The sequence below is a fragment of the Papio anubis genome, chromosome 7, assembly GCF_008728515.1.
Source record: "Papio anubis isolate 15944 chromosome 7, Panubis1.0, whole genome shotgun sequence".
NCBI classification, from domain to species: Eukaryota; Metazoa; Chordata; class Mammalia; order Primates; family Cercopithecidae; genus Papio; species Papio anubis.
The window spans coordinates 50,815,523-50,959,701 of record NC_044982.1 but is presented as its reverse complement, the minus strand read 5'-3'; the positions used below and the strand labels follow the sequence as shown (position 1 = coordinate 50,959,701).

Below are 144,179 nucleotides of genomic sequence, written 5' to 3'. Positions count from 1 at the left end.
TAATTAATTAATTTTATTTATTTATTTTTGAGGCAGAGTCTTGCTTTGTCACCCAGGCTAGAGTGTAGTGGCATGATCTTGGCTCACTGAAATCTCTGCCTCCAGGTTCAAGCAATTCTTCTGCCTCAGCCTTCTGAGTAGCTGGGACTATAGGCGTTCGCCACCATGCCTGGCTAATTTTTGTATTTTTTTAGTAGAGATGGTGTTTCACCATGTTGGCCAGGCTGGTCTCGAACTCCTGACCTGAAATGATCCACCCGCCTCAGCCTCCCAAAGTGCTGGGATTACAGGCATGAGCCGCCATGCCTGGCCTGCATCATTTTTCCATATGATACAGGGCTGTGGGTCCAGGACCATGCATTATGAGACTTACTATAAAAACAGGGAAGAACTGGCAGAAGAGGCTTCAAGCTAAGATCTAATGAGAACATCTGAGCCAATCTCTGGACAAAGGTTCCTATTTAGCTTTCTGAAATGAAAGTTCTGGAGTACACTGAGGTGCTCATGAGTAGGCACAGAGTATTGTTGGTTCTCCTTTATTTCACTTCTCGAAGTCATGGGATCCTTCTCTTATTTTTCTCTCTCCCCATTGTGCTTGTGGCTTCTGCATCTCAGCCTGGGTGAGAGCTCTGGGATTCTGGTGGCCAGGAGACTCAACCCAGCAGAAACAGATCCTGAACAGTCAGTGTGATGCTGGGTTTTATTTTGTTGTGAATCCATTTGCCCAACTTGCAAGAGGAAGACACTTCATGGGTCAGTGACTTTTGATTCCAGGCCTCAAAGGAGATGTAAAAGTAATGATTAAAGGTAAGAAGAAGAATCTTATTTAACTTTAAAACTTCTTAAGGATCTTCATAAAGTCAGCCTCTGAAACAGAAGTGTAATTCAAGTCATAGTAGCTTCACATTTACAAAAGCAATTCCAGATTCAAGTGTAAAAGATTTGTAATTTCCTTTCTAAATAAGATCATATGAACTCTTAGATGGTTTACTATGTGCTTAGTAATTTATATAATCATACCACTATAGACCCGGAAGAAATCTCAGAGATGATCTAGTAAAATCCTTCGGTTTAGAAAAGATGGTAATGGATAGAGGGATTACTGGACTCATCCAATGTCATGCATCTGAGGAGTGGAAAAAATCAGTGACGCGGGAACATCTTTTCCCAGTTCCTAGTTGCAGCTGACCATACTCCTGGACGCTTTCTGTCCCTGGGGTGTCAAAGTGACCCCCTGGCTGGCTTACTTCAGCTTTATCTCCTTCCTCTTCCCCTCCAGGGACTCTGCCTCTAAGGATGACGTCTGCCTTGGCCTGCCATGCATGGAATTCCAATTCATCTTTACTGGTTCTAAAGGTGATACATTGACCTCCGTGTGCTTCACATTTGCTTTTTATTTCTCAAATTGTTCAGAATCCGGGCTGGGAAGAGGAATGCTATAATGAGGTTTCCCTAGAGACTTCAATACCTCGTGGAGTCTTTACTTCCAAACATCCTTTCATTACAATTCTCTGCTCTCTGCAAAGCTTCAGAAGGAAAATAGCAGAGGTCGTCCTATCAGAGTATAAGCAGAATTTGTCTTCTTTCTTCTTCATATTCCCTTCAGCATCACATGAAGCTAAGTGCATAGTTGTAACTCAATCTACTTATTGAATGGAACAAGCCCAGTTCTGGAAAACTTCCTTTAAAAGCAAGTTTTTTGGCTAAGTACAGTGGCTCGCACCTGTAATCCCAGCACTTTGGGAGGCTGAGGCTGGCGGATTACTTGAGGTCAGGAGTTTAAGACCAGCCTGGCCAACATGGTGAAACTCCGTCTCTACTAAAATTACAAAAATTAGCTGGGCGTGGTGGCACGCACCTGTAATCCCAGCTACTCGGGGGGCTGAGGCACGAAAATTGCTTGAACCCAGAAGGCGGAGGTTGCAGTGAGCTGAGATCACACCACAGCACTCCAACGTGGCAACAGAGTGAGACTCTTTCTAAAAAAAAAGAAAAAAAGCAAGTTTTAAAGGTAAAGAACAATGAAGAGAAGATGTTTTGTGAGCATTAACCACAAGATTATCCTAGATGCATTCTCTCAGAAATCTATTTCACTTACTCTTCACAATAGCCCTGAGTGGTAACTTTCATTCCCCGCCTTTTTACATATGAGGAACTTGAATTCCAGAAATGTCAGGAAAGTGACCCAAGGTTGTACAACAATTGGGCTCGGAGCTTGGTTTTGAGCCCTGGTAGGTCAGATTCCTGTGCATTTATACAGCACCAGGCTGATTCCAATAAAGGAGGATCCAGCCTCTGTTATGAAGGTGCGATGTGTTTCACTCAGCTGCTTGCTACAGTGCTCGTCTATAGTTCATGGTGGCCTGGTGTCTGTTACCTCTTTCTTTGGTAACATTACTCCAGTTTTCCTTTGGAAAATCACCTGTTTCCCACTTTTACTCCATATGACATAGAAGGGAGCTGGCTTCAGGAGTAGGTATGTAATTGGAGCCTCAGAAACTGACGTAGTCCTTCCTCCTAAAACCACAGTGGTTTTTCAGAGGTCAGCATGTGACCAAATTCAAATCAAACCCAGACTTTTGCTAGAACTATTGGGAAAGAGATCTCCTCCTTTCCCTAGGGTTACGAATCTCATAGGGTGAAAGCCTAAATCTATTGGTGGAAACTCCCAAAGAGAGCCTTCCAGAGAATGATGCTGACAGAGGAAAACAGGGCCATGGGTGGGAGCAAGAGTGAGGGATTCCTGAGTCTTTGGATCTTGCTATACCTGAAGCCAAACTCTCCTTGGACTTTTCTGTGACATCAAGCAATAAATTAGTCCCTTCTGTGTTCAAGGAATTTGAGCTTGGTTTCTGTCATCACTGAGATAATTTTTCCTTGGTTCTACTGTAAGTAGACATTTGACTAATATTAAGTGGCCATAGTTATTCACTCTAAGCTTTACTTTTGTTTATTCTATTAGTCAAGAGTACACTACCTAAGGTCTCCTTTTTAATTACACAATATGGGTTGAGAATTTGTTTGGTCTGGGGGAGTAAATTCTAGTCGATTAAACTATTTACAGAACACTCACTGTGCTCAAGAAACTACTAAGTCATGGAGAGAATAAAAGATGAACATGACTATTTTAGAGCACAGGTAGGTCATTGAGCCCAATCGGATAAGCATGATTTAATACTGCAGCACCTGGTTCCAATTAAGCAGGAACCCCCCCCCCCCCCCCCCCGCCCCCCCAAGCTCTGTTCTGAAAGTGAGATGCAGCTTATTTAGTTGCATGCTGTGGTACTCATCTGTTGTTTTGGGAAGGCTTGCAGCCATTTCCTCTTCTTTTGGTGATGGTGCCCCAGGCATAAATCAATTTGCCTCTATAGGTAAATCAATAGAGACAGAAAGTAGATTAGTCATTTCCAAGTAAGGAGACTGGGGTAAAATGGGGATTGACTGCTAATCGGTATGGGATTTCTTTTTGGGATGATAAAAATAATTATATAATTGTGGTGATGGTTGCACAACTCTTAATATACTAAAATCATTGGATTGTACACTTTAAAGGGGTGAATTGTATGGTTTATAAATTATATCTCAAATAAGCCCACATGTATGTAGCAGTATCTCATTGTCTGTGGAAAATACAGTTCAAGACTCCCAGTGGACACCTGAAACTACAAATAGTATTAAATCCTATATATACAGTTGACCCTTCAACCATGTGAAGGGGAGGGGTGCCCATCCACCTGCACAGTCAAAAATCCACATATGGTTGGCATGGTGGCTCACGCCTGTAATCCTAGCACTTTGGGAGGCCAAGGCAGGTGGATTACCTGACGTCAGGAATTCCAGACCAGCCTGACCAACAAGATGAAACCCCATTTCTACTAAAAATACAAAAATTATCTGGGCGTGGTGGTGGGTGCCTACTGTAATCCTAGCTACTTGGGAGGCTGAGGCAGGAGAATTGCTTGAACCCAGGAGGCGGAGGTTGTAGTGAGCTGAGATCACACCACTGCACTCCAGCCTGGGTGACAGAGTGAGACTCCGTCTCAAAAAAAAAAAGAAAAAAAAAAAAATATATATATATATATAAAACTTTTGACTCCTCTAAAATTTAACTTAACGATAACATGAACTGTTGATTAACATATATTTTTTAGGTTATATATATATTATATACTGTATTCTTAGTAAGTTAGAGAAAAAAATGTTATTAAGAAAATCACAAAAACTGGAAAATATATTTACTATTCATTAAGCGGAAATGGGTCATAATAGAAGTCTTCACCCTCACCTTCTTCATGTTGAATAGGCTAAGGAGGAAGGGGAGGAGGTTGAGAAGGGGTTGGTCTTGCTGTCTGAGGGGTGTCAGAGGCAGAAGAAAATCCATGTATAAGTGGACCCATACATTTCAAACCCATGTTGTTCAAGGGTCAACCAAACTATGTTTTTTCAATCCATTAACCACGATAGCTACTAAGTGACTAATAGGTGAGGAGTGTATGTGGTGTGAATATGCTGGACAAAGAGATGATTCACATCTTGGGTGAGATGAAGCTGGATGGCTTGAGATTTCATAACGCTACTTAGAATGGCATGCAATTTAAAACTTATGAATTGTTCATTTCTGGAATTTTCCATTAATATTTCCCAACTGCATATAACTGAAAAATGTGGAAAGTGAAACCATGGATAAGGAGGAACTATTGTATATGGAATTATCAGTAGAGGAATAATAATATGTTAATCTTTAAAAACTTTGTTTTATCCTAAAACATATCAATGTGATTTATTCTCCAAAGGTATGATGTAGGGCCAAGATTTCTTTGGGCATAGGTTTGCTGATTGTAGTTCTACATTTGTCTTTCTGGCATAAACCACGCTCATAAAGCATTATCTATGACTTTCTTTATATTTTCTTTTTTGCTTCCCATACCCCACAGACCCAATGTTATTCCTGACATTTTCCTAAGAGAGGAATGAGAAATTAAAGATATTTGCAAAGTCATTGCAAAGGTCTTCTGGATTTTTTGAAAGTTTTTGCAATCTTTTGTAGTTATCTCACCCACAACTAGTTTTTTATAACAGCTTTATTAAGATAAAATTCACACACCATAAAATCCACTCCTTTAAACTATACAATTGAGTGATTTTCATATACTCAGAGTTATATACACACCTAATTTGACATTAAAGTTTCTAGCTATTCGCTTTTACCAACTCTTTCCAAAGCAATTCACATAGTTTTAACAAACAGTTCTTTTTTTGTACTCAGTATTTGATTAAATTATGAAAAGACAGTAACAGATATCTGACATGAACAGGTTTATGAGGAATACCACTGATCTTTGAGAAACCCACTCAATTGTAGGCATAGAAGTGCCTGGGGGTACTAGGGTAGCCTATACTTAAAAGTGTTTTGTGTTCCATATACAAAGTCAGTATGGAGCAGAGAGGAGACAGCCATTTCATTTGGAGAATTAGTTAAATGGAGGCTGGTTAAGAGAGTTTCTCCTGATGAAGTAAAATGCTTTGCAAGTTCAAAAGAAGAAGAGAGAAAATCTTTTAGCTTTATTGAAAAAATGGCTTTGAAATGGGCCTATTAGAATGGATAAAAGGGTTTAAAAAAAATGGAAATAATTTTTAAATGAGAAAATACAATGAACCTCCATATACCTGTCATTCAACTTCAACATTTATCAACACATGACCAACCTAGTTTCACTTATACCCTTATCTACTTTCCCCACTCTGCCCCTTGGAAAGATGGGTACAATTTTGTTTTTATTTATTACTTTATTTCCAAATTGAAGTATGACTTTGGTATAGCAAAGCACACAAACCTTAGCCATACAGCTCAATAAAGTTTTACATATGTATATTCCAGTATACAGTACCACCTAGATCAATATATGGAACATTCCCAGCTTATGAGAGGGCTCCTTCATGTCCCCTTCTAGTCAATGCTGCCCCACTTCCCTTTTTTTTTTTTTTTTTTTTTGAGACAGAGTCTCGCTGTGTCACCCAGGCTGGAGTGCAGTGGCGCAATCTCCGCTCACTGCAAGCTCCGCCGCCTCTCGGGTTAACGCCATTCTCCTGCCTCAGCCTCCCTAGAAGCTGGGACTACAGGCGCCCGCCACCACGCCCGGCTAATTTTTTTGTATTTTCAGTAGAGACGGGGTTTCACCGTGTTCGCCAGGATGGTCTCGATCTCCTGACCTTGTGATCCGCCCGCCTCAGCCTCCCAAAGTGCTGGGATTATAGGCGTGAGCCACCGCGCCCGGCCAATGCTGGCCCCCCACTTCCAAAGGTAACTACTATTCTGAACCTCTATCACCATCAATTAGTTTCATCTGTTCTTGAACTTCATATAAATGGAATGATACAGTATGTGTCCAACTTCTTTTGCTCAATCTCATGTCTATGAGATTCATCCATGCTGTTTCATGTAATAGTAGTTTGGTTTTTTTATTGCTGTACAGTATTTCATTATATGAATACAAAATATTTTTTCATCCATTTTACTGTTGATGAACATACAAGTTGCTTTTAGTTTTTTGCTATGAACCTTCTTGTACATGCCTTTTGGCATTTCTGCTGGGTGTAAATACTGAAGTGGAATTTCTGGTTCACAGAGTACATATGTATTTAGCTTTAAGTTGCTGCAGGTTTCCTCAATTGTTTTTGTTTGTTTGTTTGTTTGTTTGAGACGGAGTCTCACTCTGTCGCCCAGGCTGGTGTGCAGTGGCACGATCTCGGCTCACTGCAACCTTCGCCTCCTAGCATCAAGCAATTCTCTGCCTCAGGCTCCTGAGTAGCTAGGGTTACAGGCACCCGCCACCATGCCTGGCTTATATTTGTATTTTTAGTAGAGACAGGGCAGGGGGGTGCAGTTTCACCATCTTGGCCAGGCTGGTCTTGAATTCCTGACCTGCGGATCCACCCGCCTCAGTCTTCCAAAGTGTTGAGATTACAGGCGTTAGCCACTGCGCCCGGCTCCTCAATTGTTTGTACCACTATACACTCCCACCAGTAATGGAAGGCCGTTCTTTTAGTTGCTGTACATCCTTACCAACATTTAGTGTTGCCAGTCTTTTAGCCACTCTCATGGAGATAAAGTGGTAATCACTACTCTTTTTGTTTTTCATTTTTATTTATTTTAATCAGACACGTATTTATTATGTAAGTTCATGATGTCATGAGCAGAGACCTAATTTTTTAAAGTCAAAGTTTTTGAGGTGTGTGATGGTTAGTTTTATGTGTCAGCATGGCTTGGCTATAGTACTGTTATTTAATTAAATACTAACCTGGGTGTTGTGGAAGTATTTTGTAGACGTGGTTAACATTATCATTCAGCTGACTATAAGTAAAGGAGATTGCCCTTAATAATGTGAGTAAGCGTCATCCAGTCAGGTGAAAGGCCTTAGACCAAAACTGGTTTCTCAGAGAGGAGAAAATTCTGCCTCAAGGCTGTAGCATCAACTCCTGCCTGAGTTTCTAGTCTGCTCCTCTGCCCCACAAGTTTTGGACTTGCCAGCTCCCGCAACTGCATGAGAAACTTTCTTAAAATAAATATCTTTATATATGTATTTAAAAATATATTTCTATGTGAGATATATATATATATGTATATAATTTTTTCTGGAAAATCCTAATACAAGGTATGCTTTATATACAGTAAAATTTATCTTTTTTTACAGCTTGATGAATTTTGACAAATATGTACAATGTTATATATTATAATTATATATAAAATTATAATCACCACTAAATAAAAATATAGACCCTTTTTCTCATACTCTTTTGTAATCAATCCCCTCCCCCATCTTGAGCCCCTGGCAGCCATTGATCTGATTTCTATCCCTACAGTTTTGCCTTTTCCACAATGTCATATAAATGGAATCCTAAAGTATTTAGCCTTTTGTGTCTGGCTTCTTGTACTTAGCATACTGGTTTTTATTAAAAACTTTTTATTGTGGTAAAATATAAACAACATAACATTTACCATTATAACCATTTTAAAGTATACAGTTCATGGTATAAAGTACATTCACAATGTTGTCTGTCTAGTTCCAGAACTTTCACCCCAAATGGAAACCCTATACCTAGTAAGTAGTCACTCTCCATTCCCTCTTCCTCCAGTCCCTGACAACCACTAATCTGCTTTTGTCTTTCTGGGATTTGCCTATTCTGAATATTTTATGTAAGTGGTGTCATATAAAACATAACCTTTTGTGTCTTGCTTCTTTCACTTGGCATAATACTTTCAAGACTCATCAATGTTGTAACATGATTCAGTTCTTCATTCCTTTTTATGGCTGAATAACATTCCATTTTATGGATCTACCACATTTTGCTTATTTATCAGTCAATGGACATGGTTGTTTCCATCTTTTGGCGATTATAAATAATGCTATAACAAGCATTGGTGTACAAATATTTTGTTTGAGTCCCTGCTTTCAATTCTTTTTTGTCATTTTAAAATTGATTATTTTTTAATTTTTAATTTGTGTGGGTACATAGTAGGTGTATATACTTATGGGTATATGAGATGTCGTGATACAGGCATACCATGTGAAATAAGTGCTTTCAATTCTTTGTAGTACATACCCAGAAGTGGAATTGCTAGGTTATACGGTAATTCTATGTTTAACTTTTTGAGGAAGCACCATACTGTTTTCCGCAGCAGCTGCATCATTTTACATTCCTACCAGCAATGTACAAGGGCTTCAATTTCTCCACATCCTTGCCAACATTTTGTTTTTTGTTTGTTTGTTTTTTAGATAATAGCCATCCTAATGGGTGTGAAGCTGTATCTTATTATAGTTTTGATTTGTATTTCCCTTATGACTAACGACATTGAGAATTTTTGCATGTGCTTGGTGATCTGTGTATTATCTTTGATGAAATATCTATTTAAGCCCATTTTAAAATTGGGTTTTTGTCCTTTGTTGTTGAGTTGCAAGAGTTTTTTATTTATCTGGACACTGGACTCTTACCAACTATATGATCTGCAAATTTTTTTTCTCATTCAGTGCATTGTCTTTTCACCATCTTAATAGGGTACTTTGATGCATATGAGTTTTTAATTTTGATGGAGTCCAACTAATTTAGTTTTTCTTTTGTTGCTTGTGTTTTGGGTTCATATCTAAGAAACCATTGCCAAATTCAAAGTTATGAAGATTTACCTTTATGTTTTCTTCTAAGAGTTTTCTAGTCTTAGCTCTTATATTTAGGTCTTTGATCCATTTTTGGTTACATTTTGTATATGGTTGCTATGGTTTGAAGTTATGTGGCCTCTTCAAAATTCATGTTGAAACTTAATCCCAAATGTGACAGTATAAGAGGTGGGGTCTTTACAAAGCTATTGGGTCATAAGGGTTCCTCCCTCATGAATGGGATTAGAGCTTTTATAAAAGATATAAAAGAGGCTTCACACAGTGTTTGGCCATTTTGCCCTTCTTTCTTCTGCCATGTGAAAATACAGTGTTAGTCCTCTCTGAAGGGGACAGCAACAAGACACCATTTTGGAAGTAGAGACACCCAGGCCCTCATCAGAAACCAAACCTGCCAGTGTCTTGATCCTGGACTACCAGGTTCCAGGACAATGAGAAATAAATTCCTACTCTTTATAAATTACCCAAACTCAGGTATTTTGTTATAGTAGTATGGTTGAACTAAGACAATGGTGAAGAGTCCAATGTCATTCTTTTAAGTGTGGATATCTAGTCATTACAGCAGTATTTGTTGAAGAGACTGTTCTTTCCCCCATTTGATTGTCTTGGCACTCTTGTTGAAAATCAGTTTCCTATAGATGCATGATTTTTATTCCAGGCTCTCAGTTCTATTCCATTGATCTAGATGTCTGTCCTTATACCAGTACCACACTGTTTTGACTACTAAAGCTTTGTATGTTTCAAAATAGAAACGTGAGTCCTCTGACTTGGTTCTTTTTTAAGATTGTTTTGACCATTAGGTTCCCTTAAAATTCCCATATGAACTTTAAGATTGGCTTTTCTTGGGGTCCTTGGGGTTTTGATAGGGATTGAATTGAACCTGTAAATCCCTCTGGGGAGAGTTGCCATCTTAACGATATTAAATTTTCCAATCTGTGAACACAGGATGTGTTTCCATTTATTTAGGTCTTTACTTTCTTTTAGCAATTTTTACAGTTTTCAGTGTACAAGTCTGATATGCTTTGTCTGTGTTCCCACACAAATGTCATCTCAAATTGTAGCTCCCGTAATTCCCACATGTTGTAGGAGGGACCCTGTGAGAGATAATTGAATCATGGGGGTGGTTTCCCCCATACTATTCTCGTGGTAGTGAATAAGTCACACGAGTTCTGATGGTTTTATAAGGGGAAACTCCTTTCACTTGGCGCTCATTCTCTCTTGTCTGCTGCTGTGTAAGACATGCCTTTTGTCTTCTGCCATGATTGTGAGCCCTCCCGGCCATGTGGAACTATAAGTCCATGAAACCTTTTTTATTTTATAAATTACCCAGTTTCGGGTATCTCTTTACTAGCAGTGTGTGAACAGACTAATACAAAGTCTTTCATCAACTTTGATAAATTTATTCCTAAGTATTTTATTCTTTTGATGCCATCATAAATAAATTTTCTTTTTGGATTGTTCATTGCTAGTGTGTAGAAATACGTCTGATTTTTGTACGTTGATTTTGCATCCTGCAAATTTACTGAATTCATTTATTATTTCTAACAATTTTTTATAGATCCCATAGGACTTTCTATATATAAGTTCATGTTACTTGTGAATTGAGATAGTTTTGCTTCCTCCTTTCCAATTTGGACTGCTGTCTTCAAGACCGCTGTTAAGCTGCAGAGGGGTAGAGAGAAAGGGTAAGAAAAATGCCACCAAGCTCTTCTACCATGTTTCTGTGGCCCTTCTCCTATCTGAGCATTCCCCTTGGACTATCTTCCAGTGTTCTGATTAAAATTGATTTTGGAAGCTCTTTTGGTGTTTCTGTGGAGGGACAGGTTCTCAGAGTTTTCTACTTTTCCATTCTTGCTGAGACCATGCCAGCACAATGTCCTTGGGATTCATCATGTTGTTTCAGAAATTCATTCTTTTTTATTGCTGACTGGTATTCTATTGTATTGATGCACTACAATGTATCTGATTGACAGTTACAGGTGTTCATTGTTTCCAAATTTTGACTATTATGAATAAAGAAGCCCTAAACATTCACCTATAGGTCTCTGTGTGGATATATCCTGTCACTTATCTTTCATTTGCCTAGCAGTGAGATTATTGGTTTTATGGTTTTATGAATTGTGTTTCCTTCAAATTCCTAGATTGAAGCCTAACCCCCAGTACCCCAAAATGTGGCTATATTTGGAGATAAGGCCTTTAAAGAGGTACTTAAGTTTAAGTGGAGTTGTTATGATGGACCCTAATTCAATATATCGGGTGTAGTTATGGGAAAAGATGAGGATCCACAGAGAGACACCAGGGGTGTGCATGCACAGAGGAAAGACCATGAGCACACAGCAAGAAGAGGGCTCTCTGAAAACCACGGAAGAAACCAAACCTGTCGGTACCTTGAGATAGCCTCCAGAACTGTGAATTTTTTTTTTTTTTTTTTGAGACAGGCTAGGGTGCAGTGGTGCAATCTCAGCTCACTGTAACCTCCTCCTCCCAGGTTCAAGAGATTCTCTTGCCTCAGCCTCCTGAGTAGCCGGTACTACAGGCACACACCACCATGCCTGGCTAATTTTTGTATTTTTAGTAGAGACAGGGTTTTACCATATTGGCCAGCCTGGTCTTGAACTCTTGATTTCTTGTGCTCTGCCTGCCTGGGCTTCCCAAAGTGCTAGGATTACAGGGGTGAACCACCATACCCAGCTATGTTAAAGGTATTTTTTAATGACAGCCCTAGCAGACTACAGGTCGAGTATCCTTTATCTAAAATACTTGGGACCAGAAGTGTTTTGGATTTTGAATTTTTTAAGAGTTTGGAGTATTTGCACTATACTTACCAGCTGAGCATCCCCTATCAGAAAATCTGAAATCTGAGCATCATGTCAGCACTCTAAAAGTTTCCAATTTTGAAACATTTCAGATTTTTAATTTTCAGATTAGGGCTGCTCAACCTGTTTTATATATATGCGTGTGTATGTGTGTAAACATATATGTGTGTGTGTATATATGTATATATATAGTGTGTGTGTATTTAATTTTATAAGAAATTGTCAAGCTATTTTCTAAAGTGGCTGTGACATTTTACAGTCTCACCAGTAATACATGAGAGTTCCAGTTGCTCTGCATCCTTGTCAGCACTTGATACTGTCGTAATTTTTAATTTTAGTCATTCCATTAGGTACAGTCATTATTCAGTGTTCACAGGGAATTGACTTCAAGACCCCCTGCAGATACCAAAATTTGCAGATGTTCAAGTCCCTTATATAAAATGATGTAGTATTTGTGTAAAACTACACACATCCTTATACTTTAAATCATCTTTAGATTACATATAGTACCTAATACAATGTAAATGCTAGTAAATAGTTGTTATAATATATTGTTTTTAAATTTGTATTATTTTTATTGTCTTGTTATTTTATTTATTTTTCAAATATTTTCAATCCAAGGTTGGTTGAATCCACAGATATAGGGAGCTGATTATATGCCGTAGGATTTAATTATGTTTTAAATTTGTGTTTCCCTAATGACTTAATAACATTGAGCGTCTTGTATTCTTATTTGCCACTCAATATGGTTTTAATTTGCAATTTTCTGATGATTAGCAATACTGGACACATACTTATTGGCCATTTGTAAGGTGCGTGTTCAAGTCTTTCACCCATTTAAAAAATAAGATGTCAGTCTTTTTCTTTTGGAGTTGTAGCTGTTCTTTACATGTTCTGGATACATGTACTTTTTACAAGTACTTTGTTGTATATCTGTATTGCAAATGTCTGCTCCCAGGATTTAGCTTGCATGTCACTCTCTTAATGGTGTCTTTTGATAAAAAGAATTTTAATGAAGTATTATTTTCCATGTGTAGTGTTATGCTTATTTTTTAATCTTTGTATGACAAATTTTTGTCTATATCAAGATTTTAAAGGTATTCTCCTATGTTTTCTTCTAAAACCATTATTTTATTCTTCATACTTAGGTCTATGTCCATTTCAAATTAATTTTTTGTGCATGTGTATATGAGATAGGCATCATATTCCCTTGTCCAATTGATTCACCACTATTTACTAAAAAAATGCACAAAATTTAACTATGGATAATATTTGCAGAATGGAAGGTGGTGGTATTCCAACATGAGAAAATGGAAGGCATTACCAGTGAAATTATATATTTAGGTCTGTTTAAGGTGGATGTCAATTTATCTTTTTTTTTTGTGAGACAGGGTCTTGCTCCATTGCTTAGACAGGAGTGCAATGATGCAATCATAGCTCACTGTAGCTTTGAACTCCTGTGCTCAAGCGATCTTTCTGCCTCAGCCTCTTGAGTCACTGGGACTACAAAGGTGTGCAACCATGCCCAGCTAGGATGTCAAATTTTAATATCCATACATATTATCTATTATAAATGTTGACTCCTGGATATGCCTCCATTCTTTTCTCTCCCTCCCTACCCCTGCAACATTCAGACCAAGAAGTCTGGTGTGGATCACAATTTGTCAGTTACCCTTTGAAAAATGCTGGTAAAATCAGGGTAGGTGCTGTACTGTCTTTCTTTCTCAGATCAAGCTAATATAATTACCTTAAAAACTTTGTGGACTTTTATAATCAGTTTATAATCCACCCATCATATAAAAGCCAAGCCCACAAACCTCTTGATATAAGTATTTATCTTCCTTAGACTCTCTGAAGCTGTTGTGGGACAATGACTTTATATTCCTGGAGGCCTTGCTGTTTAAACAGAGAAAGTCTGCAAGATAAACTCTTAAAATCCCCAGAAGACCTTCTTCTGTCTGTCTGCAAGGGCCTAGGAGATGCCACCTTAAATTTCCCTGACTTCTTAATAAAAGATCTCACAGCTCTGCTAGATTTGGTTTCGCTCTGAAGCTATTTGATAATAGTTTCCTGCCTAACGTAGACTCCTACCACTGATGGGACAAGAGTAGCTAAAAGATTTGTGAAAAGACACTGGGAAAAAAAACGTTTAGAAATCATTCAACCTGAAGACTTGTGTAATGCTCTGGCTGTTAATTTGCACTCCTCCTTCTAATAAAAACTTTCTTTGCAAGACACCTGTTATTTTCTTTTCTCAATAATAAATGACTTTTGACAAAACTATTTATAGAACTTAGTGGAGCATTGATGCTTGAGTCTGGTCCTTTTAGCACTCGGAACATTATATCCTCTATTGTCAGGCTAGAAGCTGAAAGGAGTTTGTTGCTGCTAATCTTGGTGCTCCTGTAATGCCGATTTCTTTTCAAACTCCTGAACCAGTGGGAATTGAGATCTCCCATAACAGTCCAAATACACTCAATCGAAGAAAATTAAGTTATAAAATAATAACTTTTAAACCCAAAGAAGGAAAAACGTGGTAAAAAATATTTTTCTTTAGAAATCCCCTTCTTTGCTGGCAATTTTACAGGAGGTAGACTCTGACAAACTGGAGTGAGACTCTAAGCATAATGAATATCTTTTGGTTACAATTTAAATGGTGTCACAAATTCTGTTCTTCTTTATTGCTAACCTCAAAAAATTAGAGGACTGATTCATGAGAGCAAAATGCAAGACCAGTAGTCTATTTACCCCATTATTTGACTGAGATTAGCACCAGTGGAAGATTTGTGGGATGGCATTGTTTTATCTCAGTTGTTTCTCATATGAAATGAAATAAATCTTAATCTTGGTTTTGAGTTCTACTCTGTGGTTGGTGCTGTAAGCCGGGTCCATATGGAAGCAGATTTTTCGACAATCACGGATGTTATTACCAAGACACAATAGAAAATGGGACTTAGCAGACCAACGTCCTCATCAACAAGCTCTCATTGAGTAGTGATTTTTGATGAGATGCTAGAGAACACTGAGGTTTTGAAAGTCTGAGTTTACCATCATTATACAAGCAAAAGTAAATTACTCACTATGTCAAATGTGCAAGTGTAATTTTTGGTCAGTTGAAGAAATGAATGCCTGGTGAACATGGCAAATCATAAGCCAAAACAAAAATAATGAAGTTTTAATAATAGGGCAGTTGCAGATGAACATGAAATATTTGGGTTTGGGTTAGATGATTTATTGATCCCTTCTTGAACATAGATTTTCCATGGTGCTGGAAAAATCAGATTAATGAGAGAATTCATTTAAAAAACTAAAGATCAAGTAGTACATCATTCTGGGAGAATATGAGTAAAGAACAAAAATGAGCTCAAGTATATGAAATGTAGGGTTTTCCCTTCAGCTTGCCAGGGAAGCACTACTCCATCCTCAAAGGCATACGAGCCACTGAGGATGATGTCTGTGGATAGAAGTAAGCCAGTGAAGGAGCAAGCCAATGCTATCTGCAAACATTTCTCCCTGGGATGCAAAATAAGTTTGCGTGTCATCAAGGATCTACTTTGGGAGGATTGGGATGGATTCTGCTTGGCATAAACAAGATCCACTGTAAAGCAAATGTATTGATTGTCTTCAATGTCCTAGTGAAGCTAGTTGGGCAACCAATTGTCCCAAGTTGCCTAGGAGTAAGGGATTTTCCAGCATGTGAGATTTTGAGTGATAAAACTGAAAAAGTCTTAGACGAACTGGTATGAGATGGTTAACGTAGTTATGAGAAAACCAAGCAGGGTCAGATCCCCTTGGTAGTACGGATCCATGATTCCAGTAAGAAGAGTATGTCCCCTCTCTATCTGTTCGGTGGCTGGAGAAACACATAAACGACCACCCGGAAGCCTCGACTTTCAGATCAAATAGGACCTATTTATCTCCTGATAGAAGTCTTCCTCCTCTGGCAACCAAGACCGCTAAATATGCAGAGATCATTAGGTATAATAATAAGAGCCGGCGGGGTGCAGTGGCTTATACCTGTAATCCCAGCACTTTGGGAGGCTGAAGTGGGCAGATCACCTGAGGTCAGGAGTTCAAAACCAACTTGGCCAACATGGCGAAACCCTGTCTCTGCTAAAAATACAAAAATTACCCAGCGTGCCGGCATGCGCCTATAATCCCAGCTACTCGGGAGGCTGAGTCAGGAGAATCACTTGAACCCGGGAGGCAGAGGTTGCAGTGAGTGGAGATTGCACCACTGCACTCCAGCCTGGGAGACAGAGTAAGACTCTGCCTCAAAAAAAAGGGGGGAAAAAATTAAGAGCCATTCTCACTTCTTCCTTTTGGTTTCTGCATCTATATATTTTGTCTACAGATTTTTAAAAAAGTCATACAGTTTTGTAGCTGATTTGAAGCACATATTGCATCTGGTAGAATAGCACTCTAATGCCATGGTCTCTGTCTCTCATTTGTCACCAAAGCTGTTTTTTTTGATAGCCATTCCAACCATTCTGTAATGTTAGCTGCTTCTTGTGAATTCTTTGCCCATTGCCTCACTCTGCTGTGAAATCAGTTTGTCAGAAGCAATGTTGTGTGGTGTGTCAGAAGAGCCATGTGGATGAGGTTTCCACTGAAGTCAAGGAAAGAGAAGCATTTCAAGAAGTGATCAGTGGCATCCTATGTAACAGAGAGGTTCTACCAGACGGATGAAGACTGAGATGCTTCCCTAGAGTCAGCAGCAGGAATGTCATTGGTGACTTTGGTGAAAAGTGTTTCAGAATCTAGTTCTGGGTACAGAAGCAGACTACCATAATATGAGGAGTGAATGTGAGTGAAAATACTCAGTCAAGTAAGTGACTCCTTTTTTTTTTTAGAAGAGGTCTCACTCTATTACCCAGGCTGGAGTGCAGTGGTGCAATCTCAGCTTACTGCAACCTCCACCCCCCTAGCTCAAGCAATCCTCCCACCTCAACCTCTAGAATAGCTGGGACTGCAGGCACACACCACCATGCCCAGCTAATTTTTGTATTTTTTTTGGTAGAGATGGGGTTTTACCATGTTTCCCAGGCTGGTCTCAAACTCCTGAGCTCGAGCGATCCACTCACCTCGGCTTCCCAAAGTGCCGGGATCACAGATGTGAGCCATCACACCCATCCTAAGTAAGTGACTCTTAACTAACCAATCAGCCAACCAACCAACCAACCAAAAACCTGGCTTTGCAAGAAATGAGGTAGATGGGGTGATTTGGAGTTGGAAGTAACTTTTTTTTTCCCATTAAGTGGAGAGAGCTCTCAATGCACTAACGACTGACAGAGAGGGAGAGATTGGAAATACAGACAGAATGGGCATTGCTAATGGAGTGAGGTCCCTGAGGGGGCTGAAAAGGCTGACATCCCAAGTTCTGTGTCATGAGACTTGGCATCTAGAGAAAGTATTCTACAGCCTTCATGGAATAATGATTTGTAATGGAGTTTGGAATCTATTTACCTTTTCTCATAAATAGAAAATTTCCAAAACAATATACAGAAGTACCAAAAGGTGCCTTTAAAAAAATTGTTGACTCAGATCAAAGAAATTGGTAAGTTGGAGATGTGGTCAAAAATAAATGGAACAAAGCCTGTGAAGGTTAATCACAGAGCTGTCATACTACAGGGGGGAAAAACACTGGGTAAGGGCTGGCTGGGATACAAGCATCACCACAAAGGAGCTGAATAGGAGTCAGTAAACAGGAGCGAGGTTTAAAATGTGAGCACCACTTTGGAGCACAAAAATTTTTGAACGCGTGTTTTACATTCAAACACCTAACAGGATGCTATGCATGGTATAAATATTTGCTGACTTGATTTGATTTGTTGCTACTGATCTGCCCTTGCCTGGTCATATTAAGAGTTATTTGGACAGCAGTGGTGATGGTTTATGCTGACATATCCACATTCTCTTGCCTGATTCCTCAGGCCAGGTCCCTGCAACATAGCTGATCAGGATGAAGGTTGTGCAGGCAGTGGAAGAGAACTTTTTTGTTTTTTGTTTCTCTCTTATATGACACGTATATGGCACGTATATGGCACCCTGCTGCCCGTATGTTGACCAAATTTTTTATTTAGGCCTTGTTGAAGAGCTAATACTGATCAACTAAAACTGATCTAACCTTCCAAACAAATAAAACGTGTCAAGTGAGGACTAAAGAACTACAAAGTAACCTTCCATTACTGGGAGCATTCTTTAGGGATCTTACTAGCAAAAATGTAGCATTCACTATTAAAGAGAGCCATGGAAAACCTTCCAGACTTCCCCAACTGCACCCCAACGCCCCAAAGGCGAGGAGAGCACTGGCAGCATAAGATGCATGGGTAATTGGATTAGAGGATGAAGGCTGCAAGGTTGATTTTTTATAAACACTTTAAAGTATTTACAGAAAAAGTAACCACCACAGAAGACACAAGAAAAGGTTGCAAACCACTGGGTTTTGCTCTTACATTTTTTTTCTGCAACTTTTCTACAATAGCCATAGTTTTGTTTTCTTCTTCTTCATCTTCTTTTTTTTTTTTTGAGACGGAGTCTCGCTCTGTCCCCCAGGCTGGAGTGCAGTGGCGCGATCTCAGCTCACTGCAAGCTCCGCCTCCCGGGTTCACGCCATTCTCCTGCCTCAGCCTCCCGAATAGCTGGGACTACAGGCGCACGCCACAACGCCCGGCTAATTTTTTGTATTTTTAGTAGAGACGGGTTTCACCGTGTTAGTCAGGATGGTCTCGATCTCCTGATCTCGTCGTCCGCCCGTCTCGGCCTCCCAAAGTGCTGGGATTACAGGCGTGAGCCACCGCACCCGACCTCAATAGCCATAGTTTCCTTTTGGATTTTTCCCTCAGTATTTTATTGTGAAAATTGGGAAGCATGCAGAAATGTTGAAAAACAGTGCAATGTACACCTGCACACCTACCACTTAGATCCAACAACTGTTGACATTTTTCCATGTTATCTTTATCTATCTATCTATATATATTTACTAAATTATTTGAAATGAAAGTAAGTTACAGACATCATTTACTCCTAAGTACTTAAATGGGTGTTTCTGAAACACAAGGATATTGTACATAATTCTGTAGTATAAGCACATATATAATTCCCAAGAAAATTAACAAGTCCTCTAATATTATTCAATATTCAGTCCATATTCAAACACCTCCCATTTGTACCAAAAACATTTTTCATAACTTTGTTTTTGTATGGGGATCCAATCAAGGGTAACTTACCATGTTTCTTTATTCCGTCTGTTTTAATATATATTAAGATATATAAACAGTCTTCCCAAATTTATTTGTTAATTTTAAAGTCAGAAAGAAATAGATGTTAAAAAAACTCCATGATATTATTTAAAAGTTTTGTGTGTATTACTTCATTTAGTATTTACTATCACAATTACAATAAAAGTATGCAGATATTTAAAAAGAAAGAAATAAAAATGTTACTCAGGGTTATCTCTAGATATAAAACTATAGGTGATTTTTCAAAACTTCTTTTTAATTTTTAATTTTTATTTTTTTTCACAATGAACATGAAATTTAAAATGTTTATAAGATTGAAGCCGGGTGCGGTGGCTCAAGCCTATAATCCCAGCAGTTTGAGAAACCGAGGAGGGTGGTTCACTTGAGGTCAGGAGTTGGAGACCAGCCTGGTCAGCATGGTAAAACCCCGTCTCTAATAAAAATACAAAAAATTAACCGGGCGCACTAGCAGGCATCTGTAATCCCAGCTACTTGGGAGGCTGAGGCAGGAGATCGTTTGAATACAGGAGGCAGAGGTTGCAGTGAGCCGAGGTTGCGCTATTGCGTTCCAGCCTGGGTAACGAGAGCGAAAATCCGTCTCAAAAAAAAAAAAAAGTTTCTGAGATTGAGTTCAGAGTGATAGAAGAATTACATAACTGTGAAGGACATTAAACCTTTAAACACTGGGTAAGTAGCTGTTGAGAAAGAGTGTTGAATTATATGTAAAATTTTTAAAAAATAAGGGCTGGGCTGGGCATGGTGGCTCACGCCTGTAATCCCAGCCCTTTGGGAGGTTGAGGCGAATGGATAGCTTGAGCCCAGAAGCTGGAGACCATCCTGGGCAAAATGGCGAAACCCTGTCTCTACAAAAAATAAAAAAATTAACCTAGTGTGGTGGCATGTGCCTGTAGTCCCAGCTATTTGGGGGGCTGAGGTAGGCAGATTGCTTGAGCCGCAGAGGTTGAGGCTGCAGTGAGCTGAGATTGCGCCACTGCACTCCAGCCTGGGCACTGGGAGTGAGACCTTGTCTCTCTCCCCTGCCTCCCCGCCACCCCTCTAAAAAAGGATTCCCCCCTATGTGGTAAGGCTAAGAGAGGTTTGGGCTAAAAGTGAGAAGAAAGAGATCAAATCTCCCTTTTTTTCCTGCTGTTCAAGCAGGTTGTAAACTAGCCTGTTAGCATGTAGGGAATAGTTTGGTAGAGAGGAAGGAGCTTGAACTTTGGAGTTCCAGTCCCAGCTCTGCCACTTAGTAGCCATTTGACCTTACGCAGGTTATTTCATTCATTCTTTCTATTTTTTCCTCCTTTTGCACACTTCTCTGTTGTGAATTATTTCCTTTCTTAAGCCTGAGCGTAATTACATCCCATGAGGTTGTTACAATTTGTAATTATATATAGTATATGAAAAGTAGCTACTAGGGTGGTTATTATTATCAGATACATTATAGGTTAAATAATGCCTATTTATATTTAGACCCTATAATAAGGTGGACTCTGTTATATAGTTATATGCTATTTTGTAGCTTAAAAATATTTTAAAATACATTATCTCATTTATTAATAATTCTCACACTAACTCTTGGAACTAACTCTTGGCCTCCATTAATTAGTGAGGAAACTAAAGCTCTGGGAAATGAAGTAACTTGTCCAAAGTCTCATTACTAGAAAGGGGCAGAACCGGGAGGAAAATCAGGTTTTGTAGTTGCAAATTCAATACCTAAAAAGAAAAAACAAATTATTATAAGGAAGTGTATAAAAAATCACAGAATCAAGCATCCAAGTGGCTTGGATTTTTCCTTCCAATTGCTAGGTGTACTTGGACAAAAATGTACACATTTCAATGCTACATTCTGTTAGAAAAATTTACATGAAACTGGTTGATAGCCAATATAATATTGCTCATTTAAAGTTACATATCTTATTATTTATGCAAGTGACAAAAAAGATATCATAAGCAAAAATTATGTATAAATGAAAATTCACATTTTAGTTGTTTGTGTACCTAAAGATTTACACCTTGGGAGTGAACATAGTATTGGGGCATGTACATGGGAATTGGAGTCAAACAGCTCTAGGTTCAAGTACCAGTTTGTGAGCCTTGTGTCTTTGCACTAGTTAGTTACCCGTGTGAGCCTGTTACTACAATATGGGGTTGTTTTGAGGACCACATGAGCTAAGATATGTTAAATACCTGGCACAGTGCATATGCACAACAAATACTAGTTTCTCTGTCATCATTTAATACATTAGCTTCCATTTCACTGGCAGTCTTTGAGGATGGGAGACATTAAGGTGGTTTTAATCATGTTAAGTAATGTTACATAATAGCTTTACCTCTCCACCTACTTCTGCCTAAATTTCCCTTGAAAGACTACAGGGATGTCTTGAGACTGCATGAACAAAGTAGAAATTTCCTTCTGCTTGAATAAGATTTCTTGCAGCTATTATTTTAAAAAGTGGAAGAAGGCTGTTCCATTTATCTATTACATGACAAATTATAAAAAAATTGCAAAAATTATTTTATTTGTATGGGGTCAGAATTCGGAGGGGTCAGAAACTCAGGCAGTGCTTGGTTAGGTGATATTTTTGCTCCATGTGGTATTAACTGGGGTCGCTTGGTGGCATTGAACTTGTAGCATGGATGGTCTGGAGTTCAAGAAGGCTTCATTTATATTTCTGCCATCTTGGTGGGAACAGTTGGAAGATGGTCCAGCTGAACCCCTCTCCCACCCAGTGTAGTCTCAGGGCCTCTCTACACGGTTTTTCCAGCAAGGTATATGAACTTTTTACATGGATCTAAGAGGCAGTGAGTGGAACTACCTGTCTTGTATAGCCTGGACCCAGAAGTTGGCAAAGCATCACTTCTGCCATATTCATTGGTCACAGCAGTCACGGAATCCTTCTAGATTCAAGAGGGAGGTCTATAGATCCCACCTGTCATGCAATGAGTGGCAGACAATTTTCAGTCACCTTTAATCTGTTATGAAAGCACATGCTTGAAGACACAGGTCAAAGGAGCACAGTGCAGACCTTTATGAAGCACCTTTCTGTGACAGATACTTTGCTAGAATAGCTGATGACCTCAAGATCTGCAGCTGAAGAAGTTTTGATGAACCTTCCCTCTCCATTACTTGGGTGAAAGTGGACCTGGAATCCTCCAGTTGCTTCCATCATACTTTCATTTCTGCCATCCCTGATCTTGTGGAGTCAAGAGATATAATCTGTTACTCACGTATTACTCAAATCTCTACACAAGTCACCACTTATGGGAAAACTACCCTAGTCAAAACAGGAATAGCCAGCTTGTCCTCCATCTGCAGGACAGGAATGTATTATTTGTCTCTAAAACTTTCCCCAAACTCAGAAGAAAACGTTGTTACATGCAAAAAATTCAGAAGACAGTCTTCAGTAAATTGCAATTTTGTTAAATTAAGAAAAAAAAAGATGTGAGCTCTTTAGGCAACAGTATTTAGACTTTATAGTTTTCAATAAAATTTAATTTATTAGTTGTTGCAACTAGAGGTACCTCAGATGCTGGGGTGTGTTGCTAATCCTTTTTAACAAGTTGTTGGTTTCAGTGGCATTGGAGGGTAGTAAATAGCAGGCAAAGTTAATTATATCTTAGGTTAATTATATGTGTTAACTATAGCTAATTACATTATATTATACTACACTTCAAAACCTGGAGGGTTGGTGTTAATTCATAATAGGGCGTGCCTATTATGCCTAACACTAGAGATGCATAGTATTTCTAGTGAATCTTTTTTTTTTTTTTAAGACAGTCTTGCTCTGTTGCCCAGGCTGGAGTGTGGTGGTGCCATCTCTGTTTACTGCAACCTCCACCTCCCAGGTTCAAGCGATTCTCCTGCCTCAGTCTCCCTAGTCGCTGGGATTACAGGCGTGCACCACCATGCCCGGCTAAGTTTTGTATTTTAGTAGAGTTGGGGTTTCGCCATGTTGGCCAGGGTGGTCTCGAACTCCTGACGTCGGGTGATCCGCCCAGCTCGGCCTCCCAAAGTGCTGGGATTACAGGTGTGAGCCACTGCGCCCAGCCTCTAGTAAATCTTTTTGTTTTGTGAATAAATAGAAAGCTTATAAAAAAATAAAGCATTCAACCACTTCCCTTTCAATAGTCAAAGTTCAAACGCCAGAAAAGCTGAAATAGGTGATACAAAGTCATCCTTTAATAGAGGCAGCAGTATATTTTGAGAAAATCCTAAACTCCACTTACTGTCTGTCTGTCTTACAAGTGCACCGAAATATTATTGCCTGTAACTGACATTGCGGTTTTACTGGTCAGGAAAATATGATTTTTTAATTCTAATCTAAAACCTGCTTTAGTACTAACCTGAGGAAATTACATGGTTGTCTGTAAGCTAATCAAGAGCCCTTAAACTCCATTATATAAATGATACACCTCCCCTTTGTATTAAGGGACTAATGGCTTCACTTTTCAACAAAGCTGGATCTTCTGGCACACGCTCAGAAGATAGCCAGTACTTCAGAGATAGATTGCTTTGAGGGCTCTGGAGCCGCTGAGGGGCACAGTAATCCTAATGAGAAAGGAAAAAGAGGACGCCTCTGGAGTTAAAATAAGACAGAATGCATCTGTGGAGAACGGTGACTGAAGACTGGCAGAATTCTCAATATCTCAGGCCACTTATACAGCGCGCAGTTTTCATTTGTATTTTGGAGGTGCTCTAGAAAACTTAGAAATGATTAGAATAAAAAGTATAGATACTTTTAACCAGCCCATGTGCAGGAAATTCTGTTGGTGTAGAAACGGTTCTGCTGTTCATTTCTTAATTGCTTCTGTTCCGACTTTGCCAGATGTAGGGCGAGGTGGTGGTGGTGGTGAGTCCTAATTTTTTGTATCTCTATGCAGTCTGGAAGCGTTTGGATTATTTTAAACCTTCATAACATTTGCGGAGAGCTTGGAGTGTTTTGTACATGTAGTGGGGCAGTGCCTGGCCTCCTGTGAGAGATTGATCATCTATAAACAATCCACACAAAACTCACTTGCCAGTGGACCGGGAGGATCGCTGCCATCCTTTCAGCAAAGAGCTAAATGAATAAGCAGAGATCCAGGCCCATCCATCCTCGCGCAGCAGTTTCTAAATTTTTACCTCGGCTTCATGAATGGCTACCAGCTGGCAGACACAACACTTTCATAATATTTGCACACAATTTATTTGGGTCGCTGTCTTTTCTTTCCTTTTTTTTTTTTTTTTTTTTTTGAGAGAAACGGAGAGTCTCACTCTCTCGCCCAGGCTGGAGCGCAGAGGTGAGATCTCGGCTCACTGCAACCTCCGCCTCCTGGATTCATGCGATTCTCCTGCCTCAGCTTCCCAAGTAGCTGGGGCTACAGGCGTGCGCCACTATGCCCAGCTAATTTTTTGTATTTTTTTTTTTTTGTAGAGAGGGAGTTTCACTACATGTTGGCCAGGCTGGTCTCGAACTCCTGACCTCAGGTGATTCGCCTGCCTCGGCCTCCCAAAGTACTGGGATTACAGGCGTGAACCACCGTGCCCGACCATTATGTGGGTCGCTTTCTAATTTCTTTCTCCGTTTGTAGCTAGCGTTGCCCGAAGGAGATTTCAGAGATCCCCTGGAGAAAGGGACGGGGGATGTCGTTTTCCAGTAATTTCAGGGGGTAAATCTAGTGCCGTTTGCTTAAGTTAAAAGAAAGGCGTGGGGAGCCAGGTGGTGCCCTGGAAGGAGGGCCGCGCAAGACGAGACCAATCTCCGGGACAGGGGAGAGCGGGGCTACTGAACGCAGGAGATTCCGCGGAGCCTCCAGCTCCTGAACGTCCACCTTCGGCCCAGCTGAGGGACGCGGTCTCGGGAGGAAAGCCCGGAATCCCGAGCCGGCCAGCCCTGAGCTGCGGGTACCGGAGCGTGTGGGCAGGCGCGCGAAGGCAGAGGCGGGCCGGCGTCTGTCCCTTTAAGGGGCCGGTCTCCTGGCGCCGCCGGCCCAGACGCCGGGACGTGCCGGGGCCGCCCCGCCCCGAAGCCGCCCGTTTCCTGCCGAGCGGCGCGACGGCACCTGAGCGACTGCGGCGGCGGCGGCGGCGGCGCCTCGGAGCGGGCGGCCCGGGCTGTAGTGCCGGCGCCGCCGCGTCTTCCCGGTCTCCTTCCCCGGCCGCACAGGGTGAGGGAGAGCAGGCCGCACCGGGCCGGGCACCGGCGGCAGGGAGCGCGGGGGGAGGCGGCGCCGGCCGCGGGGTCCTGGGGCAGGCGGGAGGGCCGCGCCGGGCGGGGGGCGCGGCCGCGGGGTCCGGACGCCGCCCGCTGTGTAGGCCTCGGGCATCCGGTCGCCGCCGCCGGGCTCCTGCTGGGGCCGGGACGCCGCAGGGGGCGGGCTCGGAGGGACCTCCTCGTCCTCGCGGGGCCGCCCCGGGTCCGACCCCGGCTCTGTCGCGGCGCCCGGGTCGCGGCCGAGGGATACCCCCCTTCTCCCCAAGGACGACTCTCCCGAAGGCGAGGTCGACCCAAGAGGGCCCTGGGGTGACCGAGGCACCTATTTTTAGCCAGGCCTGAGGGCCCCAGGAGGGAAGGCGGATTACCGCCTCCTCGGTCGGTGGACGGAGGCAGCGCGTCTCCGGCGGCGTCCCCGGGCCGGAGCTGGGCCACGCTTACGCCATGCTGGAATTCCAGTCTTCGCCGCTGCCTCCGGCGGCCTGGGCGCTCGCCCCCTTCCCCGGCGCCCCTCCCGCTGCCCTTTGCGAGTCCCTAGGTCAGGGCGGGAGGCGGTTGGGCACGGAAAGCAGCGTTGCGGGGACTTTGGAAAAATCCGTGGACCACCCTCGACACCGGCGAAGTTATCCCTTCCTCTCCCCGAGGGGTGTGTCTTCTTAGCGATTCGGCCTGACCCCTTCAGTTTCCAACAGTGAGACTTTTGGCCTTGGGGACCTCGCCGGAAAACTACACGGGAAGTCTAGAGAAGTCGTCTGGCTCTCAGCCATACGCCTGGTGTGGGATGTGCAGCCCCGCACGCTGGCGGTGAAGGCGCTGGGTGCACTAGAAGTGGGCAGCCCCGGACGCGGGCAGCGGCGTCCCAGCCCGGCCCAGCTGCACCTTGACTAGGTTAGGTTAAAAGTAAGCTGTTCGATGTTGGCCCTTCTTTCTTCTGGGAGGAAGGGGGAATCTAAATTCAGAACTGTGTTGTCAGACGAATTCCTTAGCAGCTATTTAAGTTAGTAGTGCTTAAAGAGCTACAGTTGAAGTTAACTGTTAAGTTGTGTGTGTGTGTGTGTGTGTGTGTGTTTTGAGATGACTTTGTGGAAAGCCTTGATAAATGTAGACACCCATAGCCAGCCTAGCCGAAGATAAGCATCTTCCGGTGAACTAAACGTTCTGAATTGTATAGGAGTTAACTTAAAGTTAGAATTTTTGCTAAATGAGGTTGCATTTGTTTTCCTTAGCTTACTTACCTAGCAGGCTAATGGCAACAGTGTCTCCAGTTTGGTCCAGAGCAATTGCTGGTGAGACTGGGGATAATGTTCCCAGGAATAACACTAAATTACTCTTTGAGTATTTTGTGTAGACATGCCTTGCAGTAGACTTTCATATTTGATGTGTTGCCTGTTAAAAAAGGCTCTTTTTTTTTCTCCCCCTTTTTCCTTTTGTCTTTATTTTAGGGATCGAACCTGAAATAGCTGGGTCTGTTGATGAGTTCCCCTTCCACCTCAACATTGAGTTTCAAATGTCTCTTCTAATTTTTTAGCCTTCAGCAGACATAACAATACCTTGGCTAGTTAGCTTAGAGAATAAGGTTTCTACTTAATTTACTTGAGGCTGATAATGAATTTGAAAATATAACAAGATATATTGAAAAATTTTCTTAATACTTGAAAATTATAAAGAATATCAAGTATTTAACTCTTAATGATTCAGGGTCAGCATTATGAAGAGACATTTACGATTTTGTTTCCAATTTAGATCTTTATATGTTCTTTTAATACCAGTAGTCTCTTCTGTTTGATATTGTGTTTTTCCCTAAAAATGCCTCACTTCAGGCTCCCTTCTAGTTTATAGGCTTTAATCTGCTTTTGGTAGGGAGATCGTTTTAATAATTATATTTTTAATATCAGTCAATATGACTTTTTAAAAGAGCCTAAAAAGTGAAAACTTTTTTGAGGCTTAACTTCTAAAGAACCCATATTAAGATTGTCGCTGTTAAGTTCTTAACTTGAATTTTAAGTTATGGTTAAAAGTTCTTAATCAGCCTGTCATGGTTAAGATGACACGTAGAATACTGAATCATAATTTTTTAAATAAAAGTTGAATGTGTCTTATACATTTAATATGTGTAAGTTAAGTTCTTAACTTGAATGGAAGATGTATTTTTAATTGTGTGCTTATAATTTTTATAGCAAATGAAGTTTTAACCTAAAAGATCTCCAATGCTGTGTTAAAATATAAAATGGTTGATGAACTTAAATGGTTCTAGGAAGGTTTTGGTTCTCTTGGGAATCTGACCTACTATGTAATAAGGAAATGAGAAAAATCATGCTTTGCAAGATCATTCATATATTTGAGAATACACCTTATGACTTGCTTGTTCTCTGTACTGTTTTTAGTGACTTTGAAGGTAAATCCAGAGTATACTTAGAGGATAGAAGCAAGTAACTATTTCTCTAGAAGTGACATTGATGATCACTCATGCCCAAAGAGAATTGCATTTCATTGCTTCCTCTTTCAGTTCCTGTGAACATGACTTTGAGTGTCCCAATCAAAAAATGTAATTTATTTTCAAATCACCGGGAAAACATTGGTCTAGATGAGATTATAAACCTTTTCCCCACCTCTGTAAATAGAAAATTAATCAGTAAGGGGAAGAACGTTATGTGCTGTGAACTAAGGAGTTTAATATAACCTGTGTCTGAGGTCTAGAGAAAGAGAAATAATGACAGTTTACAACTGTGCCAAGCTGTTGTGCTTGAATGTGTTTTTGGTCTTTGACAGAGGTAGCAGTGAAAACTAGGCTATTTTTCTTTTTTAAAAAATGGTACAAGCTTTTAATTGGTTTTATGTTAAAATAGGCAAGATATACTTTTAATTCTAACAATAGTTTTGTCAATACTCTGATAGGAAAAATAATATTCCTAGGAAATGTATAAGACATAACCTAAAAAAAGTTGTGATTTAGTATTTTACGAGTCATCCTGACTACTACAGGATGATTAAAACTGTTCCATAACTTAAATATGGTTTCAGCAAAGTGATTTATACACTAAATTTAATTTGTTTGTGCTCTTCTTCCAGGACATTCTGCTTTTTGGGCTGTCTCATTACTAATTGCTTTGTTAGTTCTGTCTTAACGTCTTCTACTCTTAAAGTTGACTTGCTCAGTCCTTGTTTCACTTTTCTTTTTATATTCCTCTGACAGTCTTATCCAGTGTCATGGTTTTAAATACCTATATGCTGATGGCTCCCATATTTATATTTCCAACCCAGACTTTCCACATATCCTGTTAGGCCTATCCACTTGGATGTGCAGTGATCAGCTCCAACTAAACTTCCATATTTTTCCTCAAACATGTTTGATGTTTCCATCAAACATTCAGGTAAAAAAACGTTGGAGTCATCCCTGACTTACTTCTTTCACACTTGGCATTCTGTGCTCTGTCTTATCTTGAAAATATAACCAGAATCCAGTCAGTACTTATTGCCTCCACTGCTCACCAGCCTGGTCCAAGCCATTCTTATCTCTTACCTTGATTTCTGTAATTAACCTCCTAACTGATCTCGCTGCCTCTGCACTCTCTACAGTCTTTCCAACACAACAACCGGATCATATCACTTATCTTCTCAGAATGCTACAGTGACTTTCTCTATGCAGAGTGAAAGCTGAAGTTCTTATGTCCTTAAGGCCATACAGAATCTGGACACTTCCACTCTCCCCATTCCCCCTTACCTCTAAGGTTAGCTACTATCTTCCCTCTGCTTATTTCCTCTGGCCCCATTGGCTTTCCTAGGGGCAGCTACATGTCAGACACTGCGCTGAACACTTAGGCTCCATCAATAAACAAAACAGACGAAAAGCGCTGCCCTGATAGAAGTTATGTAATAGTGTGTGTTTGAGGGCAAGGGGAAGAGATAATAAACACAATCAATGAGGAAATTATATACTGTTGACTTCTCCTGGCAAGAAGGTGACAAGTGCCAAGGAGGAAACAGAGCTGTGTTTTATACTGGCTGCTGCCCCTCCTTAGATCAGTGTTTTTTCTGAAGATACATGCATGGCTTGTTGTCTCCGTCCAGTCTTTGCTTTTTAAATGTCACTTTCTTAAAAAGATCTGCCTATTTTATTTAAAACTGCACTCCCCTAACGTCTGATTCTTGTACTTTGCTCTGTTTTCTTTATAGCATTTGTCACCTTCTGTTGTACTGTATAATTTCCTGATTGTGTTTATTGTCTCTTCCCCATAACCCCCAAACAACAGTATTACATAGCTTCTATGACGGTAGGCTTTTTGTCTGTTTTGTTTATTGATGACTCTTTAAGAGTTCAGAGCAGTGTCTAGCATGTAGCAGGTCCTCAATAAGGATTTGTTGAACGCAGTAATTAAATCCTGGCTGGGTGTGATGACTCACATCTGTAATGCCAGCACTTTGGGAGGCCAAGGTGTGTGGATTGCTTGAGCCCAGCAGTTTGGGACCAGCCTGGGCAACGTGGCAAAACCCCATCTCTCAAAAAAAATATAAAAATAGCCCAGCATGGTGGCGTGTGCCTGTGATCCTAGCTTTTTGGGAGGCTGAGGTGGGAGGATTGCTTGAGCCAGGAAGGTAGAGGTTGCAGTGAGCTGAGATCATGCGGACTGCACTCTAGCCTGGGTGACAGAGTGAGACTTCGTCTCAAAAAAAACAAAAAATCTCGCATTCCTTCCTTTGATGGATACCTCATTATTGGATACATGTGGTTTTCAGTTTGCTCCTTTACGCTTTCAGAGATGGTCAGAGAGCGGAAGAAAGTGGCATGGAGCCTTTGGGAATGATGTTAGAGTGTGATGGAGACCGTCTTACATACCCCACATAATTAGGACCATTCGTTAGTTAATTCAAAAAGTTGGTTAAAGCAAGGACTCAAAATATATGTGCACCTTAAATGTTTTCACTGAAAATATTTGATTTTACTTTTATTTACCTTTTTATTTGTACTGATTTCTTAAAATAAAGGTTATCCTGATTTTCCTTTCATAGATTGTACTCTAAAAGCATTATCTATGATATCTAGTATTGGCTTCTTTAAAGTGCAATGAAAAGGTAGGAACTGGGAAACTCTCCAAGTACAAAATCTTTATAGATTTTTGCAGTTATTCGTCAAGGCCTTCCAAAGGATTTAATGCCGTTTTTATAGAAATAACACCTTTTGACTCTATTTTCATATTTGATACATATATAGAAATAAGTAAGTAGGAGAGTAACCGCTAGCCAGAAACAGCTTTCTGAAGACACCAGCCTATGTATTTTTACAAAGGAGTAGAATGTCAGTTAATCCAGTGAGAGATCCTTTAAGACAGCTTCCACTTTGAATAGGTTTCATAGGGGCCGTAGGGTCATACCAGCCTGTAATTACTAGAGGAGAATGTTATTTACTTGTACTTCTTTATTTTGACTCTGAGTAACATCTACAATCAGTTATCAGAACTTACGTGAATTCAAGTAAGTGTCCATTGTCTATCAGGAGACATGATGTTACACTGCATTTTCACTGGAAAATGTGGGACAATTATTATTCTTACACATGAGTCATTGAGTTGTCAAGGAAACAGTGTGGTCTGGTATAATGAGCTGGAAGTCAGTAGTTAGGAGACCTACAGGTCTTAGACCTTATTAATTCTAAGGTTTTTTGCAAGTTCTTTATTGTCCAGTTCTTTAATTACATAATGTTCTGTGGGGTAGTAGAAACAGTGTGGGCACTAGGGAGTCTGAAGACCTTGGGCTTGAATTTAGTTTTGCTAATCAGTACCGCTTACTGCATGTGTGATCTTAACATATATTAACCTGCCTAAGGCTCATTAAGGAATTATCTTACTTCAGTAGTTGCCTCATAAATGATAGCTAACACTGGAGTACATATTTGCTGTCAGACTCTTAAATGCTTTATGTGCATTATCATATTTAATCCTCTCAACAACCTTATGAGGTAGGTACTATGTGGTGAAAACTAGGGAGACAAATAATTTGTTCAAAGACACAACAAATGTCTTTAGGAGGAGCCTTAATTTTAACTGAGGCATTCTGACTTAGAGCCCATTCTTACCCAATGAGCTGTTTTATAAGAATGCTTTCTGAAAAATAAAATGCTGTCCATGTGCAGCTGTCTACTGTTAGGCGTTACAAAGCTAAATTAAGGTTACTGTCTACTGTTAGGCGTTACAAAGCTAAATTAAGGTTATAAGGATTCCGCACCCCCCCCCGCCCCCCCACAGGAATTAGAAGATTAATTCTTAAAACTAGTGATTTAAATTTAAAGACTTGAAGTTTTTCAAGTGGAGAAAATAGTAAAAGCTACCTAAAACATGTGCTATAAAATGTTTTAGTTATATGAAAAGCAGTAGATAGAATGTCATCCTTTTAGTTTCCAAGAAATTTTTCTGTTTCATTTCCTACATATGTTCATTATGAGTTACTCTTGTGTGATCTTACAGGCATTCCTCAATGACTACCTCAAAAAAGCCAACTCTGACCCTACCTAAAAATGCATACCCTCCCTATTCTTTGTCACAGCCTTATTTTTCTTCATTGCACCATCAGTCACAACCTGATGTTATAATATGCTTATTTCTTTCTTGGTATCTGCCTCACCTACAAGAATGTAAGTGAGGCAGGGACTGTTTTGTTCATCACTGTGAACTATGTGTTTGACACTTAGGTAGTGCTCAATTTGAATGAATGGATGGTCTGATGCTCGAAAATGATTGGGACTCATTGAGTCTTTTGCTTTACTTGCCATCCTTTATTAGCATGCCTAGCTGAGTAGTATTTGGTATGCCATATAAAGTGAAACTCTAAGAATAAGGGTTTCAGGTTTACTCTTGGCAGAGTGGAATGGAAAACAGTTTGAAACACAAATTTCAGCAAAATGCTTGTGCTTAGTCTCAGTTAATCTTGTTCATCAGTAATGTAAGTGTTCTGAGTGGAATCTCTACATAAATAATTCAGTGAATGCCTGTGTTTAGATCTAATTATCTTTTGAAATAAATTTGGACAAGCTAAGCTGTGCGCTGAAAACTCCCTAGTGTTCTGAACGCTGTGTTGCAGAACATTGAAGATGTTGCCTTAAATCTGTAATATCCACACAGGTTGAATTCACTTACGTGCTGCCAACCTTTACTTGCCCACTTTGTTAGGAAGTCATGTTCATTTGAAATGTTTCTGTAATTACTTTACGTAGTTTTCATAATCTGGATCTCTTCAGGTTGGCTAAATGTCATGATTTCTGTGAAGGGAATTCCTCAAGCTTGTATTTAGTGCTCTTATTTCTGGGTACAGTTTCAGGTACTGTGCTGTATAATCTTTGTGCTTGGTACTCTATTGCTGGGGAGTCATTTCTTAAATAACTTCCAGTTTGACCTAGATGTTTACTGTAATTTTAAGTTTAAATTGAATCCTTTTGTAAAAGTGGCTTGGTTCTTTTGCTCTTTTTTTTTTCTTTTAGTCTAAATAATTAGATTTAGTTTTAACTTGAAGTATTTCTGAGCTTGAAAATTTTTTCAAGTGAAAAATACAGCTGACCTTTGGACAATGTGGGAATTCGGGGCGCTAGCCCCCTGTGCAGTCAAAAATTTTTGTATAACTTTTGACTCTTCAGAAACTTAACTACTAGTACCCTACTGTTGACTGGAAACCTTACCAATTACATAAATAGTCAATTAACATGTATATTGTATGTTATATGTATTATATACTGTATTCTTTTAAAGCTAAAGAAAAGAAAATGCTAAGAAAATCACGAGAGACTGTATTTACAATACTGTACTGTTTATTGATACAGTAAGTTTATATCATCTGTAAGATGAATCATCTGTCTGAAACAGTGAGCAACTGTAACTGCAGACCTCAATCTATAGTACATATCAAGTAATTCAACTTTTCCTTGTCATGACTTTTCTCTGCTTCTTGGGAGCACTTCCAGCATTACTAGTGGCACTTGGCATGGGTCCCATGGTGTTATTCAGGGTTTACGGTGTTGTGCTAAAAATGATGAAAAATGTGCGAGAACTAAGATCACTTTTTACTGTGTTACTGTTACTGGAAGGACAGAATGCTCATGTGGAGATAGAGTCATGGATAGGAGTCATGGATACTTCAGACACTTGAGCTCACAGTAATAGCAACAGGAGGTGGCTACAAAATTATTACAGTGATACAATATGTACTGCAGTTAATTTTATGCAGTTGTGATTTAGTACTATATCTTTATATTTGTTTACATTTCCTTCTATTGCAAATGGCACCATGTACAGTCACCATATAGGGTCTGGTTTGTGTTTGTGTAAGTTTTGATAAATTTTAACTTTATAATTTGTGTATATTTTATGGTAGTAAATTATAAAATAGACTGGTATCTACATATATTTTATGCATTCATGACATACCTTTTTCTTAATTTTTTCAATATTTGTAGGCTATGGTTTCTCTGCGAGTTTTTTTCAAATTATTGCATTCTCCAAAAAATTTTCCAATGTAGTTACTGAAAAAAATCTACATGAAGTGGACCCACATGGTTTAAACCCATAATGTTCAAAGGTCAGTTATATATTCAAGATTAGCCTTGGAATTATATGTAAAATACAGCCCAGGCATTTACCTTGTCTGAGGTTTTGGGGAGAAAAGAAGTAATTCATAAATATAAGTTAGTTGTAAAGTGATGAAAGCTGAATTTTTGTCTGCTCGTCTAGGATTAATTACCTGGCATAAATTGGTAGTTATATTTCATATCCTTTCAGTGTTATGTAACCTTTATTTAAGCAGAAAGTCCTGACAGCATTCAAAATAACATACTACTTTTGGTATAAAGAGATTCTTTTTTTTTGAAACGGCGTCTCGCTCTGTCACCCAGGCTGGAGTGCAGTGGTGCAATCCTGGCTCACTGCAACCTCTGACTCATTGGAACCTCTGATTCACTGCAACCTCCACCTCCTGGGCTCAAGCGATTCTGCTGCCTCCCAAGTAGCTGGGATTACAGGCGCCTTCCACCAAACCTGGCTAATATTTGTATTTTAGTAGAGATGGGGTTTTGTCTTGTTGGCCAGGCTGGTCTCGAACTCCTGACCTCAAGTGATCCGCCCGCCTTAGCCTCCCAAAGTGCTGAGATTACAGGCATGAGCCACCATGCTGGGCCAGAGATTCCTTAATTGTTATTCTTGGTTACTATATTTATCTGATTTTTTTTCTTTCTTTTTTTTTTTTTTTTGAGATGGAGTCTTCCTCTGTCGCCCAGGCTGGAGTGCAGTGGCGCGATCTCGGCTCACTGCATCCTCTGCCTGCAAGCGTTTCTCCTGCCTCAGTCTCTGAGTAGCTGGGATTACAGGCATGCACCGCCACGTCCAGCTAATTTTTATATTTTTAGTAGAGACAGGGTTTCACCATGTTGGCAAGGCTGATCTTGATCTCCTGACCTTGTGATCCACCTGCCTTGGCCCGGGATATTCTTTCATCATGTTGTATGTAGCTCTAACTGATTTGGCTACTTCATGTATGCATATTTTACAACCTGTTTCCTGTTGTTGGACATTTGGGTTTCTAGGTATTTTTGTTGTTAGTATACACAGTGCTACTAGGAACACCTTGAATAGCATAGGTCTATTTATTGCACTTGTGTCTCTAGGATACTGTTTTTTTCAAACTTTTTGTTACCACTCACAGTAAGAAACACATTTTAAATTATTACTCATTATATTATCAGGTATACTATTCCATGCTATTCTGTTTCATTAAAACTAAAAACACTAGTCAAGACCTAAGTTTTATGCTAATCGCTAATGAGACTAGAGTGTAGATAGTTTTAGGGCTTATAACTAGCTAGAAATAGAATTGCTGGATTGTAGGAGACGTACATTTTCAACCTTACTAGTTAGTGCTAAATTGTTTTCTTTCCAATATAAATGTTCCAGTTTATTCCTGTCACCAGTGTATATGTGTGATGGCTCCACATTCTTCCCTATACATGATAATGGCAGAAACCAGTTAGCCTATTGTGTGTGAATTGATACATTGTATGTCTTTGCATTTCTTTCTTTCTTTTTTTTTTTTTTTGAGACGGAATTTCGCTCTTGTCGTCCAGGCTGGAGTGCAATGGTGCGATCTTGGCTCATCGCAGCCTCTGCCTCCCGAGTTCAAGCAATTCTCCTCCCTTAGCTGGGATTACAGGCATGCGCCACCACGCCCGGCTAATTTTGTATTTTTAGTAGAGATGGGGTTTCTCCATGTTGGTCAGGCTGGTCTCCCGATCTCAGGTGATCTGCCTGCCTTGGCCACCCAAAGTGCTGTGATTTACAGGCGTGAGCCACTGCGCCTGGCCTTACGTTTCTGATTAATGAGACAAAACATATTTTCAGCGTTTGCTGGGCACTAGTTTCCTTTTCTCTGAAATGACTGTTGATTTTTCTGTTGGGTTTATTTTTTTGGGTGGCAAGATTTCTTCATATGTTCTGAATACTAATTCTTTGCCACTTATGTGTTATAAATGTCTTCCTACTTTGTGGCTTGTCTTCTGACTTTCCTATGGTGTCTCTATTAAAAGGTAAAAATTTTAATGTATAATTAAATTTTCCTTTTATAATTTGTACTTTGTGTCTAGTTTAAGAAATTCTTCTCTGCCTCACGGTTATGAAGATGTTCTCACATGTTGTCTTCTAAAGTTTTATGTTGTCTCACAGTTCTTTCCTTTGAATTGATTTTTGTTTCTTCCCCTTTGTGCTGTTTTCTTTTCTCCAAGGTTTCCACTGCTTACCATTTCAGTTTTTAAGGGCTAAAATGTGTTTATTTATAGATGCTTTGAAATAATACTTTGACTATGAGGTTGTTTTGAGGATTGCATCTACAACTTACTTTTAGAGTCACAAGAAAATAATTGCAAGTGGCCCTTGAACAACATAGGTTTGAACTGCATGGGTCCATTTATGCGTGGCGCAGGATGGTGAAACCTGAGTAGATGGGCTATTTGACTTGACTGTGGACAGATTTTGGTATATCTGTGTGTGTCCTGTAACCAATTTTTGATGCATACTGAAGGATGACTGTATGTTTTCAGAAAGAAACTTTGGATAGTTATTCAGTAAACTTTGAAGTCCCTCCTCCAATCCCTAGTTGACATCCTAAGTGTTTTGTAAATATTTGACAGTGATGCCAGTGTTTGCATGTGGTTTTCTTAAATTGTTTTGCACATATATTGTGAAGTAGATCTTTGTGCTTGGTATTTTGAATAAATATGGACAAACTTCTGTGTATCCAGCTGGTACTCAGAGTGTACTTACAGTATGAGGAATCAAATCCTTAATTTTGAAAAATTCTTACCTCTTTAAATATTCCTTCTTTTATTTTCACTTTTCTCACTTGTTAGACCTGTCTTGGAGTCTTAGTTTATCCCGTGTCTTTGATTGTTCTATCATTTTTTTCTCTTCTCTGTGCTTCGTGCTAGGTGAATTCATTACTGTCTAGCAAGTTACCATTTTATTTTTCTATTTTGTCTAGAGTGTGTTGTATCTGTTATTTTCATATTTTAGATTTAATTTTCATATTTTGTATATCTATATTTTCTTATTTTAGTATCTATAATTTTCATATTTTAGATTTGGAATTGCTTTTTCATAATCACCGGTTTCAATTCTCTTTTTGTTTGACAACCCTTTTGCTACTTAGAAAATCTCTATCTCTTCCTTTAACATGTTCAAATTAAAAAATCTTTGTCAGACCATTTCATAAAACATCTGATGTGAATTCATGTTTTATATGATTGTTTTTTCTCATTAAATTTCTTGCTATGTTTTGGATTTAAAAAAAAACCTGGTTTTAACATTGGACAAACTCATTATTTTGATGACTTTTGTGTTCAAATCAAAACCCTGATATTTAATCTTGTTTTTGAGTTTACGAATTGATCAGAAATAGACCCCCCCCCCCCCAAAAAAAAAAAACTTGTTAAACACTGTGAGGGTACTGTTAACAAAATTCACACTGGGAAACTCTCTAGGACTAGCTGCCTGGTTTTTGTTTTTTTTTTCCCCTCCCCAACTAAAAGTTCTAAGAATTGTAAGAAACTGAAAATGAAGAGATAGGTATAGTAGGTGAAAGGAGACAAGAAATATACCAGTCAAGGAATAACAAAATACTTACAAAGCAATTGGGGAATGTGAACGAACGCTAGCTTTGTATTAAGGAATTATTAATTTTTAATTTGCTATGACATTGGATGTTTTGTTATCTTTTTTTTTTTCTCCAGGCTTGGAGCTTCTATAAAGTTATAGCTCTGGATTTGCAGTGTCATTGTTTTTCTCCCCTCTCTTGCCCTCTCCTTTTTTACCTTTTTATTTTTTTAAAACCTCTTTTTACAAGCTGTGCAAATCCTGACCCCTTGGCATCAGGCGGTGAACCTGGTTCTGTTTTATTGCTGTTACTTTTAGGAGCTGAACTATCCAGCCATCTTCCTGGTTCCTTCTTCCCTCTACTCCACTTAAGATATGGGTTGCTACTTTGAATTTTTATTGCATTTCATACCACTATGATGTTTATCTTAGTTTTGAGTTTAGCCATATCTTTTAAATCATTTCCTTTTATATTCGTGCAAAAGGTTGGTGCAAAAGTAGTATTTCACACCATTATTAAGTTATTTGGAGTAGGAGGATCCTTATTGGAAGTCTTTATCTTCATTTCTATCTATCTTAGTCTTACTTGTTTTTTGAATCCCAGCTTGTGTATCCTGAGTAGTATTCATAGTGTATCCTGAGCACTCTAGTTCAGTGATCTTTTCCCTTCCTTTGCACAAATCTGTCTTTTAATCTTGTTGAATATTATTCAGCTCTACAGGACACATCTGATATTAGCATCACACTGATTTATGATGATATAATAATTAGTTAGAATCCTTAAGTCTTGAAATGCGATTCTTGCTTTTGCTGCTTGATCTTACTCATCTTGTGTTTCTTCATTCTGTTTTGGAGTTGCTATTCCCACTCAAGCAGAGTAGTTTTTTTTTTTTTTTTCGTTTTTTGAGTTTGGACTGGGATCCGTTGTTGTCTGAAATATTTTTGCTTGTTGTCTCCAACTTGAAAGTCACATATTCAATGTTTTGAATTTATTTTCTTGAAAACCCTGCTGGTAATTTAAAAGCTATTAAATGAAAGCATATTTCCATTAATTTTAGTAGGGAATTATGATGCAATATTTCATCCCAAACAGTTCTCACATGTAGGTAAATATTAATCTAACAATGAAGACAAGTTTGTGTAGGTATAAACAAGTTGAAAGTAAATACACTTTATACATAAAATATAATGTAGTATATTGAAGGCTAATTGTATTTGCCAAAGGAGAAAGAAAATTTGATGGTGGATGGTAGTGTGGTTGGTAGGGTGTCACTTTTTGGAAAGTCTGTTTCTTCTGTATTGTGTTTTTTCACCAATTCACGCGTTCTGGAGTTCAGAGTTGTCTTGCATTCAGTCTGCACTTAAGTTGTCTGCGCAGAAAAGCACCACTAGGGCAATAACAGATAAACACAAGTTGTTTAAAACACGGAAAATGGAACGCAAGCAGAAAAGACAGAGTTGTAGGAGCTAGAAGCTCATTGACTTTCTTGCTCTGCGTATATACACAAAGCATATCTAGGTTCATCTAGTATACTGTATGTGCAGTATAGATCTGTTGCATATGATATACGCTGACGGGAAATAATTATGTTGAATAAAACATTGAGTGTGTCTTTGCCTGAAATCATAAATGTTGAAATTTCACTCTATAGAATATTTATTTTGTGTGTGCTTAGGTAAACAGTCACTAATACCAAAAAAGGTCATTGCTTGAAAAGTGGTAATTTTCAAGAGCCATTTTGATGAAAACCAGTTAAATGAACAGCTCATTATGTGGGGTAAGTTTGTAGACTTAATAACTGATATTCCAGCTTATCTGAACTAGTTGTCAGAATTTCTGCTATTCTAACCAGGTAGCTCAAAGAGTAACACAGGATAATACAAATCTTATTTTCTGAAACGTTTCATTGGTTTGCCCTTTGTTCTCATTCACATTTGTGAACTGGCAAGATTATCTTTAAGTAATCGATTAAAATGTTAGTAAGGTTAGGCTAAGAACCGAGTTTTTTTGTACATTGTTAAGGTACTTTCTAAACATTAATTGGCAACTTTGGGATATTATTGTTTAACCTTTTAAATATTCTCCAATTTATGCCACTATTCAGCCATGTTCAGGATTTATCAATCTTGTCACCAAGGATAGCTTGTTTATTGACTGTTCTGACAAAATCAGACATTCCATAATGTGTATTGGGTTTCCCTGATTTAGTAATCCTTTTATTTAAAAAGGTACTGGAGTGATTTTTTTTTTTTTAATAGTGACTGGTTTGGCGGCCGGGCATGGTGACTCACGGCTGTAATCCCAACACTTTAGGAGGCCGAGGTGGGCGGATCGTGAGGTCAGGAGATTGAGACCATCCTGGCTAACATGGTGAAACCCCGTCTCTACTAAAAATACAAAAAAATTAGCCGGGTGTGGTGGCGGGCGCCTGTAGTCCCAGCTACTCGGAAGGCTGAGGCAGGAGAATGGCATGAACCTGGGAGGCTGAGCTTTCAGTGAGCTGAGATCGTGCCACTGCACTCCAGCCTGGGCAACAGAGCAAGACTCCGTCTCAAAAAACAAAAAAAATGGTTTATAGTGGATAGCTTTTGATGTGCCTGTATTTTTTAGTAACAATTGTCTGGATTTACCTAAAATAAATTCATCAATTTTAATTTGACTACTTTCTATATTTAGTACATGATATTTAATAGCTTTTACTTTTTTTCCCCTGACTCTTCAGGCATCTTCTAATAGTGAGGAAAGCAGAAGCCTTTCATTGAACTTGAAATGTAGGATCATGGCAGCTGTGTCTGCTGAAGGCAACATCTATGTTTGCATGGCTGTTGAGGTGGTTGTGTTGTAAACATGGATTCTAAGGATGACTATAGGATAGGAGCCTCTACTTGTGGCTGTATTTTAGGTTCTGATAACTGATCACCTTTCAACCTCTTACTTCATATTTCTGTTGTCTGGAAGGCAGTCTTTGCGATCACAAATTTTGAAGGTTCATGGTATGCTGTGTTTTAATTATGCTAATTACATAATTTACGTACTTAAACCAACTTTCAGTTGGTGAAATCACAAGGACTATTTCTTGGAGTTAGCTTCCTATGGTTGTTCTTAGTAAGATCTGTTCTCTCACTAATTTTTTGCCTAGGTTTCTTATTATTGTGAGTGATGTCAAAAGAGTAGAACCTTTTTTTCTTTTTTAGACAAACTTTTTTTTTTTTTTTTTTGCCACTGTAGACTTAAACTCTGTTAATATATGAAAGCTACACTTATTTCCAATTCAAGGTAATTATGTCTGTACTTTTTGATGTTTTTTCTGTCATAGACTCTTGGCAGCTTCAAGAATAGAGCATTATAATGAAGACCATATCATGATAAAACATCCTTGATTTTGTGTTTCAGAGTACCAGTGAACACAAATAGAATTAGTACATACTGTATATATGAAGGATTATTTTGAAAAAAAATCCAAAGGGAAGAACTCACAAGGACCACCTATATAAAGTTATTAAATATTTGACAACACTGCGTTGGACTCTGTGTTGGGCTCCCAGATAGATGGGAGAACATATATTTGAAAAGGAGAGTTACTCATTTGACTTATACTTTTTGAGTAGTATAAACTAAACTTTGTATAAGAAGTGAGTAAAAATCTTCAGTGAATGTTTTCTTAAGCCATAGTTCTTAAGGTACAATTTCAGAGAATGATAAATACATAAGATTGTGAATGTATTAAAGCAAATGCCTCTTTATTTCAGTGAATCAGAATGAGAACATTTCTTAATTTTATCGGATTCTTCGTTTGTACTTGTTTTTAAATTGTAAGATTTTGCTGTTTATTGACGATTTTGCTGTTTGTGTAGATGTTGAATCTCTTTGCTTTTTCTTAAATAGCAATGATAGGAATTTCCCTGTGGAATATGAACATTAAAATTGAAATGTAGAAGGGCCGGCATGGTGGCTCATGCCTGTAATCCCAGCACTTTGGGAGGCCGAGGTGGGCGGATCACTTGAGGGTCAGGAGATTGAGAACAGCCTGGCCAACATGGTGAAACCCTATCTCTACTAAAAATAAAAAAATTAGCCAGGCATGGTAGCGGGCACCTGTAATCCCAGCTACTTGGGAGGCTGAGGCCAGAGAATCACTTGAGCCCCGGAGGTGGAGGTTGCAGTGAGCCAAGATCATGCCCCTGCACTCCAGTCTAGGTGACAGAGTCAGATCCTATCTCAAAAAAAAAAAAAAAAAAAAAAAAAAAAAAAGGAGAAATGTAGGTTGTAGAAGTGTAGAAATTAAAATGTAGACTACAGAATAGATTGTAAGGTTTAGAAAAAAATTCAGGCTTTCATCATTTAACTGGTGTACTTGACTATCTGTGAAGATTTGTCCTAATTTTATATGGCTTTGTACATGGAAGCTTGGAATCGAGGGGCCAGAGAGGGAAAACTCTTTGCTAGCACTCTTCTTTGTACATTCCTGAAGAGTTTATTAGAGAAAAGCAAAGGTCAGCTGTAATCCCTAATGAAAGAATAAGAATATTGGTTTCTCAGTCAGGCATACTCTGGTTGGAAAGAGGTACTGTTCATTAAAAAAATTACATTCTGGATTAGTAAATTTCATATAAAGTCTGAATTTTTACTTTTTACTAATGTTAATCAGTTTTGTTTGTTGCATAGCTGACAGACTTATTGCTTCTGAAAACTAATAATATTCCAGTGTTCAACAGGGTCTAGAATTCTGTGGTAATTAATGGTCATTGTTTCTATAGAGATTTTATTACATTATCCTTTGGCTTCTATTGCTAAGTACTATGTAAGTCTAAATTTCTTCTTCAGTACTCTTTTCTGTGTTGCTTTCAAGACTTGTTTGAGTTACACGGTGTTACTGCAAATATGTTTAAATATCTTTTATTCTGTTCAAATTTTGTTGCCTTTCCTGAATTGGAAGATTCATAGCTTTCAGCAGTTTTTGAAAATTCTCAGCCACTTTGTTTCTTTGTTCTTTCCTCTCCTTGAATTCCCATTTGATTCATTGGACATTCTCATTGTATCCTTTATGTCTGTTAATTTTTCTTTCATATTTTCCCTTATGTATAATTTTTTGTGGTACATTGTCAGTTTTTTAATCAAGTCTGTCTTGTTTGATAATTCAGCTTTATATAGTTATCAGGCCATTTGGCTTTTAATTTCTGGGGGTGTTTGTATGTCTGTGTGTGCATATGTATGCATACACATAATTTATAAAGTTCAAGTTCTAATTTTTCTTTTTTTTAATGAGTGTTTTCTGTGTTTCTGATTTCTTTTATAACTCTAATGGCTGACATTTTTGTTTTAATAGTCTTTCACATTCTGTTATCAGTTTTTTGGGATCTACTCTCTGTATGTGCTACTCTTGTTCATTTTGACTGGAAGTTCACCTTTGACAGGAGAATATCTGCAAATACTATACTGTACAGACTAGATTGGATAGAGGTAGTTTTTTTCCAGAGAGATTTTTCCTTCCCAAGAGTTTTTCCTGAGTCACAGGGCTTTTGTGGCCGTTGATCCATTTTTTTTTTTCTTTTTATTGAGACGGAGTCTAGCTCTGTCACCCAGGGCGGAGTGCAGTGGCGCAATCTTGGCTCACTGCCAACCTCTGCTGCACAGGTTCAAAGCGATTCTCATGCCTCAGCCTCCGGAGTAGCTGGGATTACCAGGCTCCCGCCACCATGCCCGGCTAATTTTTTGTATTTTTAGTAGAGATGGGGTTTCACCATGTTGGCGAGGCTGTTCTCAAACTGCTGACCTCAGGTGATCCGTGAGCCATGATGTTAGTATTTGTGGTAGGAAGCGGCAGTAGGGGAGTGTTCTGGATTGGCAGAGACTGTAGATAATAATTTATGATTGTAAAATCTTAATGGAGACTTTTGGGTTTTGGAAAAGCAAACAAGCTTTCTCTTGTGTCTTTTTCGCATTTGTGCCAACACTACTTATTAAATCTATTTTTTTTTCAACTTACTGATTTGAAATGGCACTGTGATAATATACTGAACTTTTTGTTTGTATTTGGGCTACTTTGCCTTTAATTGGGTGTTCTTGGACAAGGTTTAAAAATTCTTGTTTTCATAAGCAAAACTTTTTTGGTAGAGTCATTTTTGACAGTATTTGATATTCTCATTTACATTTCATGTTTAGTTTGTGAGATGTTTTAGGTATTATGTCTTTTCTGGGGATAAGCAAGAATAAATGTTTTAGGTATTATGTCTTTTCTGGGGATAAGCAAGAATAAATTATTCTTGAATTCACATTTGATTTATTGGACATTCATCATTGTATCCTTTATGAATAAATTATTCTTGCTTATCCCCAAAAAAGACATAATACCTAAAACATCTGGTCATTTTAGTACTTCCATTGTTGAGTGACCTAAGGTGATCCACCTTAAATTTAATTTTGTTAAGTTTAAGCATCAGTTATTAAGACTACCTGGTGGTAGTGGGATTGGACAGATTTGTTAAGGTTAGGGTAGAGATAGGACCACTGGGAGAAGTTACAGGGTGATGCGATTTTGGATCAAAACTAAAAAGAACTTGTCTTTCTAAAGAAATAAAGGGGGTTTATGGGAGGTGTTCATCCCTGCTTTTCAAGCATGGGCTGGCTGCCTGTTTCAGCTGGGTCTAATCTCTGAGTGACTAGTTGGATTAGATGGCCCTTTCTTACTCAGGAATCTTATGAAAGGAAAAGTAGGTCAAGATGGTAGATATTAAGGGGAGGAAAGCTTCTGTACATGGTGTAGCTGTTTTATGGTTACATTATTGGTATGAATTTCGTGTTGTAGTGTTAATTTTTGAACAGTTTTGGTGACTTATGTTCTTTTGTCTTTGAAAACTGATTTTATGTGTTGATTTGAAAGACTATTTTAAAAAGTTATTAATTTTTTTGGTATTAAAGCTTTCAGTTTATCTAATTATAAATTAGATTTTTTTTACAGAATAAACTTTTAACCAGATTATTTCCTATGGAATTGTTTTAAAATGAGCAGTGCCTTTTCCTGAGAAAATGGGCTGGTTTGGGCATGATGAGTAAGCAAAAGTCTGAAAGATACTTTCAGCAGCTATCATCTCTGCAATTCCTTTTCAGTTTCTTGAGAAAGCTGTTCAAATGGATTGATCTATTCTCATTAAAGGGGAAAAAGTTTGATTAAAAAATAGAAGTCTCATTTGTTGTGACATGATACCTAATGGAGAAATTAAATTTCATTACTCATTTCTGGCATTAGTTGTATTCATTTCAGATTGGGGTAGCAGTACTTTAGAATGGATATTGCTGAAGTAAGGGGTGTGTTAATAAGATGTGAGTCATAGAAATAACTGCCTTGCAGTTTAAAAGGAGAAATTGTACCACAGCTTTGAAATTTTAGTGTGGTCTATAGAGTTAATCTTAGAAAAGATACTGTAAATGGGATTCCCATGCTGAGGAATTCAGTGTTTGGATTTCCTGGATTGTTTTGTCTTTTGCTTACTTCCAATGTTTTTCCTCTTATTTTAAAAGATAATTGTTTAATTGTGTTGTGCACTCTGGGGCCATTATACTTTTGGTGTAGTGACTGACTAGGACAATAGGAATTTAGATGAGTTTTTGCATTTTGGTGGCCATTTCAGGAAATGGTTAATGCTTTGTCTATTTTTCTCATTGAGTTTTTTGTTTTTTTAAATCAATTGGTAGAATCATTTATTTTTAAAAATTCTTACTGCAAATGGAATATACTTACAAAAATTTAAACATACAGAACTATGTAAAATGAGCCTATCTATTTTCTTGTGTTTTCAAGTACTTTATATTTTTTCTTTTTTTCAGATAGATTTTTGCTCTGTCACGCAGGCTGGAATGCAGTGGTGTGACCTTGGCTTACTGCAACCCTTTGCCTCCTGGATTCGAGTGACTCTCATTGCCTCAGCCTCCTGAGTAGCTGGGATTGTAGGTGTGTGCCACCACACTCAGCTAAGTTTAGTATGTTTGGTAGAGACAGGGTTTTATCATGTTGGCCAGGCTGGTCTTAAACTCCTGCCTCAAGTGATCCACCTGCTGTGGCCTCTGAAGGTGCTGGGATTATAGGTGTGAGTCACCACGCCCAGCCCTCAAGTGCTTTATATTTTTTCTTATGTTTGAAACTTTATTTGGATGTTTTTAGTTGATTTGAATGATACAGCCTTCTACTGATTGGAAATAACTTAGAGTAAACTGAATTTTTGTATGTATTTGGGTTTGTTTTAGATTTTGAATTCAATTATTATTTTCTTATCTTTATCATACTGCAGTATGTTGCTGCCTTGCTATATTAGTTGAAACCGTTTACTGTCTCATAGAATTCTGTGCATGTGTATGTAAATAGAGAATAAGTGCTCTGGAATTTTAGGAGGAGAACTAGCTGTGGACATGGTACTTGAGCTGGAAGAGTAGAACCACATAGAGGCTCAAGTTAGGCTTTTTGCTCTGGTTAGTTTTGTAGATACTATATACTTCCTTTCTCAGTGAGATTATAAATTCATTTAAAGTCAGCAAATTTATTTGTGAACACTGTTAAATACCCTGCATTCAAAAACCTAAGTGGAAAATTAAAACGAGTGCAACTTACAAAGAATGAAAACTACAACAATAATTGTAATGTGTTTTATAAGACCTTCAATACTGTTTTTTTTTTTTTTTTTTTTTTGTATTTTTGTTTTTTGAGACAGGGTCTCCCTCTGTCACCCAGGCTAGAGCGCAGAGGTGAAATCATGACTTACTGTAGCCTTGAGCTCCTGTGCTCAAGTGATCTTTCTGCGTTCTCTTGAGCAGCTGGGACTACAGGTGCATGCCACTACGTCTAGCTAATTTTTTATTGTTTGTAGAGACAGGGTTCTGCTGTGTTGCCCAGGATGGTCTTGAACTCTGGGCTCAAGCAATCCTTTCTCCTTGGCCTCCCAGCGTGCTAGAATTACAGGCGTGAGCCACCGTGCCTGGCCACCATCTTTTTTACACTTATTCTCTGCTTATGACTTTGCTTCTCATTTCATAAAGAGAATCGTAGCATTAGGAACAGAATTTTCACAAACGTCTGTACCATCTACCTCCTTTCCTGTCTTGGGTCTGTGCTTTTGTATTCTTCCTTCTCTGTGTTCCTACAGATGAACTGTCTGTGGTACTATTTAAGGCCAATCACTCTTATCTACTTGTCCAAATTCTGTCCTTTCTTGCTATTTGAAAACATTGCCTCTCCCTCCTGCATCATTAGTCTTTCCTTTTTTAGTGAATCGTTTTTTTGTCAGCATATTATCATGCTGTAGTTTCTCCCATCTTTAAAAAGCAAACTCTTAACCTCATATTCTCCTCCAAGTTCCATCTTATTTCTCTGCATCCTTTCACAGGAAGGCTGCTTCAAAGAGTTGTCCACACTTGCTAGAGTTCTTTTAACTTTTAAATTCGTTTCAATCAGATTTTGATCACCACTACTCTACTGCTTTGGTCGAAGTCACCAGTAACGTCTATGTTGCTAAATTCAGAAGTCAATTACTAGTTTTCATTGTGTTTTACTTACCAACCCCATTTGACAAAATTGATCCATCTCTCCTCCTTAATAGACCGTATTCATCTGGTGTCCAGGACAGCACACTCCTGGTTTTCTTTCTACCTCTCCTCTCTCCCTTGAGAGTTCTTCATCTTCCTGTTGTTGAATTTCAGTGCTTCAGTCTTGAGACCTGGTCTCTATTTATACCCATTTGTTTGGGATTTTATCCAAGTTTATGGCTTTAAGTATAGTCCATTTGCTGAATACTTCCAAATTTATATCTCTAGCCTTCACTTCTCACGTGACAACTCTTTTATTTAGCTGTCTACTGGACATCTCCACTTACCTAAAACCTAACTCCTTATCTTCAACCTTAACCATGTCCCTGCCACATTTCCCCTATCTCAGTAAAGGGCAGCTCCTTTGTTTTTGGCCTAGTCTAAAAGCTTTGGAATTGCCTTTGGCTTTGTTCATTCTCTCATACCCTATATCCAGTCCATCAGCAAATCATCTTGGCTCTACCTTTATAAAGTATCTAAATTTTGACCACCTCACTTGCTACCATCATCTGTAAATTATTTCAGTTGTCACCTAACAGTTTTCCCTGATTTTACTTTCTCCCTACACCCTTCCCTAGTCACACCCCTCCAGTAGTTTTCCCATATTACTGAGAGCGTTAGCCACAATCCTTTTCCTGTAAGAAACAACATGAATTGTTAACCACATCCCCTCTCCCTTTCAAATTCTCTTTGACCTCATCAGTTTATCCTTCTGTTCATTCTGCCTCAACCATGTTGTCCTTACTGCTCTTGCTCATATATAGCAGGTATGTTACTGTCTCATGGTCTTTGTGCTTGCTCTTCTCTCATTCACCGTATTTTGCTCTTCACTTAGATACAGATAGCAACATGGCTCTATCTTTCACTTATTTCAGGTCTTTATTGAGATGTCATTTTTTAAAAATGAAATCGTCTCTGACCATTCTACTCTAAATTTTAACCATTGGGAGTTTCAGACCAGCCTGGGCAACATGGCAAAACCCTGTCTCTAAATAATTAAAAAAATAAATAAATAAAATTTACCCGCTGTCCACATCTTCCTGTTCTCCCTATTTCTCTTCCCTGCTTATCACTATTCTTGCTACTTATTGCCCTTTCATATACTGCATACTAATTGTTGGTCCGTCTTACCACTTAGTAGAATGTTAGCTCTGTAAGTGCAGGGTTTGTGGCCCTTTTACTGCTGTCTACTCAGAATGTCCTAGAGCAGTCCTGACATATGGTCAGTGCTAAATAACAAATGAATAATAAAGACTATTGTGGAAGAGAGTTGAAATTACATATTCATAGGTTTGATTTAAGCTGGGTTTTGAAGGTTAGGTGGAGATTTCATACAAAGGACAAGGCAAAGATTTTTAGATTTGATTGCAGGGATGAGGTGAGGTGCTTTAAATGGAACTTTAGAAAGTGGTTCCTCTAATTGCCTGATTTAGAATCCATAGTAGCCTCCTCCTGCTGATTTTTCCCACTTGGTTGACTGCTGATCTTTTCTAGCTGGTGGTCCCATATTTTCTTCAAAATCTGATCTACAACTCCCAGATAGGAACGTATTCCTGTATTCTTAATCTTGGCAAGGGGTTTTTCTCATTTATGGAAGCTTCCAAGCATGACATGTGGGAATTGTCTTACTAGAGTCCTCACTCACTTTCAAATAGTTGAGTTTTCTTGTTAGTTGTTCCACCCAAGTATTTCTGTGTTGAAATTGATTTACTGTCATCAGATCTACTTAAACTATTGAAAGTCATTTTAATTGATCTCTTTGCAACTATTTTTAGCCTATCCATTTGGTTTTATTTATGTGTTTATTTTATTTATTTATTTGAGACGGAGTATTGCTGTGTCTCCCAGGCTGGAGTGCAGTTGGGGATCTAATTCTTTAGCTTGTTTCTTCTGCGTCTTGTTCATGATGACTTGTCACATGTTCTGTTATTTTTTTGTGGGCTCATATCTGGATAGTAATTTTTAAAAACCTTAAGGAGCCTGACTTGGGGAAGGATTCCACGGAAGAGGTTATGCATTTGCTTCTACCATGGGTACTCTGGGCACCACCAACTGGGGGCCACTTGGATCTTGGCATATCCAAGATCATGCAAGTAGTTTGGACCCTAAAGCCATGTGAGAAGAAACTCATGGTTAAAATTTTTAAGTAAGACTGAGTGAAGGCCGAATTGGAACTAAAAGTCAAGACTCTTGCCTTCCATTTTACTGCTTCATTATATTGCTATTCACTAATCTTAAAATAATTTACTTTTGCTCAGGATGTATCTGCAATATAACACGCATACTATATTCGAAGGTTATCAACTACATGATGCCTAATATTTAATTTTAGCAGGAGGAGTTCATTGTAGCTAAACCTTTTGCGGAATGGAAATTTAATTAAATGATACTTGGCTACCAATAGTAAACTTTTTATCACTGTAGAAAACTTAACCATAAATCATTTTTCTTAAAAAAAGATTAACGTGTCTGTTTAAAAAAACATGAGATAGTATTGTGGGTTTAAAGAAAGGTAAACATGGTATGAAGAGTGGCACGTTTGGAATGCCAAGTATTTAGATTCAGTGTGATCAGATTACAGATAGCTTTTTTTTTGTTGTTTTTTTTTAACCTATGAACATTATTTTTACAGATAACCTATAATGATAACTTTCAGCTTAGGCCTCTCAGCTACTTCTGTCATATTTTAACTGTATTCAAATAACGAAATCAAGCTCTTATAGGCTGCTCTGGGAGCCTGTATATCTTAAGGGTGTATTTGTTTAGTTGTCCATTGATTTATACCGGAACTTTTATGGAATTTTGCATTCCTATGTTGAAAATTACCTTTCCCTCAACTTACTGCTTTTGTTTTTTTCAAATGTGTCTGCTTGCTTTGTATGTTTTTTGGTGGAAAAATACTTTCACTGTGTTCAGATTTCAGTTTTGAATTTTGATTTGTTAAGTTTTTGCTAATGGTTTTTTTGAGTCACCCTAACTGATAAAATTGTGTCAATTGAAGGACAGAAATATTGATAAAATTTTTTTTGTGTCATTTGCTTTCAATGTTTTTAATATGAAGAAAAGGATAGCAGAAGCAAGAGCAACTGAAACCCTATAGTAAGAAAATAAAATTCAAAATTGTTGTATTACTTGAAATTTAATAGTATACTTATCAAACTGCCTCAGTTTTTTCTCATAATATGAATAATTCTTATTTTTATGTATTTAAGCTGTTGAAGTTTAGTACTGTGCATTTAGATTGGTTACTTATTGTTTTAATGTGAAATTTTAAAAGTTGAACAATTAAAACAGTAAAATGTTTGTAATAATCTCCCTTCAAAAAAATGTAATGATTCTCATTTTTTAGGTATCATCTATGAGTGTATATAATACTCAACACAAAAATATTAATCTTTCTTCTATGTAATGTACTTTGCTGCATTACAGTCTTAATTATTTTAAATGGTCGTATGATGTTTCTTCACATGTCCCACACTGAAACAGTTTCATGGTTTTATTATATAAACAGTGTGGTCTGTCTTGTATATACATAAATATATTATCCTTTTTGGTTAAGCAGTTCTATTGAAATTCTAATAATTGCCACCAGATTTTTATATCACTTAAAATTTTAGGGCGCGGTGGCTCAAGCCTGTAATCCCAGCACTTTGGGAGGCCGAGAGGGGCGGATCACGAGGTCAGGAGATCGAGACCATACTGGCTAACAAGGTGAAACCCCGTCTCTACTAAAAAAATATAAAAAACTAGCCGGGCGAGGTGGCAGGCGCCTGTAGTCCCAGCTACTCGGGAGGCTGAGGCAGGAGAATGGCGTAAACCTGGGAGGCAGAGCTTGCAGTGAGCTGAGATCCGGCCACTGCACTCCAGCCTGGGCGACAGAGCGAGACTCCGTCTCAAAAAAAAAAAAAAAATTTTAGGTTTCACCTCTTTGTTATATTAATATAAACGGGTCATTGTACTTTCTGAGAAGTTTATAGAATTTAACTCAGTGATGTGTCTCAGTTTTTATATGAACAAATGTAAGTTATAGGAGGGCGAGTAAATAGAATTTTAAAACTATTTGATTAGTATTTGTAATACGTACTCTGATGAAACACAACTTACATATCATGCATGTTAACTTACAATTATTTTTGTAGTTCTTTTAAGATAGGGCAGGAATGAAAACTCTCATTGTAGAGCAGGATTTTAAACTTGGGGCCCGGGCATATTCTTCAGGGAATCCAGAAACCTTCTGGAGATTATATGTAAAACTTAGTGAGTGTGGATACTTTTTTTCTTTGAGAAAGAGGGTCAGTATCTTTATCAGTTTCTTGAAAGATTTATGTCCAAGTAAAAGATAAAAGACAATGGTGTGGAATGTGGTTTTAAAATAGTTTGGACTTACTTTCCTATCATTCCATGGATATTTCTCTCCTGGTTCTCTTGACAGAGAAATCCTGTTTACCACCACTGGCTGTTTATTGCATTCAGATTGGAATCTATTATGACTTATGTGTGATGAGGTTAAAGACGTAACTAATACTACAAAGGGTTAGCCAGGCTAGGTGGTACATGCCTGTAGTGTAGTTGCAGCCACTTGGGAGGCTGAAGTGGGAAGACCTCTATAGTTTGATGCTGCAATGCACTATCATAGGGATTGTGAATAGCCAATGTGGTCCAGCCTGAGCAGTGTATATATAGAGACCCCATTTCTTAAAATAAAAGTGTAAAAATATTACAATTTTTTTGTAGTAACTCAGGTTGTGAGTTAGCAAAAATCAGCAGTGTTAATGATTTCTTCCATGTGTGAAAGAACAGCATAAGTGTCTACATGTCTCCATTTTTCAACTCAACAAACATGTATTGAATTGCATACTGTGGACTTAAAAAATTTTAATGACCTGGTTCTTACCACCCAGAGCTAAATTAACGTTTTCTCAGCCTCTTTCCTTTTATTTTTCAATTTTGCCTCCCTGCTTTTAAATCTTTCTGTGTTTGTTCTTCCCTGAATTTTCCTGTTTCATTTTCAGTTCCTATTTGTCTCTTGTTTTTTCCTCCTTATGTAATTCTGATGCTCGTGGGTATAATGTGAATCTGAGGTATATTAATTGGTATGGTAGTATTTATTCAATAGACACTCATGTTTTGCCTTTTTAAAATAATATTTTAAGAGTTTCTCATAAACAAAGTTTAAAACTAGAGTATTAAGGCAAATGAGACTGTACCCATGATTTTGGCACAACTCCTTAGTTACTGAACTTGCACATATAAAATGTTTCGATCATATAAATACATATGATTTTGACTTTTTAGCAGCATTGAATTGAAGTTTTAGGTTCATGGTTTAATACCTATACTTTGAGTTGATATTTGCTGGTTGAAAACATTCTGGTGTTGAACGTTTTCTTTTTTCAGTTTTTATGTAATGTTGCCGTGAACCTTTTTTTAATTTTTTTGGAGACAGAATCTTGCCCTGTCGCCCAGGCTGGAGTGCAGTGGCGCGATCTCGGCTCACTGTCACTGCAACCTCTCCCTCCTGGGTTCAGGTGATTCTTTTGCGTCAGCGTCCTGAGTAGCTGGGATTACAGGCGCGTACCACCACGCCCGGCTGATTTTTATACTTTTAGTAGAGATGGGGTTTCACCATGTTGATCAGGCTAGTCTCAAACTCCTGACCTCAAGTAATCCGCCCGCATTGGCCTCCCAAAGTGCTGGGATTACAGGTGTGAGCCACCGCACCTGGCCTGTGAACATCTTTCTATATGTTTTTTTTCTTGCAAATAAATTCCTAAGGATAAAGAATTGGGATTATTGGGTTAAAGGTATGCAAACATTTTCTTCTTTTTTATTCTTCTAAAAAAAAAAGCAGGATATATGTGGAGAACGTGCATGTTTATTACGTAGGTATATGTATGTCATGGTGGTTTGCTGCACCTATGACCCATCCTCTAAGTTCCCTCCCCTCAACCCCCACCCCCCAACAGGCCCTGGTGTGTGTTGTTCCCCTCTCTGGGTCCATATGTTCTCAGTGTTCAACTCCCACTTATGAGTGTGAACATGCATTGTTTGGTGTTCTGTTCCTGTGTTAGTCTGCTGAGGATGATGGCTTCCAGCTTCTTCCATGTCCCTGCAAAAGACATGATCTCATTCCTTTTTATGGCTGTAGCAAACATTTTCTTGATTCTTAATCTCTTTGTGTCTATGTAGGTTCCTCTAAATGCATAGTGAGTCTCACGTGAGCTCAAGTGAATGTGAATTGAATTGCGTGAAGAGGGACTCCCATGAAAATCCAGAGACAGAAAGCTTGATTCCTTCAGGCCTATATATGGGACCTGGAAAAGGAAACTAGAAAATCATTAAAACGTTTGAAGAATCGGTGTTTCAGAATTCTTGTGGTCTCGTAGCCTCTCTTCTCCTTGAACATTTGCTACTTTTTCTTTCTATACAGGTGAATTTGCTGTGCTTGATCATAATTTCTGCTTTCCTAAGACCTAGGTTCGTACAGGGCTGCAGCTTATTCATTAGGCCTTTTTGACTTTTGCCCCTTTTTTCAGCTTCTGTTATTGCTGCTAAGTGCCTCAGCGCCTCTTCCTCACCAAAACAAAAATTTGAAGCATTCCAACTCATTGTTTTGTGCTTTTTCTCCCTTGGCTTCCCGGCTTATGTTGAATAGGCTGTGTATTCTGTGGATGTTATGTTTGAAAAGAAAATTCTGGGCTCTTTAAAAGCATTCCTGGGTGACGAATCACACTTAACTCAGGCACAATAAAATATGTCTAATTTTAAAACCTGGACAGTTCATGTTAATTTGAATTATCAGGGAAACAATTCTGTATGGAGTTTCTTTTAGTATTTTGTTAGCACATGATTCCTTTTCCCCCTTAACGTGTTAAAACCTTGTCTTAGTAAATCTAGGGTTTAACTAATACTATTTAAAAATTGGTTATGGAAGTATGAAATGTTACTTCAGTCATACAGATTAATAACATGTCTGTGGAACAAACGACAGTCATTCCTTGGCATATGCGGGAGATTGGCTTCAGGACCCCTGCATATATCTAAATCTAAGCATGCTCGAAGTCTTGGAATAGTCCCTGTGGAACCCAGGTATACAAAGTTGGCCCTCCATATACTTAGATTTCATGTCCAGTGAATACCGTATTTTCAGTAACAATTGGTTAAAAAAAAAAAATCCATGTGTAAGTGGACCAGTGCAGTTCAAACCCGTGTTGTTATAGTTCTGGCAAAGTCTTATATTCAATAAACTCACATTTGTCCAATTTAAAATCAGATGTCTTCTTAGGTGTAAAATAATTCTTAGAGTAAGTCCCCTGTTTAGGTAGAATTGATTTCTTTATCTAATCGTTACGTATCAAGATTCTCCAAATCAATAATTTGAAAATTTTAAACATTCTTAGATTTATTTTTACATTAAAAGTGCAGAAATTAACTTTAATTTGCTTTATCCTAAACATGTCCTGATGTTTAATTATATCTGTATTATATACCTTGTCTTTTTCTACAACACACTTGAGATGACATAAGAATACAAGTCACTTTTATGTGGCTTATGCATGTTCATAAGGAGCATCAGTATGTAGAATCTCAACATCAGAATCATTTTTACTTTGAGATTTACTTTTAGGGGAAACAACCCTTCACGTAAGTGATATAATATCTGTATTCAAGGCAGATGTTGGTAGTCAAGTTACATCTTTCCTCCCTGCCGCCGTACTTACTGAGTCAATCTAAAAGTAGGGCCTATGTCCTATTGATGAGGCAAAGCCTTTTATTTAGCAATTTAGGTAGGATGTTGATGGCAGCCTCGCTTTTGCTGTATAACTTGTTTTGTGCAGTATGGGGTGCCTTTAAAAAATTGAGATAAGTTCCTAACTTGTAATTTATTTCACTACTTTATTTTTTTGGGACAGGGCCTTGTTCTGTTGCCCAGGCGGGAGTGCAGTGGCAGAGTCACAGCTCACTGAAGCCTTGACTTCCAAGGCTCAAGTGATCCTCCCACCTCAGCCTCCAAGTAGCTGGGACTACAGGCTCGTTTTAACTATGCCCAGCTAATTTTCTTGGTGTTTTTTTTTTTGTTTTTGTTTTTTGTAGAGACAGGGTTTCGCCATGTTGCCCAGGGTGGACTGGAACTCCTTAGGCTCAAGTGATCCATCCGCCTCAGCCTGCCAAAGTGGTGGGATTCAGGCGTGAGCCACTGCGCCTGGTCTGTAATTTATTTTAATGCCAAATGCCACATCCTAACATTTGGATTTTGATTATATTAGATTTTTATATCCTTGATAGATCCCACCGCATCATGAGGCTGATAGTCACTGGTGTAAAGATGCAAGCAGTTTGTGACTGGTCTTAATCTGTAAATAAACCACCTCTTTTTGTGTGTGTGTGCATTTCAGAATATGACACTTTTAATGAATGTCCATTGAGTTGGTAATAGTGCCTCTTTATTTTCACATGTAGTTATCAACACTGTACAATAAACAAAAAAAATTAACTACTAATAAAATACCAAAAGTGGATATTTGGGGAAAAGAAAGTAATGAATATTTAAAATTTTTCTCTTCAATTAGGATATTTTCACATGATTTAGAAATGGAAGGATGTGTTCTACTCTTTCTAGTTACCACTAGTCTTATTTTTCATAGTATGTATGAATTGTTGGCAAATAAATCAAGAATGTGATTTAAAGAACTAACCTGTTTAGATTTGTAGGTCAGGTTAGATTTGAAATGCCACTTGAAAGAGCAGCAGTTTTGACTTTAATTTTTATGAGACTGACAGGTTCTTTTTTTTGTCCCTACCTTCTTCCCTATTTAGGTTTTATAGGATCACATTGACAAAAGTACCATGGAGTTTTATGAGTCAGCATATTTTATTGTTCTTATTCCTTCAATAGTTATTACAGTAATTTTCCTCTTCTTCTGGCTTTTCATGAAAGAAACATTATATGATGAAGTTCTTGCAAAACAGAAAAGAGAACAAAAGCTTATTCCTACCAAAACAGATAAAAAGAAAGCAGAAAAGAAAAAGAATAAAAAGAAAGAAATCCAGAATGGAAACCTCCATGAATCTGATTCTGAGAGTGTACCTCGAGACTTTAAATTATCAGATGCTTTGGCAGTAGAAGATGATCAAGTTGTACCTGTTCCATTGAATGTGGTTGAAACTTCAAGTAGTGTTAGGGAAAGAAAAAAGAAGGAAAAGAAACAAAAGCCTGTACTTGAAGAGCAGGTCATCAAAGAAAGTGATGCATCAAAGATTCCTGGCAAAAAAGTAGAACCTGTCCCAGTTACTAAACAGCCCACCCCTCCCTCTGAAGCAGCTGCCTCAAAGAAGAAACCAGGGCAGAAGAAGTCTAAAAATGGAAGCGGTATTGTAATCTATTTAATCTATTTAATTTTATTGTATGATTTGGAGCTTGGAATTGAGATATTCTGTTAGGTACATACACAGAAGTTTAATACTGAATTTGAAACCGAGATTATTCTTTTCATTATGTGTTTGCTTCATTAACATTAATTGCTAGTAGAAGTTAGTATTGATCATAAAATAGCACTTTAAACTTCAGAGCCCGATGCAGTGGCTCATGCCTGTAATCCTAGCACATTGGGAGGCTGAAGTGGGAGGACCCCTTGAGGCCAGGTGTTTTAGACCAGCCTGGACAACAAAGAGAGACCTCATCTCTACAAGAAATTAAAAGAAAAAAACCCAACAAACCTATACATCTTATAAATATCCAACTTTGACTATTTTACTAAAACCACTTAGGACCTGTAAATATCAGCAGTTACGAACTTCACTTTCTAAATGATGTGGTAAGAATTAAAGGTGGAAAGCTAAAATCAGATATCATTTCTCACCCTTGATTGCTTCATTTTGCTAACATTTATCATATATCTGTTATGCTAGGCATTATGCTAGGTAGTAGGGCTACGGAGATGAATAGTGCATTTTCAAGGTAGTCGTGTGTTAGCTGTAGACACAAATAGGTCATTATAAAAGATTTAGTGTAGTGGTCCAGATATGTCTAAACCAGTGTAGGAATTCTAAGGTAGACCACTTAAAGCATGTAATGCCAGAAATTTTTAAAGTTTGGGTAAGTACTAGTTAGGTTTTTTGGGTGGGTGGCGGGGGAGGGAGATTCCAGAGAAAGGGAGTTGATAGGTACAGTGGAAAAGCCTTGAGAAATGGCGTGGTGATGTGTGCAACTGTAAACAGTTTGTTTTATTTGAAAGGACTCGTATGTACCATTAAGTCATTTGTGTGTCTTAACTTGTAGGAGGTTATATTGGATTTTTTTTTTTTTTTTTGAGACGGAGTCTCACGGTCTCGCCCAGGCTGGAGTGCAGTGGTGCGATCTTGGCTCAGTGTGTCCTCTGCTGCCCAAGTTCAAGTGATTCTCCTGCCTCAGCCTCCCGAGTAGCTGGAATTACAGGCGTGTGCTACCACACCCAGCTAATTTTTGCATTTTTAGTAGAGATGGGGTTTCACAAAATTGGCCAGACTGGTCTCGAACTCCTGACCTCAAATGATCCACCCGCCTTGGCCTCACAAAGTGCTGAAATTACAGGCGTGAGCCACCACGCTCGGCCTGGTTATATTGGATTTTAAATATTTGCATGTCAGCTAGGATCAAGACATAGTAAGGGTAAACACTACATGTTTTAGTTGGGAAAAAGGACATGTAAGCCAGTAAAAAAAAAAAAGTGATTTATGTAGGAGATAGAGAAAGTATAGAGGAAATATAGAAGCTAAAGCAACTACTGCTTATGCTGGAGGAAAGGCTTTACAGAGGAGGCAGTGCCTGAGCATTGAATCGCTTCATCAAGCAGATAGTGGAGTCTCATTCCTCATTGGCAGGATATCATGTAAAGGCACAGAGCTGCAAGAGTACAGTGTATTGTTGAACCATACAATGTGAGGTGTAGAGAGTGGTAGGGAACAGAGCTGAAAAGATGGCAGTGGCTAGATCATGATGGGTTTTGGATACCGTGCCAGGGAGCTAGGACTTCTTAGGTTAGCCATTGTTGAAGATTTTCAAGCAGTTTAGTTACATGGTCATATTTCTGTTTTAGAAAGATTTTTTGGCAGAGCTAGCAAGAACAGATTTCATGGGGCGGTATTTGATGCCAGCAGACTAGTTAAGAGGTTATTGTAGTTTTCTAAAAAGATGTAGGCCTGAACTATGGTAGTGACAGAAGAAACAAAGTTGAGAAGTATGCAAAGTAAGAATGACACGAATAACCTCACTATATGGAAGTGTGGCAGATAAAGGAGGAGACAGGATTAAAGCTGATCTCCCAAGTTCTGAGTTAGGTTGGGGTTGGCAGACTGCAACCTGTGAGCCACATGTAGCTCACTTCCTTTTCTTATGCCCATGAACCAAGAATAGTTTTTACATTTTAAATGGTTGGGAAATAGAATAATATTTTGAGAAATGTAAAAATGTAAAAAAAGTCAAGTCTCAGTATTCATAAAGTGTTTTTACATGCAGCTACATTCATTAACTCATTCATAATATGTTTATGACTGGCTTTCATGCTGCAGTAGCAGACTTGAATAGTTGTACCAGAGTCCATATGGCCTATAAGGCCTAAAGTTTTTACGACCTGGCCCTTCGCAGAAAAAGTTTGCCAACTTGTGCTTGGCAGATGGTTGGTAGCACTAAAATGGGTAATACTGGAGAGAGACTAGATGTGAATGGAGAAGAGAACACCCCCAGTTTGTGTTTCCAGTACCTGTGGGGCCATCTAGTAGAGCAACTCAGGATGCAGTAGGGTATGTAAGTGTAGAAAAGTAGATTCAGAAGCCTTAAGCATGAAGGTAGTAGAAGGCATGGGGGTAGATAGCTTATCCAAGGAAAGTATTTCAGTTGAAGCCCCAACCCTGAAAACTAGCAGCATTCAGTAGAAGCAGTTCCCAAAGGATACTGCAAAGGAATATTTCAAGTGTAAGAAGAGAATTATCATGGGAGCTGATAGGAGATAATTTATTTTATTTTTATTGTGGCAAATTACATATAGCATGAAATTTATCATTTTAACAACTTTTAAGTGTATAGTCGTGTGGTGGTAAGTACATTCACATTCTCATATAATCATCAGCACTAGCCAAGTCCAGAACTCTTCATCTTCTCTAAATGAAACTCTGTACGCATTATACTCTAATTGCCCATTCTACCTGCCTCCCCGTTTTCCCCTGTCCCTCTACCTTCCCGCATATCTCGACAATTACCCTTCTGCTTTCTGTCTTTATGAATTTGACTACTCTGGGAATGTCATATAAGTGAAATTATACAATATTTGTCTTTTTGTCACTGCCATATTTTACTGAACAAAATAGAGAGGAGAGAATTTTAAGAAAGGGGTAGAGACCAGAAGTATAAAATGCCAGAGTAGTCAAATAAGGATTAATGGGTATTTGTAGAATATGGCATTTGGGACACTGGGGGATCTGAGTTAATCCTTTCATGGAATGAAAGAGATAAAAATCAGGTTGCAATTAGTTGAGGAATGATTGGCAGAAAAGGAACTAAGAGTATTTTGTCAATATGTAAGGAAATGTATGTGGGATGCTGGGAATTATGGTGATGGGGAAGGATTTTCTCTTCCTTCCTTCCCTTCTTTTCCTTCCCTTTTCTTTTTCTTTTNNNNCCTTTCTTTTTTCTTTTCTTTTCTTTTCTTTTCTTTTCTTTCTTCTTTTCTTTCTTTTCTTTTGACAGAGTCTTGCTCTGTTGCTTAGGCTTGAGTGAATAGTGCGATCTTGGCTTACTGCAGCTTCAACCTCCGGGGCTTAAGCTGTCCTCCCACCTCAGCCCCAGAGTAGCCAGAACTACAGGTGTGTGCCACCACACCTGGCTAATTTTTTTATTTTTTTCGTAGAGATGGGGTTTTATAGAGATTGGGTTTCACCACGTTGCCCAGGCTCGTCTGGAACTACTGGGTTCAGATGATCTGCCTGCCTCAGCCTCCCAAAGTGCTGGGATTACAGGTGTGAGCAACTGTACCTTGCTGTTTCTTTTTTTAGATGATAGAGACTTGATCATGCCTATTGGCTCAGTAGGGTTGAAAATAGCTGAGGAATGGGAAAGGAGGAGTAAGTACATTGAAGAGCTAGTGTAGTGGAGTAAGAAAGCTAGAATAAGTTATTAGTAAGAGTGTTATATGTCACACTTTAAATTTTTAGTGGTAAAGCATTCTGGGAATTACTCAATGATTGCATCTTTTCTGTTATGTTCATTGTTTGCTGCAATTATTTTTTTCATTTGTGTTTAATAAAGATGACCAGGATAAAAAGGTGGAAACTCTCATAGTACCATCAAAAAGGCAAGAAGCATTACCCCTCCACCAAGAGACTAAACAAGAAAGTGGATCAGGGAAGAAGAAAGCTTCATCAAAGAAACAAAAGACAGAAAATGGTGAGATGTTTAGATATGTATTTTTATAATGCTAATTCTAAAGAAGTACACCAGCACAAGGACCCTGGAAATCTCACACACTCTTTAGCTCCCAGTTTAATGTGTGCTAATGACAACTATAATACTAATGCAGGTCTAAAATTATCTTTAGCCTTATGACTTTGTAGTGCTTTGACAGATGGGCAGAGTGTACATTTGAGGTGAAAAAGTTTATATACCATTTACAAAGGGCAAAGCATTTATAAATATTCTTAACTCAGTTTTGAAAAAAATAAATAGCATACAGACCATAAAAGAAAAACATTCTTGAAATATTTGTACTTTTTAATATCATTTAAAGATTATGCTTAAGGACATTAGCTAGATCTGGCATTAGCATACATTTCTAATTAATTCCTAAACAGAACTCGCATGTGTATATAGCAGCCATCAAATGATAAGAGATGGAGCAATCTTATTTGTTCACAGTTTTCCAGGGAAAGCTTGGCTGTGAAATTTGTGAAGACTAAACAACTTAAAATTATTACATATCAATTAGGTATGAGAGAAATATTACCTGAATATATTTGTTAAAATTAAATGTTAAACAATTTTAATTTTAAATAAGAGACATATATAAGTACAAAAGTTCTTTTTAAAAGGTAGGAATGAAAAGAAAAGAGATTTTCATCTGGGTGTGGAAGTTTGTATCTCTAACCAGCAGATGTTAGACTTTATGTTCAAACTCTTTAAATTCTTCCCATTACAATTAGGAACAAAATAAAGAGGCTTCCTTCTTTCACTTTTAATGTTATTTTGGAAGTTTTAGCAAGTGTACATGTGCCATAGAAATTAGAGGCATAACTATTGAGAAACGAGAAGCTGTCTGCTAGGAACAGTGTGATTTTTGCACTTAGCAAGTACAAAGAACTTGATTAAAAATTATCAACTACAATAAGTTGGTACAGTACCAACATAAATAAAAACTAATAGTTTTCCTTGAGCACTAATTAAGTGGAAATAATTCTTATATTAAAACAAAAATTAAATGAGACCTAAGGATGCGTAAAAAGTTTTTAGATACCATTAGAGGAGATACGCTATACATTTTTAGAGAACTTAAATGATTTACTATAAAATAAGGCTATTGAGCTGGTACTGCTTCATTAGAATGAGTGTTTTGACTTGTTAAATGATGAAATAGGAATTTAAAACCAATTTGAACTACTATTAGAGGTTTCAGAATAACTGCATTTATCATTAAAGTATGCTTGCATGTCATTTACTCTGTTTTGTAAATATTCTAATTACGATTTTGTTGAACTTAAATTGCAGTCTTCGTAGATGAACCCCTTATTCATGCAACTGCATATATTCCTTTGATGGATAATGCTGACTCAAGTCCTGTGGTGGATAAGAGAGAGGTTATTGATTTGCTTAAACCTGACCAAGTAGAAGGGATTCAGAAATCTGGGACTAAAAAACTGAAGACTGAAACTGACAAAGGTAATAATGTATGGGATTTATAGTCTTCGTTGTACTATAAAAACACATTTCTGAGTTCTGATGGAGTCATATATTTCATTTTCTCATAGAAACAATGCATTGCAAAAGAATCAAATCCTCGTAATAGAAGATTTATTGGTAGTCTTTTAGTCCAGCCTCCTCAGTTTTTTAGATCTGGAACTTGAATTTGACTTATTAAAGGTCCTACAGCTATTTTGCTATCTGATGATTATTTTCCAGCTACTACTGTCTCCTGTGAGGTTTCTTGGCTAATTCATAGCTGTTTTTTTTTTTTTTAATAGACTTTTTTTTTAAGAGTAGTTTTAGGTTCACAGCAAAATTCATTGCAAAGTTCAGAGTTCCCACATATCTCCTGTTTCCATATATGTACACAACTACCTTTTAAAACTTATAATTTAGCTGAAGTATTAAAAACCCTAGGCTCCTTTGAGTCTGATGGGTGGCAGTTCTTTTTAAGAAGAGGTTGTTAATGCCTATACGAGAACCTTGGGAAAATAAGGGTGGATGGGTCAGGAGGTGCTTGATGCATGGATTTTTAAAATGTCAGAATGGTTTGCATATATTTGATCTTCATAGAATCAGGTTTCCTTTTTATAATTATCTTAGAACTTATTTTCTCATGTGTGGAATTTGGCTTACATATCTCTCAGGATTATTTTGTTTTTCACAGTTGGTTGTCAGTGTGCAAGGATTATTAAAGTTCATTGAGATTATTGTGAATATAATAGTGCAGATATTAGCACATACTAGACACCTAAATGATTTTTTTTAAAGTGAGGGTATATTGGCATTTTAGTATTTTGCAATTTGAGCAAACTTTTAGCTAATGTAATTATTCCGTATTATAGATGATAAACCCTTTTTTTTTCCTATTGACTGGAGTATTTGTTTTATTTGACCTGAAGTATATATCTGTTTTCTTTTGGTTATTGACTTTCTGGGCCATGATTTCTTCACGCTTACCTTTGCTGAAGTTACTACTTGTGTTTTTTAAATGCCAACTCTTTTTTTTTTTTTTTCAAATTAAGAAAATGCTGAAGTGAAGTTTAAAGATTTTCTTCTGTCCTTGAAGACTATGATGTTTTCTGAAGATGAGGCTCTTTGTGTTGTAGATCTGCTAAAGGAGAAGTCTGGTGTGATACAAGATGCTTTAAAGAAGGTAAGCATGTTTTTTGATTGTGGGCATATTTGTGACCGGTCATTAGAAGTTCACCAAAGAAGACTTTAGCCAGAGCAATTAATATCTACTCCCATCCTTAACATCTCAGAACATATAGTCTGGAATGCCTTTAGAAATTACTTCATATATTGTATTAGTCCATTTTCATGCCGCTGATAAAGAGATACCTGAGACTGGGTAATTTATAAAGAAAAAGTTTAAATGACTCACAGTTCTGCGTGGCTGGGGAGGCCTCACAATCATAGTGGAAGGTGAAAGGCACGTCTTACGTGGTGGCAGGGAAGAGAGAATGAGAACCAAGCGAAAGGGGTTTCCTCTTATAAAACCATCAGACCTTGTAAGGCTTATTTACTACCATGAGAACAATATGGGGGAAATCGCCCCCATGATTCAGTTATCTCCCACCAGGTCCCTCCCACAACACATGGGAATTATGGGAGCTACCATTCAGGATGAGATTTGGGTGGGGTCACAGCCAAACCATAACATTCCTCTCTGGACCCTCCCAAATCTCATGTCACATTTCAAAACCAATCATGCTCTCCTACTGGTCCCCCAAAGTGTTAATTAATTTCAGCATTAATTCAGAAGTCCACAGTCCAAAGTCTTATCCGAGACAAGGCAAGTCCCTTCCGCCTATGAGCCTGTAATATCAGAAGCAACTTAGTTACCTTCTAGATACAGTGGGGTACAGGCATTGGGAAAATACAGTCACTCCAAATGGGAGAAATTGGCCAAAATAAAAGGGCGACAGGCCCCATGCGAATCTGAAATCCAGTGGGGTAGTCAAATCTTGAAGCTCGAAAATGATCTCCTTTGACTCCATGTCTCACATCCAGGTCACACTGATTCAAAAGGTGGGTTCCCATAGTCTTGGGCAACTCCGCCCCTGTTGCTTTGCAGGGTACAGCCTCCCTTCAGGTTGCTTTCATGGGCTGGCATTGAGAGTCTGTGGCTTTCCTAGGCTCACGGTACAAGCTGTCAGTGGATCTACCATTCTGGAATCTGGAGGATGGTGGCCGTCTTCTCACATCTCCACTAGGCAGTGCTTCAGTGGGGACTTCGTGTGGAGGTTTCAACCTCACATTTCCCTTCCTCACTACCCTAGCAGAGGTTCTCCATGAGGGCCCCGCCCCTGCAGCAAACTTCTGCCTGGACATCCAGGTGTTTCCATACATCCTCTGAAGTCTAGGCAGAGATTTCCCAAAACTCAAATCTTGACTTCTGTGCACCCTCAGGCTCAACACTATGTGGAAGCTGCTAAGGCTTGGGGCTTGCACCCTCTGAAACCATGGCCCATGCTGTACTTTGGTCTCTTTTATCCATGCCTAGAGTGGCTGGGATGCAGGACACTAAGTCCCTAGGCTACATACAGCAGGGGGGCCCTGGGCCCTGCCCAGGAAACCATTTTTAATTTCTAGGTCTCCAGCCCATGATAGGAGGGCCCTGCTGCAAAGGTCTTTGACATGCCCTGGAGACATTTTCTCCATTGTTTTGATGATTTACATTTGGTTCCTCATTACTTCTGCCGCTGGCACAAATTTCTGTGCTGGCTTGAATTTCTGCTCAGAAAGTGGGTTTTTCTTTTCTATTGCATCATCAGGCTGCAAATTTTCCAAACTTTTATTCTCTTTTTCCCTCTTAAAACTGAATGCTGTTAATAGCACCCAAGTCACCTCTTGAATGCTTTGCTTCTTAGAAACTTCTTCCGCCAGAGACCTGAAATCATCTCCCTCAGGTCTCCCTCAGATCTCTAGGACAGGTGCATAATGCCACCAGTCTTTTTGCTAAAACATATCAAGAGTCACGTTTACTCCAGTTTCCAACATGTTCCTCATCTCCATCTGAAATGACCTCATCCTGGATTTCATTGCCTGTGTCATTATCAGCAAAGCTATTCAGCAAGTCTCTAGGAAGTTCAAAACTCCCACATCTTCCTGTCTTCTTCTGAGCCCTCCAAACTGTTCTAACTTCTGCCTTTTACCCAGTTCCAAAGTCACGTCCACGTTTTTGGGTATCTTTACAGCATTTCCTCACTCCTGGTACCAATTTACTGTATTAGTCTATTTTCACGTTGCTGATAAAGACATACCTGAGACTGGTAATTTATAAAGAAAAAGAGGTTTAATGGACTCACAGTTTCATGTGGCTGGCCTCACAATCATGGCACAAGGTGAAAGGCATGTCTTACATGGCAGCAGGGAAGAGGGAATGAGAACCAAATGAAAGGGATTTCCCCCAACCCTCAGATCTTGTGAGACTTATTCACTACCAGGAGAACAGTATGGGGGAAACTGCCCTCATGATTCAATTATCTCCCACCAAGTCTCTCCCATAACATGTGGGAATTATGGGAGCTACAATTCAAGATGAGATTTGGGTGGGTACACAGCCAAACCATATCATATATTCACACTAATCAATTCACTTATTTAAAATGTCATCTGATGTCATCTGATCCTTTGACAGAGCCAATTGCTTAAAATAAGATGATTTATATTACTTTTTTTTTTTTTGAGGCAGTCTTTCTCTGTCTCCCAGGCTGGAGTGCAGTGGTGTGATCTTGGCTCACTGCAGCCTCCGCCTCCTGGGTTCAAGCAATTCTCATGCCTCAGCCTCCAGAGTAGCTGGCATTACAGGCATGCACCACCATGCCTGGCTAATTTTTGTATTTTTAGTAGAGACGGGGTTTCACCGTGTTAGTCGGGATGGTCGTGATCTCCTGACCTCGTGATCCACCCGCCTCGGCCTCCCAAAGTGCTGGGATTACAAGCGTGAGCCACCGCGCCCGGCCAGATTTATATTACTTTTAAAGTCATTTGGCCCTTGGCTAAACTGGACTGTGCTTTGCTCTGACCAGAAGTGCTAAAGTCAAAGTCAGGTGATTTCTGGATAGCATATATGAACTGTTGTGACTGAAGATCACACCGTTCAAAGAACTTCAGGGCTGTTGTTGTGGGGGTGTGTGTATGTTGTGTTTACTTTTCTAAAAGAAATAATTTGAAAGGCATAGTCACTGCTATGGCTGATTTTAAAAAAAATTGTAAAATAAAAACCCCATGCAGTTAACATCTATATTATGGGTCATATTCACTATAATATCATATGTACTATGTCGTACTGGGAAAGGTGAAGTTTTCAAGGGTTACCTATGTAAAATAAAGTGATGTGGTGTCTGCTATTCAATATTAGCATTTAACTGTCATTTAAATGCTATGGTGCATTTAACTGTCTTTATTCTAAAAACACACACATGCACACCTCTTTTCCCATAACCTTTCAACTACTTTCAAACCTTCAATGGTTTGATTTTTTCTTAGACTAGTCTAGACCATTACCTCTCACCTGATTACCTGCAGTAGTCTCCAAATTGATGTTTCTGCTTTTCTTCTTAGTCCTCTAATTTTGTTTTTTTCCCCCACATAACTGTAAAGTGACCTGTAAGAGATAAATTAGGTTATATTACTGCTTTAAAAACCCTTTGGTGTTTTTCTGTTTTGCAGTTAAAACATAAATCCAGATTCCTTAACAGGTCTATGTCCTGCCTGTCTCTGCAGCCTCATCTAATGACATTTTTTCTTATTTCTTCACTAAATTTCACCCATACGGAGTCTTCTCTGATTCTTCTCTCATATCAGATTTTTTTCTTCTGTCTGTCCTGTCTCCCCTTTCCTCCCAAACCCTCCCCTCCAATTTCTTTCTATGCCCAATTCCTCCTTCAAGTCTCCACTTAAATGTCATTTTCTCATATAAGACTAACCTGAATTCACAGTCTAAATTGTTTGTCCTTCTATTCTTTCTTACAACCGTCTGGATGTTTTTGCCATAGCATTTATTGTAGCATTATAAGTCTGTCATACTTCTATTGACAGTGCATTTTACAAATCTGTGGCAATTTTACGATGTAGCATGCTTATTAGATAGTCTCCATGTGATGCCAGCAATGGTCCAGAGTAAAAAGGTAATCAGTAAATACGATAAATGTGACTTTAAATACGAAGACAGATGTTTTGTTGCAAGGAACTTTCTTGATTATTTTTATTTTTATTTTTTTGAGATGAGGTCTGGCCCTGTCACCCAGGCTGGAGTGCAGTGATGCGATCTCTGCTCACCGCAACCTTCACCTCTTGGGCTCAAGCGATCCTCCCGTCTCACTCTCCTGAGTAGCTGGGACCACAAGCAATGCCTGGCTAGTTTTTGTATTTTTTGTAGAGATGGAGTTTCACCGTGTTGCCCATGCTGGTTTCAAGCTCCTGAGCTCAGTCAGTCCTCCTGCGTTGGCCTCCCAAAGTGCTAGGATTACAGGTGTGAGCCATGGTGCTTAGCCTTGATATTGATTAAAGAATTTGTCCTTTGGTTTATTTTATTGTAATTGGGTGACTACTTTTCCCATAACCTTTCAACTACTTTCAAACCTTCAATGGTTTAATTTTTTCTTTAAAAAGTTGTTAGTTATATGTGGGGATTGAGAACAGCTCCTAGCAGGGAAGAACCTTGCTGAAGTTACTGTGTTACTATATTGCTGTTTAGAGTTAATGCTTTTTAAGATTAAAAGTAATTGCTTTAAGTGTCTGTCTTCTAATTAAAGATGTTCCTGGTAGCTTATGGGGGCAAGAGTAATCATTTTATTGTCTGAGACAGCTTTGAACTCTAGAGTCTGGGTGGTAAATCAGACTACCCTTTGTCTATTTTAGGCAGGCCTTGGAAGAAGTTGGAAACTGTTAAAGATAGCATGGAGCAAGTGTTTTGAAACTGTTGATGTTTTTCCCCTTTTCCTTGGAGCCATTTGGTTTTAAATTAAAATCTTTTTGTTTTTGGTTTCTCATGGGGCTGTTCTGTTCTCTACTGAAGGAACTCTGCCTTTGTAGGTCTCCTGTATCTGAGTAAGACTAGGTAAGTTTAATTTCTCCCTTTTCCTGCCTTAGAACTGAGTTGGTCAGACCTTTTCACAGATTGTTCAAAGTCTCAGAGGTAATTGAATCCTTGTGCCGAATAAAGACCACTTTAGAGCAAGGGAAAGATAAATACAGGGCACTGGCATAGGATAGAAGAGTTAAGGGATTTGCTGAGCAGTTGTATGTAGTGGCTAAAGAAGAGTCCATGGTGACTGCTTGTTTTCTCTCTTGAGTAACTGGATAGATTGTGGTGAGTGTGGTTTTTGTGAACACTTTGTAGAGAGTAGAGGATTGAGAAATTTCAGAAAGCTGTTTTAGGTGTCCCTTGTGCCATTTAAGTGGATATAGTCATTTTACAATTAAAAACATATTTCTCTGGAGTAGAAGAAAGGCTACAATGGGAGTGATAGAGGAAGATAATCCACTATCATCAGTACATATGGTAGATGTATATTAGATCAGGGAGGATGTGAGAGGTGATAGAAGGCTCAAGAATGAACCCCAGGAAACACCAACAAGTAAAGGGCAAGGAAAATCACCACAAAAGATACTGAAGAGGCGTGAAGTGGGAGGAACACCAGGAGATAGTGGAATCACAGAAACTTTGAGTTTGAATGATCAACAGTAACACGCTTTAGAGATGAGTTTGATATCCTTAGTAAAAGCAGTTTCATTGCAATACAAGATTATAAATAAGTACCAAATGAATGGGAAAAGTGACAGCGAGTGTCCGCTATGAATAAGCTTAGGTGGGAAGGGGAAAACAGAGCAAAAGCTAGAAGGGTTGGAGCAGAGATGTTATGTTGTGTGAGTGCACACGTGCCCTTGTATTCGAGTTATGAGGCACTTGAGAGTGTACTTAAGATCCTGAGCTCACTTCCTGAATTCAAATCTGGACTCTGCCAATTGCAGCTTTGTGGCCTTAGGTAAGTTTCTTAGCTTTAATGCCTCAGTTTTCCTGTGTCTAAAATGGGAGTGATCAAGTTTTGAGAATTAAATGATAGTGCATGTTAGGTGCTTAGAGTCCCTAGCATATAATAAATGCTGAAAAATATAAACTATTAATATAATTATTAGTAAAATGTTTAATTATTAATTTTTTAGTATTGACATTTAAATATACTTGCTTCAGTTATATTTTAAACTTTAAATTATTAACAATTTGGGCCTCATGCTGCGTAGCAGGAGGAACTACTGTTATACCACTTAAATTTTTTTCCCCTAGCTGCTTTCTTCCACCCCTCTCAACTTTTGTTAATAATAGTTTTTCTGTTTGTCAGATACTTGTAATATTTAACATCTCTTCTGTGATTATAATTTTCATGTTTTAGTTTTAATTTTATAGTTTAATGGTAGGTCCAGATCTCAATATTAGTATTTTTGTCATAGCTTCTTTATTCATCTCTTGGTTAGCTGAAGTTGCTTTTCCTGGGATTTCTTCAAGAAATTTTCCAAATTTTGGCAAGTTAACATGCTTTTGTTGTATTTATACTTAAATAATAGTTTGGTAGGGTATAACATTCCAGAGTTTCATTTTCTTTCCTTGAAACATTTTATGCATTTGTTGTTTCACTGTTCTCTTTATTCATATTGCTGGGTAGAGGTCTGAAGCCAGCCTGCATTTTGCACCCTTTTCATATATTTTTGTTAAACTGCACTCTCACAATAAAACGTTCTTTGAATAATCAATCACATTTTTATTATTTACTGGATTTTTTTCAGTGTCTGACCTACTCTACACACATCAAGGGATTCAGTTTCTTTGGCATTCAGTAATTGTACTATAATATGGCTTGACGTTGACTGCTCTGTTAAACTTACCTTGGATACAGTATGTCTTTTTAATCATTAGATTCAAGTCAGCTTTTATTACTGGGAAGTTATATATAATGTTCTTGAAATAAGTAAAATAATGGAGATCAGTTAAATACATGTGGACTCTCCTCTGGCTACCTTCATTATCTTTCATATCTTTAACAACAAAAAAAACCTAACACATTACCAAAGAAAACTTTATTTCTCCTTTTTATTTACTTCTCTCTACCATGTACTCTATGGCCCTTACTGTGTTTACAGCGGCATGTGCTTTTCTGTTTGCTGTTTCTAACTATAGTATATTTCTGGGATGGTGTTGCTTTTGCTTCCACTTTAGTTTTGCCAGCTCACATTTCATCTCATTTTGTGTTATCTTTTCTCTGAGCTCTTTTATTTTCCAGAGATGATTCCTATATTAGATTTTTAATCACAATTTTTATCTGCTGTTTGATAACCTTTTTCTGGTGATTTTTCTTCACTTGTTATTTGTGTTTTTCTTATTTTCATTTTTTTGATATCTAGTATAGATCCTGTTTTATTTTATTCTATTTTATTTTATTTACTACTGTTCTTCCAATGAGGGGTGTTTTTCTTGGATCATCTTTGTGCTAAGGCTTGGTATTACTAAAGGGTCAAGGCTGACTGGTGTTCTCCTTGGGGACTGTGTATGTAAAATGAGTTTTTTTAGCCTTCGCTGCTTTTCAGATAAGAGACTTAGGGCCTCCCTATAGAGAATCTTTTGACTGCCTCACTGGCTAGTTGCTCCCTTTGAGTGATTTTTTTCCTGCTTGAGATGTGTGATTTTATCTGTGACTTTTTTTTTTCCTTCTTGAGGCCTTCTGAGAAAGTTTCAATCTTTGCACTTGTTTGTTGTTTCCCATGTCAAATTGGGGATTGCTGGTTTTACCTTTCAGGATGTGCCTGTTAATTTCAGAGAACTACACATTTATGGCACCTCTATAGCCATGGGTGTATTCTGATGGGGTCGTGGAGCATCTGATTTTGATTTTTACTGTATTTGGTGATCTTTCCTCAGATGCTTTGAGATTATAGGTTACTGTTTCATTCATAGCAGCTTACATTTTGGTTTCACATTGTCTCTTTCGATCTGGTAGGAGAGGGAGGAAATTACTGTCTTGACTCTGAGTTTAAAACTAGAATTCCCGTAATTCTTTGTAAAAATCTGTTTTTTGATTGATATGTATCTAGTTGGAAATTTCAGAATATACAACTTTAAAGAGATTTTTCTGAATATTTCACTGATCAGTATTTGGCAGTTATTTTACTTTTTATGTAATATAGAACTCTGCATTGACCCAGGAACACTTCATGTTAGATACTTTATTTTCATAATTTTTTAAATCTTAGCACCTTTTATTTTTTATTTTATTTTTCTTATACTTTAAGTTCTGGGATACATGTGCAGAACGTGCAGGTTTGTTACATAGGTATACACATGCCATGGTGGTTTGCTGCACCCCTCAGCCCGTCATCTACATTAGGTGTTTCTCCTAATGCTATCCCTCCCCTATCCTCCCACCCGCCGACAGGCATGTTCCCCTTCCTGTGTCCATGTTCCCCTTTCTGTGTCCATGTGTTCCCATTGTTCAACTCCCACTTATGAGTGAGAACATGCAGTGTTTGGTTTTCTGTTCTGGTGTTTGTTTGCTGAGAATGATGGTTTCGAACTTCATCCATGTCCCTGCAAAGGACATGAACTTACCCTTTTATATGGCTGCGTAGTATTCCATGGTGTATAGGTGCCACATTTCATTTTCATACTTTTTTTTTTCTTTTTGAGACGGAGTCTCGCTCTGTCGCCCAGGCTGGAGTGCAGTGGCACGATCTCGGCTCACTGCAAGCTCCGCCTCCCGGGTTCACGCCTTTCTCCTGCCTCAGCTTCCTGAGTAGCTGGGACTATAGGCGCCCGCCACCATGCCCGGCTCATTTTTTTTTTTTGTATTTTTAGTAGAGACGGGGTTTCACTGTGTTAGCCAGGATGGTCTCGATCTCCTGACCTTGTGATCCGCACGCCTCGGCCTCCCAAGGTGCTGGGATTATAGGCGTGAGCCACGGCGCCCAGCCCCATTTTCATACTTTTTATTAGCCCTTGGTAACTATTACTAATTCTGCGTTGCTTTCTCAATTGCAGTCAAATAAGGGAGAATTGACTACGCTCGTACATCAGCTTCAAGAAAAGGACAAGTTACTTGCTGCTGTGAAGGAAGATGCTGCTGCTACAAAGGATCGGTGTAAGCAGTTAACCCAGGTGAAGACATTCTTATGTACGAGGGATATACTTCGCAAATCAGAAGCAACGAAAGATTTTAGAAATTATCTATTGTCAGTAGTTTAATTATTTATAATTTATATCCAACTAAAGTAACTTTCTTTTAGAGTTTTGGGAGAGTAGATAGAGCCGTCTCTCTCTTTCGTGATATTATAACCTATAGTTGAATTATTTAAAATAAGAGTACTTACAGATATCCTAACTTCAGAATAACAAAAGCATTCTGTACAGAAGCATGGGAATTTGTTTTAATTGGATCTGACCTAGATCTGTTCTTTATAGAAACACAAAATTTGGTGTGATCTTGTTTAAGTCTGATTAATGGAATAAATGTGAAACTCTTAACATAAGTAATTTATTTATGGAGCTTCTTGTGATAAGTATAATTTTTTGTCTAGTTCTTCAAATCTCAGAAATATTACTCTCAGAGGTTAATAGTAAAAAATACTGGAAAAGCCAATCTTTAAAACATCATGAAACTGAGAGAACAGAATTGAAACTATAGAAAATATGGTTTCATTATTCCTGAAGTGCTTGTTTCTCTTTCTAGGGATTAAATGCAGTAGAGTACATGATGTTTATTTACTAGTCGTTCACCTAGCCACTTGATGACATTGTAAGAATGAATGACCTTGTTTGAATATAAATCCTTTATGTGAATTTGAAGTAAATAAAAAAAGTCAATGGAAAAAGTTGGCAAGATTAAAGTTGTTAATAAAATTAGAAACTTACAGTTTTATGTGACTGACTGTATTTAAAAAAATTAGGATAACTAATTTGATAATTCATTGAGCTGTGTACTTACGATGTATATACTTCTAAGTATGTCATACAGGAGTATAACAATTTGTAAAGATGAATGAACAAACTCAGGCAAACATAAATTATGTAATATCTCAAATTTTGTCGAAAAGTTGCTTTAGAGCAGGGACATGATTAGTCCTAATCATACCTGCAGCTGATTTTAAAATTGCTTGGCTTTCATGTACTTCGATAATTAATATTTGTTCTAGGAGTTCATAGTAGCAGCAAAACAAAATGAAATCCCTCATTTAAGATTTGACTTAGGGGCCAGTTGCGGTGGCTCACGCCTGTAATCCCAACACTTTAGGAGGCTGAGGCGGGCAGATCACGAGGTCAGGAGATCAAGACCATCCTGGCTAACACGGTGAAACCCCGTCTCTACTAAAAATACAAAAAAAATTAGCTGGGCATGGCGGCGGGCGCCTGTAGTCTCAGCTACTTGGGAGGCTGAGGCAGGAGAATGGCGTGAACCTGGGAGCGGGAGCTTGTAGTGAGCTGATATTGCGCCACTGCACTCCAGCCTGGGCGATGGAGTGGGACTCCGTCTCAGAAAAAAAAAAAAAAAAGATTTGACTTAGGAAGATGATAAAACTGCTTTCTGATTTTTACTTTCCCTTGTTTGAAACTTTGACTCTACTGTAGACATCTTATCCCTATTTCTTCCCTTAGGAAAGAGACTTTTATTTCCTTCTAGGCCTTTTTTCCCTGAAAGAGAATGTACCTGGGAATGATAGAGAAGGAACTATTGTGCTTTAAAATGTTCTTTCGTGTAATCAAGTTAGAATGTAGGATTTATTTTAGGTTCATAGTCTTTAACTTATAATAAACTAGAAAATGCATTTGAATTAGTAGTAAAACAGTGGCAAAGTGATTATGAAGGGAATTGGTGTGAAGAGCAGATGAGATGCAGAAGACTGTTTTTGAAATCTTTTGACCTAGCTTTTTTTAAGCAAGTACTTAATGTTTTATCATTCGTGATTATTTTACTGATGTTACATAACATCATTGTTTATCATTGTTGCAGGCTTATGATACTTATTAAATAACAAGTTTTTAAATTTCTCGGATATTCTTTTAGGAAATGATGTCAGAGAAAGAAAGAAGCAATGTGGTTATAGCAAGGATGAAAGATCGGATTGGAACATTAGAAAAGGAACATAATGTATTTCAAAACAAAATACATGTCAGTTATCAAGAGACTCAACAGATGCAGATGAAGGTATATTTTCATTCTTTGAAAACAAGATGAAATGTTTGCATTCATTGAATTAGCAAACTTTTAAGTGACTAGTATGTGCAAGGCCCTTTGCTGGGCTATCAACATACAGTGGCTAGTGAAATTCACTCTCTGTCCTAAGTAAAACAACTTTTCTAGGTGGGGATGAGGTAGGGAGGCTGGATGCAGATCAATATGATGATAAAGATAAGTATTGGCTACTTTAGAGCAATGGTGATGGGAGGTAGGAAAGAGAAGGATTTGATAGGGAAGACTTTTTAGAAGTGATACGACTGTGTTCAATCTTTTAAAACAATTAGGCATTATCAAGTAAGAGAGTAAAGAAATGGGCACTGAGGATAAGGGTTACTTGGTGTGATTTCTTAGTCCATCTCTGGAGATGATAGTTCAGTGGGTATATTCTGGGACCCAGGATTGAGCTTTTTAATTAGTGCAATCCAGGTGCTACCAGTACAGATTGTCTGGAGTAACTGCTCTGTGAGAAATACAGTAAGAGTTGTGGTATTTGGGAATCAGAGCTGGAATGAAGAAGGGATATTGAGAAGTAGATAGAGGCCCCATCTTAAAAGGGCCTTGTATACCTGAAGACTGGGGAGCCAGAGAAGGAGTTTAAGCAATGCAGCAGTCGCTGGAATTACACTGCTATTTTAAATTTTTACCTTGGTAGCAGTGGGGAGAGTGGAGCAAAGGATGGTTGGAAGACTTTGCTAGAATTCAAGTCAAAGAACAAGGGCCTGAAATTAGATGTTGACAATGAGAGAATGAGTTTGAGTATACAAAGAGTGAGTTAGATAGGGCTTGGTGTTAGTGTGGAGGGGAGAGGTGATAGTGAAGAATGACTTCTAAGGTTTTGGCCTGAGTGGTTTTGTCTGTTGTTACTTCCTACCGTTTCACTCATCTTCTGTCAGAAGGCTCAGTTTTTACAGTCTGTCTCATGTATATATTTTCCATTTTCATGATCCTAGTTAGGACTAGACCAGTGAATTTTTTTTCTTGTTTTTAAAAAGATTGAAATATCTTTATTACTGCTAAAGAGGCTATTGAAGAATATGGCTTGGGTCTGCTTGCTTAGGGGTCATGTAATACTTTCCTTAATTTAACTTTCTTGACCAGTGACTTTTTGAAATTATTACTTCCATCTGCTGGCTGATCCTTCAATTTGGAAGGTCTGTCATTACCTCAGATTTAATATGTGTCTAAAACTCTCACCTATTGATCAGGTTGATTTTTTTTTTTTTTCCCCCCCAGGCCAATCATGGTTTTTATATTTTGAGGCATTGTTATCTTTATGCTTGAATCCTGTGACTTCTCTCTGCCTCGCTTAGTCTACAATTTGCTCTGAAATCTTAAAGACATTTTATTTCTGTGGCCAGGTGCCGTGGCTCATGTCTGTAATCCCAGCTGAGGTAGAGGATCACTTGAACCCAGGAATTTGAGAACAGCCTGGGCAAAATAGTGGGACTCCATTCTACAAAAAAATTAAAAAGTTAGCCAGGCATGGTGGCATGCTCATGGTCCCAATTACTCAGGAGGCTGAGGTGGGAGGCTTGAGCCTGGGAGGTTGAGGTTGCAGTGAGCCGTGATCACACATTTGCACTCCAGCCTGGGTGACAGGGTGAGACCCTGTCTCAAAAAACAAAAAACTCCAAACCACTTTATTTCTAGTTACTCTTGCATTCAATTCTTAGACGTGTCTTTAGTTTATTATTACATACTAGAATAATTACAGCTCATATTAATAGGTTTGTCATTTTCATTCTGTCTTGCATTTGGTACCAAATTTTTTTTTTTTTGTAAAATATTGCTTTGATAATATCGCTAGTCTGCTAAAAATTTAAAAATATTCTTCGCTGCTTTCAGAGTCCCACTGTTTTCCTCTGAAATGCCACTAATAGCAAAAAAGAAGTGAGTGATGCTGTTTTTGTGTTTTTGCCTTATCCACTGCTTTTAGCATTTGTTTAACCCATTCCTTCATCTTCTCATCCCCCAGCAATTTGAGTTATTGAAGAACTAATTTTCCTAGCCTCAAGTGATCTTTTCTTCTTAGTTCCTAATTCCTGTTAATTTGAAAATTAGTCAAATACTTGTAGCAGCATCTTTTGTTGAAGGTGAAAGGTATTTAAGTGATTCATCCTGTTTTACTTGATTACTTACAGAGGTCAGGATACAGATTCCATATGATAACTTCTGTGAAAAATAGAAACATATACCTTAATTTCTCTTAATAAGCAACAATTTCTTTTGAAAGAATTATTAATAAGATTATTTCATATAAAAACATGTTCTTATGAGAATGTAAGAGTCAGTGTGCTTTGTCTTTAGATTCTTTAATCCAAAATTTTAAAATTAGAAGAAGAAAGTTAAGAGTGGTGGTCGCCAGGGGTTTCAGGGAAAGAAATGGGAGTTATTTGTTAAAAGGTGCAGAGTTTTGTTTTACACAATGAAGAGAGTTATGGAGATGAATGGTGGTCATGATTACACAGCATTATGGATATATTTAATACCAGTGAACTGTATACTTGAAAATGGTTAGAATGGTATGTTTTATGTTATATGTATTTTATAATGTAAAAACTTGGAAAAACCATTAGAGGTCAGAATATTTTAGCAAGCAGGTTTTTGTGTTATCTATATGATTATAGCTCAATTTGTAACTTAATATGAAGTATACCAAACATATTTTCAGTTTTTAAACTTTGGCTTACTAAAGACTTTAAGAATATTGCTAACATACAATTGACATAGGATCAGGACAAGCTTAATTCTATATGAATCTATTTGATAGGAAAGAAGTCCTAAATCATACTTAGTTCTGAAACATCATTTCTAAGCATGTTTATCTTATATGTCAAATATGATAGCAGCTAGTATCTACTTGTATTCTTGAATGTGGTGAGAGTTTGTATTTAATTTGCAGTCATCACTAACAGTATATTTCTTTTAAATTTGTTCATGTTTATTTGAGAAGAAGGATTCAAACTTCATTCTATTGATGCTTTTTACATTCTCATTTTAATAAAGTTTATTTTGAAAGTTAGCTTTGACAGTCTTTGTTTTCTAAGTTTTATATATGTAAAATTTTAGTTTCAGCAAGTTCGTGAGCAGATGGAGGCAGAGATAGCTCACTTGAAGCAGGAAAATGGCATACTGAGAGATGCTGTCAGCAACACTACAAATCAACTGGAAAGCAAGTATGTTTCCAAATACCTTATTTTTAATTGAATGGCAGAGTATTTTCTTGAATCATCAAAATATTAATAGTGTTTGATAGTAATTGGTTAGACTTTTTTTTTTACATTTGTTTCTAAAATGAGTTACTCTTTTTTTTTTTTTTGAGACGGAGTTTCGCTCTTGATGCCCAGGCTGGAGTACAATGGCGCGATCTCTGGCTCACCGCAACCTCCACCTCCTGGGTTCAAGCAATTCTCCTGCCTCAGCCTCCCGAGCAGCTGGGATTACAGGCATGTGCCACCACACCTGGCTGATTTTTTTGTATTTTTAGTAGAGACGGGGTTTCTCCGTGCTGGTCAGGGTGGTCTTGAACTCTCAACCTCAGGTGATCTGCCTGTCTCAGCCTCCCAAAGTGCTGGGATTACAGGCGTGAACCACCACACCTGGCTTAAAATGAGTTACTTTTAAAAACAATTCTCTTTTGCTTTGTGAAGAACTTCTTCAGTTACATATATGTAAACTATATATGTTATATTAATGTCATACTATTATATACTTATACAAACACATTAATATATCTCATATATTACATATTTATATAAACATGTATATGTATATTATATATAAACTATGTAATAAATACTAGTACCACCAATGGAATGGTCTATGAAATTTATAAGTTTTAATCCATCTGTCGCCTTTCACAGTAGCTCCTAAACTTCAGTATTCTGAAGAGCACCTGGCATTCTAGTTAAAAAGTGTATTCTTGAGTCCTACCCTTAAAAGATTATGATTCACTGACTCTGAGGTAGAGCCCAGCAATCTACATATTAAGACACTTTCGGGCTGAATGTGATGGCTCACGCCTTTAATCCTAGCACTTTGGGAGGCCGAGGTGGGCAGATGACCTGAAATCAGGAGTTCAAGACCAGCCTGGCCAACATGGTGAAACCCTGTCTCTACTAAAAATACAAAAATTAGCTGGGCGTGGTGGCGCATACCTGTAATCTCAGCTACTCGGGACACTTAGGAGAATTACTTGAGCCTGGGAGGCGGAGGTTGCAGTGAGCCCAGATTGCGCCATTGCACTCCAGCCTGGGCAACAGAACCACACTCTGTCTCAAAAAAAAAAGACACTTTCCTTGTGATAGTGATTGACTCTGAAGCCATACTTTGAGAAATAGTACCTTAGAGAGATTAGTAATATGAGTACATAGTACCCTGACTGGTTGATTTTTAATACATTTTCAGAAGACCAGTTTGAAGGTGACACTGTCTATTTATGGTCATCTATTTTTCTTGATATTTTACAGTGATTTTAGAATTTGTATAACTCGTTAGAATTACATAGGAATTACCCACCTAAACTTTATTGTTAGTAATCGCTTGTGTTCTATTTCAGTTGGGCTGTAAATAGAACTACTAGCTCAGCTCAGTGAAACTACCAAAGTATGTTTTGTTTATTTCTTATATCTATTTGTAATAATGGAAGGCTCCTAATCCAGTTACTGTTTTCAGGCAGTCTGCAGAACTAAATAAACTACGCCAGGATTATGCTAGGTTGGTGAATGAGCTGACTGAGAAAACAGGAAAGCTACAGCAAGAGGAAGTCCAAAAGAAGAATGCTGAGCAAGCAGTTACTCAGTTGAAGGTGATATATTCCCACCTTTGTCATTTCATGAATAATATAGGTGTATTCGTTCGTTTTCATAGTGGTATGAAGAACTGCCTGAGACTGGGTAAATTTTTAAGGAAAGAGGTTTAATTGACTCACAGTTCAACATGGCTGGGGAAGCCTCAGGAAACTCACAATCATGGCAGAAGGTGAAGAGGAAGCAAAGCATCTTCTTCACGAAGGAGAAATGCCGAGCGATGGGGAAGAGCCCCTTATAAAACCATCAGATCTTGTGAGAACTCACTCATTATCACAAGAACAGCATAGGGGTAACCATGCCTTTGATTCAATTACCTCCACGTGGTCTCTCCCTTGACACATAGAGATTATGGGGATTACAATTCAAGATGAGATTTGGGTGGGGACACAAAGCCTAACCATATCAGTAGGTATTTAATATGATGACTTAAATGTGTATATAGATTTGAAAAATATAGTTTGACGCTTAGTGGGACCTGTAGTCTAAATGCTATGCCCTGATGAAAGAAAAAGAAGCATGTGCCCTGTTGAAAGAATTGAATATAGCCTTGAATTTGAAGTTAAAGACTGTTTGAAGATATGGTAAATGATGTTAGCTGATTGACAGGTATAAACTGTAGAAGTTTGTCTTATATATGGGGGTTAGGGTCTACATATATAGGGCAGAAATCATGTAGTTAAAAATTACCCTTAATACCACTTTATCACCCATAGCTTGGATTTTTCAGTAGGTCCAGTAGAACCTAGTTTTCTTTCAGCACTGGAATAGGTAGTTTTTCCTTTGTTTAAGCACAAGACTAAGCGGTGTTCCAGTGACTTGCACTCGACCCATGATGTACAAAAAAATCACGTATTATGTTTTTAGACACCAGTGTGTCACTTGGTCCAATGAGATACTTATACTGTGAAGAGATGCATGGCTTTGCTCAGGCTGACTGAGGGAGGAGCAGATTCATTTATCTCATTTTATATGCATTCTGGAGCATATGTACATTGAATAGAATGATGAGTATAATTCTCTATTTCTCCTTTTATTGAAGAGGAGATTTGTTGAAAGTATAGTTCAATTTGTGTAAGTTAAATGCTACCTCATTATAATAGATTCCTACCTAGGTCATTGATACAGTTGTACTTTGATACCAGTTCCAGAGTAGGAGTTAAAAAGGCTTCAAGGGTAATTGAATATGGAAAATAGTGTGAGTAACCTTTGTTTTTCTTAAGTTTTCTTGGGTCTTGTTGGGAGATTAATATAAGTATCCTTTCTTTTATTTAATACTGATCTTGCTGATGGGTTTACTACTGGCATAGATATGGAAGTCTGTTTTCTGTGGATATGGATAAATAAATGACATTAAAGATTATAGTCATGATTGGAGTGTTGTGTTATAGAAATACCTCAAAATAAGAATTTTTAGCTACTTAGATTTAGCAATAAAGATACTATCCTGTCCTTCGGAAGCTTATCAGCTGAAGGAGGGTTAGTGGGAAACAGGTTATTGCTAAGTGGATCAGATATGTATATAGTAGTACCTATCTTGATCTAAACTCAGTACAAATATTGAGTCTCTGAAATAATCTCTAAACTGTAAACCCTGTAATGTTGGAGGATAGGATGGCTATGACTGATAAATAAATAGCTTTTAGACTGTGTTTATCTGCCTGTCTTATTGAAATGTAGGAGACTAGTTGTAATAAGCAGTTTTATGATACAACAGTAAAGGTAGAGGATGCTTTTTTTCCCTCTTTTTCAAAGTAGAAATTCTGTGTTTGTGCCAATTTATCCTTTCTCCCTTTTAAAATACCAAGGTTCAACTACAAGAAGCTGAAAGAAGGTGGGAAGAAGTTCAGAGCTACATCAGGAAGAGAACAGCGGAACATGAGGCAGCACAGCAAGGTAAGGGGAAGAGGTATTCATGTAAACTTTGTATATAATTTTGGGTAAAATTTCCTTTCTCTTCCATCTGTGAAGAAAGTATAATTTGGTATTTTGGTTATAGCTTAGTAAAAATAGCTTTTATACTTTCAGAATATCGTTCTTTCTTTGACATTTGTTAGGGTTTTAAAGTAAGTTGCCTACTAGTTTTGCCTGAAGCATTAAAGTTGCAGGCAAAATTGTAGTACATGATAGGGTAATGGGGTCCTGGCTGTGTGTTTCTTTTCTGTAGTTATTCTCTTTGGTTCTTCGGTTAATTCTTCATGTTATTTTTTGTTCCCAAGAAAATAGTTCTTATTTTGAAGGGAAAAACAGAGCATTACCATCCCAAGTAATTTACTTAAAACTGCCCATTTAATACATGCTAACTTTTACTCATTTACTCTTAATTTGATGAACCCATCTGGGAGATAATGGAGTACGTGTTATGTGTGTTGTTTATTTCTCTACTACTGCCTTTCTGCCATGAAAAACAAGTATAGGCTGCTACAGGAGCATGCAAGAGTGGAAGCAGGAGAGATTCAAAGGAGGTTTTCTAGAGAAGAGAATGCCTACACTAAAGATGAGTATGAGAAACTAGGCAAAGAAAGAGACCTCTGTAAAATGTAATGTTTTATTACAGATTTACAGAGTAAATTTGTGGCCAAAGAAAATGAAGTACAGAGTCTGCATAGTAAGCTTACAGATACCTTGGTATCAAAACAACAGTTGGAGCAAAGACTAATGCAGTTAATGGAATCAGAGCAGAAAAGGGTGAACAAAGAAGAGTCTCTGCAAATGCAGGTTCAGGTATTTTTTCTTCTTTTTTATTTAAAAAAAAATACAGGTGGTCAGTTATTAGATCTGTGTGTCTAGAAGAGAGAGTAATGTCTACTTTATCCTAATTCTGAAATGATGATGAATAATAATAACTTTGTCTTTGAGCACTTGTCACAATATGGTATGTTTGAAGATGTGCTCATCGACAGTCTTAGGCTCTTTGTATTAGATTAGGAATAGCACAGACATATCTTTAACTTCTGTCTTATAAGCTAACTCAGAATGTCTAATCATTGTTTAAAATAATGCCTTTTGGAATCTAAGAATGCCTTAAAAAAGAAAAAAAGATAAAGATAAACAGATGTACCTATAATACATTGTGTTCATATACATGGGGTTATTTATTAGCATGCTTTTTTTCTTTTTGATTGCTATTTATGAAAGGATATTTTGGAGCAGAATGAGGCTTTGAAAGCTCAGATTCAGCAGTTCCATTCCCAGATAGCAGCCCAGGTAATGACGCTTTCTTATTGCTTATGATTCAGCCATTTAAACACTCATCTGAATGCCCGTTGAGTGCCAATTACTGGATTAATAGCTGGGAGACTAGTCATTGAATCAACAAATGATGATCCTGAGTGCTAAACACTTGCTAATTATGTACGGTGCTGAGGGAAAACACTCAGAAAGAAATCCATACCAACTAATCGGATGAGGGGAAGGTTAGAGAGCTTTTATTATACAAAAATATCCCCAATCCTGTCACAAAACAAGGAGAGAGAATTGGCCGAATGCTGTCTAGAATAGTGGCTTATGTATTACAGATGTTCATTAAATATCAACTAGCTCTGGAAAATCCTAATATATCAGCAGGGGGAACAATATGGTAACCATAGATCACAGATTATATTTGCAACAGAATCAATTGAAAATTTGTACCTCAGTTTAGTGACTCAACCTTCCAAAGTTTTCAAGTGATAGTGTAAGACCTGTTATTCTTTGACGTGACGTACACGTCTTTATAAATAATATAAAGAAAATCAAGTAAAAAGCAAGTTAAGTATTGCGAATTTTGAGCTTCAGTTTTTCAACATGAAAATTCTGAGAGTTATTTGTAGCAAAAAGTATTGGCTTAGAAGTCTGACATTTCTGTATAAAAAGTGGTTTTTACATTAAAATTTTGTTTTTAAGGTTCAGAGAAGTTCAAACTCCCAAAGCTTTGACCCTATAAACATATTTTTCCCAATTGCTTTGTCTGTAGAAATTGTAGTCTAAAATAATTGGGGAAGAATTAATGCAGGAAAGGGTGCTGGTATGGATGTGTATGTATATGTGGATTACAAACTCAAATTGAATTGTGATCTTGGGTTATCAGCTGAGAAGTGGCTCTAAAAAATTTATCAGGAGTTAAATACGTAGAGAGTGCTTGTAAGAATCTTTTAAATAGTAAACATGAACATGGGTATTTCCAAACTATATTAGTCATGGAATGGATAATTTTATTATTAAAAGTTGTTAATAAGGAGAAGAAACACAGGATGACAAATGGCCTTTCTGGCTGTTTTTCCTATTCATTTGTTGCTTGTCAATTATTTAGTTTCCAGACCTGTCAACTTGTTTTATTCTAAATGGCTTGTGATATGTAATTCCTGACTACTGGCTGTTGGTGATCAGACTTGCTTTCAGAATAGTAGTTACTCTTTATTGAACACTCACCATGGGTCAGATACTTTCTTAACAATTTATATACATTAACTTCTCTTAGAATTTAAAGCTCTGTTATGATTATTGTATAGCTTTAAAGCTTTCTCTTAAATACTTTTATGTTGACACTATTTTTCTTTCTTAGACCTCCGCTTCAGTTTTAGCAGAAGAATTACATAAAGTGTAAGCCTATCTTTTCACACTCTTATAATTGTGTAGTCACCACTAACTGATACTTGTTAGATGCGACACTTAAGATTAACTTTATACCTCTGACCTGTTCAGAAAATACTCTGAACTAGATTTGAGCAACTTTTGCTTTTTTTTTTTTTTTCCTTTTTCCCATTAGTGATTTGGGTCCCTAAACATTATATATTCTGCTTTTATTTATGTTTTTATTTTAAAAAGAGTTGGGGAGACTTTCATTTGGGTGTTAGCAATTATGTGGAAGAGGTAATTGTTTAGAAAGTAGTGGAAGTAAATTAGTTTTTGTGTCTAATAAGTAGTTGTAGTTCTTCTGTGTCCGACTCTGTGGTTGTATACCCAAAACAAAGTTATGTGCTTTTTTTGTGCCGTGTAATTTTGCATGGACATTGATCACTTGAGTTCGGAAGATCTGAAATCTGGTTTTGACATTGCTAGCTTTAACAAATTAACCTCTTTTATTTCGAGTTTTCAAATAGGGTTATGTATTTTAAGGAGTTATAGTAATGTGTATGACAGTTGTTAGTAAACTGAAAGGGGCTATAGAAATGGAAGGTATATGAGAACTACTGAAGTAAGGATGATGCTTTTTAAGGCTTTAAATCCTTTTGATTTGTGACTTCTGAATGTTTATTGAATGTACAAATGTCTTTCCTTCTAAAGGATTGCAGAAAAGGATAAGCAGATAAAACAGACTGAAGATTCTTTAGCAAATGAACGTGATCATTTAACAAGTAAAGAAGAGGAACTTAAGGTATAGTAATTTGTATAAATGGCTGCAATATTTTACAGGACTGAAATTTAAATTACTTTTATCCACATAATCAGTAAGTGATATGAAGAATGGAAAATAGTCTAGAGTTCATTTGAAATAACTATTTTTCCAAACTACAAAATCCTCTAGCTCTCTATGAGGAAAAATTCAAAGGGCTTCTCTTGTGATATAATTTACAATAATTTACAGTAGTTTGATAGGACTATGCTAAATAACAGAAATTGGTGATTTCTCTTTATTTAGGAAATTTTGTAAGTTGAGACATTTGCTTAACTCTTCTGTAGAAAAGATGCTTTACAAACTTTAAAATCAATTGTATTAAATATTTTAAATGCTATTTTTCCTTGTCCTAGGATATACAGAATATGAATTTCTTATTAAAAGCTGAAGTGCAGAAATTACAGGCCCTGGCAAATGAGCAGGTAGATTTTTATTGCTTTAGAGCATTGACCTCAGAATTTCAGTTTGCGTATTTTTATTTTCACTGGTATTGTGAGTCCCAATTTGATTGTGTAAGTAAAAAATATGATAGTTTCTTATCTTTGGCTGCATGATTTGATGTTACTATTTTTATGTTGAAATAAATGTTTGATCCAATGAATTGATCACTTCAAGAGGCAGTTAAAATGATCTTACTATGCTGATTTGAGTCTTTTATTTGAGCCATTTAATTCAAAAAAGATATACCTTTTACTAGGATAAAAGTGAGAAGTAAAAAATATCAAACAGCAAAACATGTTACAGAAATGTATGGTATTGCTGTAACTTCAAATATATGGAACTATAACTTTTTAATATGTAAAAATTAGTGAAAAAAGTTTTGAGCACTTCCTGAGAAGTGATACCATTTTCTTCTCATTCCACACACAGGCTGCTGCTGCACATGAATTGGAGAAGATGCAACAAAGGTGACTAAAGTATTGTACATCTAGTCATTCATACATTTATGTTTAAGTATAATTGTTGCAGAAAATGTTGCTACTTATAATTGATAGTTGTGCCCATAATTCCTGTAGATTTTCTGAATGTATGAGGTATTTTAATTTACTTTTTTTCACCCTTATAGTGTTTATGTTAAAGATGATAAAATAAGATTGCTGGAAGAACAACTACAACATGAAATTTCAAATAAAATGGAAGAATTTAAGGTGTGTGATTAAGCTTGTAAACTCAGGTTTCTTAGAACAACCTTGCATACTTTTCAGTTGAGTGATTCCAGAAATACTACATTTTATGTGAAGTCACTCTGAAACAGTGTTTCTGTAGTTCATTAGGGGACTTATGCAAACCATGAGTTTTATCATTTTTCCTCTAGATTATCTGTTCTTTTAGTAGAGCTTAGAGATTTATTTTGCTCCCCCCCAACCTTTTCTCAGCTGATAGTTTCTATTTGGGACTGTCTTACTTGTCTCCACTATTGCTGTAGTTCTGGTTTCTGGTCATGGCCAACCAAGTGCTAGGGTGCATCTCTGTGTCCAGTGAAATTTGAATTATGTCAGTGTATAATTGACCTGTCACTTTGAGTACTGAAAGCTGAGATAAAAGTTTGATTGTTCAAAAACCCATTCAAATGATTGCTTTATTACCTTTTTTCTTAATAAAACAGTAAATTGAGATTCTTTCTTCCAGATTCTAAATGACCAAAACAAAGCATTAAAATTAGAAGTTCAGAAGCTACAGACTCTTGTTTCTGAACAGGTAAGGTTTTTCCTAAATTACAAAGTAGAAACACTTAATATATAACAAGATCTGCTTCTTCTTATTTAGGTACCAAAAGACCAATTGAGAAATTTTGCTTAAGCTTGGATATGTCTGTTATTGCCTTTCTATTCATCCTGTATCTAAATTAAGGACATTTTTTCTTCCTGAGATGAAGCTTATGCCAGTCTGCTCAAAAGCACATTCCAGAAAAACAAAAAAGTGTAATAGGATATGCATAAAAAGAATTTAAGCCATTTTGATACATTTGACTCTCAGAATAAATGTCCTGCCTTAGACTTGGAACCTCAGCTTTTTCTTTTAGGGAGCATGGTATCTTTAAAGGTTGAAACTTATTATTAGCACTTAAAAGCAGTGTGATGTTGATCAAATAGCTTAACCTTTGTGACACCTCTCATTCCAAGCCTTTCACGTGGAGATTATATTTACACTATGAGGTTGTTAGATTTGAAAGGAGAAGCTTATGTATCATGCTTAGTCTAGTGCTTTGTTTATGGCAGGTATCTAAACCTTAATTCTTTTCTCTTAGAGTATTTATTTTATCCATCTCATCTCCATCCGCTGCCACCATCACTATTCATTTCATATTTATAGCAAGGCATCAAAACTATAGCAGCTTTGAATAAGCATGGTTCCATAAATTAGAGCCCAGTGGTATCTGTTCTCTGCCTATTCCTAAGTGGTGCCTTCATACTCTTCTCCTACGCAGCTCTTACAATTACAGTTTATTAATAAAACACGAACTCTTGGTGACACATTAGAAGGTTTGCATTTGTTCCTAATACTAAGTTTTTGAATTGTACTTTTATTGGAAGCTGAAATGTAAAGCTGTTGCAAATGATAGCACTTCTTTTAGCGAATCCTTGCATTCTTTCATTTATTTTAAAATTTACGTTTATGCAGATATTAAGCTGGTGTAAGTAACTGTGCCTCTGTAAGTATTAACTTGTCAAGAAATAATCTATTTTACCTCTGCATATGATATTAAGTGCATTATTAGGTAGTCTTACTATGTACTTTGTATTTGCTTTACCCTTGTAAACTAAAAGTAATAGAGGAGAAAATGCTGAAGGGATGATATTTAGTTTAAATGGCATTTAAGGCTTATTCTTTTTTTTTTTTCTTGAGACAGTCTTCCTCTGTTGCCAAGGCTGGAGTTCAGTAGCACCATCTTGGCCCACTGTATCCTCCGCCTCCCAGGTTCAAGCCATTCTTATCCCTCAGTCTCCTGAGTAGCTGGGACTACAGGCACGTGCCACCATGCTCGGCTAATTTTTGTATTTTTAGCAGAGACGGGGTTTCGCAATATTAACCAGGCTGGTCTTGAACTCCTGGCCTTAAGTGATCTGCCTGCCTTGGCCTCCCAAAGTGCTGGGATTACAGATGTTAACCACTGTGCCCAGCTAAGGCTTATTCTTGTCTTATTTCCTTTTCTGGTATAGCTTACAAAAGATATGATATCAATTATAAGGTTTCTCCCCCCCCCCCCCCCATTTCTGAAATATGAATGTATCTTGTAGTCTTTGGTTACAGTTTAGTTGTTTAATTGGCAGCATTTTAAATTTTTACTCTTAAATAGCAGTGGTGAGATATAACATTGGTGACTTGGATTAGATGTAATAGATTTTTGTGTGTGTGTTCTTACTTGGAACAGCAGAGTATATAGTTTCTGTGTGTTAGTTACCAGAGATTTTTGAAATGCTGATATCAAGTGTATGAAGTTTTAACCTTTCTAAAATTAACTTCATGGAGGTAAAACAGATGCTTAGAAACTTCTGAATCTGTCCTAGAATTCTTGTATTCTAGTAGTATCCAGGTGTTGGCGACTCTTATTTAAACAGAAAACTTTTGTTCTTTACTAAAAATGGTATTTTCCATCATTAGATAAAAGTAAAACCACCAGCCTTAAATTTTTCTTTTCCTTTAAAGTCATACAATACCTTGAGAAATGCCATTGTAATAACCTTATGTAAAATTCCCAATCATTCATGAAAGTTAATATTATTGCTATCTTATTAAGTCAGCCTTTTATTATAAGATTTCTGCGTACTTTTAGATGTTCTGTTAAAGTGACAACTTTTAGTATGAGATGTGCTTTTGATAGGAAGAATAATTAACAATTCACAGGATAAAATTTTATAGCCACATTTTTTGATTTATTTAAAAGAATTAGTTGATAAGGGGGAAACTTATTTTGTGACACCAGTTTAAGATCTGCTACCGGGTAATTCTTAAGAGTTGTTCTGATTCTGAAAGCTTTTTATTAATAGTCTAGAAAGCATATGACTGAGGTTTTGGTTATAGTTGTGACTTATTTCATTTTGGCAAAGAATCATCTTTGTGGCTTTTCCTCTAGTCGTTTTCATTGTTGCTAGTGAAAGAAGAGAAAAGATGGGTATAATCGTAATTTCTGTCGTTTCCACTTTTCTTTAACCCCTTTCTATCCCTCAGTCAGAATTCCAAGTGACAGTTGAGAGATTGAACAGTTTAGTTATGTAAAAATTTCAGTCCTTTTACCCCATGGATTTTTATTCTGGAGGAAAAGATTGAGCTTATGAAAACAGAAACCAATAATGGTGCCAAGTTGTTGTTTCTTCAGGTGTAGGAAGCAGAAAGACAGCAGGTACCAAGTAAGGTAACCTGTTGATACCCTAAAGGAGAGAAGGCTGCATTTGGATTTAGGCTTGCAGATGGTCAGATAATGCAAATAAATCATTTACTAATATTTCATTAACTCAGAATAAGACTTTTTTTACTTTTTTTTTTTTTTTTTTGCTGGACGAGAGCACATCCTGACCTTTAGTGAAAGAGCAGCATGACTTATTTATTCTTACTCCAGTAGATTTTTAAGATTCAGTGGTCAAGATTATTAAGTAAAAACTGTAGGAAGTTTCTTCTTTTTGCTCTGCTGCCTTGTTAAATTGTATTGCAGAAGAATTTATTGTATATGGTGTAGTTTTGGAAATCATCTAGGGTGGAAACAGTAGGATTGGATTAAACCAATAAAGTATGAAGTGAAGTAAAAATGTTGGAGGAGATGCAAACTAAGCTGGGTCAGTTTTATGCAATAGAGTATTTGATGAGCTGAAGACCAAGAATTTCTAAACTGTAACTTCATTAAAAAAAATTCAATTCATCAAATACTTATTTACTAGTTGAGTATATACTAGGTACTTATATACATGCTGAGCCTACAGAGATGAATGAGACTTGATTCCTGCCTTCCTAATATGGAGATAGATGTGTTAAACAGAAAATTATGGTGAATGAAATTTTGGAACTCTGTGTACAGGTTTAGAGGAAGAGATAATGCATTCTATTAATATTTGAAGGAGGTAGGGAGGTAACACAGGGAACAGCTAAACCTGATTTTGAAAAATGAGCATGAATTTGCCAAAGAGCTAAGAGACAATCCAGGCTGAGGGAATACAATGTTCAAAGACATGACAGTGTGGCCAGATTGGCATATTCAGAGTGTTGGTGTATTGCAGAAGTACAAAATACAGGAAGGATGTAAGGAGTAGAGAAAGATTTGCTAAGACCTAATTATGAAGGGCTTTGTATGCTGTGTGAGGACCATGAACCTGATGTAGCATGTGGGTAAGCCACTAAAGGGTGTTGGAAGGATAAATGAGCATTTAGCCTAACATTTTAGAAAGAAGACTCTGGTAGGTAGGACTGACTAAAGGTACAATACAGTAAATGGTTAAGGTGCAGTTAACTTAGACTTAATAGTGTTATGTCTTTTTCTGAGGTGGTGTTCATTGAAAATAAATATGGACAAAAACTATCTTCATGAATGATTTAAAGGCTTAATGTATGATTTGTTTTTCATAGTATAAACCTGATTTAATGTACTTTTGACAATTCCTATTTCCCTTCTGATATTTGGATTATTTTTTCCCATTGGGAACTTTTTTCCTGTGCCTTCTACAAAACAATTCTTACGAACTAGAAGCAGGGAGAAGAATTAGGGTATTATGATATTTGAGATGAGTAAGCTGAGGGCCTAAACTTAGGCATTAAAGAGAAGGGTTTAATTTCATAAGTATGTACAGAGTGGAATTTTAGGACTTGGATAGGGCAATGGAAAAATTAATACTATTTGTGAAAAATGATTGTAATAAGATTGGGAAAAACAAAAAAAAGATTGGGAAAAAAAGAAACTAGCAAGATTGGGAAAGGGGCGCACAGAAGAGAATGTTCTAGGAGAAAGACCGTAAATCTTTTTGGTCAGGCTGCTTGGCTGTCTGAAGATATGGGAATACTGAGGGAGAAATCCTGCTTTGGATATAAGATAAATTTTAACACTGGGGACTTCTGTGTGTACCGGGGGATGCCAGGAGAAGTTTCAAAGGGGACTCACCTTACATGTCATGTTCTAATGCTTTATAGAGAATGTATTCCTGTTGCTTTTGCAGTTTACAATCAGTTTTAAAACATTTTATATCTTGATCTGGTTGGTAGTTACATAATATCTATCTAACAAAATTCACTGAGCTGTAAACAGGATTTGTGCACTTGTCTATGTAAATGTTACACCTTAGTATAGAAAAAAAAAATCAAATCAATTAAAAGAGCCCGTTTGCCTGCCTTTCTCTTTTTCTTTTTTTCTTTCTTTTCCATTCTTTTTCTTTTTCTTTTCCTTTTCTTTTTCTTTCTTTGTTTTTCTTTTTTCTTTCTTTTCTCTCTTTCTCTTTTCTTTCTTTTTTTTTTGGATTTGCAAGGTCTTAGAGTCTGTATTCTTTGAAGAATTGAATTAATGTAAAGGAAGTGAGGCAAGTTATCTTAAGGTTATCTTTTCTAGTGATTAAGATTTTCTTCATAAGATACTAATTCATTTTGCCAGCCCATTTTATACTGCTGCTTTTTCTGTGTCTCTTGTGTAGATGTATCTCTTTGTTTTGTTTTCTGAATTCTTTAATTATCAAGTCTTCAGATAAGTTATTGTCCTAAATTTTGTATCTATTTAATAACCCTAAACAGTTTTCACAAAATTAATTTCTCATCTGGTTTTTCTTTATGCAAATTTGGTAAAGTTAAACTTTTTGGTGATTTTTATTTTAGCCTAATAAAGATGTTGTGGAACAAATGGAAAAATGGTAAGAGTTTAGTTTTCTTTTTATATTTTGATGCGTTACTTCTACCAAATTAACTACATTAATCATATTTTAAAAATTCTCTTTAAACTTTGTAATGGAAGAAAATGTGGTATACTGTTGATTTGGGATTACATTACCGTTTGTGGGTTTCATGTGTGGCAGTAATTTTACTTGTTGAGGCTAGCATGTAAGCATGAATTACTTGAGTACATTTTACTTGTAAAGAGGAAGTATCCTGAGACCATGATAAACCATCACTAGAAACCTAGAAACTTTTCTAGAATTAAGTTTATAAGAAATGATGGACAAAGGTTGATCCACTTAAAATGGTTAGAAATAATACCATTAACTGGCCGGGCGCAGTGGCTCACACTTGTAATCCCAGCACTTTGGGAGGCTGAGGCGGGTGGATCACCTGAAGTCAGGGGTTCGAAACCAACCTGGCCAACATGGCAAACCCTGTCTTTACCAAATATACAAAATTAGCCAGGTATGGTGGCGCATGCCTGTAATCCCAGCTACTTGGGAGGCTGAGGCAGGAGAATCGCTTGAACCTGGGAGGCAGAGGTTGCAGTGAGCCAAAATCGCGCCATTGTACTCCAGCCTTGGCAGCAAGAGCGAAACTCTGTCTCAAAAAAAGAGAAGAAATAATACCATTAACCTTGAAAAATAGTTAATACATGTGTTATAAACTTATAATTTCAGCATTCAAGAAAAAGATGAGAAGTTAAAGACTGTAGAAGAATTACTTGAAACTGGACTTATTCAGGTGGCAACTAAAGAAGAGGAGCTGAATGTAAAGCATTTTGTAGTTTTGTTTTCCTTGTGTTTATTCAGTGACATAAAAGGATTTCACTGTAATTTGTGTAAGGTTTCCCCCATAGATCTTAAACTTAATAGTACCTCTCACATTTTATAAATTTATATAATGCTTTTTTATTAAAGATTTTTTTAGAAGTTAATGCATAATTGTAACATTGACTGCCTTAATGAGGTAGATACTATTGTTATAGTTTGTCAGTTTCCCCACTTGCACCCTTGTCCAAATTATAACCAAATGATAACTAGCAGACTTAATTCATGAAATGGTATTGGAGGCCAGAGAAGAGATTGCCATTCTATTTTATAGTTGTCATTAGCTTTAACTAACTTGATTGGGAAAAGGTTGCTGGAAGAAGTAAGTTAAAAGATGTATTTGAATTTAGGGAGAGGAGTAACTTAACTAACAAGTGGTATACTATGTATTTTTGAGGTTGTTCAGATATAAGTAGAAATATATGTGGGTGTAATTGAATTAAAAATTCATTTGGGTAGCTATTGAAGTTACAGAATTATAGACATGGAAAAAAGTGAGAGTTTTGGGCTTTCCAGAGTGGAAAAGAAGCAGCTAAAGAAATGAGAAGCTAATGTATTTTGAAGCTAGCTATATTTTTCAGAAAATAAAAGCATGTTTTGCTTATGTGTCTCTGAAAAAGGCAATAAGAACAGAAAATTCATCTCTGACAAAAGAAGTTCAAGACTTAAAAGCTAAGCAAAATGATCAGGTAATGTAGTACATTTTTACAACTGTTCTTTGTCTCTGTGTTTTTTGTTTGTTTGTTTGTTTGTTTGTTTAAATTAAAAGAAACGGGGTCTTGCTCTTTTGCCCAGGCTGGAGTGCAGTGGTACAATCATAACTCACCATAACTTCGAACTCCTGGGCTCAAGTGATAACTCCTTGCTCAGTCTTCTAAGTAGCTAGGACTATAGGCTCATGCCACAATGCTCAGCTAACCTTTATTTTATTTTTTGTAGAGATGGGGTCTGGACATGTTGTCCAGACTGGTCACAAATTCCTGGCCTCAAGCAGTCCTGCCACATTAGCCTCCTAAAGTGTTGGGATTATAGGCATGAGGCACTGTGCCCAGCTCATTCTCTTTTAAACAGGGGGCAAACTGTTGCATAGAAACAAGTCTGTTGTTTCTCTTCCTCCAGGTTGGAATTTGTCAATTATAGTTTTAATTTATGAATGATAATCAGTAATAGAGGCTGCAGTTTTACTGATTGTATGCCAGGTACTATGACGAATACTCCAGATAGGGTGCCATTGCCTCTTACTAGAGTGATAAAAAGTTCTAAGTATACAAATACAAAGTAAGACTCTAGTAAAAGAGGCTGCCTGAAATTAGGCAGTTTCTTAGTTGCATTTTCTCTATGGTTGGAATTATTGATTAAATAATTTTAACATTTATCTAATGATTTTTTTCTTTTGACATATTTATAAGTGGCTTTAAAGCTACCTCTTTTCAAAATGCTATTTATTGTCATCATTATGACATTAAAAAAGTCTCGAAAGAATGCCTGGGCTTTTCCTATTTGGATTTTGATTGTAGTGGAAAATCTAAGGATAATGTGCATTTCTATTTCTGACCCATTTCTATTTTGAATAAATTACTAAGTAGGATACTTTCCTATTTCCAGGTTTCTTTTGCATCTTTAGTTGAAGAACTTAAGAAAGTGTAAGTGATAACATTATTATAAACTGGTTTTTCTTCTTTGGTCCATTTTTTGTGTGTGTGTGCTCAGAAATCTAGTTTTATTGTGCAATTGAGACAGCTGATGTATGTTTAACTTTCACTCTAGAATTTTTCTTAATGGAATAAGAGAACTTAGCTGTGATTTCCCAAATTCAGTATTATAATAATAATTAACACAAAACAAAACAAAACTTGTTTCCAGAGGATGGGAGTCAGTATAGTTGAATGGAACTTGATTCTCCCCTGTGTTCCTCAGGGTACAAATCTTATATTTCTGATGTACTTTTGAAGCACTTAACTGACTTCTTGTGTGCATAGGCTTCAGCTGTCTGTTAGGAGGAGCTTTATATTTGCCCTGGCCCTTCTACAAAGACATGTTGCTATTTTATTTAAAATGGGAAAGGGTTGATTTGGAGAGCCATTTCATTATTTGCGGCTATTTTTATATCTTTGATGGGTCTGGTGATTTCTAATCAAATTATACTGCATTTCTTTATTGAAGGATCCACGAGAAAGATGGAAAGATCAAGTCTGTAGAAGAGCTTCTGGAGGCAGAACTTCTCAAAGTTGCTAACAAGGAGAAAACTGTTCAGGTATTGGGAGACATAGAACTGTGTTTTATGTTTTTGTTTATCAACTTTAGTTAATATCATTTAATTTCATGTGTTTGTCTGTGCATTGCATTTTATGTCAATTTCTGTGTTTCCATTGTCCAATCTTGTCTGTTTTGTCATTGTCAAGGATTTGAAACAGGAAATAAAGGCTCTAAAAGAAGAAATAGGAAATGTCCAGCTTGAAAAGGCTCAACAGGTAAAAATCCCAGAGCCATAGCATGACAGATTTATTAGTTATGTGTTATTTACGAGCTATTTGATTTTTTTTCTTGTTACTCAGAAAACACTTTTAGTAGTATGCTGTAAGTATATTGGGTTATGTGCTTTTAATTTTATTTTTGCCTGATTTGAGAAAGTGTTCTTGATATTTTAATCTATATATCTTAAAAATTTTAACCGTTCATAGTTATTTTCTAGAACATTTTTTGTGTTAATGTTTCATTTTAGTTTGCCAATTAAAAATGAAACATGAAACACTTAGGCAATTTTTAAAATCCTCCCCACCCCTTTTAAAAGAAAACTGCATGGACCAAAATGTTATTTGAATATACATTGCTTGACCTCTGCCTTAGAACAAAGTACAAGTTTCATTGGGATTTCAGACGTAGATGTGATTACTGGAAATTGATGAATTTTGCTGATTTTAATCTGATAAGGCTTCCTTGAAAAAATGGTGAGATTTCATTGAAGAGATGATTCATTCATCTCATAGATTCATTCAGCAGTATTTATTGTCAAAGCAGTTCTCATCAAAGCACTGTACTCATGATTGGTGGATCACTAGCTAGTGATTGGAGATAATGTGTTGAGCGAAATAGGTAGGATGAAAAGATCATACTTTTCTAATATAGATTGAGAGTTCAGGAAAGTCTCCTCCCAAGGAACTGACATCTAAGCCAAGAATCTGAAGGGCCTGTGAGAAGAGAGTGGAGGATAAAAGGTATTATCAGACTGTGTATGACTAAGAAAAAATTTAAAAAGGACATCATAGAGTACTGTTGAGTAATTGGCCTTGAAAACTGGGATGGAGAACATCTCTGATAATGGTAGGGAGGTGTGTGGAGAGTTAATATAATTTTTCACAACTGTAGAAGTATGGCTGATCTGAGTGCAGTGGTATTTACAACTGATTGATCACAACCAGTTAGAGATTTCTTTATTCCTTCTCCATCCCACTGCTTCACTTGACTAGCCTAAAGAAAAAAAGCATCACATTAATTAGACTTACTATTCATGACTATTTTCCTTGTCCCTCCCCCTTATTTTTAGTTTATTAATTTTTGTGTTACTGGAGTCAAGAGGAGGTAAACTCAAAACACATCTCATTTTGTCATGAAAAATTTAGCTAGTTTCTTTGTAATTTGAAATGTACACATTATAAAGACTTATAAAGCTTAATAAGTTAAATCGAAAGGATTATTAATAGATTTTTCTGTCCTTTGTATTTCAGTTGTCTATCACTTCCCAAGTTCAGGAGCTTCAGAACTTGTAAGTACCATTTATCTCATTTCCTTTTACTATTTCTGTTTCATGAATTAAATAGAAGTATAATGAAAATTATAGCTTCTTGATTTCAAGTGGTGTTTTAGAAAATACAAAAATACTAATTATCTCAAAACTCCTAAGGGCCCTAAGTTTCTTATTTGGCTTTAACCTGTAAGTTATTTTGTGGGAAGGAGGTAGGAAGTGTTTTCATGATTTATAATCTGAATATAACCTGAAATTGAGATGTTGCTCTTTGCCTATTTTAATAGCCATGTGAAATTGGTATCTTTCACATCCAGAACAATCGTAGTAAGTTTTCCAAATTTGTTTGTATAGACTTAAACAAGGTGATACAGGGTTGAGGTAGAGCTAAAATAACTTACTCATATCTGGATATTCAGTGATAGAATGATTTTCCTTAATCATCCTGTACTTCCTGATTTGATTGTCTCCAAAATCTTATATGCCTTTTTTTTTTTTTTTTTTTTTTTTGAGATGGAGTCTCGCTCTGTTGCCCAGGCTGGAGTGCAGTGGTGCGATCTTGGCTCACTGCAAGCTTCACCTCCCGGGTTCAAGTGATTGTCTTGCCTCAGCCTCCTGAGTAGCTAGGACTACAGGCATGCATCTCCACGCCCCGCTAATTTTTTGTATTTTTGGTAGAGACAGGGTTTCACCGTGTTAGCCAGGATGGTCTTCATCTCCTGACCTCATGGTCCGCCCGCTTCGGCCTTCCATGGTGTTGGGATTATAGGCGTGAGCCACCGCGCCCAGCCTTGTATACCTTTATACTTGTTAAGTTTTAGTTTATTTTAATCAGCTGGACTGTGAGTACTACCCAAAATATACTTTTTTCAGTGTCTTAAGATTTTTGCTTTTATGGTCATGTAACATTTTCATTTAGAGTTCTGATTAATTTATTATCAGATTAAAAGGAAAAGAGGAACAGATGAATACCATGAAGGCTGTTTTAGAAGAGAAAGAGAAAGACCTAGCCAATACAGGGAAGTGGTTACAGGTGAGAAGTTAAAAACAATAAAAAATAGCCTTTTTATACTTGACTGTCAATTTAATTTACACCTATTCTTTTTAAGGATCTTCAAGAAGAAAATGAATCTTTAAAAGCACATGTTCAGGAAGTAGCACAACATAACTTGAAAGAGGTATAGTATAAACAAATTACCAGCATGTTACATAATGAATGAGAAATCTTTGTTTAAGGTATTAGAAAGTCAAGATGTTAATATGTTCTGAGTTTCTTTGCCAGAAAAATTATGTTGTACCATGGTTCTGTTGTTGTTTAAATAAGTTAACTTTTATTTCTGGCGAATCATACTTAACTGCTTAATCTGTCAACCTGAGCCTACAAGCATTTCCTTATCTCTGCCTTTTGAAATAGACTCTTAGCTCATTCTTAACTATCTGTTTAAAGTATTAGTCTTTAATCTTTTAATAAATAAGTATTAAAAATTGTTTAATAAAACTCATTCTGTCCTTGCTTTATAAATGGCCCAATCTTAAATTTACTGCATGTAATTATGTTTTTTTTTTTTATTGGTGGGTGATTCTATATATGTGTCGTAGCACCTTTTTTTTTTTTAATGTTAGCATTAAAAATGTGATTCTGTTTCTCAGGTCTCTTCTGCATCACAGTTTGAAGAACTTGAGATTGTGTAAGTATGCTCTAAGACAGCATTTTGAAGAGAAGCAAACGTCTCATTATTTTCCAGAGTGTGTTCGAATATAATGATGGGTTTCCTGTACATGATTAACTTTATTGTTAAGTGGAAATTATAATCCAGAGGCAAATAGGCTAAGTCTCTGTTGGGTAAAATAAAGGTTATAAATGCTTTCAGATACCTGGATTCTTTATCCTTTCCAAGTCCATCAAACTCATTTTTTCAATTATTCTTTCTGCAAATATAGACTGGTTTTAAGTTATTTTTTAAAACAAAGTATGCAGTTATTATAGAGATTAAACTTATTTCAAATGAAAATTAGTATTTGAAAGTGTTAGTAACATCTCTGAATTAACCAGAAGATAATTTTAGCCATAATCTTGATAATGAATTTTAAACCTTTCTGTAATTTTAATTTATTTATAGGGAAAATGGAACTTGTCATCCTGTGCTGAATACTGAAAAATACTGAATCTAGTCAGCATAAGAGGCGTCAGTTTTTGTAGATATTAATCTTAGAAAATGTTTTATTCTAGAGAATCTGTTGTCTTAAGCTACAGCAGGTTACAGTGGTGAGAAGGGGTATCTGGACCTGATCCTTTTGGCCCCCTTTAAAATTGCTCTTAACAAATTTTTCTTGGTGATACCATTACTCTTTATTGATACTTGTTTTAAAGAAGTGTCCCCTTTTAAACTGTCAAGATATTGAGTATATTTATTAGGTTATTATCTTTTTAAAAACAAGGGAGATTACTCTGTTTTTGGAAGATTGCTCGTTTGTACAATGATTGTTTGTCTTTTGGCTATTGTGTAACTGTCAAGGTGCTTATCTCTTATTTGCTTGGAAAGCTTAGGGCAGCATTTCTGGCCTATTTATAGTAGGGATATGTAGACCATTAAAGTAGGTAATTCTAGGTATATTTCTGCCTTACATTTTTTTTTTTTTGCCATTTTCTTTTTTAAATTAATAGATTTTATTTTTTGTGGTGGAGCAGTTTTTATATTTATAGGAAAAAATGAGAGAAATACAGTTTCCATATACTCTTCCCAATTCTCCCTACTGTTAACATCTTGCATTAGCGTGGTACATTTGTTACAACTGATGAGCCAGTAGCAGTATATTGTTATCGTTGTTATTAACTGAAGTTCATAGTTTCCATTAGGGTCACTCTCTGTGGGTTTTAACCAACGTATAATGGCATGTATCCATCATTATAGTATCATACAAAACAGTTTTACTGCCTTAAAAATCTCCTGTGTTTTACCTGTGCATGCCTCCCTCCCTTCCTCCATACCTCTGCAGCACCCCCCAACCAATGACCTTACTGTCTTCAGAGTTTTACCTTTTCCAGAATATCATAGTTGAAATCATACAGTATATGGCTTTTCTGGATTGGCTCTTTTCTTTTCTCTTTTCTTGGAACAGAGTCTTTCTCTGTGGCCCAGGCTGGAGTGTGATCATGGCTCACTGCAGCCAGGACATCCTGGGCTCAAGTGATCCTCCCACCTCAGCCTTTTGAGTAGCTGGGACTACAGGCATATGCCACCATGCCTGGCTAATTTTTTAGAGACAGGATGTCCCTGTGTTGCCCAGGCTGGTCTTGATATCCTGGACTTGAGTGATCCTCCCACCTTGGCCTCCCAAAATGCTGGGATTACAGATGTGAGCCACCATGCTCAGCCTTGGATTGGCTTCTTTTACTTAGCAATATGTATTTAAGTTTTTCCCTTTTTATATATTTATCTCACTCTTGATGTATGCTGTTTTGTCATTTTTTCATATAGATTTATAAGCATCTTGAAATTCTAGATCAAGGTGCGGTAAAAATAAGTGTTCAGCTCAACGAATACTTGAGACTCTATTATGTGCTTTCTGGCATTGGGGATAACTGAAATGGATAAGATTTCCTATCCTGAGGAAACTGTTAAACAGATCATTTTGATGGTGGTGTTATGCTATAGGATGACCAGGGCAATTGAGATTCACTTGGGCTAGATAAAGATTTACATCTGCATTGGGTAAGGGAAAAACAGATTAAATTATCCATAGCATCTCTTCAGTACAAAGGTTATACATATTTCATAATTTCCAGGGTCAACAAATTATGACTGAGATTCTTAGGGCAAAATTCCTTGCTTTTTAAGTGGTAATTTTTGCAACAATTAGATAAAATATAGTTTTGTTCTTAGTTTTTGTTTTAGAGTTTCTTCCTAGATAAAGCCACATTTGCTTAAGAAATGTTAAGTATGACTGAGTAAATGATCCTAGAAATATCTTTTAAAACAAACTTCTAAGTTGATATAATATGGGGGAAAAAAGCTGGTCTGTATTGTTTCTGCCATCTTTTTTATTAGGGGTGATATTGGAGTCTGGTTTTCTTTTTTTATGTACTTTAGTAAATGTAGATATTTGTAAAAAATTCTAGGTTGAAAGAAAAGGAAAATGAATTGAAGAGGGTAGAAGCCATGCTAAAAGAGAGGGAGAGTGATCTTTCTAGCAAAACAAAGCTGTTACAGGTGAATATGGTGACTTAAAATTAATTATTTTGTAAATTATTGTCTTTGCATGCTTTAAAATAATTTTTAACTGCTGCCAAAAAATAGAGTACAGAATGAATCTCCCTCCTACACAGATACTAGGTCTCATTATTGGCATATTTTTTGAGTAAGTACCCACGCATAAAATGTGTGTATGTATGTATACTTGCTTATAAAATACTCTGTTGAACTATACTAAGTTGTGTATTTTGCTTCCTTCACAATTAACAGTGTTTTTGAGATCTTTCCATATAAAGCACATTTCTGCCCTAACTTTTAATAGTTTTATGATATTGAATGATTATATCATCATCTTCTATTTTTATTTTTGGGACAGAGTCTCGCTGTGTTGCTCAGGCTGGAGTACAGTGGCATGATCTTGGCTCACTGCAACCTCTGCCTCCTGGATTCAAGCAATTCTCCTGCCTCAGCCTCCAGAGTAGCTGGGACTATAGGCGTGCACCACTATGCCCAGCTACTTTTTGTATCTTTTGGTAGAGATGGGGTTTCAGCATGTTGGCCAGGCTGGTCTTGAACTCCTGACCTCAGGTGATCTGCCCGCCTCGGCCTCCCAAAGTGCTGGGATTATAGGTGTGAGCCACCGTACCCAGCATATATCGTTTATATAACCAATCCCGGTTGATGGATACCTAGATGATTTAGGGCTGTTTTTTTCTGCACAAACAATGCAGCAGTGAATATCCTTGCACACGTTTTGAATAGTGTATCTGTATCCTAGAAGTGAAATTCTGGATCAAGGCTTATGTCAGTTTTTTGTTTGTTGAAAGAGATAGTTAAATAGAAAATCAGTATCTTCTCACCTTCATGCAGTTAGTATTCAAATTAGTTACAGAACATTGATTTGAAGTAGTAGCAAATTTGTAGATGCCTACATTGTCTTGGATTAATCTTGCTCACATTACATGCTTCAAAGTTTGAGTCTGTCACATTCCTTCTCCCTCTCATGTAGGTTCATTTTAAATTTTGTTAGACAGTGCTAAATAGACCTCCAAAAGTGTTTTTACTAATTGACACTCTCACCAACTAAGGGCCATTTCCCCTTCTTCCGTTCCAACATTGACAAGGGTAAAAATATTTGATATTATACTTGAAAGATGGTAAGATTATTTTTAATTTGCATTTGATTGTGAGAGAAGTTAAGCGTTTTTCATATGTTCAAGCCATTTTTATGTGAATTGTCCTTTAATTTTTCCCACATTTTTTCCACTGGGTTGACTCTTTTACTAATTTGTAAGGTCTTTTTTATGTAATAAAGGAAATTAAATAACCTTTTGTTATTATATGAGATGATTTATTTTCCCCATTTTTTCTTCTGACTTCATTTGTGAAGGGGAAAAACCTTTTTGGGAAATTTGAAACTTTTATGTACTCAAATATAAGTAATTTCCAGAGTTTTAAGTCTTGGGAAGAAAGATGTCTCTCTACGATCATAAAAATATATTCATCAGGGTGTGGTACGTTCACACTAGTAATCCCACCCAGCACCTTGGGAGGCCGTGGCAGGTGGATCTCTTGAGGTCGGGGGTTCGAGACCAAACATGGCCAATATGATGAAACCTCGACTCTACTAAAATAATATAAAAATTAGCCAGGCATGGTGGCAGGTGCCTGTAGTCCCAGCTACTCGGGAAGCTGAGACAGGAGAATCACTTGAACCCGGGAGACAGAGGCTGCAGTGAGCCATGATTACAACACTGCACTCCAGCCTGGGTGACACAGCGAGACTCCATCAAAAAAAAAAAAAATACATTTTCTTCTAATATGTTGATAATTCTTTTTGTTTGTTTAGGTTATTTCATGTAACTTAGTAAGCTGTAACAATAACATTGTAACCATTAAAAAGAGAAGGCTAGCCACATTGTTAAATAGTCCATCATAACAATAGTGATTCTGTTCCCCAGGGGACATTTGTCAATATCTGAAGACATTTTTGGGTGTTACAGCTGGGGCAGCGGGGCTGGGGCATCTAGTAGATGGGTGCCATGGATGCTTCTAAATGTCTGGCAGTGCATAGGATAAACCTCCCACAGCAAAGAAAAATATCAAGCCCAAAATGTTACTGGAGTTGAGGTTGATTTGAATGTCACTTCATACTAAATTCTTAGAGCTATTTGGGTATATTTCTGGATTCTATTTTGTTCCATTGAGACATGCAAACTCTGCTGCTAGTACTGATATAAATACTCTAATTTCATCATATGTTTTAATATAGAGCTTATTACACACTTTAAAATTATTGCTATTTTGGAATTTTTCTAGCTTGTATGATCTGTTTCTAGCTTGTATGATCTAAGTTTATGTGGAAAAAAATGTTTAGATACTGATGTTTAATTTTTATTTAATTAGGATGTACAAGATGAAAACAAATTGTTTAAGTCCCAAATTGAACAGCTTAAACAACAAAACTACCAACAGGTAGGTACTATTAGATGTCTTGCCTTTCACTTAGGTGGCAAAAAAATTATATAACCAGTGACATATAAGTATTTTTGCCATTTCTGCATTTTTATTGAGAATAAAGTATGTTTTATTTATGTTTATCAAATTTTATATAAAAAAGCAACTTGCTATGTCATATCCAAAGTAAAACAAATCTATAATTTATAATGTATACACAAATAATATTATTGCCTGTACTCCAGCTCTGTTTTGTATCTCTGTGTGTTTTCTGATCCTAGAATTCTTAGCAAGTCAGTTTAAATACTGTAGCGGTTGGCTTAAAGATGTGTGTACACACTCTGTCTTCCCAAATGAAACATTGGTAGCTGGAGAGAAACTAACAAGTGTATCATAAGCGATAGTGTACTACTATTTAAAAGAGGTTTTCAAGTTATAATTCTGCTTGGTAAAACCCAAAATGTGTTTTTATAAAAGATGCTACCCAAAATAGCCTTTAAATTAATTTATGAATATATATGGATAGACTTGATAGTATTTTGAGAAACAAATAAATTGGAGTCCTTGCAAACAAGAAGCTTGAGAGATTATTGTCACCAAGGAATAAATACCATATATGAAGGGCTGTGTACCTTTGCATGTTGATGTATAATTAACTTTTTGTTAAACGTGAGGAAACATAACTTATCTTAGTTTTTCTTTTGATTTCATTTGTTTTTTTTTTTTTTTTAACTTGGAAGCTTAACATTTTTATGTAGTCAAATATGAATTGTGCAGTTTGAAAATTTAAGATATGCTTCCATACACATAGTGGGAAATTGAAAAATACTTACTAAATGAAGAGTTTAAGTATGTTGCGACAGTGAAGATTGGATTTAGCATTCAATACATTTTACAGATTTGTACATGTTTTTATTAAAATTATTTGATTAAAGTCAGGGTGACTTTTATATGAAATATATGCTATTTTTACTTTTGTTGTTTTCTTAATGTATATCTGAGAAAAGCTTCAATATTTTTAAGTCTCCTGAAAAGTTTCGTTTTGAAATAACATTTAACTCTTTTGATAGGCATCTTCTTTTCCCCCTCATGAAGAATTATTAAAAGTGTAAGTAATAAGTTTGATTCACAGTATATAAAGTAGTGACTATTTTTATGTGATAAACCGTTCTCAAATAAGCAGTTTAGTGTAACTGCAAATGGCACCTGATTTTTACAGTTCTATTTAGATATCTTGAATTACAGTTTAGAGTTGAGCGGTACCTTTGGCTAAGATGCTTTTTTTATAGTACTTGGATTTGAATATTTTGTTGAGGGAGATGTTTGTTTTTGTTTTTTTAGGCATTCAGATCAAGTTAAACTATGCTTTGCAGGGTTTTCTAAATCACCTTCTATTATCTCAATTATCTTACTGGGTCTTCTTCTAGGTGTGATTGTGTAATTGAATGATGCAAATTTTGGCTTAGCTTCATTTTTTAAAGAAATTTTAGGTTAGATGTGGTAGCTCACACCTGTAATCCCAACACTTGGGGAGACTGAGGCGGGAGGATTGCTGAGCCCAGGGGTTTGAGATCAGTGTGGGCAACATAGTCAGACCTCGTCTCTACAAAAAGTTTAGAAATTCCGGGTGTGGTGGCATGCACCTGTGGTTCCAACTACTCCAGAGGCTGAAGTGGGAGGGTCTTTTGAGCCCAGGAAGTTCACACCGTTGCACTCCAGCCTGGCACCAAGAAAAAAATATATATATGTAGTCTTTATGGTTGTGTTTCTTAAGGAGATTTTTTTTTAACTGATACATTTTTCTTGTTAGCCTGTAATTTTCTCTGTGAGGCTACATTTAAGGTCATTTCACATAAGTTAGTGTGTTTCAACATGTTAAAATGTCAACCACATTAAGTATATTAATAGATGATGTAAGTGATCTATCATCGGGAAAATTGTTAATTTTTTTTTTTTTTTTTTTAAATAATCTAAATGTTTTTCCATCTTGGTTTACAGAGTTGCTTGTTTACTAGGTTAGAATTATTGACTGTTAAATCGAATCTTGAGTTTGACTATATAGAGCAAAGGTTGGCAAACATTTTCTGTAAAGGCCTTGATAGCATTTTAGGCCTGTGGGACACATAGGTCTGTTTTATACATGTGTATATATATGTGTATATGTGTGTACATGTATATATAAAACAACACTTTTAAAATGTAGAAACAGCTCTTAGTTCGAGGACCTACAGAAACAGACTGTGGAGTGGGCCCATAGCCTTAGTTTGCCAGCTTCTTATATAGACACTGATTCTAAGCGAAGAGCTATTTGTTATTTAACTTTCTACTCCAGCCACTCTCAGCTATAACAGAATCAAATTATAAATCTTTGCCATTGCATTCTGCGTTTCTGGGAAACAGTAACAGAAAAAAACATGAATGCTGAGATTGGTATGAAAATGGCAAGAAAACACTGAGCTCACTTTAATATTATACTTTTGTTGTGGGTTAGCCATTTAAAGTTATAACTGATTTCATTGCCCTCTGGGAAGAAAAATATTTAAGGGACTGCTTCTACATCCGTTTTAACTCCTCTGAAAATAGCTACTGTGTACTGACCCAAGTAAAAATATAAATAGCTACAACAGTTAATATATTCATAAACTGTTTCTTAGGGAATGAGATTTCTCTTTAGCACAAGCCTAAGCGTACCATATTGGGTATAAAAACTTAGAAATCATTTCTGAAATTCATAGGATGGGCTTTCTATGTTAAACAGTAGGTAGACTCTTTAATGTACTTTTCAAGGTACCATTTCTTGATATTCTTATTTTGTAGTAACAAATGTTGATAGGTAGGGATCTGAGTTGTATTACTGTTTACCTAAAATCTTGCTACACGTATTCATGTTCTGGTTTAGAATTTCAGAAAGAGAGAAAGAGATAAGTGGTCTCTGGAATGAGTTAGATTCTTTGAAGGATGCAGTTGAACACCAAAGGAAGAAAAACAATGTAAGTAAATCTTAATCAGAATGAAGCTTTTCTTTTTATTACTTTAACACTGAAATATGGTCCAGGAATTTTTTTAAATCTACTTTTACTTTAGATTTCTTAATCTTTGTGAGAAAGTACTATTTTCCGTGTGTAGTTTTTCGAGGGGTGGGGCATTATTGGAGAACAGTTTTTTTAAAATAAGTGAAAAGACGAATTCTTATTCTTATAAATATTTAAATGTTAAGTTATAATTATTACATCTTTAGTTATTTTTAAAAACTAAAAGTGCAGTTGACTTTTTGTTGAACTTTTATTTGGAAAACATGTTTTTCAGCTTGGTATTTTAAAATCAAAGATATTTCCTCTTAGATTGGGCTGGCCTTTTTGTAAACCAAAAGTAATACCAGTATTCAAACCCAGTATACTCAGTAATGAGGTCTTTTGAAAGCCTTCTGGTTTTTTGTTTTTTTTTTTAAAGACAGGGTCTTCCTCTGTCGCCCAGGCTGGAAGTAGCATGAACTCGGCTCACTGCAACCTCTGCCTGCTGGGTTCAGGTGATTCTCCTGCCTTACCCTCCCGAGTAGCTGGAATTACAGGTGTGCACCACCATACCCAGCTAATTTTTTTTGTATTTTTAGTAGAGATAGGGTTTTACCATGTTGGCCAGGCTGGTCTCGAACTCCTGACCTCAAGTGATCCACCTGCCTCGGCCTCCCAAAGTGCTGGGATTATAGGTGTGAGCCATGGCACCTGGCCAGAACCTCTCATTTTTAACTGAGAGGTGGTTCAAATTTTGGTAATTAAGTGTGTTAGAGGCCATAGAACCTAACTATGTTTATACTAGAAAGGGGAGGGATAGTGCTTTCAGAAATATGAATCTTAATAACTTACTGAGTAGACAAATAATGAATTTAGTAGAATTTCTTAAATTTTCTCATACCAGAGGACAACACCTATAAAGTAGAGTCCAAGCATTCTTGCTAGAGAAGAAATTTTTGTACACTGTACTGTGATTGCTAACACTTGAGCAAGGGTAAACTGTTACTGAAATCTAAGGGAGTATTGCTAGTAAATGGATGTGTGTTTTCTATTTTTCAAAGTTTGCATTAAATTGTTAATTTAACAAGTTGACATTTTCTTGTACCCCTGAGTTTGTCAAAATTAGGTACATGAATTGCCGCTTGTGTGTTGGTATAACAGTACTAACAGCATTGCTTAGCCACAAGACTTGAGGTGAACTTGCCGATATACTGCTAACATCTTAACTGTGTTTTATTATTGGGATTCTGAGATAAGGAGGGCATGGTAATGCAGCAGCAGCAGCATCAGCAGCAGCAGCGCTGGAGACACTGAACCCATGTGAAAAGAGCCAGGACACTGGAGGCCAGCAGATAGCAGTGTCAGTCTTTCCTTTTAGTTCTGCCACTTCATTTGCTGTGTGTACTTGGCTCAGTTTCCTAACTTACTTGAGCTGTGGTTTCCCTATCTATAGAATGAGAATAAATACCTCATGTGGTTGTTGTAACGATGAGAATTTGTGAACTGCCAAGTACAGTGGTTGGCATATATTAAGTAATAAATGGTGATTATTGGCTTTTTATTTTTTGTTGTTGGTTTTTATCTGTTTAGATTTCTCATTCTGGAAAAAAGACTGAAATATAGAAGATTATATTTATATTTGTGAATGAAATGTTGTTAAAATCCAGATCTCTCAATTTTTAATAACCTCTGTCTCCTCCAAGAGAATCTATTTTATAGCCTTCCAGCCTTCCCCTTTGCTTTGATCAACTAGCTCATACAATTCATGTAAGGTTGTTTTGTGGCATGAATGTTAGGCCATGCCAAGAAAGACATAGAACACAGTGGGTAACTATGGGATTCCTAGGTAGATTTGAAACATGTTAATTGTATTAAAACATAGAGAAAAAAATGTTACACTGCAGTGGAAAGTCCTATGAGTGTTATTGGGCCTTGTTTAAACATCAGATGAAAAGCTTTTTGTAATACTTCTATATTTGCTCTGTCTTTAATCTTCTAATGTTCAATGTACCTGAAATTATGTATGTATTCTTGGTTTGTGTCTTTACTTTTGAATGCTTTCTTCTTTGTCACATGTGCATAGTAGTTATTTTAAAAGCTGGCCTATTTGGTATATATACTAAAACATGGAAAGTGGGCGTCTTTATTTTCTCATTCAAACTTCTAAACATTGCTTTTTATTTTTTTGCTAATATGCATATTTTCCCATTGAAATAATTTTGCAGTAACCAGCATTTAAATGCAGTGCAAAATACTGATGAAGTAAAAAAGCAAAAATCTTTCAATAATGGATAAACTGAAATCATTCTTTCTAAAAATGATTAGGACCTTCGGGAGAAAAACTGGGAAGCAATGGAAGCATTGGCATCAACTGAAAAAATGCTGCAGGACAAAGTGAACAAGACTTCCAAGGTTGTAATGCTAACTCCTAGAAACAATCCACTGAACAGAGAAAATCTGCAGCTTGTCTTAAAATCAGACTAAAGCATTTACTTTTACTGCAATTTAAATATAAAATCTCCTTGTCCACATTTATCATCTCTATCATCTCTGCTTTTTTCATCTACTCCTTGAAGCTTTAATTTTGGGCATGCTGATTTGTTGTGATTACCTGATTGTTTGGGCTTTGTTGAGCACAACTTTAAGCTGAAGAGTCTCAGAAGACTGATGTTAACCTCTTGTCAGACAATATGCGCCTTTTGGGTTGGTTAAGATAACTTTCATGAAAACTTTGAACCAAAGAAATCTAGGTGAATTAACAAACACATTTGAATATGTAGGATGTGCCATAAACTAGGTGTTTTGGAGGGCACACCAAGATGTTACAGATAAGGTAGAAAAATGTTAAAAAGTCTTAAATACAGGAAAGGCATCAACTTTCGGTATGTTGCTGGGAATGATTCCTTAGAGGTGGTGGACTGAAACTTCATATATTACTGGATAGCAATGACATATATGGCATGTTTAGATGAAATATTACTGTCAAGGGATAATTCTCTTGACCAGAGTATGTGAAGTACTCTTGAAATATATAGCCCCCTTTGTCTTCAGAACAATGGAGGACATTCTCCTTGAGCTCAAGTTGTACCATTGAGTGTGAAGATTTCTAATGAATTGTCATAGAGAGGTTGTTTTTAAAGATTGAAAAAATTGAATCTGCCAGTCCAGTCAAGTATTTTGAAAATTCCTGCCAAAAATAAATGTGAAACAGGGGTATTGAATTTTGCAGATAGGTAAATGAAGGAACCTACATGATTCATTTTAGCACTGTGAAAATATTTTGTGTGCCATGGTACTCTATTGAATCTTTAATATAAGTCTTAGTGACACCTGAAGGAATTTTTAAGTATAAAATAGTTCTGTAATTTTTTTTTTTTAGCAAGTATACGTTTATAGTTATATTTCCTGTAGCTTAGTGGATTTGTGTTTAACTACATCCCTATTCATCTAGCCATAATTTTCAGTAAAGGTTAAATTCGAGATAGCTGGGAGGTATATTGGGACCACAGAGTAGGAAAATCTAGGTCAGATAGGACGTTTCATTGGGACATTTCATTATTTCATTGGGAGTGGTTGCAATTGTACAGTCATTTCTGTCAGGGTTGTAGTGTGGTTTCTGGTTGTTTCTATTACTTTGTTTTTGACGGTTAAGAGCCACCTTTTTGGTTTTATTTTGTTAGTGAGACTGGGTATCTGGGTGCTCATCATGCCATTCCTACAAGAAGTTACATGCTACTTGCCATAGGCATTTTTGCATTTTATGATTCTAAAAGAAAGCTAGAATTCTTGTGCATGATGCCTTCTTGCATAGCTAAAGATCTGCAGAGAATAGAATAGAAAGTCTTCTATATTTCAATGGAATTTAGACAGTCCTTAGATAGCATAGGTGAAAGAGATGTTGATTGACCCAGTGCTGTAAATTATGTTGTGATGAGAAGGAACTATGTGAAACACTTTCAGTATTTTAACTAGAAATAAGTTATGGTCAGCTTACCTAAAATGTAAAGAGGATGATATATGCTGTCTTTACAGGATTATTTTTAAAGGCTAAATACTCTTGAGGAGCTACTGAAAAAGACTTGTATACATTTCATTTAAAGATGGTATGCAAATTATAGTTCAGTTTCAATATTAGATCTTTCCCAGATGTTAAAGTGGAATGGAAATTGCTATCTATAACCAAACTACTATGTCAGATGAAAACTTCTTAGATAAAATTGTTGATACCAAATAAAAGTAACTTCCCATGTTTGTGGCTCTTGGTTATGTTAGACACTTTGTTCTTTTAGTCTGTTTTTTTCCTTGGAAAGTTTTCAAAAAGCTGTTCCTCAGTGTTTCTTTTGCTAACCGGTTTTCTTTAAAGATCACTGCTTTGGTCAAATGATAAGAATTACCTCTTAATATCCTTGAAGTAGCATTAATTATTTTCCTTATTTTATGTAGTTAGGTATATTCCTGAAAATTAGTGGACTTCATTGAATTATTGAAAATACCCTATTAAAACACCTATTGTAAAAATCTGCTGATCTTTAATTAACAGCTTTTTGTGTGTATGGAAAATGGCAAAATCTGCAGCTGTTTATTTTGTAAATTTTCATATGATTAGATTTTCTAAAATTGAAGTGTGTAGACCTTAAATCAGTGATAGATTTCAAATTTCACATCTAAATGTTGGGGGAAAGATATGGTTGAGAAGTTTCTAGCTTGCTTGCCTTCCTGTCACCTGTTGAACTTTGTGACTGTTGTTTTTTAGATGATTTTCTTGGCTTGGTTTAGATGTGCATTTTTATAGGGGTCTTTTTTTTTTTTTTTTTAAATCTCGTGGAGGTAGTTTGAATGTTAGATTTTTTTTTTTTTTTTTTGGTGTGTGATAAGTCATTACCCTAATTTTGACAAACCATGGTTTTGAGTTATAATTGATATGCATTAGACTTGGATTTAATATCAGCAAATTTAGACTTACACATTTGTAATACTTGTAAATTTATAGCAGAGTCCATATACAAGTGTCAGAACTAGTTTTTATGATGTGTGGCATTAGTGAAGTAATATGCCATCAGTTGCTCCTTGTTCTTTTTCCCATTTATATCATCCATCAGATTTTGATGGTCCTCCTTGTTTAGCATAAATACTTCACATGGCCTTGAAGTTGGAAATAAGGAAGTTACCATTTTAATGCCATGACATTATATGGTCCATAAGTGATGCATTTTTTTAATAGAGATATACCAGCCAATAAACCTCAGTTATGTTCCTCCAATGTGTATTTTCTGCTATCGGTAGTTTATGAAGTTTTAGCTATAAGAAGTGTTTTTTGTGTGTCTATTTTTGAAGTGTTCTGGACAGGCAAATCACTTGATTTCTAAATGCCAAGGAAAATGTCCATATTGTCAGATATTGCTAAGGCATTATTTGGTATTTAGGATGCTTTAGAGATTTTGCAGATTTTTTCTTATGGGAGCATTTTAATATCTTAAAGTGGGAAATTTTAACATTTGTCAGTATTAAACTTTTTTTTTTAACTTTTTCTTCCTGTAGAATTTAAGACACCATAGTTTTTTATTTTCTGTTTTTAAAAAATTCTGTGATCTTGTGAGTTTGATTTGGTTCATCTTCTGCTTTAGGAAAGACAACAACAGGTGGAAGCTGTTGAGTTGGAGGCTAAAGAAGTTCTCAAAAAATTATTTCCAAAGGTGTCTGTCCCTTCTAATTTGGTAAGACTACTTTATTATTTTTTTTAACATGATGACATTATTCAGGAAAGGTATGAATAAGCAACATCATTTGCACTCCTCTTGGTTTCAGTAGAGTGCTGATTCCTTGATCTTTCCCATTGTTAAGCTGGTGCTTTTCAGTAAAGATTAATAACTTGATTTGAAACTGATTTTTATTTACCTGATACTTTTGTTTCTATAACATTTTATGAAACGTTATTTAGGGGATTAAAAACATCATTTGGGAAAGAAGTGTTTTTTAATGCTAATAAAACCAATATGGTAACATTCTTAATGGCTTTATTTAAAACTTAATTTTAAGTGATTGCTTCTTAGTTTTAGCAACACTTCCTTAATGTACTTGATACTATGAACCAGGCTCTTTGCGTTTTAAAACTCAAGATTTTTGGTCATCTATCACCTTCTTCAAGCAGAAGTCTTACAGATAATATAGAACAACTTGGTTTATTTGAGGTAGTACATGTTCTTGTTTGTTCAGAGAATTAACAATAATTATTTGAGGACAGAGAAAGTCAGTGAATGTGCATGTGAGTTTCCTAAAATAGAGTGTAGGGTCTTTTTTTTTTTTTTTAATGGAAAACTGTTCAACAGTAGAGAGACAAGCATAATGAGGCCCGATGTACCCAACATCTCTCCATGGCACTTATCAGTGCATGGCATGCATATAAGCAATCATGTTTTACCTCCTACCCTGTACTCCCTAGATTATTTTGAAGGAACTCAAACATCAGAGCGTTTCATCCGTAAATATTTCAGTACACATTTCTAAAACATAAGTATTTGTCTTTAAAAAGTATCATATTACACTTCAAAACACATTCTTAATTTTGTATAGTATGCGTTTCTCCAGTTGTCATATAAATTGTCTATTTTATTAATAATAACTTACTGTAGTTTGTTTTAATCAGGATCCAAATAAGGTCAGTATATAACTGGTTAGAGACATCTCTTAGATATTTTTTAATCCACGGGTTCTCCCACTCTTTCTCAGCAACACCCCACCTCCTTTAAAAAAAAAACAAAAGACTTAGTGGTTTCCTATGAAGTTTCCCACAGTTTGGATTTAGTTGACTGCATCCCTGTGGTGGTAGCATGTTCCTCTTTTCTTTATATATCTTTTATGTGTCAAATCTGTAATCAGGAATCTGATTCCTGGTCAGATTAAGGCTCAGTATTTTGGGGGTAGGGTAGAGTAGGGGCAAGACCACTTCATAGGCAGTGGTGTGCACTTTCATCAGGAGATTCGTAATGTCTGCTTGTCTTCCTTTGGCCCATTGGAACTTATTTAGGTTGGTTAACAAGTCGTTTTGACACAATGCTGCTAAACTTTGATAGCTTCTATGCTTTGTGGTATGATAAGGTGCTCCTGATTTATCATATACATTTCCTGCCCCAAACATAGAATCAACTATTTCTCCAAGGAGCTCTGTGGGTGCTAGGGGTGGGGTAAGTAAACTTAATGGCTTGTTCTATTTGTAGTCTGAGTTAAGTATAGCCTACATTTATTTCAAGTAAGGAGATAAAACTCCTTTGTTTCCATTGTAACTATCGAGGATATGTTCAGATTTGATCAGTTTCGGAGATCTCTACCGCTTTTGAGTTGAACTGATGAGATATCTAGCACCGAGTAAATGTATAGATACGCTATCAGTTCTAGTGCTGTTGTTAAATCAAACCTAAGAGAAAGGGTTATTATTAATATATTTAATTTTTTTTCTTTGTGGCATAACCCGTTTTTGTTTCTACTTTATATTTTATTTATAGAAATAATATTGGGGGATGTATTTTTTGGCAGTAGTTTATGAACCAAGAGAACTAATGATTGATAATTTCTGTCCTTCAAAGATTGTATAAGATCACCAAGAGTAAAAATTTTCTTTTTTAACAGCAATACTATCCACTGTCAGTAACCAAATCTTTTTGACACTATAAATATTTATAAGTCATCATAAGATATGGATGATATTGTTTGGCTTTTGTTCATATACTTGTTAAAAGTTGAATATTTCTGCTATAGTCTACAGGAAATGTACTAAACTTTCTGTGTGCTAACATTAGACTCTGGCATTTTAGGTTTGTAAAGATATGAAGAACAATAAACTATTTACCTTATAAAATAATAAAGCAATAGGCTTCATTAACATTAGGATAAGTCAAGATAATCAGTAGATATAAAAATATATAAATTTTTTTACTGTTTTCTTTTCTTGTTTTGCTGAGCAGTCAGCATAGGAGAGATCTAAATTATATGACCTAGAGGGAGATTTACAAACTTTAAGCAACGAAACTAGTTTTTTAACTTATTTTAATTTATGTTGGGTACCAATAGTTGAAACTGTTAAGTAGGATTCTGATAGTGTACATTTAGTCTTGGTTCAGATTTATATTGTAAGAAAGTTAAATAGTGTTTTAAAACTAATTTGATATTATTAAAGGTATTGTACTATGGAGTGACTCAGCATCTACTTGTTTTTTGTTATTTGATAGTTTGCAGAGAATCCTGATTCAGCTGCATATGTAACAGTTTATATTATAGCAGTTAATAAAAATTTCATGAGTTTTTTATCTTAAATTTAATCCAAAGACTTAAGGAATAAGAGGAAATTTGTTGAAGTATCTGACACACAGATACTCTTTATCAAAGTGTAAAATTCAGATAAGCATCAATAATTTAGAGTAATTTATTCTAAAATTTAGAGTAAATGCCAAAATTGTAATAGATGCATATTTACATCAGCTAACCTGTCAGCACAAATTGAGTTTTTGTTGGATTTAAATAAGTAAATGTGTGTGCATATCACTTCTCATTAGGATTTTAAAATACTTAATATTTCCTAATTTGAAATATTTTTAGAGTCCTTGGAGCATTTTCATAGAATTTGAAATCCTCCAAATGGAACATCTTCAGTTGAACTTTCACTTTATGAACTCAAAATACTTCATTTTTGAGAACTGTTTTATCTGGAAACAGTTTTGAAAAATCATTCTGGGTTTTTTGTGTTTTAAAGATTATTTGTCCTGGTGCTAGTAAGTGGTAGAGGCCAGATTTGAACCCAGGTTTTTCTACCTGCAACTGCAGAATTCAGTTGAAAATATTCTTGGTTAGGTATATAATATTTTATTTTGATGGTAGGTACGTAGGTCTGTTTTTAGTGCTTGTTTTTAAAAGTGGGTTATGTCCAACTTACATAGTAGTTACATTCCTCTTTGAAATTTGTAGCAGTGTCCTGTTTGTCTGTGTAGGTTTCTTTTATAATTATCTAATTTGATTATTTTAAATGTTTGACCTGTTTTATTTAGATTTTTGTTTTTGAAAATTAATGATTTTAACTTTTCTCATCCACAGAGTTATAGTGAATGGTTGCATGGATTTGAAAAGAAGGCAAAAGAATGTATGGCTGGAACTTCAGGGTCAGAGGAGGTTAAGGTTAGTTCAAGAAATGAACTGTTTGTAATTTAAACATAGAAAAAAGAAGCAAATAAGATTTTACCTTCTTGAGCTTGGAAAAGATAAAAGATAATCAAATAAGGCTCTTTTGAGAGAGTGTAAGAAGGTGATTTCATTTTGTTTAAATTTTAGTTGAAATACAGTAGGTCGTCTTTGCATTTGGTTTGTTTACAAAGCTAGTGTTTGCCATTCCTTTCATTCTGTATTTTAATTGTTTCTAAAATTGAATATTTATCTCTTACTATCTTTTTAGCCTAGATTTAAAAAGTAAAGATCAGTCGAGATAGGTAGAATCTCACTGGTTTGCTGAAGCATCCCCAAATACATCATTAGAGGTATTTAGAAACTGGATTGGTTTTTATCCTTGGCTACTGAAATTGGGGAGATTTTTTATTATTGTTTTCTTATATCTCAAGTGGCATGAATAAAACCCTGTTTCCCATGTGTGTAGTAGCATAGGCATTGTGACTATACTTCACATGTGGATCTGCTTTGATCTTACCACCTGACTAAAGACTTTAGTACCAAGACTTTTTATTATAGCATTGTTTAATAAAAATGACCAAAGGGGTCATTGAATGAACTTTATTGCTACTTAGAAAGGTCGAAATGTAGTGTGTCATTGTGAAATACTTTGAAACCATTTATCATAATACAGTATTAAGTACTAAAACAAACTTGAAGCACAAAACTTTCTGGTAGAATTATGGAAGTTTTCTTTATTTCATTCTTTGCAGGTTCTAGAGCACAAGTTGAAAGAAGCTGATGAAATGCACACATTGTTACAGCTAGAGTGTGAAAAATACAAATCCGTCCTTGCAGAAACAGTAGGAAATGATTTTTAATCTACATTTTGATTTTACTTTAAATCATTACCTTCTTCCTTCATGGCTTAAATAGTTTTTATCTTGGCATTAGAACATGAATTTTTCAAAACAACTATACTTTTGTCTGTAGGAAGGAATTTTACAGAAGCTACAGAGAAGTGTTGAGCAAGAAGAAAATAAATGGAAAGTTAAGGTCGATGAATCACACAAGACTATTAAACAGGTATTTACAAAAGAAAAGCTTAGAGCAGTGGTTCTCAATGTGTGGGGCTTGCCCCAGCAGCATCAGCATCAGCATCACCATGCACATTCTTGGGCCCCAACCTAGCTACCAAATCCAAAACATGTATGTGGGGTGGCAGCAGTCTGTGTCTTCATGAGCCCTCCAGAACAGTCTAATGCCCACCCAAGTTTGAAAATCACTGGTTTTAAAGTATGACTAAAGGGTAATCATATTGAATGTAGAGTGCTAGTTATAGAACTATTGTGTGATAAGGTAAAGAATAGTGGGTTCAAAATCAGTTTTAAAGTATTTAACCCATAATACAGAATTCAAGAAAAAGTTAGTCATTCTTCTATTTGTGGGACCTGAATGTTATTGTGCAACCTTAATTTTTCTCCCATTTACTTCAGCGTGATAAAGAGTACCATCTGTTACTCACTTATTTTTTGGGACCAATGTACAGAATTTACAGTTGCTGATAGTACTCTACTTTAATGCACTTGCAGAATAAATACAGCTGAATATCAGTTAATACTAATCAAAAATTAATCACTTTTAGCTGAGCTTAATATACAACTGGAGTAGGTTTTGACCACAATTTAAATTAAGTTCAATGTGACTCTCATGTTTAAGGTCTTTTAAAATTCAGTAAGACTTTAAATGAGATTTATTTCAAAACCTTGGAAGTGTCTTTTAATTGATTCAGAATTCTACAGGGTAGAAACCGCTATATCCTTGGTGGTTTACTTGGCCATATAATTGTTTCACATTTCAGATGCAGTCATCATTTACATCTTCAGAACAAGAGCTAGAGCGATTAAGAAGAGAAAATAAGGATATTGAAAATGTATGTTATTTGATTGTTTTACTTATAACCTATAGATTTGTTTTTAGCATTAATGGTTGTCTGAAGATGTATGGTTTAAGATTAGTTTATAGTTATGCTCTTAATATCTTGGGTAGTGTTTGAGTTGATATAGTTTTATATTCATAAGTGTCATAACTTTGCCTTGTGGGGAAATATTATGAAAGGAAATTTTAAGTGTGTTAACTTTTCCTTTGTTGAATTGCTAGCTGAGAAGAGAACGAGAACATTTGGAAATGGAACTAGAGAAGGCAGAGATGGAACGATCTACCTATGTTACAGAAGTCAGAGAGGTACTTACAACAGAATCTTTTCAAACTTGCTTCACAATTCAGATTAAGTTTATAACAGTGATATTTCAGTATAAGTTGTTTGTGGCAGAGCTTCCGAGTAGAATACAAAACATGGGCTATCATAAGGAGATCAATCTTAAACTCTAAACTTCATTGCAGCTGAAAGATCTGTTGACTGAATTGCAGAAAAAACTTGATGATTCATATTCTGAAGCAGTAAGACAGAATGAAGAGCTAAATTTGGTAAGATGCTTGTCCTCCACTGGGTATCAAGTAGGCACTGAAAACACTTTGTTGACATGTGGAGAAACCATCAAAGCTTTTTTTTCTTTGCTAACATCTTTAGCTTGGCCTTTTTGTAAGTCTAAGATAATCTTCATATTCCGATGATTCCTAAGATTATCTTTCATTTCTTGACTCCTAAAATGATCCTTCTTTTCTTAGCTCTTAACAATGGCATGTTTGGCTTCCAGCTCTTTTTCAAAATTTTCCATGTTTTATAAATCCTGTTTTCTCAAACAGCAGTCTTTTCTGTGAATAAAGAAATGAAATAAAGGTTGGCTGAGTTACAAAGATTTTCTTCTCGGACTATCATAGTTAATGGGGCCTTTTATTTTCTAACCTGGGAGAAGATTATATTGAAAGCCAAAGACACATATTCTTCATTCAAGGACAGTAATCCAGTTTCTAATTTTAACCTAGTCTCTCTATATATTACAAATATTTAAAAACATTAAAGTCTTTATTATCAACATATTTCGAGCATGGTGATCCTAAAAGCATAGACTTTGAGATAAAGTTAGTTAAATGTCTTAAAACATATAGTACCCTGTATTCCTATTCTTAAGTTTTCTAAAAACTGTACTGATTGTGACAGACTTAGCTATTAGACAAATATGGCTATCTTGCTCTCTGTTTCAAACAATTGTTATGTCTTCCTTGTGAGTTAAAAATTGTTACAGCACAGGGATTAGTTTTTTTTTTAAGTACCTTAATAAACTCTCAGAAGATTACAGTAAGTTTTCTCCTTACCCAGAGTTCACCCTGCCCAGTTTGGAATTTTCTTTTTAGCATTACTCCATGTACCAAGAAAACTTTAACTCATTCTTTTGTGGTTGGTATCCTGTTATGGCAAAAATTTATGGGAATCAATTTTTAGAGCTGTATGAAATACAGGTTGTGTATCCTTTATCTGGAATGCTTGGAACCAGCAATTTTTGGGGGGAGTTTGGATTATTTGTATTATATGCTTGCTCTGTATGTGTCCCTTATCTGAAAATCCGAAATCTGAAATGCTCCAATGAACATTTCCTTTGAGTGTCATGTCAGTGCTTAAAAAGTTCAGGATTTTGGAGCATTTCAGAGTTTTTCAGATTAGGGATGTTCACACACACACAGCCCTATACACGCAGAGCTCTACACCTCTAATTTTTAAATCTTTGTTTTATTTACCAATGTTTTGCTTTAATTGAACTCATTCACACTGCATTGTGAGACTAGTTCTGTGCTATACATTGCACAGATTAAGACTGTGATATGTCATGACTATAAGTCCTCACCCTATAATATGTTTTTAAAAAATCATTTCTAACTAGTTGTTGGAGATTTTGCTTATTAACTTTGTGCTTAGTGGCTGACTCAACAGTTACATGGTTACATCTCCACTCAGCTTAATGCTTTATTTTGATTTTTTGTCACTCTAGTTCTGTCAGGAGATTATTTTGAGTGGTTGATACTTACTTTTTTCCCCTAGTCTTGAGTTTGGAATCTTTATTTTGATGTTTGTTTGCTCAGGATAACTGCTGCTACTTTTTGTGATAAAATAGCTTTGTTTGCCTGTATGTACTTTATGTATTCTTCCACCAAAAGGTTCATTTGTCTGATGGAGAATATTAAAACTCAAAGTTATATAAAGGAGCAAAATTTATTTAGGTACTTACAGAGTTCCTCAGATAAAATTTTCAAGTGGAATTTCCCTCTGCCCCACTGCTGCCCCTTTTTAATTCTCCCTCCAATTTTAAATGTCACTGCCTTGTATTTCCACCTTTGGGCCTCCAGAACTGTTTCAAAAGTGCCCATGGGTGGGAAGCAAAAACAATTACCTTATGAGAATAAGTAGAAAGTTTTTTGGGAGCAATATAGTTCATTTTCCTTGCTCATATTTAATTGGAAAATCAGAGAAGTGGCATTATATATTTGCATTGGAGTTACAGAACTTTCTGTTTTGACAGATTGGTTATTCATAGGTGTATCGTAAGGCATTTCTTGATGGTATAATTTAGGCCAGTGTGGTCTTGTACTACCCCTTAGTGAAGCCTTAAATGATGGTCAGTATTTTGGGAGTTTTAATTTGATTGCATTTGTAGTCTTCTGTTCAATGTCTTTAAAAATATTATATAATTGACTCTTAACTGTATAGATTAAGAAAACCTTTAGAAACTAATGGGTAAAGTATCTGTTTGGTTTTTAATTTGGAATAATTTCAGTGACTATAAATACCGATACCTTTAAAAGGCACTTTACTGGAATTTGATGGTTTTGTTTTTGCATTTGTGGTTTTCTACTCTAAACTAGTTCATTTCTGTGGCTTTTCTTATGTTTAGCTTTACAGATGGAAACTTCTACTGCTTAGCCTTTCTATACATCTGGTGCAGCATATTGGCTAATCCACTGTGCATAATAACTGTTAGCAATCCCATTCATTCTTCAGTCCTATAGGTATCAGCATAATCAAAGAATGATGCAAATTAAGTTAATTGTGATGTTCCTTTATTTTTACAGTTGAAGGCACAGTTAAATGAAACACTCACAAAACTTAGAACTGAACAAAATGAAAGACAGAAGGTAGCTGGTGATTTGCATAAGGTAGGCACTGTTTGTCCTAGAGATGTAGTATCATGAACCTATGTTGTGTGTTGAATCTTAAGCAAAGTTATGCTGCTAATTCTGGGTTTGTTGTTTTGCATCATTATATTAACCTTTTATAAATTTAAGCTGCTTGTTATTAGTTACTATTTTGGAACGAAACTTTTTGGCTTGTTTTTCCAGGATTCTTAATTCACCTCATTATTTCATCACATTTCTATATTTAATTGCTTTATAAAGTACAGAGTAAAATTTAGTTGGAGTTATTAAAATTCGGCTGCATCCATATATTTTTTTAAATTGGGATTTGGCTGTGTATTCATTTACAAAGTATTTTTCTCTTGGTCTTTTGGATAAAACAAAGTTATAAATTTCTGTTTTTTTAAAAGAAGTTTTTCCTTCATTTATTTCTTCATACAAATATATTTTTTCTAATCTCAATGCAAATGAATGATTTTTAGGACTGCATTTCTTTGCGTTGGCTTGACAGGTTATTTATAATTCTATTTTGAGATATTTTTAATGGTAGAATTCACATATGCTTATATCAAAGCTGTTTTAGAGCTATGATAGTGTTTATGGGATATATCATCATTAGCAAAACAAATGTCACTCTTTGGAATTGCAAGAACAAGAGGTACGCACATCTTAAATTTTGATAGTATAAAATGGAATCCCAGAAACCCAACAGTAATACTTTATACTGCTCCCAACATGGTATGAAGACATGTATTTCCCTATACCCTCACTAGTATTGGATATTGTCTAACGTTTAAATATTTGATATTCTAATAGATTTTAAAAGTTATCTCATTTTTAAAAATAATACTCCTTTTAAAGAGTTGAATTTTTTTTTTGATTCTATATGCTTATAGTTTATAATTGTTATGTAAAAGTCTAGAAATCCACTAGTGTTTCAGATTATTTTAGTGTAGACAGAATGTGAATTTGGGTCTGTTTTAGAGGACAAATTTTCATGCTTACTGCACTGTCATGGTTGAGCAGTCAGTTTACTTTGATACATGATTTTAATTTTTGACCTCTGGATCAAAATATAAAACATGCAAATTAGCCTAGCAATGTAGTTTCTTAGAAAGTACTTTAAAAATACTAAACAAGTGCTTAAAGTTACAGATATACCATCTTATTTACTTACATACCATCTTATGGCAATGATAGGTGACAATTAACTGTCCCATACCTATACAGTAGAAATATTGTGCAACATTTGATTGGAAATACGCATAAATATTTGACTAAAAAAAGTTAATAATGGCCGGGTGTGGTGGCTCACGCCTGTAGTCCCAGCACTTTGGGAGGCCGAGGTGGGCATATCACCTGAGGTCAAGAGTTCAAGACCAGCCTGGCCAACAGGGTGAAACCTCTCCATCTCTACTAAAAATACAAAAATTAGCCAGGAGTGGTGGTGCACACCTGCAGTCTCAGCTACTCAGGAGGCTGAGGCAGGAGAATCTCTTGAACCCAGGAGGCAGAGGTTGCAGCGAGCCGAGATTGCACCACTGCACTCTAGCCTAGGCGATAGAGCAAGACTCTGTCTTTAAAAAAAAAAAAAAGGTTAATAACATACTTTTTAAAACAGGTAAGTATAAAGCAGTATGTATGTTAAAGCTCATTTATGTAATATTTTCTATAAGGACATAATATGTAGAGAGGGATCTAAACTAGGGGTGGACAAATCCCAAAGCTTTTTTAGGGTTTGTGGGTCACACGTGATCTCTTTAGAATATTTTTGTCTCTTTTTTAACATAACCCTTTATTTTATTTTTTTTGAGATGGAGTTTCGCTCTTGTTGCCCAGCCTGGAGTGCGATGGCACTATCTTGGCTCACTGCCACCTCTGCCTCCCAGGTTCAATCGGTTCTCCTGCCTCAGCCTCCATAGTAACTGGGGTTACAGGCATGTTCCACCATACCCAGCTAATTTTGTATTTTTAGTAGAGATGGGATTTCTCCATGTTGGTCAGGCTGGTCTGGAACTCCCAACCTCAGGTGATCCACCCGCCTCGGCCTCCCAAAGTGCTAGGATTACAGGCGTGAGCCACCGCACCCCACAGCATAACCCTTTAAAAAGTAAAAAACGTTCTTAGCCTGTGTTCTGTACAAAAACAGGCTTTGGGCCAGATTTGGCTAACCTTTAATCTAGATTAATACTAACCTAAATATCAACTATGGTTATTTCTGTTTTTAAATTTCTTTATATAGTTTCTGTATTACTTAAGCTTTTAAAAGCAGTGAACATATGTTCTTATAATCTGGTGGGGGGTGAAGCTATTTTCATTTTGGAGGGAAAAACCTTATCGTTTGAGAGGAGCTTTTATCTTCTACAAAGTGAATAAAATTATTCATTTTTTATGTATTTATCAACTGTATTATTTAGTACCTACCATATTGCTTTCCTTATAGGCTCAACAGTCACTGGAGCTTATCCAGTCAAAAATAGTAAAAGCTGCTGGAGACATTACTGTTATTGAAAATAGTGATGTTTCCCCAGAAACGGTATGTATTTTCTTCATCCCCAGATCTCTGAGCTAGTTACCTTGTGACCTGTGTGAGGACCAAAAATGTATAAGGTCCGTCTCCTAAAGTCATCTTTCTTGAAAATATCCTATCCCTAAAATGTAGTGATGTTTGATCTCATTTTTGCTTAGTGAGGTATGTTAATTTTAAGGTTTGTGTTGAGAGGTATGGAGCAGGGGTCCCCAATCCCTGGACTGTGGACAGGTAACAGTCAGTGGCTTGTTAGGAACCAGGCCACACAGCAGGAGATGAGTGGTGGGCGAATGAGCATTACTGCCTGAGCTCTGCCTCCTGTCAGATCAGCGGCAGCATTAGGTTCTCATAGGAGTGCAAACCCTATTGTGAACTGCATGCTCCTTATGAGAATCTAATGCCTGATGATGTGAGGTAGAACAGTTTCATCCCGAAACCATCCTCCCTCACCCATCTGTGGAAAAATTGACTTTCACAAAACTGGTCCCTGGTGCCAAAAAGGTTGGGTGTCACTGGCTTAAAGTATAGACTCTGGAGCTAGACTGCCTACGTTTGAATCCTGGCTCTGCCACTTAGTAGCTATGTGAATTTGGGCAAATCTTTAGCCACTCTGTGCTTTAGTTGCCCCATCTGTAAAAGGCAATGATAATAGTACCTATCCTGTAGGGTTTTTGAAAGAAGTAAATGAGTTAATACATAAAAACACTTAAAATAGTTAGTACTTACAACAGTGCCTGGCACTTACTTAGTAAGAGCTCAGTATATATTAAATTTTTTTACTGTTTGGAGTGTGCTTTCTTTGTGGGGCAAATTTTTTCTCTGAAAGAAAAAATGGATATGTTTCTGATAGTCATAGATTCTAGATTTTTTTTTCTTTTGTGGCCAAGTGACAACATTTGTAACGCAGTTTTCTTTGGTGCCAACTAGTTTGCACCACTAGTTAGCAAACAGTATTTCTCTGTGTGTTTTTTGCTGCTGTTGATTTTCGTGTCATTGTTCAGATTTTTATGTGTTTGTATTTAAATCAGCAGTATAACATTTTCTGTTGTTTGGTTGTACATTTCTTTTCCTTGTGTATGGAGTTTATCATCACTTCCATCTTCTTTTCAGGAGTCTTCTGAGAAGGAGACAATGTCTGTAAGTCTAAATCAGACTGTAACACAGTTACAGCAATTGCTTCAGGCAGTAAACCAACAGCTCACAAAGGAGAAAGAGCACTACCAGGTGTTAGGTAAGGACAACTGAAATATTGTTGTCTATGGGTAATTGACATTAGGTGTATATGTAATGTATATTTACATAAATAAAGGAAACTCACTTCACTAGAGGAAATATTTCTTCTTTATCTGTCTCAGAACTTCCAGATGATAGCCTTTAGCTTTCTTGGAGCTTTAGTTCTATTTTGTGCATATTTTGAAGGTCTTGTAGCTTGGAGGGGTTATCTTTGCCTCCGTTGACCTTTGTATCAAACAGATTCTCTTGTAACTTGGCTGCCTGGGTTTGTGTTTGTTGCCTTAATACCTGCAACTGCTTCGGTAGTTGATTCTGTCTGTGACCTTTTCTCCCCTCTCCTTTCCTTCTTCCTTTTCTCCCTCCCAAAATAAAATGACCATAACATTTTAACTGAGGTAAGATTGCTGAACTGAAAGTAAAGTCACCACATTTTCTTAAAATTGAAAGCTGATTTTTATTTAAGTTTGCTTTTGTTAGGTAATCTAAGAAATTCATTCATTAGCTCCTGAAGTGAGATTTTTACTTGAGGATAAGTAAACCCGTAATTAACCAAGTCATGTTATGAGCTTTTATTGTCTATATTACCTTGGAAGGGTCAGGTTTGGTAGCATTTTAAAATGACTTGTATTCTAGCTGGTGAGTGCAGTTTTTGTTTTTCTGGTTTTTTTTTCCCCCAGTTGCTACCTGGATTTTACCTGTTTTATGAATAACTGAAGTCACACTGCCTAGAGCATAATTAGAGTATTCAAATATGCACTGAATACTTCAGATATTCTTCTTTTGAAGCTATTTTCTCTAAAATAATCCTGATATCCTGGAGACCCTGAGGGGCAACTCATCTCTGAATTATCCCTTTCAGAACCTCTGATAATACTGTGTTGGGCTAGACAAGGCCTCAGGGAGAGCTTAGGTGTCCTGGAAAAGTTGGGATGGACTTCCATTTTGATGTTACAGGAGCATTTTGTCTCACTTTAGAGTGATCATCCTCTGGCCTACCTTGACACATGCTCTCCTTCAAAATGCTAATTCAGGTCAGTTATTTCAAACATGACTTTCCATATAATAAGCATATCAGCAAAAGTAATTAAGCTTCATCTCAAGTCTTTTATCCTTGGTAAGCTGACTTCTCCAGCTTCCCAGTGTAGAAATTCTGCCACATTTCCTCACTTTTCCAAATTAGGAAATAACCTTGCTTCCTAGGGAAACTGTTCCATCTCTCCTTCCCAGGACTTCAGCCTTATTCTTTCCACTGGCTCCCTCTGTTCAGTCTTGAAAACATGCCCAGATGACTTATTTTAACCTTGTACTTCCTTCAGATTACCACCCTTATTTTTGACTTTTTTACTATTTAGTATTCTTAAGAAAATGCTCTCTTAGTATCTACTTATTTATTGTTATTGATTACTTTATCTGCTCTAGAATGGCTTTTCTTCCTGCTATTCCAATGAAATCATTTTTGCAAAAATCATTAGTGATCACTAATTGCTAGATCCAATATAGGCCCTTCTTTTGCATATGATAAGATACTGAAAGTACTTATGAAATATGTCAAAAATGCTGACGTTAGACCTTTGTGTTATAAGGGAAGGGTTTCATTTCTAGAGAGCTTAAACAATGAAAAGATTGCCTATTATCCTTGCTTTTAGATCTAAGCAATATTCTCTCTTTAGCATCTCATAGGTGTTCTTTAATGTTTTCCTTTTCTTCCTAAATACATAGTCTACTCATTTTAAGTCTTAGGAACTATTTTTGGCTTGTCTGTTGCCACATTTGTTTTAATTGTATTACATTTGAGACTTATATGAGTCATTGATATTAACACTTTTTCTTCTTGATTTAGAAAATTGTAGTAATTTATTAAAATGTATCTGTATACCCTCACAACACAGTTGGCAGGCAGCTCCCCTAAGTGATAGCGCAACATTCTTTTGTCAGCTGATAAACATAAGTCCAGGTTTGGCAAGTGGGTGGTTGACAGTATTATATCATGAATGATAGGCTGGATTGTTATGAAAATAGAGGCCCACCAGGCACTCTTTTTTTTTTTTTTTGAGACGGAGTCTCGCTCTGTAGCCCAGGCTGGAGTGCAGTGGCCAGATCTCAGCTCACTGTAAGCTCCGCCTCCCGGGTCCACGCCATTCTCTTGCCTCAGCCTCCTGAGTAGCTGGGACTACAGGCGCCCGCCACCTCGTCCGGCTAGTTTTTTTTGTATTTTTTAGTACAGATGGGGTTTCACCGTGTTAGCCAGGATGGTCTCGATCTCTTGACCTCGTGATCCGCCCGTCTCGGCCTCCCAAACTGCTGGGATTACAGGCTTGAGCCACCGCGCCCGGCCGACACCAGGCACTCTTGAACTTCATTCCTTAGGCTCTACCTGGCATTGACGTTGATAATTCTTACTTATGTACTTATGTTTTGGTTCCCATAGCTCTTCTTTATACCCTTTAAATGTTTGTGTTACCCTCAGGTTTTTATCCTTAGCTATCATTTTTGCTACATATATTCTCCCTCCTGTGTACTCTATTTAAACTGACACGAGATAATTAAATTGAAAATACACATTTCTTAATCATTGGAATGTAGGTAGTAGGTTAATATATCTGATGTCAAGAAACCTTTAAAAATATACACAAGTACATATGAATTGTTTATGATAATGCTGCACATATTTCAATAAAGGGAGAGTTGTTTTTAAAAACAAATATGTAAGAGATAATATGCAGTAATATGGTTTTTCTAAATCCTGATACATAATACTTAGCGTTTCTTAGAGCTGTAGGGGTAGGTGTATTTAACTGATATCTTTAATTTGTGAAAACTTTTCTTTTGGAAATTTTTTTTCCCATTGCCTATTTTTCCTCCCCCCCCCCCCCCCCCACCCAATCAAAAAAAGAAAAGGCTACCATCCTCCTCTTTCCATTTGGGGGGAGTGGGAGATTGATTAAGATACCTTTTATATGAATTGACAGTATTGGCATTTTATAATATACTTTTTTGTTCCCAGATATCTACTCTTTTTGTTTCACATTTGCCTGGTTTCTAAGTATTCTAGGTGTGTTTCTAACCAAATGAGAAAACTTTATTATCCCAGGTTACCTTATCTTGGAACCAGTTTGTAGAATCCTGTTGAGGGAGGATGATAATTTAAATAGCTGATACTTCATGAGTATGTCTGTAAGCATAAACATGCTTCCAACGTGTAGCAACTCGTTTAACTTCACAACCACCCTGTGCGTTAGGTAGGTAGGTATTATTATTCCCATGTTACAACAGACCTAAAGAGATTCTATAACTTGTCCATGGTCATACAGCTAATAAATGGATGAGCTGGGGTTTAAATCAAGGTAGTTTGGGCACAGGGCTTGTGTTCTTAATCAGTGCTTTTCTTCTCCCTAATTCAGGCACTGTGTTCCCTGATCCCTTTTGTCACTGTTTTCTTTTCTCCTCATTTTGTCTTTTTTTTTTTTTTTGGCCAGCCTCTTACAAGTTTTGTCAGTCGATTCTGACTTTTTCCTAAAGTTGATATTTGATTTATCAGTAGTGTATTGGAGAGGCTTACAGTATTATCCAGAAGAAATGGAGGTGAAGCTCTGTGTGTGTGCTCTCCGTACTCCTGTAGCAAGTAGATTCTTTTTTTTTTTTTGAGACGGAGTCTGGCTCTGTTGCCCAGGCTGGAGTGCAGTGGCTGGATCTCAGCTCACTGCTAGCCCCGCCTCCCGGGTTCATGCCATTCTCCTGCCTCAGCCTCCCGAGTAGCTGGGACTACAGGCGCCCGCCACCTCGCCCGGCTAATTTTTTTTTTTTGTATTTTAGTAGAGACAGGGTTTCACCGTGTTAGCCAGGATGGTCTCGATCTCCTGAACTCGTGATCCACCCGTCTCGGCCTCCCAAAGTGCTGGGATTACAGGCTTGAGCCACCGCGCCCGGCCGCAAGTAGATTCTTATGTGATTCAGTCATCTGTTGTTTCTGAAAGAAAAAGTCCTTCCATAGTGCTCCTGAAATACAAGAGTTAATGCTGTGGAGAAAAACTTATCTTATTTCTACACTGAACCTTGGCTATCATATGGATCAGGTTTTCATTTTCAGTAATATGTTTACATAGCACTTTAGAGTTTAATGTCCTAGTGATCTTTTTAGACTTTCTGATCAACTGTTAATAGCCAGGGATAACTTTGCTTTTTAATTTTCCAATTGCTTCTTTCCTCTAAACTTTTTATTTTGAAAAATTTCACACATAAAATTGAAAGAATAGTACAGCACCCGTAAATCCTCCAGCTGCTTCATCTCTTTCTATACGTCTACATATTTTGTTGTTGTTAAACTAATTGAAAGTAAGTTTTAGTCATTATGACATTTTATCTCTAAGTACTTTAGCACGCATCTCCGAAAACAAGACATTGTTTTACCAATCAGTGGTACCATTATTACATCCAAAAAGAGGAAACAGTAGTTACGTACTATCCAATATTAAACTTTTATTCACATTTTGTCAGTTGTACCCAATATAGCTTTTTAACTATTTTCCCCAAACTAGAATCCAAGGCAAAATTTAACATGTTGTGTTTGGTTAAGTCCTCTTAGTCTCTCTGATGGCTTTTGAAGTTTAATTTCTGTAGTCATCTGACTTAGAAAACTTCGTATGACTTAAAAAAAAAAAAAAAAAAGGTATGTCTGCTCTTTTAAATTATTTATTCACTGGGGTAAGATTGTATTCAACCTCTTTTCAGTGCTACTCAATCACTTTAGCTTTACATTCTCTTAGTAGGACTAATAAAAATGGATTACCAGTGTTGTTCTCTTAAATGTTTTCTAACATAATTTGGCTCACATTTAAAAATACCTACCTAAAAGCTTGTTTCCTTTGAATCCTGAGATTTTTCTCATTTTGATTACCATTAGTGTGAATTGCTTTGAGCCTAGTTCAAAGGGCCATGCTAGATCAAATGGAATATGTACTTTTGGTGTTTGACAGATGTCTTCTGATTGCCTTCTGTTGCTTTGTTTTAAAGTGAAATTCATTCTTTCTGATCTTTTACAGAGTGAAGTAATTGGGAAACTGTTCATTTGAGGATAAAAAAGGCATTGTATTATATTTTGCCAAATTAAAGCCTTATTTATGTTTTCACCCTTTCTACTTTGTCAGAAACACTGAACAGAGTTTTGTCTTTTCTAATCCTTGTTAGACTACTGATTTAAAGAAAGAAAAAAAAAAGCCAACTCTGTAGACACCTTCAGAGTTTAGTTTTATAATAAAAACTGTTTGAATAATTAGACCTTTACATTCCTGAAGATAAACATGTAATCTTTTATCTTATTTTGCTCAATAAAATTGTTCAGAAGATCAAAGTGGTAAAGACAATGTAAAATTTAACATTTTAATACTGATGTTGTACACTGTTTTACTTAACATTTTGGGAAGTAACTGCCTCTGACTTCAACTCAAGAAAACACTTTTTTTGTTGCTAATGTAATCGGTTTTTGTAATGGCGTCAGCAAATAAAAGGATGCTTATTATTCAAACTTGACTTGTTCTAATTTTTATTGAGCTTTAACAATTTCATTAGTAGTACAGATCATTATAATTTAGAATACAGCTATTAATTGCAACTATTCAGCAAGGTAGGTTTATGTAGCTTCTATAACCTTTCTAACTGGTGCTCTGGGTCCTCTTCAGTTTGGTCCAATGTAAAGTGCCCAGGAGTGCTGGGATTTCAGAAAGGACAGAGCAAGCATTTAGGATTTCAGACTTACCACCCACATTTCAGGTAGAGGAGCTCTATTTTTACCATTTCTATAATTTTTTTGAAGTAATAATAATTAACTTCTAGTTTTCTTTTTCAGGCACTGTTACACGGTTTAGATGTGTTATCTTTTTTGTTGAAAGTTTCGTCGTCGTCATTGTTTTTTGATAGAGTCTCACTCTGTTGTCTAGGCAGGAGTGCAGTGGCGTGATCTGGACTAACTGCAACCTCCACCTCCCAGATTCAAGAGATTCTCATGTAGCTGGGATTACAGGTGTGCGCCACCATGCCTGGCTAATTTTTGTAGTTTTAGTAGAGAGGGGGTTTCACCATGTTGGCCAGGCTGGTCTTGAACTGCTGACCTCAGGTGATCCACCCATCTTGGCTTCCCAAAGGGCTGGGATTACAGGTGTGAGCCACTGTGTCTGGCCGATGAAAGTTTTTTTAATAATTGGTTAAAAACACTTCAGATGCTAAATAACTACTGAGAAATACTTTGTGCCATTCAGTACTAAAGTACCCATTAGGCTGCACTGTGGTCATCTGGTTATTTTTGTGCACGTAACAGTCATGCTTCTGTCATGGGGCCTTTGCATTTACTGTTCTCTGGGCTTGGAACTCTCCTCTGGTATGTCAGCTTTGGCTTGCTCCTTCACTATGTTGAAATCTGCTTAAATGTCACCGTTCTCATTAAGTCTTTCCTGACTATCTACTATCCTTCCTGCCCTCCCTATTCTACCTTATTGTCTGTCATACTTGATATCTACTCCCCTTGCTCCCATCAGTAAGGAAGCTCCACAAGGGCAGGAAATATCTCTTTGGTTCATTGCTGTATCTGTAGCCTGAGACAGTGCCTGATACTTCATTGTGCTCAACTATTTAAATGAATGAATGGATAAAATTCATTTTTGGAGATTGAAGATTATCTAAAGTGGTGTTTCCTAACACTGCACATACAGTATTTCTAAGGCATATAGAAATCAACTGAAGTGACTTCTTAGGGCCAGTGAGGACTGGTGTGGGGATTCACGTTACCTTTTGCTACCTTTGCTGCTTTCAGCAAATCATTAGGAAATTGATCTGAAGGTCAGATATCATATCAGCCTCTTAACTTTGTCCTTTGCCATTGCCTAAAGGTGCTCATGTTGCTGCCACCTGTAACAAATTCTGCCTTCCAAGTTATGGTGTCTTCTTACTACTATTTCTCTCTTCAGAGCTAAGTTCCTCAGAAGAATTGTATAATTCTATTTTTTTTCAACCTCTCTCTGTTTTAATTTAAAAAAATAAATGTCAAAGGACTCTGGGGACACAGTCCATTCTCCTGTCAGTTTGTATCCCTTCCCTCAACATCTCAACCTTACAGTCATTCATCTTTTGCCTCTGATGTAGCAGAAGTTCACAACATTGCCTTTTCTAACTTGACAGCTCTAATTGTTAATGGTTCTTGTATGACATTAAAAGTTGTGTCCCTGATACTTGCATCAATCTGTCCTTTCTTACTACAGAATCACATAGGAAAAAGCTTATCACACTTTCAGTGATTGTTCAGATATGCAAAGATAATTCTGTGCTCTACGTTCATTTCCCTTACAGTTAAATATTCCCAGCTTCTTAGTTGCACTGAGTGCTTAAAGGCCAAACTAGCCTCCTTGCCTCATTAATCCCCGACCGTTCACCTTCTCCCAGTATATTACAAACCTGTCTCCAGGAGAGGAAGGGAGCATCAAAAGAGAAGGAATCCTGTACCATCAAACTTGAATGGCTCTCCTTGCCACTATCACAGTCTACTGAGGCAGAAAGCCCTAAGAAAATTACACATTGAAGAAAGCTTACAGGAAGAGAATAACGAATAGTCAGGGGCAGACTTCTTGATCCCCAAAAAGAGAAGAGAGAGATGTGGAAGGGAGGAGTGGGGATGCCTGTGAAACTGGCCGTACCCTTGGGTTTGGTGTAGGAAAACTAATTCATTTCCTGGAGGTAGTGATATTGTGTAAAGCATCCAGGCTTGAGCTGTCTTGCATGTGTTTCACTCTAGCTGCAAGAGGCTATGTGGTGTATAGCTGTGGGCAATAGCTGTATTGCTTACAGAGTTACAGCTAGATTTTTCATGTGTCTTGCATCCCAGGACAGAGACTGCATATGGGAACCTGCCACTTGTGGAATCTGCCCAGGATGAGATGTAGGGAGAAGCAGTTACCACCAGAAGGAGGCCGCAGTTACACCCTCGGTTAAGACATGTTTGTCCCTTGACCTCATTTGGGTCCCCGGAAAAGGGAGGGCAAAGGAGGAATGAAAGAAAAGATGATTCCTTGTTGACATTATTAAAGCCAGGGGGCAGATGGGAGATGGGTTATTACACTGGATTGGACTGGACTTGTATTAACCAAAGTTACAGAACAGCTGTCGGGTCTACTTAGGATGTCCAGAAGAGGGAGACTCCGCAAAGCATGGTTGAAGACCATGGTTGGGAAAGGACACTAAGTTCTTAGGCTGTTCTGCAACCTGAGTGGTAGATTTTTTTTCTTGACAAGATTTTTGTTTTATTTTCCTAAAAAATCTGGCCATTTTATATTTGTTGGCAGAGTTCTACCAGGCAACCAACGTACTACTTGTACAACCTATCACATGCCAGACTTTTTTTAAGCAGTTACGTTAGTTCATTTAATCTTTCCTAGAGTTTAACTGGCCAGGGGATTGTGCTTTCATCATCTTCATTTTATAGATAAGGAAACTAAGGCACAGGGAGGATAATTAAATTATCCAAGGTCTCACAGCTACTAAGTAGAGGAACTAGGTTTCCAACCTCCAACCTAAGCTGTCTGGCTTGATTGCCTTATTTATACTCATTAAAAAAAAATATTCTGTATATATGTGTGTATGCATTTATAAATGTGAGTGTAACTATATATATAAATTACTAGAGTAATTTTTAAAATTAGACTATACCTAGTCTTATAATTTTAAAATTTACTCATTTGTTCCTGATGTTAAGGTACCTTCTTTCATTTTGTCTTGATTCTACTTTGCAAGGGATTGCCTACCTTTGTGGTTGTCAAAAGTATGGTTTGCAGACCCCTGGGAATCTCCAAGACCCTTTCTAGGAGTTTGCAAGGGCAAACTTAATTTTCATAATAAGACATTATTTACCTTTTTCACCATACTGACATCTGTGCTGAATGGTGCCTCAGCAAGTGTTAAAGCAGTGGCTCCCAACTGTGGTGTTAGTTACTGTATTTACACCACTACTCACCCCAGTAAAAGTCCTGCTGCAATACCAAAGTCACCTGAGAATGTCGTCTGATGAGATCAGCAGTGATGGTAATGAATGTGGTTTTGTGATATGTGTAATGAAATGTGTCAACATTTGGAAGATCTGTGTAACTCAGTGAACCAGTATTTTCCAAATGATCAATGCACAGTGTTACAAAGTCATGCGTGGGTGAAAGATCCCTTCAAAAAGCAAGACAGGGCTGGGCATGGTGGCAGGCACCTATAATCCCAGCTACTCGGGAGGCTGAGGTGGGAGAATCACTTGAACCTGGGAGGTGGAGGGTGTAGTGAGCCGAGATTGTGCCACCGCACTCCAGCTTGGGTGACAAGAGTGAAGCTCCATCTCAAAAAAAAAAAAAAAAAAAAAAAAGCAAGACAAACCAATGGATTTTAATGTAACAGTGCAAAAAGTTCATTGATATCGTTATTGTGATTAATCTTTAATAAATTACCGCTTGAGTTTGACTGTAGCATTAAAGAATATCCACAGTTGTCTGAATGGCTGCTTTTTTTCCAAGGATATATGTCTGTGTGAGGCCAGATTTTTTTCATACACTTCAACCAAAACAACATATCACAACAGATTGAATTCAGAAGCAGTTGCCTTCTATTAGTCCAGGAATTAAAGAGATTTACAAGGCCAGGTGCAGTGGCTCATGACTGTCATTACAGCACTATGGAAGCCCGGAGTGGGAGGATACCTTGAGGAGGCCAGGAGTTCAAGAGCAGCCTAGGCAACATAGGGAGACCCCTTCTCTACAAAAAAGATTTGCAAATATGTAAAGCCATGTCACTTTTCTCATTTTATCTTTTGAGTTTTGGAAAATGAAGTTATAGTTCATGAAAATATGTTCATTATATTATTTTAAATTAGTAAACTTCCAATTTTCTTGGTTTTAATTTCTAGTACATTGAATATTGATAGAAACAACAAAAGTTTTTAAGTCTAAAGCAGTTCTGAGATCAAAAACTTGAGTCACTGATCTGGCATGTTGGTTTATTTTTCCAACAGTTTTAAATTATACTGGACAACCTAGCACTATTTTTTATGTATTTTGTTTTATATTCATTTATGTTTTTATACTTTTTATTCTTTTTATTTTCTTTGCCAACTTACCTGTACATTTTAATTCATTTATTTTTAGTTCCTGTTTTCTAATAATTTAGGCTATATTTTCCTCTGGACTTCTTTACCTGCATCTCAGATTTTGATACATAGGTATTGTGTTGTATTCCAGTGTTGAAATACTGGAATCCATTGAAATACTCACAAATTTTTTTAATTTGTGAGTATTTCAAACATATAGAAAAGCATAGAAAATAAGAGAAAAAGCTGTATTCCTCCACCTTCTGTTTGCTTGAATTTTTTAAATAAAAGAAAACATTAGCTACAGTTGAAACATCTTGTAAAACCCCCATCCCATTTCCCTCCATTTTCGGAGGTAGCCACTGCACTGAGGCTGAGATTTATCATTTAATTTCATGTTGTTATCAATTAATAGCATAGGTAGGTATCCATAACTAACAATACTATTTAGCATGTTTTCAAAATTTATATAAACCGTTCTGCCATTTGGTTTATTCATTCAATATTGACTTGAAAATTTATTCATTTTAAACTATGAATATGCCACAATTTATACATTCCTCTGCTAAGGAACATGTAAGTTGTCATCAGTTTATGCAAATTTTATGTAACTTTCAGTTGGGCTTTAAGCTTTTTTTTTTTTTTTTTGGAGTGTGTTATATATTTTTCACATGCATAGATTTTTAAAGGATCCTTTTCTAATACTGCATTTGTGTCAGTGAATATGACCTATATGACACCAATTTCCTGAATTTGTGGAGACTTCAAAAAAAAATTATAAACCAAAAAAAAAATTATTTAGTCTTGATTTAAAATAAGAATGTGTCAAGAAGAATGTGAAGCTTTGGCAGGAAATGATCTCATTATCTGAAAGTTTGAGTTTTCAAGTTACTATACCAGGCTGGTTATTGCCTTCTTCAGTTAAAAAATAAGAGGGAGTTGGGGAATATTTATTTTCCAGTGATCTCAGAACACAGGAAACAGAGTCAGATAGGTGGGGAAAGGTCTTATTTACATTTGCATTTCTGCGTTGTCTCTTGGTTTTGCTATGAAGAATCTAGCAGTTACGAGTTTATGAGTCAATAGCAGGTTCTTCCTGAGCTATTCAATACAGAGTTCTTGGGATTTCATTCAGTGCCAAATACAAAGTTCCTGTTTATCTAGTGAATGCAGTATTCATTTCAAAATACATAAAATATGTCATTGTTGAGTTAATCCACAGACTGTAGTTATAGGAAATGGAAATTTGCTTACTTATGTTGATGAATTGTGTTGGTAAGTTCCATTGCCACCTAAATTATGCAGGCTTATCAAACCTCTGCATCTAGTTTTTCTCCTTGCTAGCTATGTAAATAAAATAAAAACGTGACCGTGTTAGTCACTTCTTTTTTTTTTTCTTTTTTTAATACTTTAAGTTCTAGGGTACATGTGCATAACGTGCAGGTTTGTTACATATGTATACTTGTGCCATGTTGGTGTGCTGCACCCATCAACTCGTCAGCACCCATCAACTCGTCATTTACATCAGGTATAACTCCCAATGCAATCCCTCCCCCCGGCCCCACTCCCCGTGATAGGCCCTGGTGTGTGATGTTCCCCTTCCCGAGTCCAAGTGATCTCATTGTTCAGTTCCCACCTATGAGTGAGAACCTGCAGTGTTTGGTTTTCTGTTCTTGTGATAGTTTGCTGAGAATGATGGTTTCCAGCTGCATCCATGTCCCGACAAAGGACACAAACTCATCCTTTTTTATGGCTGCATAGTATTCCATGGTGTATATGTGCCACATTTTCTTAATCCAGTCTGTCAGTGATGGACATTTGGGTTGATTCCAAGTCTTTGCTATTGTGAATAGTGCCGCAATGAACATACGTGTGCATGTGTCTTTATAGCAGCATGATTTATAATCCTTTGGGTATATACCCAGTAATGGGATGGCTGGTTCATATGGTGCTTCTAGTTCTAGATCCTTGAGGAATCGCCATACTGTTTTCCATAATGGTTGAACTAGTTTACAATCCCACCAACAGTGTAAAAGTGTTCCTATTTCTCCACATCCTCTCCAGCACCTGTTGTTTCCTGACTTTTGAATGATCGCCATTCTAACTGGTGTGAGATGGTATCTCATTGTGCTTTTGGTTTGCATTTCTCTGATGGCCAGTGATGATGAGCATTTTTTCATGTGTCTGTTGGCTATATGAATGTCCTCTTTTGAGAAATGTCTATTCATATCCTTTGCCCACTTTTTGATGGGGTTGTTTTTTTCTTGTAAATTTGTTTGAGTTCTTTGTAGGTTCTGGATATTAGCCCTTTGATGAGTAGATTGCAAAAATTTTCTCCCATTCTGTAGGTTGCCTGTTCACTCTGATGGTAGTTTCTTTTGCTGTGCAGAAGCTCTTTAGTTGAATTAGATCCCATTTGTCAATTTTGGCTTTTGCTGCCGTTGCTTTTGGTGTTTTAGACATGAAGTCCTTGCCCATGCCTATGTCCTGAATGCTATTATCTAGGTTTTCTTCTAGGGTTTTTATGGTATTAGGTCTAACATTTAAGTGTCTAATCCATCTTGAATTAATTTTCGTATAAGGAGTAAGGAAAGGATCCAGTTTCAGCTTTCTACTTATGGCTAGCCAATTATCCCAGCACCGTTTATTAAATAGGGAATCCTTTCCCCATTTCTTGTTTTTCTGAGGTTTGTCAAAGATCAGATGGCTGTAGATGTGTGGTATTATTTCTGAGGACTCTGTTCTGTTCCATTGGTCTATATCTCTGTTTTGGTACCAGTACCATGCTGTTTTGGTTAGTGTAGCCTTGTAGTATAGTTTGAAGTCAGGTAGCGTGATGCCTCCAGCTTTGTTCTTTTGACTTAGGATTGTCTTGGCAATGTGGGTCTTTTTTGGTTCCATATGAACTTTAAAGCAGTTTTCTCCAATTCTGTGAAGAAACTCATTGGTAGCTTGATGGGGATGGCATTGAATCTATAAATGACCTTGAGCAGTATAGTATTCTCTGATGGTAGTTTGTATTTCTGTGGGGTCAGTGGTGATATCCCCTTTATCATTTTTTATTGCGTCTATTTGATTCTTCTCTCTGTTCTTCTTTATTAGTCTTGCTAGCGGTCTATCAATTTTGTTGATCTTTTCAAAAAACCAACTCCTGGGTTCATTGATTTTTTGGAGGGTTTTTTGTGTCTCTATCTCCTTCAGTTCTGCTCTGATCTTAGCTATTTCTTGCCTTCTGCTAGCTTTTGAATGTGTTTGCTCTTGCTTCTCTAGTTCTTTTAATTGTGCTGTTAGAGTGTCAATTTTAGATCTTTCCAGCTTTCTCTTGTGGGCATTTAGTTCTATAAATTTCCCTCTACACACTGCTTTAAATGTGTCCCAGAGATTCTGGTATGTTGTATCTTTGTTCTTATTGGTTTCAAAGAACATCTTTATTTCTGTCTTCATTTCGTTGTGTACCCAGTAGTCATTCAGGAGCAGGTTGTTCAGTTTCCATGTAGTTGAGCGATTTTGATTGAGTTTCTTAGTCCTGAGTTCTAGTTTGATTGCACTGTGGTCTGAGAGACAGTTTGTTATAATTTCTGTTCTTGTACATTTGCTGAGGAGTGCTTTACTTCCAATTATGTGGTCAATTTTGGAATAAGTGTGATGGAGTGCTGAGAAGAATGTGTATTCTGTTGATTTGGGGTGGAGAGTTCTGTAGATGTCTGTTAGGTCTGCTTGCTGCAGAGATGAGTTCAATTCCTGGATATCCTTGTTAACTTTCTGTCTCGTTGATCTGTCTAATGTTGACAGTGGGGTGTTGAAGTCTCCCATTATTATTGTATGGGAGTCTAAGTCTCTTTGTAAGTCTCTAAGGACTTGCTTTATGAATCTGGGTGCTCCTGTAATGGGTGCATATATATTTAGGAGAGTTAGCTCTTCTTGTTGAATTGATCCCTTTACCATTATGTAATGGCCTTCTTTGTCTCTTTTGATCTTTGATGGTTTAAAGTCTGTTTTATCAGAGACTAGTATTGCAACCCCTGCCTTTTTTTTGTTTTCCATTTGCTTGGTAGATCTTCCTCCATCCCTTTATTTTGAGCCTATGTATGTCTCTGCATGTGAGATGGGTCTCCTGAATACAGCAGACTGATGGGTCTTGACTCTTTATCCAGCTTGCCAGTCTGTGTCTTTTAATTGGAGCATTTAGTCCATTTACATTTAAGGTTAATATTGTTATGTGTGAACTTGATCCTGCCATTATGATATTAACTGGTTATTTTGCTTGTTAGTTGATGCAGTTTCTTCCTAGCCTCGATGGTCTTTACATTTTGGCATGTTTTTGCAATGGCTGGTACCAGTTGTTCCTTTCCATGTTTAGTGCTTCCTTCAGGGTCTCTTGTAAGGCAGGCCTGGTGGTGACAAAATCTCTCAGCATTTGCTTATCTGTAAAGGATTTTATTTCTCCTTCACTTATGAAACTTAGTTTGGCTGGATATGAAATTCTGGGTTTAAAATTCTTTTCTTTAAGAATGTTGAATATTGGCCCCCACTCTCTTCTGGCTTGTAGAGTTTCTGCCAAGAGATCTGCTGTGAGTCTGATGGGCTTCCCTTTGTGGGTAACCCGACCTTTCTCTCTGGCTGCCCTTAAGATTTTTTCCTTCATTTCAACTTTGGTGAATCTGGCAATTATGTGTCTTGGAGTTGCTCTTCTCGAGGAGTATCTTTGTGGCATTCTCTGTATTTCCTGAATTTGAATGTTAGCCTGCCCTACTAGGTTGGGGAAGTTCTCCTGGATGATATCCTGAAGAGTGTTTTCCAACTTGGTTCCATTTTCCCCCTCACTTTCAGGCACCCCAATCAGATGTAGATTTGGTCTTTTTACATAATCCCATACTTCTTGCAGGCTTTGTTCATTTCTTTTTCTTCTTTTTTCTTTAGATTTCTCTTCTTGCTTCATTTCATTCATTTGATCCTCAATTGCTGATACTCTTTCTTCCAGTTGATCAAGTCGGTTACTGAAGCTTGTGCATTTGTCACGTATTTCTCATGTCATGGTTTTCATCTCTGTCAGTTCGTTTATGGCCTTCTCTGCATTGATTATTCTAGTTATCCATTCTTCCATTCTTTTTTCAAGATTTTTAGTTTCTTTGCGCTGGGTATGTAATTCCTCCTTTAGCTCTGAGAAGTTTGATGGACTGAAGCCTTCTTCTCTCATCTCGTCAAAGTCATTCTCCGTCCAGCTTTGATCCGTTGCTGGCGATGAGCTGCGTTCCTCAGTTGATAATGCAGAAATCACCTGTCTTCTGTGTCGCTGGCACTGGGAGCTGGAGACTGGAGCTGTTCCTATTCGGCCATCTTGCTCCGCCCCCCCCCACCGTGTTAGTCACTTCTTGCATTGCTGTAAATAAATACCCATGGCAGGGTAATGTATAAGGAAAAGCTTAATTGGCTCACGGTTCTGCAGGCTGTATAGAAAGCAGGGTACTGGCATCTGCTTCTGATGAGACTTCAGGAAGCCTATAATCATGGCAGAAAGTAAAGAGGGAGCCAGAGTATTGCACGGCAAGCAGGAGCAGGAGAGAAGGGGAAGGGGCCGCGCACTTTTAAGCAACCAGATCTCGCGTCAACTAACTGAGCAAGAACTCACTCATCATGCTAACTAAGCAAATCATGAGGAGTCTGCCCCCGTGATCCGAATGCTTCCTGCTAGGCCGCACCTCCACTGAGGATTACAGTTCAACATGGATTTGGAGGGGACAAACATCCAAACTGTTATCAGTGACTAGCAAATGCAATAATACAAGTTTTCTTTAACAATTCCTTTGTCGCCAATTATATAGTCAATATCTATAAATGTTCCAAACTATTGAAAGTATGTTTTATATTTGTTAAATTCAAATTTGTTAATTGATACATTCCCAGTTCCCAAACTGTGTTTCTGTTTCAGTGGGTGTGGGTTAGGGTTCAAGAATTTGCATTTCAAACAAATTCCCAGCAGCTAATGCTGCTGGTTTGGGGAACACACTGAAAGTTATGCATATGGTTTTCAATTTGCCTTTCTTCTTTTGCAATTTCTTCACAGTTTCTTATTAAATGAGTGTTCTTGTTTTCAAGGTTTTAAAATATTTACTAAGTATTTTTATACCATGTCTATAAATTCTACAGATTTGGAGAGGAACAGAGATTGCAACATGTGCTTGGCTCCGGTTGGTGGTTCTCTAGGTGTTTCTTGATATTTTCTCATCATGTCACACGGGGAATATTTTTTTCAGAAATAAGTCAAATTTAAGCTTTTTTCCTCTTCAGTGAATTTCTTTATTATCCACCCCCACAAAGTCTGAATATGCATGAATGCTGTTCTCCTCCAATTGACCAATATTATAATTTTTATCCCCTTGAAGAAGGAATTGCTTGGAATAATGTAAGATGAGAAAAATGTAAGTTTTTCCCATTTTTGGTAGCAAGGACAGGGTGGTTTATTCACCTAATACTATGAGGACAAATAGGAACCCAGGAACAAAAGTTTTTATGGAATCTTAGCCCTAATGTTCTGTTAGGTAACAGTCTCTATAGACTTAGTCTTCTGTTACAATAGATAAACATGTCCAGTCAGATGAAACAGGTTTTTTCCCTGACAACTAATCCTGGTAACTTTCTGCCTGTATCTTGACACCTATTTTGAATAAACTAGCTTGCATTTCCTACCCACATTTGCATGGAGAATAGAGGACTTTTGCACATGTGCTGAGCACCTGGTTTTATTTATTTTTTTTATTTTTTATTTTTTTGAGACGGAGTCTCGCTCTGTCACCCAGGCTGGAGTGCAGTGGCCGGATCTCTGCTCGCTGCAAGCTCCGCCTCCCGGGTTTACGCCATTCTCCTGGCTCAGCCTCCCGAGTAGCTGGGACTACAGGCGCTTGCCACCTCGCCCGGCTAGTTTTTTGTACTTTTTAGTAGAGACGGGGTTTCACCGTGTTAGCCAGGATGGTCTCGATCTCCTGACCTTGTGATCCGCCCGTCTCGGCCTCCCAAAGTGCTAGGATTACAGGCTTGAGCCACCGCGCCCGGCCGCACCTGGTTTTAATATCATGAGTAGCCTTAACACATAATTGCGCCAGTTTCTATTCACTCTTACAATGGCCTAGGAGTTAACTTTACAATTTTTAACTGGATTGTGACTGATGCTTCTATAAAGCGATTAACAAGTATTATTAGTAATAATTACAACAACAAAATAATGGCAGTTATAATAATTGCAAACATTTATTGAGTGCTGTTTTCCAGGTGCCATGCTTAGTGTTTTAAATGCATGTTTCATTTTGCTACTGGTATGTTGGAAGGTTATCTAGAAAGTTGTATTGCTTTAGGAGTTTATTCTTTGGAGTCTTTATAGAGCTTTCCAGTGCCTAAGTTGAATATTCGGTAATAGCTGTTTCTTAAAATTACTTTTGTTTAATATTGATTTGATTGAGAATGACAGTTACAAAATACATGTGAGGTATAAATAAGAATGCAATGAGCACTTGGTTGCCTGCTATCCTATTTAAAAGAGAGAATGTTACCATTACTTTGAATTTCCTTGGATATCCTTTTCCAATCCCATCCAACTCCAACCACTCACAGACATAATCACAATTCCAAATTTGTGTATGCTATTCCTTTGTTTATTGTAAGTAGTGTTTTTGTATAGGTTTACACATCCAGTAGTACATTATTTAGTTTTATATGCTTTTGACCTTTACTAAGATGGATGATTAATGTGATGTGCCTTTTTTGTTCAACATTATTCTATGAGAGTCATAAATATGGTTGCATATAGTTTGAGTTCCTTCTTCTTTTCCCTTTCTCTTTCCCCTCTCTTTTTTCTTCTTCCCCCTTCATCTTCCTATATAATGTTTTATTGAGGGAATACACCAAAATTTCCTTATCCATCTGTTCTAAATGGACAGTGACAGGGTTCATTTTTTAGAATATGAGCTATTGTGAATAATGGTGCTATGTATATTCTGGTACATATGTTCTTGGGTATGAGGATATGAGCTTTTCTAGGGTATATACCTAGGGATGGAACTTCGGCTTATAGAATATGCACATGTTCCATTTTAATAGGAACCACTAGACTGTTGTCTATAGTGATTGTTTTAATTTACATTTCCATAAAAAGTATGTGGGAGTTTCTATTGCTCTATAACTTCACAACACTTGGTATTATTCTACAAATCATTTTTCTTTTGCCAATATAGTGGGAGTTAACTGAGATCTCATGGTTTGTTTTTAAACCGTTTTATTAAAATATAATGAATGTAGAATAAATTGCACATGTGTGTACAGTGGGATAAATTTTGCAATATGAACCACAATCAAGATAATGAACATAAACATTACCCACAAAAGATTTCTTGTGTATCTTTGTAACTTGTCTTCTCCCCAACTTTCCTGTCCCCAAGCAACTCCTGATATGCTTTCTGTCTCTGTATGGTAATATGCAGTTTTGAGAATCATATAGTAGGTGCTTATTTTTTGTCTGGCATCTTTCACTCAACATAATAAAAATCAATAGTCCCTTTTATTTCTGAGTACATGGCATTGTATGTATATACTACAGTTGATTTATCTGTTCATTTATAGATGAATGTTTGTATTTTTCCAGTTTTTGCCTACTATAAATAAAGCTGCTATCAACATGTATATACAAGACTTGTACTTAAGTGTTCTTAAAAACATAAACCAAAATACCAAGCTATAATTGAACATTAAGAGACGTCCACCAGGATAATCTGTATCAGTCTTTTGCACAGATCATTATTTTAGTAAACAGGGCTTCTCCAGCCATCAAATCATGGAAAAGGACGATTATGAGGGGGAGTGATAATTTGGGATATGGTGGGCAGGAGGGAGTCAGGGGACAGCATCGCTGCATTGCCCATCAGTCTCTCCCCTTCAGAAGTCACTCTTTGACTTCGTTTTCATAGCTCCCTCCTGCCAAGCCACTGTGTCTGGAGCTGATCCACCTTCCTATTGATATTCTTTGTGATCTTTGTTTTTTTTTTTTGCTACAGTGGTAATAACAATAGTTAACATATGTCGAACTTTCCATGTGCTACCTCCTTTCTCCCTAATGGTTTATCCTCACCTCATTTTACCCTCACAGCAACTCCAGGAAGTCAATAATGTTTCTCATTCTCCCTGCCACATAGGGCTGCTATAAGGGTGAGGTAAGAGAATGCTCATAAAGCACTCAGGCTAGTGTCTGGAACATAAACTTAATGTATGTTAGCTGTTACTATTGTTTTTAAAATGGTTGCCTGGATACTAAACCTCTCTCTGTAACCATTATCTTTATAATAAATGTACCCTTTATCTGGCCCCTGGCCTCTGAGGGCTTTGGGCACCAGTTCGCGTTTTCCAAAAAATCTTTTCCAGGATTGCAAAGGGCTGGGAGAGGCCAGTAGTGAAACAGAGAATCCCTCACGGTCAGGCTTCCAACTTTGCATTAAAGAAAGCATATTGAATAAAATTTTCTCTTCTCCCTCCTAAGATCTCACTAAAATGATAATAGAAGAGTTTTAAAAAGGTATAAACCTGAGACATTTTCAGATAAATGAAAACTAAGAGAATTTATCACCCACACACCAGCACTATAAGAAGCGCTAAACGCAGTTCCCTGTAGCTGGAGGTAAAGGTAAATGACACCAGATGAAAACTTGAATGCACAGGAAGAAATGAAGAGTTCCCAAAAGGCAAAATATGTGAAAATATAAAGACTATCCTTTTATTTTTAAAAAACTTATTTAAAGGGTAACTAAAGTTTAAAGTAAAACTGTATAGATGTAAAATACATGACAGAAAGAGCACAAAAGACTTGGGACAAATGGAATTATGTTACTGTAATGTTCTTGCATACATGGGGCAGTACCACATTAATTTCAAATAGACTGATAAGGAGGCGTAATGTAATCTCTAGAGCAACAAGTAAAAATAATTATACAAAGGGGCACAGCTGAAAAGAAAGAGAATAAAACATAATACTAAAAAGAAGACTGGAAAAAAAAGCAACAGTAGAAAATAATGATGACAAAAACAACCAGTAACTAAAAAGCTGAACAAAATACAGAATCCACCATTTTTAGACATTGGACAACAGACAACAGGACCATGGTGACTGAGAAAAAGGGGACAAATGAGATGAGCTTTCACTCCCCAGAGTCTCTGCCTGGGAGCCACGTCCAAAATATGGTGTGAGGAAGGGGATGTTAAAGAGTTATGCAGCCTCACGGAGTTGAAGAGATAGAAGTCAGAATTTGAGATAGCCAAACCAACTATAATTTGTGGAGAAGAATACCCAAGAGGAGGGAGCTATAGAGTTTCAGAAATCCAACAGGGATTCCCTTGAGTCTTTGGCTGAATACAAATCTGCTCGTGCTTAGGGCAAAGCCCCACAAAGCTAAGCCAGGATAACTTCCAGAGAGAGAATAATTACTGCTCATTAACAATTCAAGTGTTTATGAAATAATTGGCTTATTAAACATAATTTGAGAAATTTGGATTGGTTCTTTGGTGCTTGTT

General features: G+C 36.9%; 1 protein-coding gene across 9 annotated transcripts; it reads left to right on the top strand.

The window, feature by feature from the left end:
- Positions 1-25,232: 25,232 nt before the first annotated feature.
- KTN1 (kinectin 1) lies at positions 25,233-129,058 on the top strand. 9 transcript variants are annotated; one of them, XR_004184900.1, is made up of 45 exons: positions 25,238-25,374; positions 55,929-56,481; positions 60,391-60,528; positions 61,843-62,013; positions 63,063-63,193; positions 72,077-72,193; positions 74,097-74,237; positions 77,340-77,446; positions 78,945-79,077; positions 80,887-80,974; positions 81,636-81,802; positions 82,217-82,285; positions 83,622-83,659; positions 84,344-84,434; positions 84,809-84,877; positions 85,326-85,363; positions 85,522-85,603; positions 86,085-86,153; positions 91,242-91,276; positions 91,982-92,072; positions 92,752-92,820; positions 93,737-93,774; positions 94,295-94,385; positions 94,534-94,602; positions 95,857-95,894; positions 96,816-96,906; positions 96,983-97,051; positions 97,524-97,561; positions 99,994-100,084; positions 102,473-102,541; positions 103,594-103,631; positions 105,423-105,513; positions 107,860-107,946; positions 111,159-111,248; positions 114,616-114,696; positions 115,455-115,544; positions 115,675-115,767; positions 116,543-116,614; positions 116,842-116,925; positions 117,085-117,168; positions 119,707-119,790; positions 122,213-122,305; positions 123,410-123,530; positions 124,508-124,563; positions 128,572-129,058. XR_004184900.1 is itself a non-coding variant. In XM_003901844.3 (44 exons), the coding sequence occupies exons 2-44, from the start codon at positions 55,959-55,961 to the stop codon at positions 128,574-128,576; spliced, it is 4,074 nt and encodes a 1,357-aa protein (XP_003901893.1). In that variant the 5' UTR covers positions 25,233-25,374; positions 55,929-55,958; the 3' UTR covers positions 128,577-129,058. The 9 variants fall into 9 exon arrangements, 5 of the variants coding, with proteins under 5 accessions (XP_003901893.1, XP_003901891.1, XP_009209851.1 ...); XR_004184901.1 differs by lacking the exon at positions 25,238-25,374 and adding an exon at positions 45,363-45,486 and having other exon boundaries at positions 128,572-128,874; XM_003901844.3 differs by lacking the exon at positions 124,508-124,563 and having other exon boundaries at positions 25,233-25,374.
- The last annotated feature ends 15,121 nt before the right edge of the window (positions 129,059-144,179 follow it).

What these genes read in the sequence shown, in the direction of transcription:
- KTN1 (XM_003901844.3), top strand. Translation starts at nt 55,959, where the DNA reads ATGGAGTTTTATGAGTCAGCATATTTTATTGTTCTTATTCCTTCAATA. An exon ending in CACACAAGACTATTAAACAG is followed by an intron (nt 115,768 to 116,542) that starts GTATTTACAAAA and finishes TTCACATTTCAG; the next exon opens with ATGCAGTCATCATTTACATC. An exon ending in AAAATAAGGATATTGAAAAT is followed by an intron (nt 116,615 to 116,841) that starts GTATGTTATTTG and finishes TTGAATTGCTAG; the next exon opens with CTGAGAAGAGAACGAGAACA.